Below are 144,179 nucleotides of genomic sequence, written 5' to 3'. Positions count from 1 at the left end.
CGCAGACAGTGGATGGAAGGGTCAGGAGAGAGATGGCAGACACTGGCAGGGGCAGGGAGAGAGAGAAGGCAGACACTGGATGGCAGGGAGAGAGCGAAGACAGATGCTGAATGGAAGGGAGACAGTGAAAAGAAGACGAGGAAAGCAGAATCCAGAGACAACAAACTAAATAAAATATATTTTTTTCTTTTTTTGCTTTAGGATAAAGTAGTATTGTAACTGTGTTAATAAATGTTTATAAATAGAACATGAAAACAAGGTAATCTTTTTGTTGGACTAATTTTAATACATTTTGACCAACTTTCGGAGAACAAAACCCCCTTCCTCAGGTCAGGATAGGATACTTTAATAGCACTATACTGTATTGACATGAGGAAGGAGGTTTTGGCCTCTGAAAGCTAAATGTATTAGTCCAATAAAATGGTATTATTTTATTTTCTATATTTGTTTTATTTGTATTTGTTAATTTGTAAAGTGGTGATTGGTATTTGTTAGTTTTTTCAAATTTACGTCTGCTGTCTTTATATTTTGCACAGTACTAGGGGACATTTCTGTTTCTGTGGTGTAGCATTGTATGCAGAGTCTGGCATCTTAGGGGTTCAGTTTAATTTTTTTCTAAATAGAAAGTTTATGATTTCTTATTCTATAGTGGATTAGGGTGTATCTGTGTTTGTGAAAAAGACATGGCTTTCAGTTGACATTGACTGTGCAGGATCAGCGATCTGTACTATTCTGGCTGGTTTCATTTTATAATAGGTGAATTGTTGTTCTAGTGCTCACTGTAGTGTTTAAGATGTTTTCCTTTTCCTTGTGTGACTCATAGAAATTACTGCTTGTGGTATGGTAGAATTGCTCTGTAGGTCCTGAGTGTTTTGTATTCTTGGTATCCCTAGTACTGGATTTTGGAGGGGGGGTGTTAAAAAATGACCGGCCCTGGGTGTCAAATACCCTAGGCATGCCACTGCTCCCTGTACTGCCTTGGTGGTCTAGTGACCTCTTCGGTGCAGGAAAGAGCCCCCTCTTTCCTGTCCTGAGTGCCTGCAGTTGTTTGCGGACTCCGGTCCTGGCGCAGATTCAAAATGGCCGCTGAGAGTTTACGTGGACTCGCGAGACTTCTGCAGAAGTCTTGCAAGGTCACTCTCGGTGGCCATTTTGAATTGGCGTCAATATGGGAGGGAGCAAGAGAGTCTCTGCAGCTGTTCCGGGCAGGAAAGAGGGGGCTCTTTCCTGCCCTGAAGAGGTCACTAGACTACCAGGGCAGTATATTAAGGTAAGGGGAGGATAGGACACCCTTAGGAGGTATGTGACGGCAGGGGTGTGTGTGAAAGGGGTGGGGCGGTATGTGACAGGGGCAGGGTGGGAGTGTGGTGGGGTGTGGCATGGGGCGGGGTATGTGTCCTCTTTTTGGGGGGAGCAAATATGGTAACCCTACCTAGGTTGCCCCTTTGGTGAACTTTAGTTTCTTGCACCTGCTTGGAAACTGACCTTCTGGCACTAGAACCTTCCAGAGATTTGGGGAAGTCAATTGAAGGGAATGGAAGTTAAGGAGGGGTCTGATGCTTGAGGGATGTTACTGGTGGCAACAGCGAACTTACCCTCAAAGTAATTTAAGCTCCTGTTTCACCCGCCAAAATTGTCTTTGGTCATCTCCCGCCTCTGACCGTTCATCTCATAGGGAGAGTCCCTATTTTTTCTGCCATGCCTGTGCCAGTATTCTGAACTGCAAGCAATTAATCTGCCTATACCCCCATGGGAAGATTTCACATGCACTTGCTTTTGAACAAAGATTTGTGAGTTTCTGGGACCAGAGACTGGCACTGCGTGGTGGTATGGGAAACCACTGCACCCCAGAAGGATCCAGGTAAAGGAGAGGGAGATTGTTTGGAACCGTGAATACCATGCGGGCTACAACCCTGTACCAGCTAAGGGCTACATCTAAAGCAGAGGGGAAATTCATTTAATTTGACCAGCAAACCACGTGCAGATTGCAGAGTTTTAATGCCTGACTGCTGTGAACTGTCATCAAGCTAGCTGCTAGTTTTCCATCAAGGTACTAATAACTGAACTTGAACAACTGTAAAGTATTTAGCATCAGTAATCAACAAATTTAAAGTATTTCTTTCTGTACTGGAGAGGAGAAGCACTACAGAGGATTGTTGTAAATAAGTTGGCCACCTGTAAATGACCCTATTTGTTTTGGTTTCATCAATTGGAACTAAAGTAAAATTTTGTTTTTGTTTCAAGTTGACAACTGGTGTGGACTATGTTATTTCATAGAGCTGTATGACTGATGCTGTGCTTGCCTAGCCTGACAGGATACTCCTGAGCCTGGCCCTGGTCCCAAACAAATACATTCTTTGTGTGCCCTTCTTCCCACCATCCTGGGAAGTGATTAGGGAGAGATTCACATTTCTCATAACAGAAGTGATTAATTCTGAGTTGAAGATGATCCAAGGAGTGTAATTATATTATGTTGTGCAACTCTGCATAAAGTTGACCTCTGCTTTTAATTGTTCCAGTAATTAAATTGCAAGAGATGTTCAGTAAAGTTACGTTGGTTCAGAACACATAAGAGCATAAGCATTGCCATACTGGGACAGACAGAAGGTCCAACAAGCCCAGTAGTCTGTTTCCAAGAGTGGCCAATCCAGGTCACAAGTACTGTACCTGACAAGATCCCAAAGCAGTAAAACAGATTTTATGCTGCTTATCCTAGAAATAAGGACATTATCCAAACCCTTTTAAAACCCGGCTAAGCTAACTGCTTTTACCAAATTCTCTGGCAATGAATTCCAGGGTTTATTTACAGATTGAGTGAAGAAATATTTTCTCAGGTTTGTTATAAATTTCCTACTTAGTTGTTTCATTGAGTTCCCCTTACTCATTGTATTTTTGGAAAGACTAAATAAATAATTCATATCTCTACCCATTCCACTTCACTCAGTATTTTATAGACCTCTAGCATAACTCCCCTCAGCCATCTCTTCTCCAAGCTGAAGAGCTGTAGCTGCTTTAGCCTTTCCTCATAGGGAAGTAGTCCCATCCCCTTTATCATTTTGGTTGCCCTTCTCTGTACCCTTTCTCATTCCTCTATATCTTTTTTGAGATGCAGTGACCAAAATTGCATACATATTTGAGATGTGGTCGCACCATGAAGCAATACAAGGGCATTATAACACTCTAATTTTTGTTTTCCATTCCTTTCCTAATAATTTCTAACATTCTATTTGCTTTTATAACCGCTGCTGCACACTATGACACCTAGATCATTTTCCTGGGCGGTGACTCCTAATGGGGAACCTTGCATCACGTAGCTATAGTTTGGCCTCCTCTTTCCAACATGCATCACTGTGCACTTGCTCACATTAAACATCATCTGCCATTTGGATGCCCAGTCTCGTAAGGTCCTTTTGCAATTTTTCACAATCCTCTTGCGATTTAACAACTTTGAATAATTTTGTATCATCAGCAAATTTAATTACCTCACTAGTTATTCCCATCTCTAGATAACTGATAAATGTGTGAAAAAACAGCGATCCCAGCACAGAACCGCTATCTACACTTCTCTATTGAGAATGATGACCATTTAACCATGCTCTCTGTTTTCCATCTTTTAACTAGTTTTTAATTCACAATGGGACGTTACCTCCTATCCCATGACTTTTCAGTTTCCTCGGGAGTCTTTCATGAGGTACTTTGTCAAATGCCTTTTGAAAATCCAGATACACAATATCGACCGTCTCAGCTTTATCCACATGTTTATCACCCCTTCAAAGAAATGTAGTGGATTGGTGATGCAAGATTTCCCATGACTAAATCCATATGGGCTTTGTCTCATTAATCCATGCTTATGTATATGGTCTGTAATTTTGTTCTTTATAATAGTCTCTACCATTTTGCCCGGCACCGATGTGAGGCTCACTGGTCTATAATTTCCTGGATCACCTCTGGAACCCTTTTAAAAAATTGGCTTTACATTGGCCACCCTCCAATTTTCCAGTACCATGCTTGATTTTAAAGATAAATTCCATATTACTAACAATAGCTCTGTAAGTTCATGCCGGCTGTCATTTGTCATTTGGCCTTCCTTTCTCCTTTTTTAATACATGGAATATATCAGGTCTGGGCTTCTAGAATGGTATTTTTGATTAGCATCCATGCCTGATGTATAATTTTGATATATGCACCTGCTCCTCTAAGTTTATTTTTAACCATTCTCCTTAATGATAGTTAAATGCTAATATATTGGATTTTCTGTGTGTACATACACCAGAGATTATATCAAATCTGATCATGTTATAATCATTGTTATTAATGACTGCACCAGATCAAGTGCTCCACTAAGGGCTAGGTCTAGAACTGTTCCCTGCCTTGTGGGTTCCTGAACCAGCAGATGTTGCAGAGGAACTGAAACAAATCTTGGTGAACCTGGAAGATGTAATGAGCCAAACTGACAAATTAAAGAGTAGTAAATCACCTGGGCCGGATGGCATGCATCCAAGGGTACTAACTCAAACATGTTTTCTGTTAGTAATCTGTAACCTGTTATTAAAATCATCCGTAATAGCTGAAGATTGGATGGTGGCCAATGTAATGTCAATTTTTAAAAAGGGTTCCAGGGGTGATCCGGGAAATTACAGACTGGTAAGTTTGATGTCAGTGCTGGGTCTAATAGTGGAAACTATTATAAAGAATAAAATTATGGAGCACATAGATAACCATGGTTTAATTGGACAGAGTCAGCATGGTTTCAGCCACGGGAAGTCTTGCCTCACCAATTTGCTTCTTTTCTTTGAAGGCATGAATAAACATGTTGATAAAGGTGAGCCGGTTGACGTTGTGTATCTAGATTTTTGGAAAGCTTTTGACAAAGTTCCTCATGAGAGACTCCTTAGAAAATGAAAAAGTCATGGGATAAGAGACAATGTTCTGCTGTGGATTAGGAATTGGTTATTGGACAGAAAACAGAGGGTAGGGTTCAATGGCATTTTCTGTCAATGAAGGAGGGTGAATAGTGGAGTGCCACAGGAGTCTGTACTGGGACTGGTACTATTTAACATATTTATCCCAGTGCCTTTGTCTTAACTGTCTTGTCTATTTATCCCAATTGCACTTGACCTCCACTGCATGCAAATCTCTCTCATGAATATTCATTGTGGATATCCTGAAAACCTGACAGGCTGGGGTGCCCCCAGGACAAGGTTTGGGAACCACTGATAGACAATGTATTATTTATTTATTTATTAGGATTTATTTACCGCCTTTTTGAAGAAATTCACTTAAGGCGGTGTTCAGTAAGAATAAATCAAACATAAGCAATAGGCAATTACAGCAGTAAAAATATTCAAATAACAATACAAAGAATTGCAATGGTTACTACTTACAATGTCAACACAACATGTAATAAAACATTTTAATAGACAGTATAGGATGTAAGCAAAGATGGAGAAGGGTAGTTAGTGGGGTCCCTCAGGGGTTTGTGCTGGGACCGCTGATTTTTAACATATTTATAAATGACCGAGAGATGGGAGTAACTAGTGAGGTAATTAAATTAGCAGATGACACAAAGTTATTAAGGGTCATCAAGTCGCAGGAGGAGTGTGAAAGAATACAGGAGGACCTCGCGAGACTGGGGGATTGGGCGTCCAAGTGGCAGATGAAGTTCAATGTTGACAAGTGCAAAGTGATGCATGTGGGTAAGAGGAACCCGAATTACAGCTATGTCATGCAAGGTTCCGCGTTAGGAGTAACAGACCTAGAATGGGATCTGGGAGTCATCGTTGATAAGATGTTGAAAACTTCTGCTCAGTGTGCTGCGGTGGCTAAGAAAGCACACAGAATGTTGAGTATTATTAGGAAATGGATGGAAAACAAACACAAGGATGTTATAATGCCGTTGTATCGCTCCATGGTGCGACCGCACCTCAAATATTGTGTTCAATTCTGGTCGCTGCATCTCAAAACAGATATAAAGGAATTGGAGAAGGTGCAGAGAAGGGCGACGAAAATTATAAAAGGGATGGAACGACTTCCCTATGAGGAAAGGTTGAGACGGTTAGGGCTCTTCAGCTTGGAGAAAAGGCGGCTGAGGGGTGATATGATAGAAGTCTACAAGATAATGAGCGGAGTAGAGCGGACAAATGTGAAGTGTTTGTTTACACTTTCAAACAATAATAGAACCAGGGGACACAAGATGAAGCTAGAATATGGTAGAATAGGAGAAAGTTTTTCTTTACTCAGCGTGTAGTTGGACTCTGGAACTCGTTGCCGGAGAATGTAGTGACAGCAGCTGGCCTTACGGAGTTTAAGGGGGGTTTGGACAGATTCCTGAAGGAAAAGTCCATTGAACATTATTATATATATATACAGTGGGGGAAATAAGTATTTGATCCCTTGCTGATTTTGTAAGTTTGCCCACTGACAAAGACATGAGCAGCCCATAATTGAAGGGTAGGTTATTGGTAACAGTGAGAGATAGCACATCACAAATTAAATCCAGAAAATCACATTGTGGAAAGTATATGAATTTATTTGCATTCTGCAGAGGGAAATAAGTATTTGATCCCTCTGGCAAACAAGACCTAATACTTGGTGGCAAAACCCTTGTTGGCAAGCACAGCGGTCAGACGTCTTCTGTAGTTGATGATGAGGTTTGCACACATGTCAGGAGGAATTTTGGTCCACTCCTCTTTGCAGATCATCTCTAAATCATTAAGAGTTCTGGGCTGTCGCTTGGCAACTCGCAGCTTCAGCTCCCTCCATAAGTTTTCAATGGGATTAAGGTCTGGTGACTGGCTAGGCCACTCCATGACCCTAATGTGCTTCTTCCTGAGCCACTCCTTTGTTGCCTTGGCTGTATGTTTTGGGTCATTGTCGTGCTGGAAGACCCAGCCACGACCCATTTTTAAGGCCCTGGCGGAGGGAAGGAGGTTGTCACTCAGAATTGTACGGTACATGGCCCCATCCATTCTCCCACTGATGCGGTGAAGTAGTCCTGTGCCCTTAGCAGAGAAACACCCCCAAAACATAACATTTCCACCTCCATGCTTGACAGTGGGGACGGTGTTCTTTGGGTCATAGGCAGCATTTCTCTTCCTCCAAACACGGCGAGTTGAGTTCATGCCAAAGAGCTCAATTTTTGTCTCATCTGACCACAGCACCTTCTCCCAATCACTCTCGGCATCATCCAGGTGTTCACTGGCAAACTTCAGACGGGCCGTCACATGTGCCTTCCGGAGCAGGGGGACCTTGCGGGCACTGCAGGATTGCAATCCGTTATGTCGTAATGTGTTACCAATGGTTTTCGTGGTGACAGTGGTCCCAGCTGCCTTGAGATCATTGACAAGTTCCCCCCTTGTAGTTGTAGGCTGATTTCTAACCTTCCTCATGATCAAGGATACCCCACGAGGTGAGATTTTGCGTGGAGCCCCAGATCTTTGTCGATTGACAGTCATTTTGTACTTCTTCCATTTTCTTACTATGGCACCAACAGTTGTCTCCTTCTCGCCCAGCGTCTTACTGATGGTTTTGTAGCCCATTCCAGCCTTGTGCAGGTGTATGATCTTGTCCCTGACATCCTTAGACAGCTCCTTGCTCTTGGCCATTTTGTAGAGGTTAGAGTCTGACTGATTCACTGAGTCTGTGGACAGGTGTCTTTCATACAGGTGACCATTGCCGACAGCTGTCTGTCATGCAGGTAACGAGTTGATTTGGAGCATCTACCTGGTCTGTAGGGGCCAGATCTCTTACTGGTTGGTGGGGGATCAAATACTTATTTCCCTCTGCAGAATGCAAATAAATTCATATACTTTCCACAATGTGATTTTCCGGATTTAATTTGTGATGTGCTATCTCTCACTGTTACCAATAACCTACCCTTCAATTATGGGCTGCTCATGTCTTTGTCAGTGGGCAAACTTACAAAATCAGCAAGGGATCAAATACTTATTTCCCCCACTGTATATATATATATATATATATTTTTTTTTTTATTTATTTTTTTTTTTGGGGGGGGGGGGGGGGGGGTTGCCAGGTTCTTGAAGCCTGGATTGGCCGCTGTCGGAGACAGGATGCTGGGCTTGATGAACCCTTGGTCTTTTCCCAGTATGGCGGTGCTTATGTGTGCTTATGGAACCTATAGATAGATAAGAGAGTAAGAGGAGTTAGAAAGTAAGGGGACTAATTTAAAGAGAGCTGCACATGAGGTCAGAGAGGTGATTAAATATTATCTCAGCTAGGGTAGGAGTGGATAAACACGTCCTGCAGCAGTATGTGCAGCCCGTGCCACTCCTTGTGTGTGTGAGTGAGACTAACATGTTAATTACTTCTTCCATTAAAGGCCTGGCTGAAGAGCCAAGCTTTTACCTGCTTCCTGAAGTAGAGATAGTCTTGTGTTAAGCAGAGCCTTTCAGGGAGTGCATTCCAGAGTGTGGGGGCTAGTCTGGAGAAGGCTCGCTTGTGGGTATCACATTGCGTGATATCCTCTAGAGAGGGTGTGGTTGCGGGTACCCCTTGGGAGAACCTTAGTGTCCTTGTAGATGTATAGAGGGTGATCCTACTACTACTACTAGTACTTATCATTTCTACAGCACTACTAGGCGTATGCAGCGCTGTACACTGATCCTGTTCTTCAAGTACTCTGAGCCATTTCCTTTAATGGCCTTGAAGATCAGACATAGAATTTTACATTTAGCCCTGTATTATTGTACTGGTAGCTGTGAAGGTTTTGCAAAAATGGTGTGATGTGGTCACATTGCTTGCAACCTTCTATTAGTCTTGCTGTAGCATTCTGTTTGGGGAAGGTTGTTTGAGGCGGTTCTGATCCCCAGAGCATAAGTTTCTTTTTGGGGTGTAGAGAGGGAGATGTGGTGGCTTATACAGAGCAAGGGGCTATGTTGTGTAAGCTTTTAAAAGCTGTCAGCATTACTATAAATGTTCTACCAAACTGCTCATTACAGTGCAATATTTCTATTCTGCTGACATTTAGCATAGTTTTGTTATACTGTCTGAATGTTCTACTTTGCTTTTTAACCTGTACCATATTATTTCTATCACTAGGATTTAATTTGCCTATCTCCAAGTTGACCTCATTGTTCTAACTGTGTTTTACACTGACATTTTGTCATTTTACTGTTGTTATGCTCTTAATACAACAAAAGCTATACCTGTTGTACATTGCCTTAGGCGAATCCTAACAAAGAATTGTACTGTAGAGGAAGGTAGCCAGCATGGAGCGGCAGGTACAACCCTAGCCACATTACTGGGCATATGATACCAATGTTTAAATAGTTTAGTTTATTAAAAAGTTTAATATACTGCCTTTACCAAAGCCAAAGTGGTGTACAATCATTAAAAACACAGGAAAGATATTAATGAACAAACAAACTTTTCCAGAGGGAGGGAGCAGCAGAATGAGAAGACATGAAGTGAAGTTGCAAGGACTGGAGAGAAACTTCAAAGCAACATTAGGAAACACTTTTTCATTGAGAGGGTGGCCAATGCCTGGAACACACTCCCAGTGGAAGTGGTAGGGACAAAAACTGTGACAGAATTTGAAGAGTCGTGAGATAAACTCAAGGATCCTTATATGGTGAGAGAGAGGACAGAATCAAAGTTAAATTTAAATGGCTTCCACACCTCTAAACAAGGCATAGATAGATATGGCCTGCACGAAGCGGCAGGTACTACAACCCTAAACAGTGGGGGGATTAGCTGCACAGAGTGGCAGGTACAATCTTAAACACGGGCACAGAAGGGGACAGATACACACCCAAAGAAAGACACTGAGGGGGATTAGCTGCAGAATGGCAGGTACAATCTTAAACATGGACACAGGAGGGGCAAGTAGTAGGCACAACCCTAAAGAAAGACTGGAGGGGATTACCTGCAGAGTCACAGGTACAATCTTAAACAAAGACACAGAATGGGGCAGGTACAACCCTAAAGAAAGACTAAGGAGGGGGGGGGGGGGGGGGGGTTAGCTGCACAGAGTGGCAGGTAGAATCTGAAACAAAAACACAGATATATTTGCTTTTTACTTTTGGTTTTGGACTGCATTTGTTGGTACTTGAGGATTTTCCGTCTCTCCACATGATTCACAGAATAATCAAAAATTGTGGTAAAAAGACACAGAAATATTTCCCATTGTTTTGGGTACCACAGGTTTGATCAAAAAGAACTTAAGTTGCCTGTACATGTTACATCTTATGATCTCCAGAAAGCAGTTCTCTTTGGCATAATGCAAGTACTACAGTGAGTGTTAGCAGTAAAATTGAGAGATTGAGATCATACTTCACATACCCCAGCTTAGGAGTGAGGTTCTTTCCTGTCATAGTATGCGCAAAAATAACCTATTAATATGCATTAACCTATTTTAGTAAATGAGGCCCCCAAGACAATAGGGGAAAGGGGACTTGATATACTGCCTTTCTGAGGTTTTTGCAACTACATTCAAAGTGGTTTACATATATTCAGGTACTTATTTTGTACCAGGGGCAATAGAGGGTTAAGTGACTTGCCCAGAGTCACAAGGAGTTGTAGTGGGAATCAAACTCAGTTCCCCAGGATCAAAGTCCACTGCACTAACCACTAGGCTACTCCTCCACTCCACAATACTTTAACCACTAGGATTCCACCTCTTGTCTAACCTCAGTGGTAGGTAGGCACAATAATTTCTGATCATCCAGAGGTAGAAGGTAAGAATGACATTATAAGAACATAAGAATAGCCATACTAGGTCAGACCAATGGTCCATCCAGCCCAGTATCCTGTTTCCAGCAGTGGTCAATCCAGGTCACAAGTACTTGGCAGCAGGGGCGTATCTGCGTGGGGCCACAGGGGCCTGGGCCCCCGCAGATTTCGCCCTGGCCCCCCTCCCCGCCGTCAACCCTCCCCCACTGCTTACTTTTGCTGGCGGGGGGCCCCAACCCCCGCCAGCCAAGGTCCAACCCGAAGTCTTCATATTTCATCTTCCTCCGTGGCCATGCTGCAAGGAAGTAACGCTGCAGTGCTAATTCGTTGAATCCAGTTCGGAGTCTGACGTCGCAGCACGTTGTACGCGCATACAACGTGCTGCGACGTCAGATTCCAAACTGGATTCAACGAATCAGCACTGCAGTGTTACTTCCTTGCAGCATGGCCACGGAGGAGTCGGAAGAAGACGAAATATGAAGACTTCGGGTCGGACCTCGGCTGGCGGGGGTTGTGGCCCCCGCCAGCAAAAGTAAGCAGCGGGGGAGGGTTGACGGCGGGGAGGGGGGTGGAGAGAGGCGGCGGCGACGGGGGGTAAGGGAGGCAAAAATGTGCCCCCCCTCTCTGGCTCTGGCCCCCTCCTACCGCCGGATTCCAGATACGCCCCTGCTTGGCAGAAAGCCAATTAGTAGCAACATTCCATGCTACCAATCCCAGGGCAAGCAGTGGCTTCCCCATGTCTGTCTCAATAGCAGACTATGGATTTTTCCTCCAGGAACTTGTCCAAACCTTTTTTAAACCCAGATACGCTAACACTTTTATCACATCCTCTGACAGCAAGTTCCAGAGTTTAACTATTCTTTCAGTGAAAAAAATATTTCCTCCTATTTGTTTTTAAAGTATTTCCATGTAATTTCATTGAGTGCCCCCTGGTCTTTATACTTTTTGAAAGAAATTATAATCAGAGAGAGGAACTGGTTTTGGAAGGAAACTCCCCTCACTTAGGGAAGGGGGGGAGGGTAGTGTATTTGATTCACCTCCTTTCTGTGGTACATCCAAAGCAATTTACATTTATTATATGTAGGCACTTTCTCTGTCCCTAGTGGACTCACAATCTAAGCTTTGCACCTGGGGCAACGGAGGGTTAAGTGACTTGCCCAAGGTCACAAGGAGCTGTAGTGGGAATTGAGCCAGGTTCTCAGCCCACTCTAAAACCTTGATTCACTGTTGAAACCTTGTCTTAGATTCCTGATCCTCCCTGGCATTTGACAAGCATAACAGGACAGCCTTCAAGTCTAAGCCTAGCCTTTTAGACCAGACCTTATATGGACTGGTTCTGTGCTACCCAAGCCAGGAGTTCCTAGGTAACAGAAAGCCATTTAAGCAACTGCCCTAGTGAGGAACCCTTGCCACCCTCCTTTTATACAGGTCTATTTGTGTGTCTATTGCAGCAAGGTGATCTGAATTTCATCTATGGTGGTCGGGGAGCATCACGGGGCTGAAGGAAATACATCATCTACAATAGTGATTTTCAACCCAGTCCTCAGGGTCCACCTGGCCGGCTGGGTTTTCAGGATATTCACAATGAATATACAATGAAAGAGATTTGCATACCAAGAAGGCAGTGCATGCAAATCTATCTCATTCATATTTATTGTGGATATCCTGAAAACCCGACTGGCCAGGTGGTCCCTGAGGACTGCATTGAAAACCACTGATCTAAATCTATAGCAGTGTTTCCCCATCCAGTCCTGGAGTACTCTTTGCCAGTCACGTTTTCAGGATATCCACAATGAATATGCATGAAACAGATTTGCATATAATGGAGGCACTGTATGCAGATCAAGTTCATGCATATTCATTGTGGGTATCCTGAAAACCTGACTGAAAGGGGTTCTCCAGGACCGGATGGGAACCACTAATCTACAGGGTTCCTGGGGATCCCAGAACACATAATAAGTTGATTACTACTACTATTTAGCATTTCTATAGCGCTACAAGGTGTACGCAGCGCTGCACAAACATAGAAGAAAGACAGTCCCTGCTCAAAGAGCTTACAATCTAATAGACAAAAAATAAAGTAAGCAAATCAAATCAATTAATGTGTACAGGAAGGAGGAGAGGAGGGTAGGTGGAGGCGAGTGGTTACAAGTGGTTGCGAGTCAAAAGCAATGTTAAAGAGGTGGGCTTTCAGTCTAGATTTAAAGATGGCCAAGGATGGGGCAAGACGTAGGGGCTCAGGAAGTTTATTCCAGGCATAGGGTGCAGCGAGACAGAAAGTGCGAAGTCTGGAGTTGGCAGTGGTGGAGAAGGGAACAGATAAGAAGGATTTATCCATGGAGCGGAGTGCACGGGAAGGGGTGTAGGGAAGGACGAGTGTGGAGACATACTGGGGAGCAGCAGAGTGAGTACATTTACAGGTTAGTAGAAGAAGTTTGAACAGGATGCAAAAACGGATAGGGAGCCAGTGAAGCGACTTGAGGAGAGGGGTAGTATGAGTAAAGCGACCCTGGCGGAAGACGAGATGGGCAGCAGAGTTTTGAACCGATTGGAGAGGGGAGAAGTGACTAAGTGGGAGGCCAGCAAGAAGCAGATTGCAGTAGTCTAAATGAGAGGTGCCAAGGGTGTGGATGAGGGTTTTGGTAGAGTGCTCAGAAAGAAAGGGGCAGATTTTACGGATGTTGTAAAGAAAGAAACGACAAGTCTTGGCGATCTGCTGGATATGAGCAGAGAAGGAGAGAGAAGAGTCAAAGATGACCCCAAGGTTTCGAGCTGAGGAGACAGGGAGAATGAGAGAGCCATCAACAGAAATAGAAAACGGGGGGAGTAGGGAGGTGGGTTTGGGGGGGGGGGGGGAAATGAGAAGCTCGGTGTTGGTCATGTTTAATTTCAGGTGGCATTGAGACATCCAGACAGCAATGTCAGACAAGCATGCTGAAACTTTGGTTTGGATGCAAGGTGAGATATCGGGGGTAGAAAGGTAGATTTGGGAGTCATCAGCATAGAGATGGTAGGAAAAGCCATGGGATGAGATTAATGAACCAAGGGAAGAAATGTAGATAGAAAAGAGGAGGGGACCAAGAACAGAACCCTGAGGTACACCGACAGGCAGAGGGATAGAAGTAGAAGAGGATCCACCAGAGTGAACACTGAAGGTGCGGAGGGAGAGGTAGGAAGAGAACCAGGAAAGGTCAGAGCCCTGGAATCCAAGTGAGGACAGGGTATCGAGGAGTATGCTGTGATCGACAGTGTCAAAAGCAGCAGAAAGATCAAGAAGAATGAGGATGGAATAGAGACCTCTGGATTTAGCCAGTAATAGGTCATTGAAGACTTTAGTAAGTGCAGTTTCGGTTGAGTGGAGAGGGCGAAAACCAGATTGTAGTGGGTCAAGAATAGCATGTGAGGAGAGAAAATCAAGGCAGCGGTGATGAACAGCACGCTCAAGTAATTTTGAGAGAAAAGGGAGGAGGGAGATGGGTCGGTAATTAGAGGGACAAGTAGGGTCGAGTGAAGGCTTCTTAAGGAGAGGTGTGACCACAACATGTTTAAAGGCAGCAGCGACAGTCGCAGTGGAAAGTGAGAGGTTGAGAATGTGACAGATAAAAGGAATAAGAGCAGGTGAGATGGCATTAAGAAGGTGGGTGGGAATGGGATCAGAGCAACAGGTGGTACATTTTGAGGAAGAAAGGAGAAGTGTAGTTTCCTCTATAGTAACTTCAGGAAAGGAGGAAAAGGAATGAGGGGAAGGAGAGAGAGGGGAACGGACTAGTGGAGGGAGAGGTGGCGAGGTAGAGAATGCAAGGTTTATTTTTTGAACCTTGTCGTGAAAGAATTCAGCAAGGGTCTGAGGACATAATGAAGGGGGAGTTGGGGGAGGGGCACCTTGAGGAGAGAGTTCAATGTGGTGAAGAGAAGTCGAGGGTTAGAGCCAAGAGAATTGGTCAGTTGGATTGGAAGGAGGTCAGCATGAACTTAAAGTGTAAGAAATCAGCAAGGGCCAGAGATTTCCGCCAGAGGCGTTCGGCGGAGCGGGTACAGGAACGTAGGTAGCGGATATTAGAAGTCAGCCAAGGTTGGGGTTTTGTACGCCTTATAGGGTGGGTCATCAAAGGTGCAAGAGTGTCTAAGGCAGAGGATAGAGTATTGTTGTAAGAAGAAACAGCCTCGTTGACAGACGTGGATGGTGCCACAGTAGAGAGGAGGTTTGAAACATGGGAGGATAGAGATGAAGGGTCAATATCATGAAGATTCCTAGATAAATTAGATAAGATAGGACGGGACTGGGAGGGAGGAGATTTAAGTGTGGAAGTTATAAGATGGTGATCAGAGAGGGGAAGATCAGAGGCAAGGAAACTAGAGGGTGAACAGTTGCAAAGGAGCTGCACCTGAACCTTAGAGTCCCTGAGTCTCATGACAGTCATCATCTGAACTGTAAGTAGAATCTACAGTGGTAAGCACTTTGCAGAAAGGAACTGTTTTACTGTTTACCTCCTGCTATCCTGAATAGTAGGAATAAGGAGAGTTGGACTTTTCTCTGGGAGGGATTAATCGTGAATAACCTTAGAGAGTTTGTAAATAATTATTATTGCCATTTGTTATCTGCGCTGCCACATTATTACATGACTTAAGTAAACAACTGGTTCAGCACACGGCCTTGGACTTACCTGGTTTATTGCGAGTATGGATAAAAAGAGAGAGTTTGGAAAGCCGCTTTGTGGCCTTCCAGAGTATTCTGGTCCTGGCCCTGATTCAAACCTATAAATCTTGTTTATGTGTAGGAATTTTCCACTTACATTGTAGTCAACCATTTAGGTGAAAAACTGACCTGCAGTTACACATATGAATGCGTCAAATATCTTACATTCCAGGATTGTTTTAAGGTTACCTCTAATCCAGGAATATAAGACCTTTGAAGTTAAAATGAAGAACACCAGACCTGACACTGAGCTAGCTTATCAACAGACAGGATTTAACACGAATCTGGGTTTCCTACCACATTAAAAACCATAAAAGTATACTGCTTTTTCACCTTCTGATTACCAATCCACTTCTCCCTCTTACTCCTTCCTCTCCCCCACCTCTCCCTCAAGATTCTCATTGGAATTTTTTTCATGCTTCATTATATAAGAACATAAGTGTTTCCATACATGGGCAGACCAAATGTCCATCAAGCTCAGTATTCTGTTTCCAACAGTAGCAAATCCAGGTCACAAGTACCCAGGACCGGCCCAAGGGAAGATGCTGCCCCTCCCAGGGGTTTTACCTCATCATGGTGACGTTCCAAGCCCAACAGAGGCAGCGATTCCCATATGTTGCCCTGCTGCCGCCGGCACCCACCTCTTCCCTTTACTGTAGCTGCCTGAGCCTCTGACAAAACAAGAAGTTACTTCAGAGAGGCGGCCACAGTAAAGTGAAGAGGCAGGTGCTGGCAGTGGCAGGGCAATGTATGGGAATCGCTGCCTCTGTCGGGCTTGGAACGTCACCGTGATGAGGTAAAAACGCTGTGAAGGAGGAGATGCTACTTCCGAAGATGCCACTCCTGAAGAGTGCCACCTAAGGCCCCCGTCTCGGGTGGTCTAATGGTCGGGCCGCCCCTGCAAGTACCTGCCAAGCTCCCAGAACAGTAAAACAGATTTTATGCTGTTTATCCTAGAAACAAGCAGTGCATTTTCCCAAGTCCATCTTAATATTGGTTTATGAATGTTTCTTTTAGGAAATTAGCCAATCCTTTTTGTAGTTTTCTCCACTTCCAATAGAATTTGTAGGCTTCATAATTCCAGTTTGATTTGCTATCCATCAGTTAAAGAGAAAAACAGGATGAGTTTATTAGAACGCTCTTGGGCATTTCAATTTGCAAAATTGTGGAAAGAAATTCAAACTTTATTGTACTATTCTCAGTCTTATTTGCATTTAGAAAAATAACTAAAACTTGGTTATTCAGGAAATTTGTATTAAATAACATTCTGTAATTATTTTAGCATTGTTTTTAAAAAAAATGTTTTTCCTATGTTATGTCATAGCTTCTTATTTGTCAGCCGCTTAGAATTGCAAGGTTATAGTGGTGTAATTCCCTATTAGGTTGGGGGGATTACTAGCAGAGTAAACCCTGTAAAGAGTCACTGAGGGGTGTGACTGGGAGGTCCCTAGGTGGGAGGAAGCCCAGCCCATGGGAGAGTTTATGAAACAAAATGCAGAGGAAAAGTGCCCTGGTACAGAAGAGTGACAGGGGAGGTGGAGTTAAGAGATAATAAAGGTGTATGTATGCCCTTTGATTTGAAGAGGAGCCTTGGAAAGATTAAGGAAGGAAGTGTGGAACTGGTCAACAAAGGGTTGCATTCTTTTCTAATTGAAAAATTGTAGAAAATGTTGTTAATTTTATATAAGACTGACTTGTTCTCTTCACCTATTAGCCTCTGGATTGTCCAGACAATACAGGCAATAGCTAAAATATAAGCAGTCTGTAGGAAAGTTTACTTTTTCCCTACTTAGACACCAGGGTTTGTTTTTTGTTTTGTTACATTTGTACCCCGCGCTTTCCCACTCACGCCAGGCTCAATGCGGCTTACATATACAGGTACTTATTTGTACCTGGGGCAATGGAGGGTTAAGTGTGACATATTTATGGTGATTTTCTATCTGTTTTCTTTCTAACACCCCTTCTCCCCACGTTTGTATTTGTCATTCCTTGAATGGAATGGATTCATTACCACATCTGTGGGTTAGCCTATAAAAATCTATCCATTTTGAATCTTAGTTAGGATTATCTAGCAGAGACTAAGGTCCCTGCTGGTATTCCTCCTTGTTTAACAAGCCACATGCAAATCTAAAATAAATGACAGATTCTCTGACCAGTTGTGATTGGATTTATTTATAGAAATGCTATTTCCACAGAAGCAGAGCTTGAAAGAGAAGCTTGTGGAGTCAGGGGACTGGGGGCTAAAGAAAGCCTGTCCCAGTGACCAGGGTGATTCCAGGAGAGTGGGCAATGCTGGGGAAGAATCAAACCAAGGGGGTTTGAGCGTATAAGGTAGTGCTTCTGGAGATTCGAATGGAAGCAGTGATTGATACCAAAAACTTACTCAGTGCAAACTGTACAGGGGAACTATATATAACTGTACATACTTCTAATTGCCCTGGTTGTCCCTGTAAATATACCTAGAATTGAAGGAGACAGGATTCCCATTGAGGAACCACGGAAGCAGTGGCGTTCCTAGCAGTGGCGTAGCCAGAAAACCAATTTTGGGTGGGCCTGAGCACAAAGTGGGTGGGCACAAAATTTTCTCTCTCCCCTCTCTCTCCCAGCACTTCCCAACTCAAAATATAAATACTTTAGCTGATGAGGATCTCCAATCTCTGTCAGCTGGGGACCTCCACCAGAGATGGCCAGAACTTCTCCCCGCCAAGCCCAGCAGGCAGTAGCAACACCTCGAGCCACTGATGCCAGCACCCCATACATGCTTAGTTGTCAGTGGCTTCAGGATGCTGCCCCCATCTGCAAAGCTCGGCGGAAGGCAGCTCCGGCCAGCCCCAGAAGAAATCCCCAGTTGGCAAGGCTTGGGGATCCCCACTAGCCACAGCAAGGTTCAGGGCTGCTGGTGACCAGGGCAAAAAATAAAGAAGCCCCTTCCCCAATTTCCTCTCCTCTCCAATCTCTTCACCTGCCATTACAGTCACACTGACAGACCCTCACAAATTACAGAACAAGGGATCACAAATTAGAAATAAAAATATGTAGACAAAATTGAACTGGGAGCCCTCAGCATGCACTGCAACACTGTAGAAAAAAAAAACCCAAAAGTGCATTTCCTTTTCTACTTAACACAATAAAAAGACACCCACTATGCACATTTCCCAAAGCTAACATATTCCATTTAAAACATTCAAAATAAAATGATTTTCCTACCTTTATTGTCTGGATATTTTATTTTTCCATCATGTTGGTTCCAATTTCTCTTTCCCGCTTTCCTGCCTTCCAGCACCCAACAGAAAGGACTTAACAAGGATCTGGGGTTCCTAGCCCATTATAAACCATAAAGCTGTATTCTCTGTTGATCACCCCACCCCTCACCTATCCACACCCATCCTGTTAGAATATCAATGATATGCTTTGATGTCCCCATGCATACCTCCTACCCACCCCCATCCTCCCACCCTGTCAGACTGTCATAGTTATGCTTGAATGTTTTCACTTATATACTGTCAGCTAGCACATTTGCTTATTTCCGATCTGACGAAGAAGGGCAACCTTCGAAAGCTAATCAAGAAATGTATTAAGTTATGTCCAATAAAAAAGGTATCATCTTATTTTCTTTTCCATGTTTTATTTTGTTTGATTTCTATTGACTGCCTTCCAGCAAAATATCAGTCACCCCCCCCCCCCCCCCGAAACAGACCTTTCCTATGGATTAGAGCTATTTACTAGGTCATATGAAGTTGTAAACTGTAATAAAGATAGTAAGAACAAAAAGAGGATCCACTACTCCTTCAAGGGAACACAAAGGCCTAGGAAGTAGCCCGACTTTAAATCAGAGGGCAATGTCAACTCCGTCCATCCCCCACCCCAGCAGACACCAGACTAAAATCCCCAAGTTTAGTGAGCAACGGGAACTCTCTGACCGTCTGAAGGCACAAACGGGAACACTGACACTTCTAGAAAAGGGTCATCCACCCAAAGAGAATTCCCTGGCCAAAAAAACCCCAAAAAGCTATATCATCGAGTAAGGTGAAGTGGAAGAGGTCCGAGGTGCAAGAACTAGATATCTGCTTTGGGGAATGGCAAGAAAACACAAGTCGAGAGACAGATTTACTAACCAGCTTCATGAAAGGAGCAAGCCAAAGAGCTGCTCTCGACTGCTACAGAACGGAGAGTCATACTTGGCCCGTGTGTTAAAAAAGACCAAGCTCTCTCTCTCGCCGTTGCTACATCTGAGAGAGCTAAAACTTCACTGCCTCTTCTTAAAACGAGAAAGCCGGCTAGGTCAGAGCTGCTAGACAGGCCCCCCCCAGGCCCATAACCCCTACAATCACTGAGCGGCGACCAACTACAGTGCAGAAGCAGACCTCCCACCTCCGATCTGTTACCCTGCCACGAGTCGACGCCGAAGGAAGTAGTTGTGTAGCGGCGGCGGCAGCGTGTGGCTCCGCTGCAGACGTCTGGCGGGGATGGAAGGGGAGGGAGCAGGCCAGGGGGAAACAAAACCTGTGCTGTGTGCCGGCGGGTGGCTGGGAGGAGGGAGCTGAACTGGTGTGTTTTCGTTGACTGAGTTGCACCATTGCTGGGTGGGCCCGAGCCCAAAGTGGATGGGCCCAGGCCCACCCGTGGCTACGCCCCTGGTTCCTAGGGTGGCTGACACCCGGGGCGGATCGCCGATGCGCCCCCCCCCAGGTGCAGCGCGACCCCCCACCCCCGGCAAAAGGCCACCTCCCACCGGCGAAAGGACACCCCCCCAGGTGCATTTTTACCTGCTGGGGGGGTGCCACGCGCCTGTCGGCTTCACTCATTCCATGCTCCCTCTGCCCCGGAACAGGAAGTAACCTGTTCCGGGGCAGAGGGAGCACAGAACGAGAAGAGCAGACAGGCGCGCGGCACCCCCCAGCGGCATGCACCCAGGGCGGACCGCCCCCACCGCCCCCCCCTTGGTACGCCACTGCACGGAAGAGAGAAAGAGAGATTTGATGCATTATCTGTTGAATTGACTGAAGCTGCTGGTTGCAGAGTTAAAATAAAGAGTTCCAGTTTTGTTACAAGCTGCTGACTGTGGCGTGGTCATTTTGGACTGTACAGTGTGTGTGGCTGCCCCAAGTCAGCGTATATTTAATTGCCAGCTTTGCTTCCCACAGAGGATTTTGAACTGGAGACTGAGTTTCCTGGGGGAGAAGAGGGTTATCCCACCCGCTAACACTTCTTTCCCTAGGCTGAGACGCTGCGTGCCAAGTGAGTGAACAAGTGAGGGTCCGACAGAGACTACCTTTGGAAGGCTCCAGCCCACTCAGACTCCAGACCCAGAAAGCGCCCAGGCAAAGGGGCGTTACAGTGGCATACAAAACCGTGTGTTAAGTTATGTCATAATCTACTATGGGTGGTTACTCGGCAATTAAACATAATGGGGCTGATGTTCAGAGCGATTTTACTGGTCAGAAATGCCTCCTAGAAGTCGATACTATGTTAAATTATAGGGAACAGCAGTTGATATTCAAATTAAAGACTGTGATACCGGGTGGGTTGAATATGAAGTTGGAGTAGATGTCATTAATATGAGCCAGTTGGGGTTGAATGACGATGATAACAGGAAGTAGTAAATATATTAGGTGAAAAACGCAGGCGCCATCTTGGCAGGAGAAATCCTTGGTAAAAATGAGCTAAGCTGGTGCTATAGGTGATTTAGGTAAGATTATGGATAAGTAAATGACTGTATGTGTGTGGGTTGTTAATGGTAATAGCCTCATACAGTGTTTTTGTGTTTGCAGGTGATGGTCCTTGAGACAGCCTGGATGAGCGAAACATAATCATGTCGGGAATTATGTCCCCCATTTGACATCATCTATATAGATTTTTAAGATGAGTATTGAATTTAGAAATATATAAAAGTGTCAAAGTATAAAAACATAAAAAATAGTATTGAAAACATTAGTATTGGAAAAAATTGATAAAACTGAGAACCAATGACAAGGTTGGTGTTATAAAGTCTTGCAGCGGTGAAAGTTAGCTGGCAAGTTACACTGATGAGGTTTTCAAAAATTACATACTCAAAAAATCATGTATCTGTTGATGATGGGACTGATTTTTCTGATTGATTCCTAGCTGGTTAAATCATATGTCTGGGGCTCTCCACTGATATTCTGTGGCACTTTTCTTCATCTTCTTTTCTCCATCTATACTTCTTCCCTTGGTACTCTGATCTCATCCCATGGTTTTCAGTATCATCTTTACGCTGATGACTCCCAGATCTACCTCTCCACATCAGAAATCTCAGCAGGAATCCAGGCCAAAGTATCAGCCTGCCTGTCTGACATTGCTGCCTGGATGTCTCACCACCATCTGAAATTAAACATGACCAAGACTGAGCTTCTTATCTTTCCACCTAAACCAACCTCTTCTCTTCCCCCATTCTCTGTTTCTGTGGATAACACTCTTATCCTTCCTGTCTCATCAGCTCGTAACCTTGGGGTCATCTTCAACCTTGGGGTTGACGGACAGACGCCAGAGGGTGGTGGTGAATGGAATTCGCTCGGACGAGGGAAAGGTGAGTAGTGGAGTGCCTCAGGGATCGGTGCTGGGGCCGATTCTGTTCAATATATTTCTGAGTGACATTGCCGAAGGGTTAGAAGGTAAAGTTTGCCTATTTGCGGATGATACTAAGATCTGTAACAGAGTGGACACCCGGGAGGGAGTGGAAAACATGAAAAAGGATCTGAGGAAACTAGAAGAATGGTCTAAGGTTTGGCAATTAAAATTCAATGTGAAGAAATGCAAAGTGATGCACTTAGGGAATAGAAATCCACGGGAGACGTATGTGTTAGGCGGGGAGAGTCTGATAGGTACGGGCGGAGAGAGGTATCTTGGGGTGATAGTATCTGAGGATTTGAAGGTGACAAAACAGTGTGACAAGGCGGTGGCCGTAGCTAGAAGGTTGTTAGGCTGTATAGAGAGAGGTGTGACCAGCAGAAGAAAGGGGGTGTTGATGCCCCTGTATAAGTCATTGGTGAGGCCCCACCTGAAGTATTGTGTTCAGTTTTGGAGGCCGTATCTTGTTAATGATGTAAAAAGAATTGAAGCAGTGCAAAGAAAAGCTACGAGAATGGTATGGGATTTGCGTTACAAGACGTATGAGGAGAGACTTGCTGAACTAAACATGTATACTCTGGAGGAAAGGAGAAACAGGGGTGACATGATACAGACGTTCAAATATTTGAAAGGTATTAATCCGCAAATGAACCTTTTCCGGAGATGGGAAGATGGTAGAACGAGAGGACATGAAATGAGATTGAAGGGGGGCAGACTCAAGAAAAATGTCAGGAAGTATTTTTTCACGGAGAGAGTAGTGGATGCTTGGAATGCCCTCCCGCGGGAGGTGGTGGAAATGAAAATGGTAACGGAATTCAAACATGCGTGGGATAAGCATAAAGGAATCCTGTGCCGAAGGAATGGATCCTCAGGAGCTTAGTCAAGATCGGGAGGCGGGGCTGGTGGTAGGGAGGCGGGGATAGTGCTGGGAAGACTTGTACGGTCTGTGCCAGAGCCGGTGGTTGGGAGGCAGGGCTGGTGGTTGGGAGGCAAGGATAGTGCTGGGCAGACTTATACGGTCTGTGCCAGAGCCGGTGGTTGGGAGGCAGGGCTGGTGGTTGGGAGGCAAGGATAGTGCTGGGCAGACTTATACGGTCTGTGCCCTGAAGAGCACAGGTACAAATCAAAGTAGGGTATACACAAAAAGTAGCAAATATGAGTTATCTTGTTGGGCAGACTGGATGGACCGTGCAGGTCTTTTTCTGCTGTCATCTACTATGTTACTATGTTACTAACTCCTCCCTCTCCTTCTCGGCACATATTCAGCAGATTGCTAAAACCTGTCATTTCTTTCTCTATAATATCACCAAAATCCGCTCTTTCCTTTCTGAGCACACTATCCGAACCCTCATCCACACTCTTATCACCTCTCGCTTAGACTATTGCAACTTGCTTCTCACAGGTCTCCCACTTAGCCATCTCTCTCCTCTTCAATCTGTTCAAAATTCTGCTGCACGACTAATATTCCGCCAATGTCGCTATGCTCATATTAGCCCTCTCCTCAAGTCACTTCACTGGCTCCCTATCCATTTCCGCATACGTCAAGCTCCATCTCTGGCTGTCTTCAAATCTAAGCTAAAAGCCCACCTTTTTGATGCTGCTTTTAATTCCTAACCCTTATTCACTTGTTCAGAACCCTTATTTTATCATCCTCACTTTAATATTCCCTTATCTCTTATTTGTCCTGTTTGTCTGTCCTAATTAGATTTTAAGCTCTGTCGAGCAGGGACTGTCTCTTCATGTTCAAGTGTACAGCGCTGCGTACGTTTAGTAGCACTATAGAAATGATAAGTAGTAGTAGTAGTAGTACTTAACCAGTTAGTGCTGGTGAATATCACAACAGACCGCTAAACCCAATACCGGCTTTTTGTGGGAAATCCAGTTGGCACTTATGGGGTTACATCAGACCGCATAAAAGTCAGCCCTATCTTTAAACGGTGTCACTTAGGCGGTTAGGTGCTGAATATCACACTTAACTGCATAAGAGAAAGCCCGCTGTATAAACCTGGATATTTAATGCTGGTGTCTTAACATGGCCCGGCATTGAATATCTGGGAATAACACCAGCAGCAGTTTAAAAAAGTCTCACCGCCTCTGGCTGAATATCCAGCCCAATGATAAATGTTTTTCTTCAGTGATTTTCAGAATGGATATGTTAAAAGTGTTCTGCTGTTATACTCTGAAATGTTCCACATACCTTGCTATTCGCTTCCCTCCTCCTGGGTCTCAGTCGAAATAAAGATTTTAGTCTTGATCTAGTTTCCCTAGTCAAACAAATCTGAAATAAATAAAGAATGTCAGTCACACAGAGCTGAATTCAATATGGATTGATATGTGTCTCCAAAGCCTTTGTCAGTAATGTAAAGACCTGGGGAGCGATCAATTCACTTGTCTCAGTAAACGTACTGAATGAGAACATGGACCCAAAAGTTAAGGAGGAGTTAGTGGTTACTGAGGAAAGGCAGACTGGATGGGTCATTTGGCCTGCCATCATGTTTCTCTGTTTCTACTTTGCTGAGATCTACTTATATCTAAAGCAATGGCTTTTTTTTTTCACCTGGAGAGGGGCATATGCATCATGGTGGTGGTAGGGGGAGGCCGGGGGGCGGGGGGGGGGGGGGGGGGGGACATGAAACAGCAAACATGGCAACCTGTTGCTTGCTTACAAACCAAAAAAAAAGAGGAATTAGACACAGACAGGACCAACCCTCCTCCACACCAGAAGAAAAAAGGGATGCAAGTGGAGCTCTCTCAATCCTCCATGCCTAACAAAGCAGTGAGAGCAGGACCATCTGCAGTTCTCAACCCCTCCACCCTCCTCACCACTTTGAAAGGTGGGAAGTCACCACTTGGATGTTCTGGAAATTGACAGGAGCAGTAAGGAATCTCAGATGAAAACCTCCCCTGATTCCTGGCCAGATCCTCGGTGAGGCCTTGCATGCCAAGACAGAGTGAGCCATTACATGATTCAGGGAAGACCAACCAGGAGGTGACTGACTGTGAAAGGAATTTCAGTAAAGTGCTGGGCTTGGAGTCTACAGCTAGTGGGTGAAATGAAAACAGGGGTTACGATATAACAGACAGAAAGTAACCCATCCCAGCATAACATATAGAGACAAGAACCACAGAAAATTGAAGTTACTTGTCCCTTCACTACCACGTGAGAGAGCAGGCAGTGAGTTGAGAAGTTACCTGTCCTGTTACTACCACAGGAGAAAGCAGTCTGTGAGGTGAGAAGTTACCTCAGGACCAGCTCTTTCCACTACAGAAAGATAAGAACTGGGACAGACCGAAGTGTGTAGTATCCTGTTTCCAACGCTGACCAATCCAGGTTACAAGTATCTGGCAAGATCCCAAAACAGTAAAATAGATTTTATGCTGCTGATCCTAGAATTAAGTAGTGAATTTTCCTTAAGTCCATCTTAATAATGGCTTATAGACTTTTCTTTTGGGAAATTATTCAAACCATTTTTAAACCCCGCTAACTGCTTTTACCACATTTTCTGACAATGAATTCCAGAGTTTATACACATTGAGTGAAGAAATATTTTCTCTGATTTGTTATAAATTTACTATTTAGTAGCTTCATTGCGTGCCCCCTAGTCCTAGTATTGTTGGAAAGAGTAAACAAGCAATTCTCGTCTTCCCACTCCAGTACTTTCAGTATTTTATAGACCTCTATCATATCACCTCTCAGCATTGTCTTCTCCAAGCTGAAGAGCCCTAGCCGCTTTAGTCTTTCCTCATAGGGAAGTTGTCCCATCCTGTTTACCATTTTCATTGCTCTTCTCTGTACCTTTTCTAATTCCACTATATCTTTTTTGAGATGCTGTGACCAGTATTGTACACAGCATTCAAGGTGCGGTTGCATCATGGAGCAATGCAAAGGGAACAGGGCTTGGATCCCATATGAAACTACTGGGAGCTTGGTGTAAGGAAGGTTCAGAGCAGTAGTCTAGAGGCTGTGGGATAGAGCAGAACAGGGGAAGAATAGGATGGAGAAGAGGTAGCTGAGGAAATATGTCAGCAGTATCCAGTATCCCTAAGTTTAGTTACAGAACTGAACTCATTTATGATATATCGTTTAACCCTGAACTGTACTGCATCTTTCTTACAGAACTTCTTAAATCACAGCCTTGATTCAGGTCTTAGGATCAGTCACTTGTCCTGGGTTTTGAGGTCCTCTATTTCAAAGTCTTTCATGTGCTGAAAGTGCCAGAATGCTATTGAGAAGGAGGTGGAAATCCAGGACTGACTCACCTGTTCCTTTTATCTGGAATCCTTTGATTCTTGCTTGTTCCTGAAATGCACAGACACACCAAATATGACGGCAGAAAATTACTGGAAGAATCATCTACTCTGCTCTGATTAACTGCTGTTGTAATACCTGAGCTCCCCACAACTAAGGATTCTCTGTGCCCATCCCATTCCTAGGACAGACCCTGAGGGCTGGAGCCCTGCCTAACAGGGAAGTGAGTCTGACTCAGGCCCAGATGCACTAAACGTTTTTCATCGTTAAATGAGCCCTTAAGGAAGAATTTCCTATCCTTTCCATGCACTAAAGCCTATTTTTCGACGGCAGTAGCAGCTAACGAAACTGGAATGCAAATGAGAAACTACCATTGAAATGTAGACAATTTGGAATGCACTAACCATACCGACGATAGCAACGATTCACTTACCACCAGAAATTTAACGTCAGCTCAGACCTGTCGTTAAAGCCTGAGCTGTCATCTCCCCACTGCCCCCTGCACGATGAAAAACCAAATTGCTGGCATGTTTTAAAAGAAAAGTGGCTCCCTGCTTCCCTGTGCCTAAAATAAAAAAGGAAACTAAATTAAAAAAGGATCGGGAGGGGGCAAAGGCGCTCATCAGCAGCGTCCTGTATGGACGGCCTGGCCTTGCCTTGCTTGCCCCCCCCCCCCGAAGTCCCCGCTGCTCCCCGCTGCTCCGTTTGTGAAATAAAAGCTTTTAAAAATGAATCCTTTGCAGTTGCTGGGCTCCCCCTCCCTTCCTGTGTCTCTCTTCTTTAGTCGGCAATGCTCCGCCTCCTGCCCTCCTCCACCTCCGTGCCCCGCCCCCCCGATTTCGTCCCCGCCGCTCCCCCCCCCCACCGGACCCCCCCTCCACCATAATGGCCGGTGCAGCGCCTCTCACCTATGTTTGAAGGCGCTGCACAGGATGGATCAGCTATTCTTTAGCTCTTATGTCTCCTTTTTCTTCCTGTGTCTGCCCTCTTCTGACGTCAGCTATCTATGTAGATAACTGACGTCAGAGGAGGGCGGACACAGGAATAAAAAGGAAACATTGGAGGAGACATGCAGGGGAAAGTGGGGAGCCACGTGTTTGTGTTTTCTTTTTTTTCTTACGTTTCTGGCATGCGCAGAGCAGCCAGCATAACGCTTGGCTGCTTTGCGCATGCTTTACGAGCCGATTACCGACGGGGATTAGTGCATCGTTCTTTCCAATACCGCACCAAACTTTTTGGGGCTGTGTTTTTGGAGCATGCTTCGTTATTTGAGATTCGGTAAAGGTTTTTACGTTTCTGATTTTTTTACGTTTGCTTGATGCATCTACCCCTGAGGGGTGCAAACCTTTGTAAGAAATGCCAGAGAAGCAGCTATTGTGCCCTGCTCTGCCTCGGAGACACCTGCCCAGTCTCTGTCGTCACTGCTGTCCTCTGCCAAGTGCTGTCATCAGCACTCATATTTCAGTGACTTCACATAGTGTGAAAAGGAGACTCACCCTCTGCATCTGGAACATTCATACTGCACTGGCCTTCTGGCAATAAATGATCAAACTATTAAATTTTGGCTTTCTCAGCCCCGCAGCTCATTCACTCAGCTGAGACAAATTAAGGTCCCATTGAGCTGCCATTGTGTGTCTCTTTCCTGTCTACTCTGGATGAATATCTAACAATTAGAAAATGTCTAAATGTTTCCCTCCATGATTTACCTTGCTATTCACTCTCCTTCTCTTGGGGTCTAGTTGAAAACAAGATTTGTCTTAATTAGGCTTCACCAGTGTGACAATAAATCTGAAATAAATGTTAAAAATTCAGTTACTGTATTTCGGGAGGAGTTTTGCTTCTGAACCATTGTAAGGGCGATGGTCCTACTGATTAGAGAGCTCCCAGAAAGGACATGACTTTTGGTCTCCTGGTACTCAGGCTTTCCTTGTACCTGCATTCTATGATTCTGTTAGCAAAGCAAAGGATTTAAGATTCATGCTTTCTTTTCCAACCCCAAAGTCCAGAGGGATCTAACATCATCCTAAGCACTGGTACTCGTAAACATTTTGTATCACTGCTAGATGGAAGCAGTGGAGCATAGACATATAAATCAAAACAGTCCCTGCTCAATAGAACTTACAGTCTTAGTTGACACCCCTTCTTATTACCCCTCCCCTCCAAAAAACACAGACAGATGAGGGCCAAGTTTATCTTAATACAGGACTAATTTGCTTCATTTCTTTGAAGGCGTGAATAAACAGGTCCATAAAGGTGAGCTGGTTGATGTAGTGTGTCTAGATTTTCAGAAAGCTTTTGACAAAAGTACCTCATGAGTGACTCCTGACAAAATTGAGCAGTCATGGGATAGGAGGAAATAATCTTCTGTGGATTAAGAATTGGTTATTGGATAGAAAACAGAGAGTAGGGTTAAATGGGCATTTTCTATTTCTCTCAATGGAGGAGGGTGAACAGAGAGATCTATACTGGGACTGGTTGTATTTAATATATTTATAAATTATCTGGAAAACAGAACCAGTGAGATGATTAAATTTGCAGATGACACAGAACTATTCAAAGTTGTTAAAACACATGCGGATTGTGAAAAATTACATCTTGAGTAGAGAGGTGTGGTAGTCGTGTTAGTCCACTTTTAAAGGTAATCAATAGAAATAAAACAACATAAAACATGGAAAAGAAAATAAGATGATACCTTTTTTATTGGACATAACTTAATACATTTCTTGATTAGTTTTTGAAGGTTGCCCTTCTTCGTCAGTATATATAAGTGAAACATCAAAGCATTCCAGTGAGTCTAACAGGATGGGGGTGGATAGATGAGAGACCGGAAGAGGGACAGGGAGATATGCATGGAGACAGGAGGGTGACAAAGCAGTACAATTTTATGGTTTATAATGGGCTAGAAAACCCAGATCTTTGTTAAGTCCTGTCTGGTGGGTGTCAAAATATTTAATCATTCTGACTTCAAAGGTCTTACGTTCCTGTATTGTTTTAAAGTTCCCTTTCAGGATTCTTACCATGAAGTCACTGGTACAGTGTTCTGGTTTTGTAAAGTGCTGCCCCACAGGCGTGACATCTTTATTGGTACTAACATTTTTCATATGGTGTCTATGTAAATTAAATCTTTTCTTTAGCATCTGACTTGTTTCTCCAGTGTAGCAGCCTTCATTGCATTTTTTACACTGAATGATATATACCACATTGGAAGATGAGCACATTTTCTAGCCCATTATAAACCATAAAATTGTCCAATAAAAAAAGGTATCATCTTATTTTCTTTTCTATGTTTTATTTTGTTATACAAATAAAGGTAAGGTATACACAAAAAGTAGCACATATGAGTTTAACATGCTGGGCAGACTGGATGGACCGTGCTGGTCTTTTTCTGCCGTCATCAACTATGTACGTTACTATGTTTTATTTCTATTGATTACCTGAAAAATTACAGGAAGACCTTAGGAAACTGGAAGACTGGGCATCCAGATGGCAGAAGATATTAAGGGTCCTGTTTACTAAGGTGCACTAGCATTTTTACCGATTCCTAAAAATCAGTGCACGCTAAACAGTAGAGACACTAATATATTCCTATGGGTGTCTCTAGCATTTAGCGCACGCTAATCACGCTAGCGTGCCTGTAGCGAGGCTTAGTAAACAGGGCCCTTAATGTAGACAAATGCAAAGTGATGCACATTGGGAAGAATGATCTGATTCATAGTTATCTGAAGCTAGGGTCCGCTTCAGGAGTCACCACTCAAGAAAAAGATCTAGCTGCCATTGTAGACAATACACTGAAATCTTCTGTCCAGTGTGTGGCAGCAGCCAAAAAAGCAAACAGGATGCTAGGAATAATTAGGAGAGAGATACAAAATGAGACCAAAAACATTATAAGGCCTCTGTATTGCTCCATGGTGCGACCTCATCTTGAGTTCTGGTCACCATATCTCAAAAATATATAGTGAAATTAGAAAAGGTTCAAAGATGAGTGACCAAAATGATAGAGGGGATGGAACTACTCCCATATGAGGAAAGCTAAAGAGGTTAGGGCTCTTCAGCTTGGAAAAGAGATGGCTGAGGGGGGATGTAATTGAGGTCTATAAAATCCTGAGTGGTATGGAATGGGTAAAAGTGAACTGAGTTTTTACTCTTTCAAAAAGTACAAAGACCAGGTGACCCTCAATGAAATTACAAGGAGATACTTTAAAAAAAATAGGAGGAAATATTTTTTCACTCAAAGAATAGTTAAGCTCTGGGACTTGCTGCCAGAGGATGTGGTAACAGCAGTTAATGTACCTGGATTTAAAAAAAAGGTTTGGACAAGTTCCTGGAGAAAAAGTCCATAGTCTATTATTGAGAAGAACATGGGGGAGGCCACTACTTGTCTTGGGATTGGTAGCAGGGAATGTTGCCACTATTTGAGTTTCTGCCAGGTACTTGTGACCTGTTGGAAATAGGATGCTGGGCTATATGGACCATTGGATATTCTTATCTTCTTATGGGCTCGATATTCAGACCACAGGATGTAGCTGGGTGAGAAGCCCGGAAATTTAATGCCAGGCTGTTTCTGGTGACCAGCATTGAATATCTAGGTGTTTTTGACCAGTTTAAGTTTAACCGGCCAAGCCGATATTCAGCCACCAAACTTAGCTGGCAATGCGCTGAATATCGATGGATAGCTGGTTATATCGTGTAATATAACTGGCTATCCGCTAAGTGCTAACATGCATTATTCAGTGGGAGATAGCCGGCTATCTTCCACTGAACATTGCCAGGAAGCCGGCTGAGTGCCATTTAACTGGCCAGGAGCTTTTCTTGGCCGGTTAAATGGTTTTAAATATTGGGTGATTATCTTCTTATTTTCTTAGATTTGAAGACTGACTAGCCCTACCACAGCTAATTTCTTGAGTTCTTGAGTGCAGAGATGCCACGTTACTCAGTTCTAGACTGGAGATTTCAGGCCAGCCCTGGTTTCGAACTTATATCCCAAAGCAATGTGGGATTTGTAGTTCCTGATTCTGCCCATTGAAATCAGTGCTACAAGTCCTATGATGCAATAGGATGGGGTATCGGAAATCCAGAACTGTCCCAAAATCTACAGCCTGGAACTGGGTAGTTTTGTGAGTGGAGATTCCAAGACTTACTCTTGTAATGTCAGGTCTCTGAGCCATTTTAAGGATTTTTCTTTGAGACCCCTCCACAGGTGTAATTGCTTACTTACTAGGGGGGGGGGGGGGACAGGGAAGTCATATTAGCATTGAGTGGAGAGGGACCAACTGTGCTCTCTCCACCCATCCCCCCATGCCCATTCCATACTACACCTATAGGCCCCTCTGTCTGGCCCTTCTACCCCTCTTCGCTACTCCACCCCAGAGGTACAATCTAGGTGCACAGAAATGGATCTCTGGTAGCCACTTCCTTTCCCTTCCACTCTCACAGGAAGAAGGGCTCGTCCACAAACAGTTTCACTTCCGTTTTTCATAGGTTTGCTGGTGTCACCATTCTCTGATAAAAACAAACCATTTCATCTCCTGACCTATACATATGTTCTGTGCCTAGTCCTGAGTGGACCTAACAGTTAATACTGTGATAATCCCTAAATCAGGAAAACAACTCGGAGCTCTTAAAAGGTAAGTTAACACACGTCACATGTACCCTTCAGACTAGGAGCCAAGTAATTCTATACCTTTAATACTAGCTGCATTCTCCAAAACTATTTAACACTCTCCTACAGGAATTAATGAACAAACAAATCTCAGAACTAGGGGGCGTGATATGAAGCTGCAGGAAGGGCGACTCAGGAGCAATAGCAGGAAAAACTTTTTTTTATGGAAAAAGTGGTGGTGGAGACAAAAATGATGAGGAAATTAAAAAAGGAGTGAGGTATATCCAGGATTCCTGAACTGAGGATGATGAAAATGGAGCACTGGGCATTGGTAGATGTGCAAAAAGTCATTTTAAGAAGATATGGGGGAAGGGAAAGCCTGCATGGACTAGTAGTTACAATAATGCATATTGTATTGTTTTTATATTTCTAATCCACTTTCCTGCTTATTTTCAAAAGAGAAGGGCGGCCATCTTCCGACACAAATCGAGAGATGGCCGGCCTTCTCATAAGGCTGGCCAAATCGGTATAATCGAAAGCCAATTTTGGACGGCTTCAACTGCTTTCTGTCGCAGGGACGGCCAAAGTTCAAGGGGGCGTGTCGGCAGTGTACCGAAGGTGGGACGGGGGCATGTCAGCAGTGTACCGAAGGCGGGGCGGGGGCGTGGTTAACAGATGGCCGTCCTCGGCCGATAATGAAAAAAAGAAGGGCGGCCCTGACGAGCATTTGGCCGACTTTACTTGGTCCCTTTTTGTTCACGACCAAGCCTTGAAAAGGTGCCCGAACTGACTAGATGACCACCGGAGGGAATTGGGGATCACCTCCCCTTACTCCCCCAGTGGTCACTAACCCCCTCCCACTAAAAAAAAAGAAATAAAAAACATTTTTTTGCCAGCCTCTATGCCAGCCTCAAATGCCATATCCAGATCCATCACAGCACTATGCAGGTCCCTGGAGCAGGTTTTAGTGGGTACTGCAGTGCACTTCAGGCAGGCAGACCCAGGCCCATTATTATTATTATTATTAGCATTTGTATAGCGCTACCAGACGCACGCAGCGCTGAACACCTGATACAAAGAGACAGTCACTGCTCAAAAGAGCTTACAATCTAACCCCCCCCCCCCACCTGTTACACTTGTGGTGGTAAATGGGAGCCCTCAAAAACCCACCCGAAACCCACTGTACCCACATGTAGGTGCCCCCCGTTACCCTTTGAGGGCTATGGTAGTGGTGTACGGTTGTGGGGAGTGGGTTTTGGGGGGCTCAGCACACAAGGTAAGGGAGCTATGCACCTGGGAGCAATTTGTGAAGTCCACTGCAGTGCCCCCTAGGGTGCCCAGTTGGTGTCCTGGCATGTCAGGGGGACCAGTGCACTACAAATGTTGGCTCCTCCCATGACCAAATGGCTTGGATTTGGCCGGTTTTGAGATGGCCGCCATTAGTTTCCATTATTGGCGAAAACTAATGTCGGCCATCTCTAAGGGCAGCCCAAATGTTCAGATTTGGCCGGCCCCGACCATATTATCGAAATGAAAGATGGCCGCCCATCTTGTTTCGATAATACGGTCGGGTACGCCACTTTACGGGGCCGTCATTAGAGATGGGTGCCCTTATATAGGGGCGCCCCCTTCGATTATGCCCCTCTTTGTTTCCTGACCTGAACTACCAGTTACTTTACTCATGGAGGTTGGATAAAAAATGGAGACAAAGTGACATCAACACATTGAAACCAATAAGGGTAATCTTTATTTCCATTCCCCTGCACAGTCTTCATCCCTGTATGCTCAAAACAAAGCAAACAAACCTATGAGCTGCTGCATCCATGTTGTCGTTCTTTATTGTTGGTAGCATTTTAATTTAATTTCACTTATATTTTCAAACATGTCAGCTTGTGCAGCATATGGATGTACACAGAGGAAATATAAAAACGGAATAACTTTTCATACGTAGAGTAGTAATGTGTTATAAATCATAATCAGTGTGTGATTTGGAGGGGCTGGTTATAGGAACACCCTAGCACGTGTTATATTCATGCAGAGATTTTTTTTCTCCTAGTAAAGGACCACTAAAACAGACATCAGGTTATGAGAATCAGGGGCTAAACATTCAGGGTTTCAATTTATTTATTTACATATTTATGACATTTATATCCCACATTAAACATGAATTAGATTGAAACTTGGGAGCGTTTAAAACTTTTTTGTTTCCTGTGCCTACATCAAAAGAAAAAGATGGTATGTGGGAACTTGCTTCTTTTGTTTTGTGGATTGCAGTGGTATATTATAATAATGCACTCAATATTTTTTATTACTATTATTTAAAAGACAGATATTGAATAATGAGGACAGAGCTACCTTCATGCAGAATTCCAGAGTCAGTCTAAATGTGCCAACATTGTCCAGTTCAGCACACTATTAGCCACCAAGTTCATACACTAGTTAATTATGTTCAATGAAAAATAAATCTGTTGGCTCAGGCTGCTTGCTATGTGAATATTCTATCACTGTTTCATTACTGCTACCAAGTATTACACATTAAGGGCATTTGCTTTAAACTTTGCTTTAATTCATTTATCCAGTCCTTACATGCACATGGTTTTGATTTTTAAACCCAAAGGTGAATCCTAAGAGTGGTGGAACAATTAGGTATAAACTGAGCTTTTTTCTGATTTTACTTGTTTGAGACTGCTTTGGGTCCTACTGATCTGTACATCTGCTGTCTGAAATTTTGGAAGATGGAAATGAGAAAAATTAGGGCCTGTTTACTAAGATGTGCTAGCATTTTTAGCGTGTGCTTAAAATTAACTTATGCTAAATGCTCGAGATACCCATATATTCATCCCAGAGTACTGATAGAATTGAAAAATAAACTTTCGGAACTATTGTTAGTAATATGTAATTTATCTTTAAAATCAAGCATGGTACTAGAAGATTGGAGGGTGGCCAATGAAACGCCGATTTTTAAAAAAGGTTCCAGAGGTGATCCGGGAAATTATAGACCGGTGAGCCTGAGGTCAGTGCCGGGCAAAATGGTAGAGAATATTATAAAGAACAAAATTACAGAGCATATTCAAAAACATGGATTAATGAGACAAACCAACACGGATTTAGTGAAGGGAAATCTTGCCTTACTAATCTATTACATTTCTTTGAAGGGGTGAACAAACATGCGGATAAAGGTGATCCGGTCGATATTGTGTAAGTGATGCACTTGGGGAGTAGAAATCCAAGGGAGACGTATGTGTTAGGTGGGGAGAGTCTGATAAGCACGGACGGGGAGAGGGATCTTGGGGTGATAGTATCTGAGGACCTGAAGGCGACGAAACAGTGCGACAAGGCAGTGGCAGTAGCTAGAAGATTGCTAGGCTGTATAGAGAGAGGAGTGACCAGCAGAAGAAAGGAGGTTTTAATGCCCCTGTATAAGACGTTGGTGAGGCCCCACCTGGAGTATTGTGTTCAGTTTTGGAGGCCGTATCTTGCGAAGGATGTTAAAAAAATGGAAGCGGTGCAAAGAAAAGCTACGAGGATGGTATGGGATTTACGTTCCAAGACGTATGAAGAGAGGCTTGCTGACCTGAACATGTACACCCTGGAGGAAAGGAGGAACAGGGGTGATATGATACAGACGTTCAAATATTTGAAAGGTATTAATCCGCAAACGAATCTTTTCCGGAGATGGGAAGGCGGTAGAACGAGAGGACATGAAATGAGATTGAAGGGGGGCAGACTCAGGAAAGATGTCAGGAAGTATTTCTTCACGGAGAGGGTGGTGGACGCTTGGAATGCCCTCCCGCGGGAGATGGATGGTGGAGATGAAAACGGTAACGGAGTTTAAACATGCGTGGGATATGCATAGAGGAATCCTGTGCAGAAGGAATGGATCCTCAGAAGCTTAGCTGAAATTGGGTGGCGGAGTAGTTGGGGGGAAGAGGGGGTGGTGGTTGGGAGGTGAGGATAGGGGAGGGCAGACTTATACGGTCTGTACCAGAGTCGGTGATGGGAGGCGGGACTGGTGGTTGGGAGGCGGGAAATACTGCTGGGCAGACTTATATGGTCTGTGCCCTGAAAAGGACAGGTACAAATTCAAGGTAAGGTATACACATATGAGTTTGTCATGGGCAGACTGGATGGACCATGCAGGTCTTTTTCTGCTGTCATCTACTATGTTACTATATGTTACTATGTGTATCTGGATTTTCAATAGGCATTTGACAAAGTACCTCATGAAAGACTCCAGAGGAAATTGGAGAGTTGTGGGATAGGAGGTAGTGTCCTATTGTGGATTAAAAACTGGTTAAAAGATAGAAAACAGAGAGTAGGGTTAAATGGTCAATATTCTCAATGGAAAAGGGTAGATAGCGGGGTTCCCCAGGGGTCTGTGCTGGGACATCTCCTTTTTAACATATTTATAAATGATCAAGAGATGGGAGTAACTAGTGAGGAAAAAATTTGTAGATGACAAAACAAAGTTATTCAAAGTTGTTAAATCACAAGAGGATTGTGAAAAATTACAAGAGGACCTTACGAGGCTGGGTGACTGGGCATCCAAATGGCAGATGACTTTTAATGTAAGCAAGTGCAAACTGATGCATGTGGGAAAGAGGAGCCCGAATTATAGTTATTTAATGCAAGGTTCCACATTAGGAGTCACCGACCAGGAAAGGGATCTTGGCACTCAGTGTGCAGTGGCTGCTAAGAAAGTAAATACAATGTTAGGTATTATTAGGAAAGGAATGGAAATAAAAAATGAGGACTTTATAATGCCTTTGTTTCGCTCTATGGTGTGACTGCACCTCAAATATTGTGTGTAATTCTGGTCACCGCATCTCAGAAAGGATATAGTGGAATTAGAAAAGGTACAGAGAAGGGCGATGAAAATGATAAAGGGGATGGGACAACTTCCCTATGAGGAAAGGCTAAAGCGGCTAGGGCTCTTCAGCTTGGAGAAAAGGCGGCTGAGAAAATATATGATAGAGGTCTATAAAATAATGAGTGGAGTGGAACGGGTAGATGTGAATTGCTTGTTTACTCTTTTCAAAAATGCTAGGACTAGGGGCACTCAATGAAGCTACAAAGTAGTAAATTTAAAACGTATCAGAGAAAATATTTCATCACTCAACGTGTAATTAAAGTCTGGAATTAATTGCCAGAGAATGTAGTAAAAGCAGTTAGCTTAGCAGGGTTTAAAAAGGTTTGGATCGCTTCCTAAAAGAAAAGTCCATAAGCCATTATTAAAATGGACTTGAGGAAAAGCCATTGCTTATTTCTAGGATAAGCAGCATAAAATGTATTGTACTGTTTTGGGATCTTGCCAGGAACTTGTAACCTGGATTGGCAACTGTTGGAAACAGGATGCTGGACTTGATATGGACCTTCAGTCTGTCCCAGTATGGTAATACTTATGTAATTATATATATTCCTGTGGGTGTTTTTAGTGTTTAGCAAGCGCTAAAAACGCTAGCGCACCCTTAGTGCTGCTTAATAAACAGGACCCTTAGTATTGGATGTACTCTGTAGAAGTTGTTGTTTACTTTTGCAATGTGTGTATGGATGTCCGTTCTGGTGTATGCATGTGATAATATTTGAATAACTGTCTATACTTATGGCTATGATTTCTGAACATGCGGCATCATTAAAGGACAGACTTTTAAATGCCCAGTTGGGTATATATGCTAATCTAAAATCTGTTAAATGTTTCAGACATATCTATCTATTTGCTCCCATGATATAACTGAATTCTATTATTCTTTCTCACTGTATTTTCAAATCTAAGCCACATATGCTTGGGAATGTGTGATATAAATGTAAAAAAACAAAAAAAATCCTTGATCCTCCATCTTTAAAGACACTGCTTATCCAGCTGGATGCTGACGACACAAGGAAAGCAAGTTTGGTCCAGTGAAGACTAACTCAAAGTAACCTGTTCCTTAGCTGGACCCTAGTATTACCATATTGAAAGTGCGACCATACCATGCCTCAGTGGTTACATTCCACTAATAAGTTAAACGATTAACTGGCTTTCATGAATGGATTGTATAGACTTTGGATGTATGACTAGGAACACAAACATACACTTATTTATTCAATGTCACAATTCCTCATGTACAGCCACAAAACAACCTTTTAGGGTGGTCAGTGTTCATAATGAGCACCTGTTATTATCGACTAGATAGAGATAAAAGTTTTCAGTTTTGGCACAGTATAAGTCATCACAAGAACAAAATATAAGAAAACCAATGGACTGCATTAGGTGCTTATAGCCCATTTAGTTATGTTAAAACAAAAGAGATCTGCATGAAACAAAATATTTATTTTTATTTTGACTTATAAAACCACTTGCCCCTGAAACATATTCAAAACAGAATAATCTATTTGTGAATCTAACATGTCAAATTCTACAAAACAGATGAAGATGTAATTTTGAAAGGAGAGTTTAATTTTACTTCCATTTAATTTCAATATATTTCATCTTTATAACACCAGGCTTCCCAAGGCAGATTACAACAACACTTAAGATGAACCCATCAGGAAACAGGATATCCTCACTTAATTTTTTGTCATCTGTATTGTATAGAACAGTGTAGAAAAATGAGCTCACAATACAGAGATTATAACTGCTTTTGCTACCAGCTACAACAATATTTAAAGGTGTTTTAGTGATATTCAATTTTTATTTTATATCTATATCTAGATATGGGAAGCTGTAAAAAAAAAAAAAAATTGTTTCTCTACCTTTTAAGGCACTGCCTATCCAACTGAAACAGCTTTAGACTTTTTACAGATGGACCACGCATAGGCAGTCCCTTATTTCTAATAATCTTTTGCTATTGTTTGTTTTGGGTGTACTAAAACTGTGGCAAGCTCCGCCTACTGCTAGCAAACTCTGCCTACTGGCTTCAGCTCTTACAGAGGACTAGGTATAGTAGGCTCACTATTAGGACCATTTTCAAAAGAGACGGACGCCCGTCTTTCAACATAAATCGAAATATGGACTTCCTTCTCCCAGGGTTGTCCAAATCGGTATAATCGAAAGCCGATTTTGTATGTCCTCAACTGTACTCCGTCGCAGGGACATCCAAAGTTCAAGGGGGCATGTTGGAGGCGTAACGAAGGCGGGACTTGGGCGTGCCTAACACTTGGACGTCCTTGACCCATAATTGAAAAAAAGAAGGACGTCCCTGACGAATACTTGAACATTTTCACCCTGACCTGTTTTTCTTACGACTAAGGCACAAAAAGTTGCCCAAACTGACCAGATGACCACCAGAAAGAATTGGGGATGACCTCCCGTTACTCCCCCAGTGGTCACTAACCCCCTCCCACCCTCAAAAAACATCTTTCAAAATATTTCGTGCCGGCCTCTATGCCAGCCTCAGATGTCATACTCAGGTCCATGACAGCAGTATGCAGGTCCATGGAGCAGTTTTAGTGGGTGAGTGCACTTCAGACAGGCGGACCCAGGCCCATCCCCCCTACCTGTTTCGTTTGTGGAGGAAACAGTGAGCCATCCAAAACACACCACAAACCGACTGTACCCACATCTAGGTGCCCCCCTTCACCCGTAAGGACTATGGTAGTGGTATAAATTGTTGGTAGTGGGTTTTGGGGGGGGGGGGTTGGGGGGCTCAGCACACAAGGTAAGGGAGCTATGTACCTGGGAGCAATTTATGAAGTCCACTGCAGTGCCCCCTAGGGTGCCCGGTTGGTGTCCTGGCATGTTAGGGGGACCAATGCACTAGAAATGCTGGCTCCTCCCATGACCAAATGGCTTGCATTTGGTCGTTTCTGAGATGGATGTCCTTGGTTTCGAAAATTGCTGAAAATCAGAAACAACCATGTTTAGGGACGTCCATCTCTAAGGATGACCAAATTTAAGGATTTGGACGTCTTTGAGGGTACTTTCGAAATGAAAGATGGACGTCCACCTTGTTTTGAAAATACGTGTCTCTCCGTCCCTAGATCGGGACGTTTTGCAAGGACGTCCAAATCGAAACGTGGACGTCCCTTTCGAAAATGCCCCTCCATGTCTCCTGTTTTATCTGACTTCCTTGATTTTACTTTCTGTCAGTTACAACTCTGAGTTTTATTGGTCACCCTTTTGCATGTGACCTCTTTGCTCCTCTTTAGAAAAGACCTGCCCTGGTCTGCCTCAGTCTCCTGTTACATGCCCTTTCTTTATTGGCCCTGGCCTCTGCCCTGCTGCTTCTGGGTATGCCTCAAAGAGAATGGATTAACATGATGTCAAAAGGTTGAAGCCGGTTCCCCCAGCAGCAGCCATCTTCGCTTGTCCAAAACGATAACAAATGTTAGGAGGGGATCGGGGAGGGGGGGGGGGGGGGGGGGAGAGATGTAAGGGAGTTGGGGATGCTTTCGAGGGGTCTGTGAAGCAAGGGGAAGCAAACTAGCTGCTGCTCACGCTGCCACTGTCACCGAGATGGGCCAGGCTGCAGGGGGATGTGGGCCACCTGCAGCCCGGCCTGGCTCGATGAGAGTGGCTCGTTTGCTTCTCCACCTTCACAGACCCCTCAAAATCTCCCCAATCCCCCAACTCTCCTTACATCCCTCCCACCCCCGATCCTCTCATAACAGAGACAATGCGAAATCTAGTTTGCTATTGTTTTCAACGGCGTTTGCTATTGTGTTGGACAAACGAAGATGGTGGCAAGCTCTGCCCACTGGCTTCAGCCCATATAATGGGTTACATAGGTTCATGCCATCTCCTGTTAATCCAAACTCTTTGAAAGAAAGAAAAGAAAGCAGAAGTGTCCATTTTGGATCCTGTGAGCAGTTCTATTTGTCTTCTCTCCTCATCAGAGGACCTTTTTTTTTTTTTACCTGTTTCTCATATTACCAGCTCTCCACCACAGTTCGAGCAACCAGCATCAAGTGCAACAGACCCAGAGCTCTGTTTGATCTTAACTTCCCTCACCCTCCTCACTGCATGCAAAGGCTGCAGTTTAGCTTACTGAACAGACTGGATGGACCACTTTGGTTTTCATCTGCCATCATCATTATGCTGGTGACCCAGAGCAGAACCAGCCCAACAGTGATCTCTGAAATATTCTGCTGATAATTCTCTTACCACTACTTTCTGTCACCTGTTACTCAACCAGTTTCTAATCGCTGCTCAGTTTATTAATAGGACTCTATGAAAAGGTTTGCTGAAATTCAGATATACCACTGCCAGCACACAGCCTCTGATTTTATTCATTGCTTAACCAGTGAAACAAAATGATCTGATTTCTTTGACATGGTAAAGAACCATGCTGGGTAATTTTATAAATGCTGTGTTAGTGAAGTGTGTATGTACTTTTCACTCCCAGAACGTTGCTGGATTTGCAAAGTGAAAGTACACGCATACTTTCATTTTGAAAATGATCCCAGGAAATATACCTACTTATATGTGCAAACAATTTTCTGGAGAAAATACACATGCACACTTTTGAAAATCCAAAAGTCTGGGTGTGAGTGCAAATCTATCCTCAGTTCTGGAAGCGGGAGTGCTCTTCAAACTTCTGGTCATATTATGTGTGTAAGTTTTCCCACACATAGGATAGGCAGTGCTGTGACTTCAGAAATTACACCCCCCCCCCTTCCTAGGTGTGCTTTTCCACTGATTTCCTTAGGAAAATGAGAACTACAGATCCATGCATGCAATGGGGTGCAAGCACTACTTCTCTGATATGTAACCTTAACCCCTGGCATATCCGGCATCTCACTCTGTTTTTATTATTTTATTATTATTTATTGCACTTGTATCCCACATTTTCCCACCTATTTGCAGGCTCAATGTGGCTTACAAAGACCTGTTATGGCATTGCCACTTCAGGGTAGGAGATACAATTGTTGTTACAAAAGATTAAGGATAACAAGAAATAGCTAAGCAAACTGTTATAGAAGGAAGACTTGTAAAGTCAGTAGTGAGTCAGTAGTGAAGTGTTATAATTAGACTATGGATTCTCGTGTTTCTAGTTACAGTGAGGAAAGAGGTGAGAGTTTATCAGCAAAATGTGGTCAAGAATGTGGCTGGACGCTATTTCCATGTGATGAAGTCTCTAGAGAGAATGCACATACCCGAGGAGGAATAAGGGCAGGACAAGTCATATTTCTTTCTTAAAAAGGAAGTTTTGTACTCAAAATTCAGAGCCAGGGTCGATTTTAGACATGGTGGGGTACAGGGCAGAAATTAAGGAGGGGGCCCCTGATCCCCCCTCCACCTGATCTCCCCACCTGCACTGCTATTACGTGGTCCAGGCATCTCTTCCCCTTCTCCCCACCACAGTCCCTCTCCCTCCTTCGCTTTGCGGTTTTCTGTAAAATTATTTCCCTTCTCAGAGAGGCCAAGGTGCGGCAGCCATCCTCACAAGCTGCCTCCAGCTGTCCCGAAGCTTTCCCTCTCTGACAGAGTCTCTGCTGCGATCTGCCCAGGTGGAAACAGGAAATTGCATCAGAGAGGGCGGATCAGGCAGCTTGTGAGAATGGCTGTCATGCCAGGGCCCCTCTGAGAAGGGAAATTCATTTTTAAAGAAGATCGAGAAGGGAGGAGGAGACGGACTGTGGTGGGGAGAAGGGGAAGAGCTGCTTGGACCGCAGAGCCCCCATGCAGTCCCTGAGCAAGGTTATCATAAAAGGGCTTCCTAGTGCAGAGCTCTGATATCAGCATGTCACACCCTTTTCCTGTGATGGGACAAGATATGGTGCCCTCATTAAAAGGATGGCCCCAGCAGCAGCCGCTGGATCAGACACGGTATGTTCTTACAGTATGGCGCTGAAAAATCAGTGGTAAGGGCGATTCTATAAACGACACACTTCTTTTATAGAAACATGCTTAGCGCTGATTCCCATGCCCTAACTTTGGTTTGTAAACTTACACCTGCTGAAACCCGATGTAAGTGCTGGTGCCCAAGTTGGACATGCTGGCCCATTATTCTGTAACAATGTGTGCAGCTTTTCAGAACTTCCCTGACATTCCCATGCCCCTCCCATGGTCACGCCTCCTTTTGCTTTGCACACTATGATATAGAATAGCGCAAAGCCAGATGCATGTGCAAATTCTAATTGGTGCCAATTAACACCAATAATGGGTTGTTAGTGGCCAATTATTGTTCATTAGCCAATTAAGTTGTGCGAGCATCTTGGGATTGGCCATATATAGAATCCAGGGGTATTTGTGCAGCCCTGCCTTGGGGAATAGTTCAAGTAGCCTTAGGAGACAGCAATGCCAAAGTGATTGAATCTTTCTCAGTTAGGACATACAAGAGCGTGCTGGCGGTTCTTACATAGTAGCTTTACTACAGGCTTTTCTAGACGTCAGTTGCAAGGGTCATTCTCCTTGCACCATTTTCTCAACGGAGATTTATTTCAAGAGGAGACTTAGCAGTTGACTCCTGATGAAGGGTTTTTAGCCGAAACATAGTCTGTGTAGAGTTTACTTGGCTGGGACTTGTTTATGCAGTACGTACAATTAAAACTGCATATTTTCAAGACTGTGTCATCTTTGATGCTTCATTTTCTTCCACTCCTGTGATTGCTTCATTTAAAAGCATGCTTGACCTGTTATCTGGCCTGAAACCAGTAGGCAGAACTTGCCGCCATATTGAGTCACCCAAAACAATAGCAAACACTTATTAGAAATAAGGACTGCGTGCCTTGGAATGGACCAATAGTTTGCTGTACTTTGAGTGTATCAAGATGGTGGCTACAGCTTCAGCCTTGTCACATGACACTGTCTTCTGTCAATTAAATCTCCTTGATCTATACTGATAGAGAAATCAGATCCCATCACAAACTCCTTTTATACATGGAGAAACATTTGCTTCAATAGAAACATTTGTTCAGATTTATCATAGAACATTTCCCAGTATTTTTGTTCTGCCCCCACAGTTATGTGTGCATATTGTACTGTTTTTAAATTTGTAGTCCAGATTGTATCCTGAACTACCAGTTGCTTTACTTCCTGTCAGTTACAATTCTGAGTTTTATTGGTCACTCTTTTGCATGTGACCTATTTGCTCCTCTTAGGGAGAAATCTGCCCTGGTCTGCCTCAGTCTCCTGTCACATGCCCTTTTCTTATTGGCCCTGGCCTCTGCCCTGCTGCTTCTGGGTATGCGTGGCCCCTCCATCTTGACTTGGGGGGCAATTTCTACAACTGGGTTAGTTTTGCACTCCTAAGCCAGGATATGTGGAGCATGGCTCTAGCCATCTTCTCCTCTCCTCATCAGAGGACCTTCTTTTGTACCTCTCCACCACAGTTCCTGCATCAGCTACAGCAGGTTCAGAGCTCTGTTTGATCTTAACTTCCTTCCCCCCTCCCATGCAGTAAGTGTTTACCCGTGGCAATCAACTGTTGGAATTTTAGATATTGTATCTTTCTTCCTTATGTTGGTACAGATTAAGCTGGCTGGATAGAAAGGCATGTACACAATTTTCAATACAAAAAGAAAAAAAGAACAGAGCAAACCTGGCTCAAATCTCTCAGTGAACCAAACCTGGATAAATATGTTCTGTAATGCTACCGTACTTCTGGAGAATCGTGCTAAAACTCTCCCCTGACTCACCTATAGCTGCACTTCAGACAGTGCCATTATTGCAAATGAAATATTTTGAAATATGCATTCTATTTCCTTTTAATTTTTTCTTAGCCATTGATCCAGTCTCTTCCAGAGTTTTGTGTCCAGTTTTGAAGGCCATATCTACAAAAGGATATAGATAAAGTGGAAGCAGCCTAAGACTGGATCTGGATCTAGATTCATAGGACAGGGTTCATCCGGTCCTGAGTTTACCACAGTGCATGCTGGGACTTGTAGTCTTGCTTTTCTTAGGGAATGAAATGGGGGAATCTGAACTACAAGTCCCTGTATGCAGTAGAGTAAACCCAGGACTGGATCAACCCTGTCTTGAGAATCTACATTCAGTTGGGAGCCCAGAGGAAGACAGTCTTTTGGTGAAGAGACCATACCGAAAGCAAAAGAAGATGAGACTTAAGAATGGTCTGTGCATATCCCTAAAGAGAAGAGAGTGTGTATGTGTGTATGGTGGTGGGGGGGACATTCAAATACCATATTGGTATAAGTAATGCACATGAGAAATAAATTTTCCATAATGAAGAACAGTCTAGAAAAGGGTTGTCCAACCTTAGTCCTTGAGAGGTACAATCCAGTCAGGTTTTCAGAGTTTCCCCAATGAATATGCATGTGTTCTATTTACATGCACTGCCTCCATTGTATTCAAATAGATCTCATACATATTCATTGTGAAAATCCTAAAAACTTGACCTGGATACCCCTGGTCTAGAACAAGAAGTTATAGTATAAGTCTTGAACAGGGACGCCGAGAGACTGAGCCGGGCCCGGGGCAAGGCCGCCCCCAGCCCCTATCCGTATCCCCATCCCTCCCCCACCTCCCCTCCACCTCCGCCTCTGCCTCCCCCTAATCGCTACTGCTGTCGCCTCTCTCTCCTGCTCCCAGGCCACGGGCACTGCAGTCCCCAGTCTCTCCACCTACCTTCCCTCAGCTCCCTTCTGTCTGCTATTTGACCCCCTTTATTAAAAAAAAAATATTGAGAACGGCAGTGCAGCGCCTTCCATGTGAAAGCAGTAGATCGCCTCGGGCAGGCCTTCCCTCATTGTGTCCCACCCTCGCGGAAATAGGAAGTTACATCAGAGGAGGGCGGATGGTGGGACACAGTGAGGGAAGGCCTGCTCGAGGCAATCTGCAGCTTTCACATGGAAGGTGCTGCACTGCCAATTTCAAGATTTTTTTTTTAAATGCAGGGGACCGGGTGGCAGACAGAAGGGAGCTGAGGGTAGGCAGGTGGAGACTGGGGACTGCGGCGCCAGCTGCCTGGGAGCAGGAGAGGGCAAGAAACCCTGGCGCCAGGCCCTCCTTGGAGTCCCAGTATCCTGCTTTCAACAGTGGCGAATCCAAGTCATACCTGGCAGAAACCCAAAGAGTAACACGATTCCAGAATCCCAAAGATAACAAGATTCCATGCTGCTCATCTGAGGGACAAGCAATGACTTTCTCATATCTGTCTCAATAGCAGACTGCCACCTGATTCATCAGCAAAGACACTTGTCAGTCTTTACATAATGATGGTCCACTCAGGAGGTCTGGGTTTGATTTTAATACTTGGCTCCTATTCCTCAAACCAGGAGTTGCCAGGGTTTCTGCAGGGGCAGCATTCAGGACTAGATTCTGTATATGGTGCCAGAAAAATCGGTACCAAAAAACTACAGGCAGGGATAGTGCTGGGCAGACTTATACGGTCTATGCCCTGAAGAACACAGGTACAAATCAAAGTAGGGTATACACAAAATTAGCACATATGAGTTATCTTGTTGGGCAGACTGGATGTACCGTGCAGGTCTTTTTCTGCCGTCATCTACTATGTTACTATGTTACTATGTTTATGCCAAGTAAAACTTGGTGCAAATACCGGTATCTAAGTTAGATGCAAAGCAAGTGTATTCTATAACCTTGCGTGTAGACTTTGGGAATGCCCATGGTCCGCCCATTCTATACCCATGGCCACGCCCCCTTTTTGGCAGTGCGCATTAGAATTTATGCGCACCAGTTTACAGAATACATCTAGCAAGTTGTGCGCATAAATTCTAATTAATGCCAATTAGTATCAATAATTGTTAGGTGACAATTATCAGCACTGATTGGCTTATTAAGTAATTAAATTGCTTTTCACAATATATAATCCGGGGGTCAATGTCTTGTCCCTGAGAGGAGCGAAATCCCAGTTATTGTACAAAGACAGCTATGAGTTGGATTCAGGGTGCATACACATTAAGCTCTATGGAGAATCATAGTCTGAGGTCTCTCTTCAAGGACCTGTGCTGTAACGAGGGGCTTATAGGAGGAAGAGGGTTGATTCTAACCAGGGAAAGTCCACTGGCTGGCTGCAAATGAAAGCTTATGGCACCTCAGCCTCAAGATCACCTAACATATTTATTAGTGGGTGAGGTCAGGGCAGGTGATGAATGGCCTAAAAGCTCATAAGAACCAATAAAGTCCCTTTCTGGGTCTGACCAATGGCTCACTGAGTCCAGTATCATGTCTATGACAGTAGGCAATATGGGTTTTTTGAAAGAACAGCCCAGAATAATACCACTCTTACAATGATAGAAGAAACAGGTATCTATCGGTGGCACAGAATTTTCATAGTTCAAATCCTATTCTTTTAGGAAGACAACAGTCAGTTCTGTTCAGCAACAGCATTTCATCACCTTGGGCTCTGAACTGGGTGGTACTGCAAGGATCCATACTGTGCTTATTGAGTGCACCTCTTATTTATTTATTTGCTGCATTTGTAGCCCACATTTTCCCACCTATTTGCAGGCTCAATGTGGCTTACACTATGTTGCAAAAAGTATAATCATAAACAGAGTAAGAGGTATGGTCTAATTTAACATATTACTGTGGAAGAAATTAGGTAGCTAGGTCAGTAGAATTATTTACATAACACAAAATAAAACAGGTAAGATATAATGACCAATAGTGATAATGTGATTAACATAATTAAATTAGAAGGGATCAGTATTAGATGGTTTAGATATAGAATGGAATCAAGTCATTAAGGAGGATTTTTATTGTAAGTCTCTTCGAACAGGTGCGTCTTCAATAACTTCCGGAAGGTTGTGAAGTCATGCGTTCTTTTTATAGCAGTCGGTAGTTTATTCCATGATTTTGTGCAGAGGTATGTGAAGGTAGATGCAGTGGCGTTCCAAGGGGGGGCTGACACCTGGGGCGGATCGCCGATGTGCCCCGCCCCCTGGGTGCAGCGCGGCCCTCCCCCCCGGCGAAGGACCCCCCGGGTGCACGCCGCTGGGGGGGGGGGTGCCGTGCGCCTGTCCGCTTTGTTCGTTTCCATGCTCCCTCTGCCCCGGAACAGGAAGTAACCTGTTCCGGGGCAGAGGGAGCACAGAACGAACGTAGCGGACAGGTGCGCGGCACCCCCCCCCCCCAGCGGTGTGCACCTGGGGCAGACCGCACCCACCGCCCCCCCCTAGGAACGCCACTGGGTAGATGCGTGTAGTGATTTGTATTTGAGTCTTCTACAATTGGAGTAGTGGAGGTTTAAGAAGGTACGTGATGAACTTTTGATGTTTCGTGCAGGTAAGTCAATTAAGTCTGACATGTATGATGGAGCTTCTCCATGGATGATTTTATGGGTTAAGCAACAGTGTATTTTTATCTTTTACCTCTTTTTTCCTCTTCAGAAAATTTGTTAAAGGTTCTTAACTGATTTTTGGTTTTAGATTTTTTGGCTTGTAATGGTCTCTGTTACATGCTGCATTGTATATTATCTGAAGAATTCTTCAGATTTTTGTTGTTATCCGTACTGAACTTGTTGGTAGTAGCGGGATATAAGATTACAATAATGCAACATAATGTAATACATAGTAAAACCTTTAGCTGAGCTGCTTCAGTCAATGGACACAAAATTCTATATCTATACTGATGATGTGCAGGTACAGAATCAGAAAAGCAGCAAGAGCCTTCAAGCAAGAATCCTGAATTGATTAAGGCCCTTGGTGCTTTTCATGATTCTGTTTTCTTGATGTGTACTCTGACCCTCTCTTTTGCCACTGTAGTGATGACGTGCAGCTACTCATTCCTATGAGACCAGATCTACCCACAGCTTCAAGTAAACCAGGGCCGCTGAGGGGGGGGGGGGGGCAAAATTCCCTGGGCCTGTGCCTCCAAGGGGGGCCTGGTGCCAGGGTCTTTCTCTCTCTCCTGCTCCTGACGGGACCCGAGTGATTGTGTCCCGACAGGAGCAGGAGAGAGAAAACTCCAGTGCTGGCCCCCCCTTGGAGGCTGGGGAGGACCCGGAGATTCCTCCAGCGCTGCTCTTCTGCCCATTGATGAGCCTCTGCTTTTCTTTTCAGGCGCGCATGCTCGGTTTTGAAACAGAGCATGCCCTGAGAGGAAAAGCAGCTGCAGGGGCAGGCATTCAGCGCTGGAGGAAGAACACATGTTCTGCTGGGGGGGGGGGGGGGGGGTTGGGATCCCCGCCAGTCAAGGTATTTCAGAAGTGGCAGCGATGGGGGGGGGGGAGCAGCGATTAGGGGGGGGCAGTAGTGATCAGCAACTTGGGGGGGGGGGCTGTCCTGGGCTCAGTTCAGTCTCTCAGCGGCCCTGAAGTAAACTGACTGCCAGTCTAACTGCAACTCGGGAATGGGCAAGCAACAACAAACTCTGCTTGAACTCAAGCACAACAGAGATCAGTAGCGTAGTCAGACCTCAATTTTTGGGTGGGCCTGGGGATGGATTGGGTGGGCATGACCCATGCATTTCCTCTCTGTCCACCCCCCCCCCCCCATAAATATAAATACCTTGACTGGTGGGCATCTCTGGGTATCCAGCTGCTGACACTGGCACTGCCCCCCCCCCACCTTACTTGCTCAGTTCAACCAGCATTCCCACACATGCATGCGCAGTGGTGCCAACTGAACTGAGCATGCGCAAGAGGTGGGGATGGTGTGGGGGCAGTGTCGGCATCAGCAGCTGGATACTGACTGCTAACTGCTGCGGGGTTGAGACTGCTTGTAGAACTCCAGGCGGAAAGGATTATTCAGCTGGTGGGACCCAGGGATCCCCGCCAGCTACACCAACGATGTGTGTGTTGCCACTGGGTGGCCCCCTGCCCACCCGGGCCCCAGGGCCGCCGAGAGGGGGGCAGGGGGGACAAAATTTCCTGAGCCTGGGCCTCCAAGGAGGGGCCGGCGCCGCCGTCCCCGATGTCACCCACCCTCGGCTCCATCGGCCGTCCGCCACTGGGCCGGGCCGCCCGCATTGAAATCATCACAGTGCCTCACCTGTCACCTTGCTCCATGACTGAAAGCGCAGCCAGCAGCGGCAGATCATATTTGCCTCCCTTCGGGCCTTCCCTCCCTGTGTCCTGCACAGGGAGGGAAGGCCCGAAGGGAGGTGAATCCGATCTGCTGCTGCTGGCTGCGCTTTCAGTCACGGAGCAAGGTGACAGGTGAGGCACTGTGATGATTTCAACGCAGGGGGCCCGGCCCAGTGGCTGACAGAGGGGGGCAGGTGGAGACTGCGGCGCAGCGGCCTGGGGGGGGGGGGGTGGTAGCAACCACAACCTCGGGGGCGGGCCCCAGGAGCGGCCTTGCCCCGGGCCCGGCCCAGTCTCTTGGCAGCCCTGCCGGGCCCACCCAGAGATTCTGTGGGTTCCCAAACACAAGTGGACAAGTACTTGATATCAAAATACCTTTTGGAAAGTATGAACTCCCCCTAAAATCACAGGTTAGGAATCTTGGGATACAGCTAGATTTGTTACTTTCTTTGATCCCACAAATTCAAACACTCTTTAAAAATTATTTCTATCACCTGTGGTAACTATGAAAATAAAAGAACAACATTTACAAATGAAAATTATATAATATACATGTGCTAACCTATCATTGTCAGAAATGTGCATAGAGAAAACATTTAATATAAATTCAATCCATAACTCTTCACAAATAGCCAGATCTTTAAGGCTTTTCAAAATGACAAGTAGGAAGCTGCTCAGTTCTGGTGGTTGTGAGTTCCATAAAACTGCACCAGCATAGAAAAATACCCTATTCCTGGTGTTTCTCAATTTAATGGAACTCAAAGAGAATAGCTGAAACAAACACTTTTAAGAGGAACATAGCTTACACTGAGGATCATATTTTAATAATTTGTTAGAAAGATAAACAGGAACACCCATGTGAAAGGCCTTGTAAACTAAACATAACCATTTTAATGAGATCTGTGCAGTGAAAACTGGAAGGCAATGTAACTTAATAAGTACAAGGTGACACGGTCAGATTTCTTCTATCCAGTAATAATCAGTTGAGCTATGATGTTCTGGATTAACTGCAGCCCTTTCAAGCCATTGCTTGTTAACCCTTGATATGGGGAGTTGCAGTAATCCAACCAACAGGTAATTAATGCATGTATCACCTTAACCAAATTTGACAAATTAGGCAAAGGTTTTATTTGACGGTTCATCCTCAAATGAAGAAAACAGGACCTTGAGTTATCTGAGACACAAACTTCAAATAGTTGTCACAACCAAAACCTAAAGTTATGTCATCTGACAGCAACAAACATTTCCCCTTTAACTCTGGTTTAACCACTAATGGCCTATCAATCAGAATTCTCAATTTGTGGTTAAAAACAGGACACCCATTTGATTATCTTGCATGAAAATCACCAATTGGATGTCATCAAAGAAATGAAATTCAAAATTCCAGTTACTGAGTAATTTGGCCAAGAGTGTCAAATATAAATTGAAAAGAATATAAGAATATAAGCATTGCCATACTGGGACACACTGAAGGTCTATCAAGCCTAGTATCCAGTTTCCAACAGTGACCAATCCAGGTCATAAGTACTTGGCAAGATCCCAGAACAGTAAAACAGATTTTATGCTACTTATCTTAGAAATACGCAGTGAAGTTTCCCAAGTCCATCTTAATAATGGCTTATAGACTTTTCTTTTAGGAAATTAGCCAAACCTTTTTTAGACACTGCTAAGCTAACTGATTTTACCACATTCTCTGCCAACAAATTCCAGAGTTTAATTACACGGTGAGTGAAGCAATATTTTCTTCTATTTGTTTTAAATTTACTACTTTGTAGCTTCATTGCATGCCCCCTAGTTCTTCTATTTTTAGACAGAGTAAACGAGCAATTCACGTCCACCCCGTTCCACTCCACTCACTATTTTATAGACTTCTATCATATCTCCCGTCAGCCATCTTTTCTTCAAGCCGAAGAGCCCTAGCCACTTTAGCCTTTCCTCATAGAGAAGTCGTCCATCCCCTTTATCATTTTCATCACCCTTCTCTGTACCTTTTCTAATTCCACTATATCTTTTTTGAGATGCAGTGAACAGAATTATGTTTTACTGTACACAGTATTCAACAGATCCTTGAGAGAATATTGGCGGCCGGCCCGCAGAACCTGATTTAAGCAGGCGGGAGCCCGTCCTACCTGCTTAAATCATTTTGAATATCGCCCAGTTACTTTTTCATTCAGGTATTTGGCACTCAGGGGACAGAGTGTGGGAGGGGGGCAGGGGGAGGAGGGTTGTTGGAAACTACAGATTGTGCTTGATGTTTGGATGTTTTGCTGAATGTATGTGTTAGAATCTTTTCTGTATTTTAATGGAGTTTCAATAAGATTCACTCTTATTTTTTTTTTATTATAAACCAACATGACCTGTACAGCCTATAGTAAATCGGCAAACACGGTCCTCGAGGGCCTCAACCCAATTGGGTTTTCAAGATTTCCACAATGAATAAACAATGAAAAACAAAGCGACCTAACCAACTTTCGGAAATTACTGAAAACCTGCCTCTTTAACAAGGCATACTGCAATGATACTTCATATGAACTTTAACGCATTACCTCTTTACCTATTACCCTGAATGTGTTCTCTTTATACCTGTTTGCTCAATTTTATTTTGTCATTCATGTTCTCTATGTAATACCACTTGTATCTCTCATCCTGGATTGCCATGACGGAACAATGTAAGCCACATTGAGCCTGGGTTAGAAGGTAAAGTTTGCCTATTTGTTTTTGTTTTTTGTTACATTTGTACCCCGCGCTTTCCCACTCATGGCAGGCTCAATGCGGCTTACATGGGGCAATGGAGGGTTAAGTGACTTGCCCAGAGTCACAAGGATGATACTAAGATTTGCAACAGAGTGGACACCCGGGAGGGAGTGGAAAGCATGAAAAGGGATCTGAGGAAGCTAGAAGAATGGTCTAAGGTTTGGCAATTAAAATTCAGTGCGAAGAAATGCAAAGTGATACATTTAGGGAGTAGAAACCCACGAGAGACTTACTTGTTAGGCAGGGAGAGTCTGATAGGTACTGAGGGGGAGAGGGATCTTGGGGTGATAGTATCCGAGGATCTGAAGGCGACGAAACAGTGTGACAAGGCGGTGGCTGTAGCGAGAAGGTTGCTAGGCTGTATAGAGAGAGGTGTGATCAGCAGAAGAAAGGAAGTGTTGATGCCCCTGTACAAGTCGTTGGTGAGGCCCCACCTGGAGTATTGTGTTCAGTTTTGGAGGCAGTACCTTGCGAAGGATTTTAAAATAAATGGAAGCAGTGCAAAGAAAAGCTACGAGAATGGTATGGGATTTGCGTTCCAAGACGTATGAGCAAAGACTTGCTGACCTGAACATGTATACCCTGGAGGAAAGGAGGAACAGGGGTGATATGATACAGACGTTCAAATACTTGAAAGGTATTAATCCGCAAAAAAATCTTTTCCAGAAATGGGAAGGCGGTAGAACGAGAGGACATGAAATGAGATTGAAGGGGGGCAGACTCTAAAAAGATGTCGGGAAGTATTTTTTCACGGAGAGGGTGGTGGATGCTTGGAATGCCCTCCCGCGGGAGGTGGTGGAGATGAAAACGGTAACGGAATTCAAATATGCGTGGGATATGCATAAAGGAATCCTGTGCAGTAGGAATGGATCCTCAGAAGCTTAGCCGAAATTGGGTGGCAGAGCAGGTGGGGGAAGAGAGGTTGGTGGTTGGGAGGCGAGGATAGTGGAGGGCAGACTTATACGGTCTGTACCAGAGCCGGTGATAGGAGGCGGGACTGGTGGTTGGGAGGCGGGAAATACTGCTGGGCAGACTTGTACGGTCTGTGCCCTGAAAAAGGCAGGTACAGATCAAGGTAAGGTATACACATATGAGTTTATCTTGTTGGGCAGACTGGATGGACCATGCAGGTCTTTTTCTGCCGTCATCTACTATGTTACTATGTAAATAGGTGGGGAAATGTGGGATACAAATGCAACAAAATAAATAAATAAATACGCATGAGATCTATTAGCATATAATGGAAGTAGTATATGCCAATCAATCTCAAGCATATTCATTGTGGAAACCTGGGTTTGGTCCTCGAGGACCATGGTTGCCACCCCTACATATACCATTGTATTATCTAAAGAACGTTAGCATCATAGCTCTGTTATTTGAATGTTCTGTGTGCCCATTAATGAGTTTGATTAGTATTATGCTGACATCGTATCAGTATCTATGCTATATGAATGTTCTTCCATGGCTGCCTATTGCGCTATCATTTGTATTCTGATGACATTTATAATGTTTCTGCTTTATGATTGTTTTATAGTGCTGTTACAATGTGTATATTTCTGATACGGTATCGTGTTATTTCTGTTGCCATCAATTTACTTAATTGATTGTATTTATTTTTATATTTGATCATTTTATTGTTGTTATGCTGTTAACAAAACGGTAAATTTTATGTTGAGCTATACCTGTTGTGCTTTGGTGAATCTCTTCATAATGGTGGTTAATAAATCCCCAAAATATGTCAGCAGATCCAGACTTTCTGGGCTCGGGTGCTGCAGAGTGTGTCTGCTCTGTGGTCCCGGACTATTGTTTTATAACCTCTACTTTTGATTGATAATTTCGGCAGTACCTTACCCACTCTGCCTGGATTTCGGGGCTTCCTTCGGCGTGCCATGATGATGGGAAAGAAAGTGATTCTACTCGCTCCCACCTTTGCGTCCTGGCGCATTCAAATGATATCTTTATTGTCCATGGAAAGATGTGCAGTGACTGTTTTATCCACACCTCAGGGACAGCGATTTCAAAGGATCTGGGAGCAGTTTGGGGATACTTTACTACTACTACTTAACATTTCTAGAGCGCTACTAGGGTTACGCAGCACTTTACAGCCTACACCTCTTAGTCGACTCCTTAATTAATGCAGGCCACTGTTTTTATTTGTGTGGGTTCATTGCAGTGTAGTTGGCGGTTGAGGGGGACTTCGGGGGGGTTGGGATGTGGTGGGGAAGCAGGGGTGTTTGGGGATGCTACTTCTGATTTTTGTATGCTGACTATCAACATTTCTTTGTATTGTGAAAACTAGGTATCGTTTAGCATGTTGTTGTCTGCTTTGTTTAATAAAAACGATTTAAACATAAATCCCAATAAATAATAAATAGTGAAATGATCCATTTTCTGTTGCTCACTCCCAGCTTTGGTATGAAGACTGAGCGGCACTTACACCTGTATTATATTCAACAGAACTAAGTCATTTATTGCACACCTTCAGTTTCTTTTGCTGTCAAACATTGCCGTTGGTGTATTATTCCTCTTAAATACACAGCAATAAATGTCAACAAAGAAGATGTAGGGCAAAGCCCTTGAAAGACGCTGAGCTACGTTCGTGACCGGGTTTGAAGAGTTAAGCCAGGTGAGATCAGCTTGATATTGTCTTGATCTAGAGTAAGTTGTAGGCCACAGTCCAACAGCAATGTTTGTTTTCAAAGCCAAATAAAGCCATGTGATCCCTCATTAGTCTACGGAGCTACAGCAAAAAGAAATGGAGGTCTGGAAACAAGTCAGACGTGAAACTTATTCCACTGGAATAAAAACTTTTCTTTTTCCAGCATTGTATTGGATTTTAAGTTGATGGATGACGGAAGTCAGGAATAGGTGACTTAGTAGACATTTGGTCTCTTTCCTCAACCTCAGACATGCAAAACTACAAGCTTTGTGCTTTGCTTAATAACTCTTCCTCTTTGAAACTTTCACACATTCAAACAGATGGTATCAGAATGTGGGTGTTGTTGTTCAGTACCCATGCACTCTAGAAATTGTATTCTTAATCTAATAATGAGGTTTTGTCTGAAACTCGTTCAGTGACCTTTATTTCTACATATCTAAGTGGCAGCTAGAGGAGCGTATTCAATTTTTAAAACAAACGTTGCTCTTGTAAGGCAAGCTGTAATGTACGTGATCGTTCAGATGATGCCATCCTTAGCTCAATGTGAACCGCCCTGATGAAGGGAACAGAGTTATTCAAAGCTTTTGAAATGCCTGTCAAAGGGTCATTTGTAAAGGTAATGATGCATATCAAACTGAGAAATCATTTGTGATAAAATTGCTTGCACGTTTAGAGGTGCGTACTTTGACCCATGACGATTAGAGGTGTTCTCTGAGAAGGAGTTTGGACTTATGTTCATGCTTTTGGATTTTCAAACATAGGCAGTAACATTTTCTTTAAAATGTGGCTGTAATAGCAAATGTAAATGTGCACTGGGAGTCTCACTAGGGTAGTTTTCATGGGGAAAATACACTCGCTTTCCCTTAGAACATTGGCAGCCTGTTACAAAACACCCCTTAAGTTTGCAAAATAAAAAGGCCTCACCTTCAACTGGATAGTTGCCATGTTTTCACCATGACATAAATTCACAGGATAACACCAGGAGGAATAGGAAGACTCCAGGCCCTGGCGCATGCGAACGGCAAGCTCACCCCACTAGTAGCTCTCATTTGTAGTCTTTTTCCGAAAGGGAGATAACCTTACAAGATCACCATGTGTATGTGTGTGTGTATTCCTAATATCTGTAGCTGGCCTATCCATACCATATTTTCTCTTTTTAAATTTTACAAATATGATCCCAAGAAGAAGATATATCGAGGTCACTGTCTCATCAGGAATATCAGAGAAAAACAATCCCAAATCTCACACAAGTCCACATAATGAGGATATAATACATTAACAGGGCAATTCTATAAAGTGTGCTTAAATGTATGAACTATTCCCTGTTTTGTAAAGTGTGTGTACACTTTACAGAATAGCTCCATATGTGCTAAGGATGTAAAAAGACTAGAAGCAGTCCAGAGCAAGGTGACAAAAATGATTTGGGTCTTGCGCCAAAAGATGTATGAGAAGAAGACCTGAATATGTATAGCCTAGAGGAGAGGAGGAACAGGTGAGATATGATACAGACGTTTAAATACTTGAAAGGTATTCATATAGAAACGAATATTTTCCAGAGAAGGGAAAGTGGTAAAACTAGAGGACATGAAATGAGGTTGCGGGGTGGTAGACTTGGGAGTAATGTCAGGAAAGTCTTTTTCACGGAGAGGGTGGTCGATGCCTGCAATGCCGTCCCGAGGCAGGTGGTAGAGACAAAAACAGTGATGGAATTTAAAAAGGTGTGGGATGAACACAGAGGATCTCTAATTAGAACATGAACGGTATAAAAAAACCTAAACTTAAATGGCTGCACTGGTGTGAATGCATCGAGTGATGCTTAGATGGCGAGCCTGGCTGTGATGAATCAAGGCTGGGGCTGGGCAGACTTGTGCGGTCTGTGTCCCATATATGGCAATCCAGTTTAGGATAGGCTGGAAAGGGCTTCGACAGCAACTTCAGTGGCTGGAACCTGAGGACAGTGCTAGGCAGACTTTTATGGTCTACCGCAAATGACAAGACAGATAGGTTGGTGTGAGCTTTGACATCAGCTCTTATAGTTGGATCGTAAGGACAGGGCCGGGTGGACTTCTACAGTCTACGTCCCAGAAACGCCAAAGAAAGACCACGATCAAGTATTTTACATCACATCCATTCTTGATTTAATCATGACTTGATAATGAGTGTGACAGTTGGGTAGACTGAATGGACCGTTCAGGTCTTTATCTGATGTCACTTACTATGTTACTATGTGAAGGCAAAACTAAGCACCCAACTGAGCTGGGCACACATATATCAGCATGTGCACATGCATAGAAAGAACTGAACCAAACAAGCTTAGTGATGCTTAGATGGCAGCTCCAGAAATTGGGAAGCAAAGCCAGTGCTGGGCAGATTTCTACACTTCGTGCCCTGATGTGGTTGGACAGGTTTGAATGGGCTGGAGTGCAGTGCCGTAGCGAGGGCGGCTGACACCCGGGGTGGGTCGCCGCTGCGCACCTCCCCCCAGGTGTAGCACGGCGCCCCCCCCCCCCCGGCGCGCACCCTCCCCCCCCAGAGCGCATTGTTACTTACTTTAGAAGCAAGGGGCGGGCGGGAGGGCCGATCCGCCCCTGAGTCCACGTCACTGGGAGCTGCGTCGGCTCCATTGGCTCCTTGCTCTCTCTGCCCCGGAACAGGAAGTAACCTGTTCCGGGGCAGAGGGAGCAAGGAACCAACGGAGATGACACCCCCCCAGCGGCGTGCACCCGGGGCGGATCGCCCCACCCCCCCCCCCTTCCTACGCTACTGCTGGAGTGGGGATTCAGTTACAGGTTCAGTAGTTGGAGAATGAGGCTAGTGCCAGGCAGACTTCTAAGTCTGTGCCCTGAAAATGTAAAGGACAAATCAAGATCAAGTATAGAAACATCCACATTTTGGACATCCTCAACTGCTGACGCAGGGACAGAGGCATAGCAAAGGATATCCTTCACCCATACTCTAAAAAAAAAAAAAAAAAAAAAAAGACGGCCCTGACAAGCACTTGGACGTTTTCACCTGGACTTGTGTTTTTCTAAGGTTGTAGACGGCAATTTATATAAGGTTGTAGACGGCTATTATATACGCAGCTTGTCTGCATGTATGAAGCCGTCTTTGGCATGCACAGAGCAGCCACGCATAATGTTTGGCTGCTCTGCACTGGCTTCCCCTCCTTAGGAAGAAAATCGTGTGCAAATGAGCTAACAGCGAGCAGCTCATTTGCATGCAATTTCTTTCATACATGCCTGTTCCTTTCCGAATCGCTAAGGGATCGGTAAGGGAAGGGCTTTTTCTGTTCAGTTAGTGCATCTGGCTGAAGGTAAGGGAGCTATGTACCTGGGAGCAATTTGTGAAGTCCACTGCAGTGCCCCTAGGGTGCCCAGTTGGTGTCCTGACACATCAGGGGGACCAGTGTACTATGAATGCTGGCTCCTCCCACGACCAAATAGCTTGGATTTGGTTGTTTCTGAGATGGGCGTCCTCGCTTTCCATTATCGCTGAAAATCAGAAACGACCAAGTCCTGGGGACGACCACCTCTGCTGGGGATGACCATCTCTAAGGTCGACCTAAATTTGCTGATTTGGGCATCCCCGACCGTATTATCGAAACGAAAGATGGATGCAGTGGCGTACCAAGGGGGGGGGGGGGGGGGGGGGGGCGGTCCGCCCCGGGTGCACGCCGCTGGGAGGGAGCCGCGGCGCGCGCCTGTCAGCTGAGTTTGCTGACTTCGCTAACTTCGCTGCAGCTCCCTCTGCCCCGGAACAGGTTACTTCCTGTTCCGGCCGGGGCAGAGGGAGCTGCAGCGAAGTCAGCGAACTCAGCTGACAGGCGCGCACCGCGGCACCCCCCCCAGCGGCGTGCACCCGGGGGGGTGTCATTTTGCCGGGGGGGGGGGGGGGGGGAGCGCGCTGCACCCGGGAGGGCGCATCGGCGCTCTGCCCTGGGTGTCACGCCGGCTAGGATCACCACTGGATGGATGCCCATCTTTTTTCGATAATACGGGTTTCCCCGCCCCTTGCTGGAGCCATCCTGCGAGAACATCCCCAGGAAAACTTGGGCGTCCCTTTCAATTATGCCCCCCTAGGTATTTGTCTCAGTGCCCTCTTCAGATCTGCAGTCATATATGAGAAGAAAATACAACTCTTCAGCTGGAGACCTTTGGCCAGTCCTGGTTTTACACTTACATCGCAAAGCAGTGGGAAATACGGCTAGCGAAAGCACAAGTGGAAGAAAAAATGGCTAAAGATGTAAAGAGAGGTGACAAGACCTTTTTCAGATATGTTGGAGAAAGGAGAAAAGATAGGAATGGAATTGCAAGACTGAAAGATACTGAGAATGGCTATTTGGAGAGTGAGGAGGATAAAGCGAACGTGCTAAACAATTACTTCTCTTCAGTGTTCACAGAAGAAAATCCTGGAGAAGGACTACGGTCGACTGCCAAGGGAATATCTGGGAATGGAGTGGATATTGTGCCATTTATGGAAAAAAGTGTTTATAAACAGCTTGAGAATCTGAAGGTGGACAAAGCTATGGGGCTGGATGGGATACATCCCAGGATACTGAGGGAGCTCACAGATGTCCTGGCAGGACCTCTTAAAGATTTATCTAATAGCTGTTTAGAGATGGAAGAGGTTCCACAGGATTAGAGATGAGCGGATGTTGTCCCTCTTCACAAAAGTAGAAACAGGGAAGAAGTGGGAAACTACAGACTGGTAAGGCTCAAGGTGGTAGGACAAATAATGGAGTTGCTGCTGAAAAAAAAAGGATAGTTAACTTTCTAGAAGCCAACAGGTTACAGGACCCAAGGCAACATGGCTTTACCAAAGGAAAATCCTGCCAAACGAATCTTATTGACTTCTTTGACTGGGTGACCAAAGAACTGGATGAAGGACATGTTCTAGATGTAATCTACTTGGATTTCAGCAAAGCCTTTGATAGGTCACTCACAGAAGACTCATGAACAAGCTGAGAGGGCTGAACTTAGGACCAAAAGTGGTGAACTGAATAGGAAACTGGTTGACTGACAGGTGGCAGAGGATGGTGGTAAATGGAATCTGCTCAGAGGAAAGGATGGTGAGCAGTGGAATTCCTCAGGGTTGGTGCTGGGACCAATTCTGTTTAATATATTTGTGAGAGGTATTGCTGAAGGGTTGGAAGGAAAGGTTTGCCTTTTTGCAGATGACATGAAGATAGCCAATAGAGTGGATACCCTGGAGGGAGTAAAAACAATGAGAATGGATCTCTAAACATTAGAAGAATGGTCAAGGGTCCGGCAGTTAAAATGTAATACTTAATGAATAAATGGAGTGACTCTATGTCCGGTTTCTTAAATTGATTCCAACGACTCTTTAGAAACCCAAATAATTATAAAAACTTTTTATTAAAATTTTATCATACCTTCCGTATTCTTTTAATAATGATATAATATGTTATAATAATGCTCAGATAAGTGCATTATACCAAACACGGTTCAGGATCCATCTCCTCCATAACGTACTTCTCCACCACCATCACACTGAATCCATCTTGCCTGCCTACACTCCTTCAATTCAAGAGTTGACAATTGTACAAGTAGAAACTTTTACTTATCTTGAAAAATAATACTCCTTGGATGGAATGTTCTTCCAAACAGTGTCGCTATAGAGAAGGATCCCGCTCTCATGTAAAAACCCAGTGTCGATAAACTAAAAACAATTGGTGCATCTTCCAAATTTCACTTCACCACATTATCAGTATCCATGCTATATTTTATTTGTTGATATTACTCCAATTTGGAGTAACATCAACAAGTAAAATATAGAGTGGATACATGAGAGTGGGATCCTTCTCTATAGCGACACTGTTTGGGCTTCTAAAAAGAGTGGTTGGAGTTAAAATTTAATGCCAAGAACTGCAGAGTGATGCACTTGGGGTGCAGAAACCCAAAACAGAGATACCAGATAGAAGAGGAGAGATTAGTAAGCTCAACTCAGGAGAGAGACCTTGGGGTGTTGGTGTCCGAGGATCTGAAGGTAAAGAAACAATGCGACAAGGCGGCGGCTGTGGCCAGAATGATGCTAGGCTGCATAGAGAGAGGTATAACTAGCAGAAGAAAGGAGGTGTTGATGCCCCTCTACAAGTCGTTGGTGAGGTCTCACTTGGAGTATTGTGTTCAGTTTTGGAGGCCGTATCTTGCTAAAGATGTAAAAAGACTGGAAGCGGTGCAAAGAGCTACAAAAATGGTATGGGATTTGCATTGCAAACCGTACGAGGAGAAACTTGCTGACCTAAACATGTATACCCTGGAGGAAAGGAGAAACAGGGGTGACACGATACAGATGTTCAAATATTTGAAAGGTATAAATCCACAAACAAACCTTTTCTGGAGACGGAAAGGCAGTAGAACCAGAGGACATGAATTGAGGTTGAAGGAGGGCAGACTCAGGAGTAATGTCTGAAGTATTTTTTCACAGAAAAGGTGATGGGTACATGGAATGGCCTCCCGCAGGAGGGTGGTGGAGATGAAAAAGATAACGGAATTCAAATATGCGTAGGTTAAACACAAGGGAATCCTGTTTAGAAGAAATGGATCCATGGAATCTTAGCGGAGATTGGGTGGATTCACCGGAAATTGGGAAGCAAAACCAGTGCTGGGCAGACTTCTATGATCTGTGCCCTGATCGTGAATGAATAGACATGGATTGGTGGAGTGTAAATTTTAAGGGGCTTCAACGTTAACTTCAGAAATTTTAGTACAAGAACAGTGCTGGGCAGACTTCTATGGTTTGCGCCCTGAAAATGGCAAGGACAAATCAAACTCAGGTATACATATAAAGTATCACCTACCGTGTATAATGAGTTTATCTTGTTGGGCAGACTGGACAGATGGTCTTTATCTGCTATCATAGACTATGTAACTATGTTACTATGTCACTCAACATTTAATTAAACTCTGGAATTCTTTGTCAGAGAATGTGGTAAAAGCAGTTAGCTTAGCAGGGTTTAAAAAGGTTTGGATAATTTCCTAAAAGAAAAGTCCATAAGCCATTATTAAGATGGAAAAATCCACTGCTTATTTCTAAGATAAGCAGCATAAAATCTGTTTTACTGTTCTGGGATCTTGCCAGGTACTTGTAACCTGGATTGGCCACTGTTGTAAACTGGATACTGGAGTTGATGGACCTTCGGTCTGTCCCAGTATAGCAATGCTTGTGTTCTTATCAGGGCTTGGAGGGGAGGGGGAAATACTGTTCTGAATAGTGCATCAGTTCTGCAGATCACCTGTTTCAGGTTCTGCTTATGCTTTGGAAAAAGGCAGAGTGTTGAGGTATGAGTTTCTTACTGCCTTGATGGAAGCCCTCTTTCCTTTTTTTCTTTGTCAAATTAAAATAAAGAATATTGAGCTGGATTGATTGAAGGTTTTCTATGCAAGAACAGGTAACACAAATGAGGCTCTTTTTTTCGTTTCAGCAGGTAGGTTTCCCGCTTGAGCTAACATTACTGTCCTCACTTTTTGATTATCCTACCAGCACCTGGTAGCAGTCCCAGGATTGACTGCTTTGCTTGCCAAACAACTGCCAGGCAAATGCTCGACTGTGAGCACTTTGTTACTTGGCAGAGTCCCCAGAGCTGTGAAGATAACACATCAATTACTGTACATACCACAGAGATTCTGCTCAGGAGGGAGAAGAAGAGCCGTTGGGCAAGATGCATCCACTCCTTATCATGACACTCCAGGGAGAGGTTTCCTTTGCACCTGTACTGACGAGAGGGAGGAACACACATTAGTCTTAAGTCATCAGGTATAACATGAAGTGCACCTGGGTCCCAGCCAGCTGTGGCACTCGCTTTCCAGCTGTCACTACAGGCTAAGCAGGGGTTTCTGCCAGGTACTTTGGAAGCAGGATACTGAGCTAGATGGACTATTGCTCTGACCCAGTATGAGAGAATCACACTAAAGAGAGTCTGCCAGCCAAGGAAGAGCTGAATCAGACCTGGTCTTACCCTCTGTCATTGCTTCTAGAGACTAAAATTCTATGAAAAGCAGCACCCTGAGCCCTTAGGTGGAATGAGATGAAACCCATAGGACATGGCACGCAAAGAGAGCCCATTCTTTACCCAGGACTTGGATTGAATTACTGCCCTTGAGTGCTGCTCTGTGAGGTCCTCATATACCAACCCCCCCCCCCCCCACAGGATCCTTAGAGCAGTGCTTATCAATCATTTTGTAGCCAGGACCCCGTGATTGTAGCCACATATAATTAAATAGCCCCCCCCCCTCGAGGTTCAGAATAATGATGCACCTATAGAGAGACCACACAAGTCATGACTCCCAAACACAAATTTTGTTACCTCATTTGGAGTCCCATCCCACAGTTTAGGAAACTCAGCCTTAGAGTGACCCGTTTCATTAAGCAGCAGTTAGTCAGACATCACATCCATTTACCAGCTTATACTCAAACATTACTATATTAAAGTGGTGTGAAGAGCGCTCCCCTTCTGAAATCCATAGATGGTATTAGCAGGAGATTCTTTTCACAGAGCAGGAATCTGGAGCTGATTCTTCTTTAAAAGAGACACTGACAGTGGTTCAAGCACTTGTTCCCCGATATTCAGCACTATTTACCCAGCCAGGAACAGCTCCTTGACAGTTAAATAGCACTTAACCAGCTATCCATGAATCTTCAGTTGGAGATAGCTGGTTATCTCCTGCTGAATATTTACAGTCGGCGCTTAGCAGCTAACCGGTTATATCACACAATATAACCAGCTATCCACGAATATTCAGCACATCACTGGCAAAGTTTAGTAGCCAAATCAGGCCACCCAAATAACAGGACTATCATAAGTACATAAGTATTGCCATACTGGGACAGACCGAAGGTCCATCAAGTCCAGCATCCTGTTTCCAACAGTGGCCAATCCAGGTCACAAGTACCTGGCAAGATCCCAAAACAGTACAATACATTTTATGCTGCTTATCCTTGAATTAAGCAGTGAAAAGAGAGAGAGAGGTAGGGAGGGGGCCTGGAACTCAGAGGGGAGAGAGATGGAGGGAGGGGAGCCCTGGATATGGGTGGATGGAGGAGAGGCCAGGGGAGAATGCAGAGTTGATGCACATGTAGGGGGGGAGGGCAAGGGACAGAGGAGAATTGCTACACCACGATGGATGGAGGGTGTAGGGGAGAGATGCTGCACATGGATGGATGAAGGGGGCAGGGCACAGAGGACGTTTGCTGCATATGGTTGGGAGGCAGGGCTAGTGCTGGGCAGACTTATACGGTCTGTGCCGGGGCTGGTGGGTGGGAGGCGGGGATAGTGCTGGGCAGACTTATACGGTCTGTGCCAGAACCGGTGGTGGGAGGTGGGGCTGGTGGTTGGGAGGCTGGGATAGTACTGGGCAGACTTATATGGTCTGTGCCCTGAAAAAGACAGGTACAAATCAAGGTAAGGTATACACAAAAACTAGCACATATGAGTTTATCTTGCTGGGCAGACTGGATGGACCGTGCAGGTCTTTTTCTGCCATCATCTACTATGTAAGTTCATTTTAATAATGGTCTATGGGCTTTTCCTTCGGGAAGCCATCCAATCCTTGTTTAAACCTGCTTTTACTACTACTACTGGTAACTTATTTTCGATAAGGAGTGGAGGAGTAAGTGGTTAGAGCAGTGAGGGGTCCTTTTACTGAAGTGTGCCAACAGACTTAGCACGTTGAATGACTAGCGTGTGTTAAATGCTAAGAAACCCATTTTCTACCTATGAGCTTCTTAGCATCTAGCGTGTGCCAATTGTAATGCGTGCTAATTCCGTTAATACACCTCAGCAAAAGGACCCCTGAGCTAGCAGCCAGGGATTCCTGGTTCAAATCGTGCTGCTCAGGGACAAACTTAGACTGTAGGGCCTCCAGGGATATAGGAAAATATTGCACCAGTAGTGTTAAATGTAATTGAGCTATGAGGTTGTTGTTTGGAATGTAAGTGGAAAAAAATATTGGACCTTAGAATGTCTCCAGAAATGTAAGATACATTTATCCTTTTATCATGAAATTAAGAAGGCCAAACATGAGTGGGTTGTTAAGTGGTTAGAGAGCAAAGGAACAGACAGATACATTTATTTGGGATTGTGAAAGATATGACTGGAAATGGAATAAGAGAAATCAGCTAAGTTTATCACTCTCTGCTAAAGAGTTTGCACTATTTTTAAAAAAACCAGATTGAAGATTTAGATACTACACTAGATTAAAATTTTTTTTTTAAAAAGTACATCAAAATATATGGATTTGAGGGATGCTTCAGTCATTGTTTTTTTGAGTGTTTTCCTTTAGCCGCTAGAAACTTCTGGCCAGCATTGAATATTGGTTTGGCCGGTTAAGTTTAAACCGGCGAAAAATAAACCAGATATTAAATGCCGGTCACTGGAAACAGCCTAGCATTGAGTATCCAGGCCAGAGGCATAGCCAGACCTTGATTTGGGGGAGGGGGAGGGGGGAGCCTGAGCCCAAAGTGTGTGTGTGGGGCACATTTTGCCCTGCCTTCCCGCCGCTTTCAACCTATGCTTGTGGGGGTCCCCAAGCCCCCCCAGCAGGATCCTTCCTGTGGCAATATCCAATGCCGCGCTGCATGCCCCGCTTTCCCACCCCAATGCGCATACTCGGTTTTAGTGAAATTGAGCATGCGCAAACCTCACATATGCTCAATTTCACTAAAACGAAGTATGCGCATGGGTGAGGGGGAAAGCAGGACAGGCAACGTGGCGCTGAATATTGCCACAAGAAAGCTTCTGCTGACGGGGATTGGGGACCCCCACCAATCAAACCAGCAGACCAAGGGGGTCCAAACCCAAAATTAAGGGGGGGCCCAGGCCCCCAAGGCCCCGCATGGCTACACCACTGATCCAGGCTCATCGCCGACCGTGGGAGTTAGCCAGGCTGCCTCCCATGGTCTGAATTTTGGCCCTTGGTCTTCACTCCTGGTCCTCCGGGGCCAGCAGCAGGTTGGATTTTCAGGATATCTCTGATGAATATATATTTCTACTAATTCCATTTTATGGAAATCTCTCTCATCCAGCAGAGATATCCTGGAAACCCACTGGTGACCCTCAAAGACTGGGAGTGAAGAACCTGGTGTTAAGGGGATTTGTTTCTCTTTTTATTAAGTATGCAGTGATCCATAGAAAGCTATTAAGTCTACAAATGAAAACTGAGCATATGTCTATGACTTATTTGTAAGAAACATGCTTAGTCAGACTGAGGTCCATCGAGCCCAGCCTCCTGTCTCTTACAGCGGCCAGTCCAGGTCACAAGGACCCAGCAGATTCCAAAATGTAGATCTGTTTCCCATAGTTGAGGGGTGGTCAACCTCGGTCCTCGAGGACCAAAACCCAGTCCGGTTTTCAGGATTTCCCCAATGAATATGAATACAAAAAGTAACCAGATTCACAATCTACGTTAATGTAGTGGTTTTTCTACAATACCTTTAATGAAACCACCTACCACTCATTAAAACAAATAATACTACTTTATTTATTACAAATGTTAAAAAGTCTGAGAAATCTCAGAGTTTTAAACATTTGTAATAAATAAAGTAGTATTAATTTGTTGTTAATGAGTAGTAGGTGATTTCATTAAAGGCAATGAATATGCATGAGATCTATTTGCATCCAGTTGAGGTAGTACATGCAAATAGATCTCATGCATATTCATTGTTAATATACTGTACATATATACACAGTTATTCTTCAATTCTGCAATACTGTTTATTCATATATATTTTTTCCCATAATACTATTCCATCCCAATCTTACACATACCTACATTCATACTAACCAACCATCCACATTTATACCAACTAATCCACAGAGATTGCTATCTAATACAGATTATGGTTGAGTTCTCTCCCGTCTTGTACCTGAAATTTGTTAGTAACAAGTTGTAAGTATTGAATATTGCGAGAGTGTTGTTGAGAGTGAATGCAGGGTAACCTACTTCAACTATGACTTTGTATTATTGTATTGATCCGTTTAGGTAACCCAACTCCTGAAGACGTTCTAGTAGCGAAACACAGCTTGTGTAGAGCTTGGGGTGATTAACAGCGGACGGACTTTGGTTTAAGAATCATGTGGAGATTAGTGAATGTGTGGAGTGGCAAATCTACCACTAAGTTGTGAGACACACACCTGATGGCAGTATCAGTGGACGCATTGAATACAAAGAGAATGAGGTTGTGGATTGATTCCATGACTGGTTAAGAACTTGGTGTGAACATTTCATCTGGTTTGGAAGCACAGCGTAATGCTGGCAGGAATCAATTGCGAAGCTGTGAAAGGCATGGACGATGTGGAATAATTGACTGGAGGAGCTGGTATTCTCCAGAAAGACGCAGTTGGACTTTTTACATAAGGTTTGGGGTGTGGTAGAGAGCCATAATCTGTATTAGATAGCAATCTCTGTGGATTAGTTGGTATAAATGTGGATGGTTGGTTAGTATGAATGTAGGTATGTGTAAGATTGGGATGGAATATTGATTATTATGGGAAAAAAAAAAAAATATATATATATATATATATATATATATATGAATAAATAGTATTGCAGAATTGAAGAATAACTGTGTATATATGTATATTAACAATATCAGGTACAGTTATTAAGAATTGAGTTAACCCAGGATAAATATTTTATGCATATTCATTGGGGAAATTCTGAATATCCGATTGGGTTGTGGCCCTCGAGGACCGAGGTTGCTCACACCTGCCATAGTTCATTTCAAGGGATTAGCAATGGCTCTCCCAAGTCTACTGGGCTAATCATTTTTGTGGACTTTTCCTCCAGGAACTTCTTCAAACATCTTTTTAGCCCCCCCTATATTGGTCATGTTGACCACATCCTCTGGCAACAGATTCCATAGTAGTTATGCAATGCATGGGAAAAATTACTTTCTACAATTTGATTTCAGTTGCTGGTCTTTAGTTTCAAGGAGTGCCCACTTGTTTTTGTGTTGTTTGACAGGTTAAACAACTGAAGTGTTCCACCAAATTTATTATTTTATAAATTTCTATCATATCCACTCTCAGATTACAAACACCCTAGGCCTAACTTGAGCACCAAAACCAGCGTCAGTCTTTCTAAAGTATAAACAGTGTTAAACCCTGCACAGACTGAACTCTTTGCCACTGGCACAGAATGAGGAATTCACTCTGGAGAGCCTCTGGCCCGCATTCTTCCCTTTGGCCGGAAATGTAAAATTTCAATCCAAACCTTGAGGTGCTGCAGGGAAAGATGTGAAAGGAAATGTGATTATTGCTGAAAGCCAGGGGGAAAGAAGTATAGAGAAAGACTGTGTATAACGAGTGCCTGATGAGAGTAGGATGGGAAGGAGGAATCATAGAGTCTCTGCATGATGGTTCCATGATGAGAGAAGGAAGAGAAAGAATAAGGGAAAGGGTCACATGAGATAGTTACCCCATGAGAACCAGATGGGGGATAGTAATCCATACCTCTGAAATTCTCCTCATATTTAAAGTGACCCCCCCCCCTCCCCTCCTCACGCTATCATTTGTAGAGATTCTAAGGTTCTGCTCTAAGCGGATAGTAAAGACCTCTTGTGGCTCTACTAAAACATTGCACTTTGACTTGTGAATACCCCTAGCAGCTCCCAGAATAACAGGAGGGTTCCGGTGGGACGAGACCCCTGCTTGTCTGAAGGTGTCATCTGGAATGGGGAACCAGCCCACTGACACTTCTAAGGAGAAGGATAAAGGGGTAGAGCAGTGGGGAAACAATAAGAGATCCTTGTCCCAAGGAGCAGGAGGGGTCATAGAGGACATCTCAGAGATCCTCAAAGAGAAGAGAACAATTAACTCTGAAGGTGACAGAAATGCAGAAGGGAGGAGTCCTGAAGGAGAAAATGAGTGACTATAAGTGGTTCATGCTTCTTTTCTCCCTTATGCTTAAAGACTCTATTTTAAGTAAAAACCTTTTTGTTGAGGGCCCCATTTCTGGCCTGGATTGAGTTACCAATTGCCAGTGGACAGTTATTCCAATGGCTCCCCGGTGATTACTGGTCCCTGGCCTGGACCCACCAACAAAATAAATATATTTTATGTAAGAGCCCTGCCTAAGAGTGATCCGGGCAAGAAAAGCGTTACATATATGATCACTTTGACTTTAATATCATTCCCTTTATAATATCAGGATTATTACGTTGGAATGATGACATTTAACAAAGAGAACGTCCCCTTGAATTGCTCTGTGATGAAACAGTGGATTTTGGTTTCCAGTACTGTTAGTTCTGTACTTTTTATAAGCACTAATTCATTTGATTTTTTGCAAAGGGGGATGGAGGGGGGAGAGGAGTAGAAGTCCCTGAATGAATCTTGCCCCCCTTAGATGCGGCTGAAGACATTGACAGGTTACATAGTGTACACAGTTGTGTTTACATTAAACAGAGTGAATTCCTTGATGAGTCCTTTGATTAGCGCCGACGAAGGAGCGTCGATGCTCTTGGACCTAGAAACAACTTCATCGCTCAAAAATCATTTAACCACCATGCCCAAAGGAGTGGAGGAGTGAGTCAGGAGTGTATGCTGAAACGGAAGTCGTTTACAGCTGAACCCATGTCGGCGGTGCTACTCCTAAACCCTTAAGAGTTATCAGCTTGGAGTTTTTGGCTCCCGTGGAGGTTGCATTGAATGTCATCTGGAGGGTGCTCCAGGACCTGACGGTGGTAGAGAATGACTTTGCTTCAGATATAGTCTTGTTAATGAGCCACATGGATAATCTAATCGAATCCTTTGAGAATATACAGCAAATGAAGTTCTACTGAAGTAGGAAACGGTTAAGATTTGAAAATGATAAAAGACCAGAAAAATTTGAACAAAATGAATATTGTTATAGATGATTAATATCGAGATTGTTGTTTTCCCAGAGTTCCGGGTATGACTCCTAATGTTTTTTTTTCCTCTGAAATGCTTCCTCTTAATATATTAATTCAAAAGGAGTGAAGCCTGTGAAACTGGGATTACTTTAATCAGCGGGAATTGGATTGGAGATTCAAGGGTTTGTATTGTTAAAAAATTTCTGGTTTTAAAAGGGAAAAAAAATGAAATCAGGTGTATTACTTTCACTAATATTGGACAATGAAATTGATGGAATATGCACCGTTATGGTCTTGAAGAAACCAACCAGATGATCAATGTGGAATAATGATTTAGATAAATAATAACTGGGCATAATCGGGTTAATACCACGTTTTCTTTGTTTGCTGTTGCTTAAATTGATCTCCTTGTCTTGTTTCACTCTCCCTATTTATTTTGTGGTCTAAGAAAGAGAAAGATTGTATAAAATCCATTTATCTTGTTGAGATTGTTTTCTTCTAATATTGTTTTAATGTACAATCATCTCTGTTTTACTGTTTTGCAAGTGATCCTTGTAAAATGAAAAAATTATAAATAAATGATTAAAAAAAAAAAAAAAAAAACAGAGTGAATTCCTGTGCAGAGTGTAGACAAAAGGACAAGAAATGTTCAAATTTACGTGCAGTGTCTGCCTCACACCCACTACCTGCAGAAGTAACAGGTGTGGCACAGACAGACATGTTTAATGCATGCATGTTTTCAATGAGAAAAATGTGGGTATGTCCTGTTTGAAGATTTGTGTACAGTACACACGTTAAAACCAACTGTGTCTTTTCCAGCTGGACTGGTTTTTTGAAAATTCTTCCCTTAGTCGTATTTCTCATTTTGCCCAGGGAATTGATTGCCATATTAGCCCTCTTGAATATGTGGAAATAAGAATCACCAACCAAGCTGTAGGTGAGACCTTTATACTGGACTAACAATGTATCTGTGATGAGTTTTGAGAGTTATCTTGTCTTCATGAGGTCAGTGAAGAAGAAGCAGACACACTGGATTTAAAGTGTATAGCATTTCACTGTCTCATCTCTCTGCCTACTCCCCCTCCTCACCTCACTGAACTACAATAATATATGAAGCCAGCCCAACAGCTTGATTACTGTATTGGGCTCATTTTCAAAAGAGAAGGACATCCATCTTTTGACATAAATCGGAAGATGGACGTCCTTCTCCCAGGGACGTCCAAATCGGTATAATCAAAACCCGATTTTGGACATCTCCAACTGCAGTCCGTCACAAGGACGTCCAAAGTTCAAGGGGGCATGTCGAAGGCGTAGCGAAGGCAGGACTTGGGTGTGCCTAACACTTGGATGTCTTTGACCCATAATCAAAAAAAACAAGGACGTCCCTGACGAACACTTGGACGTTTTTACCCGGACGTGTTTTTATTACGAATAAGGCACAAAGAGGTGCCCGAAATGACCACCAGAGAGAATCGGGGATGACCTTCCGTTACTCCCACAGTGGCCACTAACCTCCTCCCACCCTCAAAAAACATATTTAAAAATATGTCGTGCCAGCCTCTATGCCAGCATCAGGTCCATGACAGCGCATGCAGGTCACAGGAGCAATTTTAGTGGGTACTGCAGTGCACTTCAGACAGGCAGACCCAGGCCCATAACCCCCTACCTGTTACATTTGTGGAGGAAACAGTGAGCTCTCCAAAACCCACCACAAACCCACTGTACCCATATATAGGTGCCCCCCTTCACCCGTAAGGGCTATGGTAGTGGGTTTTGGGGGGGGGGTTGGGGGGCTCAGCACACAAGGCAAGGGAGCTATGATCCTGGGAGCATTTTATGAAGTCCACTACAGTGCCCCCTAGAGTGCCCGGTTGGTGTCCTGGCATGTCAGGGGGACCAGTGCACTACAAATGCTGGCTCCTCCCATGCCCAAATGGCTTGCATTTGGACATTTTTGACATGGACGTCTTTGGGTTCGAAAATCTCAGAAAGTCAGAAACGTCCATGTCTAGGGATGTCCAAATCTAGGGACATCCAAATTTAAGGATTTGGACGTCTCTGATGGTATTTTAAAAAATGAAAGATGGGCGTTCATCTTGTTTCAAAAATACGGATTTCCCCGCCCCTGGATTTTGCCATTTTGCAAGGACGTCCAAATCGCAACTTGGACGTTTCTTTCAAAAATGCCCCGCCACATTAATTAAACTCTGATATTACATACTGGATCCCACCTACCACCCAGTTCTAACTGGCTGTCTTCATTTTGTGCATCTGATCATGCCCAAGTTGGGTTGTAACTAGGGTTGCCATATTTGTGGAGACAAAAAAAAAGGCCACAAAAAATAACAAATGATTGCTACCTGTGCTAAAGACACATTTAATTGTAGCAAATGTGTTAGTGTCTTTTCGTTAATGAACATCCATCGAACAGTGACTGACATACAGCAGTAGACAATCTACTTTTCAAAAGCTTCTGGATTTGAGTTTGACCTAGTCTGAGCCCAAGCGTACTTATCAGAAGAGCAGATATCCCTCAACAACTTTGGCTGGCTTCTGAAATACGTGTGAAACTCTTTGCGTGACATATGCTTATACTTGAGCTGCAGAAACAAAATTCCTTTGACAGATTCAACCAGCAAGGAAGCCGAGAGGCGATCAGCAATGCTTCACTTCTGTCCTGGGTGGGGGTGGGCTTTGCACTGCCTACGTTAAAAAGAAAAAAGGTTTATATTTAATATTGGTGGGAAGCCCAGTAGCCCACCAACAATAATAAATATAAACCTTTTTTTTAACCTATTGAGGTGAGCTTCATGCAGGAGACATCTACTGCCCTGATGAGGCCCTGATTGGTATGCAGTGCTGGAGAACGGGCTCAAGCTGGCTGTGAGTCTTTATAATGCTTCAGGGCCAGGGGAGAACTATAGACTTGACTCGGCAAGATGGGGCTGATGACAGCCCACTGCCCAGATTTAGCGCAGCAGCAGTAGCGGTACCGTCCAGCACCACCGGCATGGGATGGGGGAGGAGGGGAGCCAGCAAGCTAAGTTGGGAGCCCAGCCCTGGCGCTGCCGCCTGCCTGCCTTAATTCAACTGAGTAGAACTCCACAATTTGCAAGTTTCTTCATCGGTTGCTCCTGGGACTGTGTGTCTGGTGGTGCGTGCAGTCTCCTAGAGGAGTGGCAGCAAACAACACTGCCATGCACTGAGGGGCCAAGGGAGGTTTTCATGTGGCTGAAGCGTTAATGCAGTGCAACTTACTGCAGCTGTGCAGGGTAACCAGCACCTAAGACAGGCACCTGATTGGTGGTGATCAGGGACAGACAAGGTGGGCCTGAGATGAGACTGGGTAGGCCCGTAGCTACACCCCTGCCTCAGATCCATGTGAAGTGGAGGAGGAAAATTGAGTTCTTCCACTGCCATGTTACTTGTAATGAAACCAAATTCTAACAAGGTAAAAGTACTTAAAATTGGTGCAGATAATACTCTGTTACAAGTAAAAGTGCTCGGTCTTACCAAGTACTCGGTGATGAGTAACATGTTTGCTTAAGTATTTTAACGCATTACTTTTACTTCGTTACTATACAACACTGCTTGTTACCCTAATCTGCTCTGGCAAAGAGTTCCACAGTCTTGGATCTGCTATCAAAAATGATTTCTGCATCGTCTCTTTAAAATGAATCTTCCGTAAAGCTGGAATGGATAGCAAACTAGTTCTCGCTGATCTTAACAACCTATTAGGTTGATAAATCCTAAGCACAGTTCTCAAATAATAATCAGCATCAGACGGTAATGCTTTGTGATTCAGAAGCAAAATTTGAAACTGAATTCTCTTTTCCACTGGCAACCAATGGAACTTCTTCAATACCGGAGAGATAATGTTGAAAGCGTGACAAACCAGAAGTGAGACATGCTGCCTTGTTCTGGACAACCTGCATTGCTCTAATACCAGACTTCGCCAAGCTCAGATGTAGGGCATTGCAGTAATCCAGACCACTCACTTCCGAACTTTGGGGAATACTGCCCTTTACCTACTTAGGATGCCTTTTTGCTGTCCCAACCTTATTTGGATAATTACCTGGTTAGTGGACTGAAAATCACCACTAACTGGGAAATTCCTGGCTGTGCTCAGACTCTGGCCTGGCGCTACCTAGTGTATCTGGATAAATGCCACAATATCTGAGAATGATTCTGTCAATGGGACTTAACCAGTAGCAGCTGCTCCTGCCTGGATAAGTCCCACTGATTAATTTCCCCTTGGTTGTTCTAGACGGCTTTGAATTGAGTGATTACAGGCTAAATGCTGAAGGAGTCAGGTCCGTTTAAGTGAAGCTGCTGGAATTCAATATGTTGGAATTAATTTGTGCAATTTATTTTGCTGTAAACCATTCCCAGATTTGATTATTGTAATTTGCTCTATTGTAAAAACACTTTTGTGATTAGATACAAGGTACATATACTGAAATAAAAGGAAGCATGGATTGGAAATCCAACTCATAGGGTTTCCATCCGACTGAGCCAGTCTTGGTTCTGCCCCAGTCTGTCCATGGACTGGACTCACATTTTAAAAGTGAAAGTATCCCATGTGGAGCTTAGTGGAAAAGTAAGCCTTTGAAGGCTTTTTAAAACTACTACTACTAATCTTTTCTATAGCGCTACTAGATGTAGTCAGCGCTGTACACATTATATGCAGGCACTTTCTCTGTCCCTAGAGGGCTCACAATCTTTTTTGTACATGGGGCAATAAAGAGTTAAGTGACTTGCCCAAGGTAACAAGGAGCTGCAGTGGGAATTGAACCCAGGTTGCCAGGATCAAAGCCTGCTGCACTAATCATTAGGTCATGCCTCTACTTTAAAGAACCACTACTAAAGATCACATATGAGACTACTAAGGTGTCTTCTTCAAGTCCCATCTGAAGAAATAACCTTTTTGGTCTCAAAGTGTCATGTACTGCAACATCACTTTTATGTCTACTGGAATTTATCTCAACAGAACAGCAAGGCAGAGAGCAAGAATGTGGGGCTGTGGTTAGAAGGAGATGCAATGAAAGAAATAGATGCTGGTGATGATCCAGGCCTCTGAGGTCATGATTCCGCCTTACAAGCACAGTATTGTACCCCTTACCAACAAATCTAGCAAATCCCATCCTACTAATCCAGATCTAGCTACACTATCTACCCACTTTTATGTATGTTCATCTATCTGTCTTTATATGTATGATATCATCCATCCAGTGGTACGGATCCATTCATCCATATATGAGGAAATCCATCTATCTCTGATGGAGTGAACATAAGGCAGGGACACCCTGGAGCTTCCAAGGAAAGTGATGGAAGTCATATGATGTGATAATTGTGAACACATTATCAGAAAACTAGCACCATGGGATATGGTGATGATGGTGTTGAGCCAGTGAGCCAAAGTTTTCCTTATCAATACATCAACATTCAGCGATAATTTCTTGTAGTCATTCCTAGTTATCAGAGTCCATCCATCATTCACCTTTTCTGAGTAACCAATTCATTAGATGTTAGCCCAGAGATTTACAAATCACCTGTCAGGCTCTGAGGGTTTGGGATGTTTTCATGTGGATTTCCAACTCTGCTTGCAGTGAGAAATAACGATTTCTGAATTCTTGTCCTGCCATGGATAATTAACTGGGTGAATAGTGAGTTCCAGAGAAATGGAAGGGGCAAGTTCATGCCTGCGACTAATCCAGCTGGAATGCAGAACTGTGAGCAAACAGCTCCCCTTCCTCCGAACTTCTACTGTCTGAACTCATTGAATGAGGATTTGGCAAGTCAGCTCAGATACAGAACAACTTTTGTGACAATAGACATAAGTATGACCTTTCCTCTAATTCCTTGATACAGCTCCAAAAAAAACAAAAAACAAAACAAGGGGAAACAAAACTGGCTTCCCTACTCCCTTGTACTACACTGGGTGGGACCAGCTGCTGGGGACCAACAGGATCACAGACCTTGGTGCCTACACTTACAGTAAATGTTCAGCTCTTCTAGTTGCATGAAATAAGAACATAAGAGTTGCTATACTGGGACACACCAAAGGTCCATCATGCCCAGTATTCTGTTTCCAACAGTGGCCAATCCAGGTCACAAGTACCTGCCAAGATCCCAGAACAGTAAAACAGATGTTGTGCTGCTTATCCTAGAAATAAGCAATAGATTTTCACAAGTCCATCTTACTAATAGCGTATGGTGTTTTCTTTTAGGAAATTATCCAAACCTTTTTAAAACCCTGCTAAGCTAACTGCTTTTACCACATTCTCTGGCAGTGAATTCCAGAGTTTAATTACATGTTGAGTGAAGAAATATTTTCTCTGATTTGCTATAAATGTACTACTTAGTAGCTTCACTGCATGCTCCCTAGTCCTAGTATTTTTGGAAAGAATAAACAAGCGATTTACCTCTACCCATTCCACTCCACTCAGTATGGTCCCCGTGTTCTACACTGGAGAGCCAGGGTAAGGGTGTGGGCTCAAAACTGTTCTATGGTTTTGGCCCAGTTGTTTCCTCCTGCTCCTATTGGGCTTCCAGCAAAAATCAATCAATATCAGGGCTGGGATCTGCTGCCATGTCCCTTCATTCACAACTGCCCCCTCCCTAGTTATACACAGCTATCATAGCTACTGTCCTTGATCGGAGCCATAAACTGTCGCTTCTTTCTGAACCTAGCTAGTGTGGATCTTGAGTGTGACCACTAGGTGTCATCACTGACTATAGAGGCTGTGACCACGACTTTTGCGGAATCCCCAGCCACTGCTGACCCAAAGAACAGAAGCCTGACCCAGAAATCAAATCTGGGCCCCTGCACATGATGGTGTGCAGCACCAGCATTGAGCCTTCAGGCTGATCATTGATAATGAAATTTAAAAACTCTGCAACTGCTCGCAGTTCAGTCTGATGCCTGGTTCACCAGTTTGAAAATGACAGGTTCTGACCAAGGTTTTACTTTTCAAGGGAACTTTGGAAGGGAGATACATAGAAGATGCATCAATGACTCTGCTGGTGCTTCCTGTGGAACAGGTGTGCATGTGTGCTGTCACCTGCTCTTCCAGCCAGGCTTTTACCAGAAGGATGTTACCGTTTAACATTTTGAGGTGCAAGAACATTTCCAGTGCTCTGCACTAGGTACCATGGAAGGCATCATCATCTGTGCTGTGAGATGGTGCAGAAATGCACAGAAATCTCTAGGTGGTAGATCTGTATAAGACACCTTCTCTTGCACTGCGGATCATGCTGGAACTCCTGACTCATTACAAACAAACCCAGGTTAGAAATACAGTTTTTACCAGTTTGATGAAGCTTGGACTTTTACACCAGCTGGTACTCATCTGCCCCTGAGGCAGTCAGTCTGATGAAACATGGCCATGTTGGGTGCGTTTGTGTAAACCTGGGAGCTAAAAGTGTTTTCTTCATATAGTCTAATTGGTCAGAGTCACTATCTATCCTACTAACTCAGATGGTAGAACATGAGTCACTTTATCTCAGGGTCGTAGTTTTGAGCTTCATGTAGGTTGACTTATCTTTATTCTAGGTGGATAATCTGCATGACATGGCAGTTACAATGCTAACCAGTATGGTATGGAGAGATGGTCTACTGGCTAGGCCAGGAAGCCATGAATCAGGGAAGCAAAGGTCTGCATTAGATACGGTGGAAGGCATCATCTTGTTGTTCCCACCAATGCTTCTTGTGACCTTGAGCAAATTATTTCAGCCTCCACTGCCTAAGGTACAAACTTAGAAATTAAGACCTGAATTGTAACTTGCCTTGAGCTCAGATTTGGAACAGTGAGTAACTAAATCTAAAATCCAAATCCAGAACTGAGCTTCCAAGAAGACATTGTGGTAGCCTGTACAGAACAGCGGTTGCAAAATTAACACAATGCTGTGGCTGCATCAGAAGGCTCCGTTCAACTTGCAGGGAACGATCACAGTTAAACTCAAGATTTCGGTGAATATAGGGAGACTGGATGATTTGAACAACGACTCTTGGATTATTAGAAAATCTGGTAATTAAGACATGGTAAGGTTTATGTGGATTTCAACAAGGCTTTTACAAGAAGCTCGTGAATACATTGACCACACTGGGCCTGAGTTCCAAGGCAGTGGTCTGGATTAGAGACTGGTTGAGTGATAGAGGGTGGTGGTAAATGGAAGTCATGCTGAGGAGAGAAAAGGTGAGAAGTGGAGTGTCTCAAGGTTAGAAGGAAACATAAGAACATAAGCATTGCCATACTGGGACAGACTGAAGGTCCATCAAGCCCAGTATCCTGTTTCTAACAATGACCAATCCAGGTCACAAGTACCTGGCAAGATCCCAGAACAGTTTATTCTGCTTATCCTAGAATATGCAATGGATTTTCCAAAGTCCATCTTAATAATGGCTTATGGACTTTTTTTTTTTGGAAACTATCCAAACCTTTTTAAACCCCGCTAAGCTAACTACTGTTGCCACATTCTCTGGCAAAGAATTCTAGGGTTTAATTACTTGTTGAGTGAAGAAATATTTTCTCCAATTCATTTTAAATTTACTACATAGTAGCTTCTTTGTGTGCCCCTAGTCCTAGTATTTTTGGAAGTAGGAATATAAGTATTGCCATACTGGGACAGACTGAAGGTTCATCAAGTCCAGCATCCTGTTTCCAACAGTGACCAATCCAGATTACAAGTACCCTGGAAGATCACAAACAGTACAATACATTTTATACTGCTTATCCTAGAAATAAGCAGTGGATTTTCCCCCAGTCCATCTTAATAATGGCTTACGGACTTTTAGAAAGCTAGTCAAACCTTTTTTAAACCCCGCTGCTTTTACCACATTCTCTGGCAACGAATTCCAGACTTTAATTACAAGTAGTCTCGTCAGGTTTTCACAATGAATATGCATGAGATAGATTTACATACCATGTAAATCTATCTTATACATATTCATTGTGGATATCCTGAAAACTGATGGGACTTGGTGGGAGGGAGAGGGGAGATACAATACACCCATTCCAATATCTGAAAAGTATTAATGCATAAGAAATAAAGTCTTTGGAAAGGAGAGAAAGCTTCAGAGTGAAAGGACACAATATAAAATATGAAAAGGTAGACTCAGGAAAAGCATCAGCAAATATTTTCCATAGAAAGAGTGATGGATGCCCACTTGCAGAAGGTGGTGGAGCAGAAATGGTAACAAGCTTCAGAAGGGTGTGGGATAAACACACAGGGCTGTAGTGCAGAGAACTGAGGAAACTTGCAGGGAGCAGCGCTTCAGCTCCAAACAGCAGTGAATGACTGCACTGTGCTTCCAAGGAGGCACACCGTGACTTGCATAGAGCAGCATTATAACCCTAAACAGACAGCATGATAGAGGCAGGGGCAGCCTTAAACACCCTCCTAGGCAGAATGGATGGGCATTTTTGGTTTATATCTGCAGGCATTAATTTATTATTCTGTGGAGGACACCTTCTCCTGCACTATGACATCCTCCAGGAAATTCTAGAGGTTCACCGAATCGGCTGCTTCTTGCTAAAGTTTGTGCATCAAATTGTAGAGTAAGTGTATCATAATGCGGTTTGTATGCTTATTGATACTCAAGACTTCACTCTTGAACCCTGAGGCAGGCGCTTTGAGCGCCAAAACATGGCCCGTGTCGGGTCTCCTTCCATTAAAGTTTTGCGTCTTTCCAACCTTGGAGGCCCTTTTGTGCTTTTCTGTGTTGCTTATTGGACTTGTGTTCTTTTGGACCTTCTCTTCTTCTACTCGACTAATACAGTTGAGGAGACCACCTCCTGCACTGTGACATCCTGCAGGAACTCCTAGAGGTCTTCGTGTGATATGGAGGACACCACCTCCTGCACTGTGACATCCTGCAGGAACTCCTAGAGGTCTTCGTGTGATATGGAGGACACCACCTCCTGCACTGTGACATCCTGCAGGAACTTCTAGAGGTCTGCATGTGATACAGTTATGGAGGACACCATCTCCTGCACTGTGACATCCTGCAGGAACTTCCAGCAATCTGCATGTGATACAGCTGTGGAGGATTCAGGAACTCCCAGTGATCTGCGTACGATACAATTGTGAAGGATGCCACTTCTGGCACTGTGAGATCCTCTAGAAACTCCTAGAGATTTGCATGTGATAATGGTGTGAAGGACGTCACTGCCTAGTTAGAGAATAATAATGCTAGTTAGAGAATGATAAACAGAACTGAGATGTCAGGGAAGAGGCTGGTGCCAGAAGCAGCACATGTCAGAGGTTCTGTAGCTCCAGCCTCAGGATCCCCCTGTAGGTTCCAAGTTTCACAGATCTATAGTTACATCCACATGGGGAATGTCCTGCCCTTTGCCCAGTTACTATGCTTCTCCAGGCAGGGAGCAGGGACAACAGGCATGCTGATGGTGGCTGCAGTCAGCAGCACCTTTTGATCTGCCAGTACAAATAGGCGTTTGTTTACTGGAAACTTAGCCACAGGCAAAAGCCTCACCGCAACTTTCCCTCCCTGTTCACTGCTGTAGTGCATGCTGTAACTGAGCAAACTTGCCAGGGGAGACTAGGCTCAGATAAAAACTGAGACTTGGGCACATGGAGGTCCATCATTTGTCTAGACAGAATTCAACTGGCTTGATTTCAATTATTGCAAGCCTTTCTGGTTATGCAAAGTTGAGGAAAGTACAGGAAAGCCAAGTACTGTAAAGGTCAGCAGTGCTGTACTCTCAGTTGTCAGGAGTCATTTAGAATATAAGAACATAAGCATTGCCATATTGGGACAGACCAAAGATCCATCAAGCTCAGTATCCTGTTTCCAACAGTGGCCAGTCCAGGACAGGTCACAAGTACCTGGCAAGATCCCAGAACAGTAAAACAGATTTTATGCTGCTTATCCTAGAAATATGGGAATGGTGTATGAACACTGGCTGTGGAGGGGAGTTCACATGTCATGCGGTCCCAGCCTCTCCCAGCAGGAGTCACTGTAGGGAGTGGTGCAGCAACATCGGGTGTAGAGGGGAGCTCACATATAGTCCCAGCCTCGCCCAGCAGGAGTCACTATAGGGAATGGTGCAGGAGCACTGGGTGTGGGACGGCTGCTTAGTTTTCTATATTTATTGAATCTAGAAACCTTCCCACGGACACTGTGTACACAGTAAAGGAATTCAGGAGGGTCCTCATTATCTGACATGTTAACTTCTGATGAAACTTTCTGTGGAGGGGCCTGCACAGGGAAACACACGAGCTTGCTGGCAGCATGTGAAACCTCCTCAGCATGCAGCTCCCCTCTTACCTATGAAGACAGGCCCCACAGTTCAAAGTCTGCTCACAGCTGCCATGGCATCACATGCACCTGGGGCTGTTCGTTGCTGTAATGTCAGATCCTTGTAGACACCATTTATGTACATGCAGGCTCCAAAGCCATTATATAGAGCTTTTTCCTGTGTAATTATTGAATCAGTTGCCAGGTTGCACTGAGTGAACAGGGATCAATACCTTTGTGCAGAGCAATAATGGAGCTGGCATGTGGAAAATGTGTTGAAATCTTTAGTCTTTCAGTGTACAATCTGGCATGAGTTACTGCAAGTCTGAAGTGCCCCAGCCCAATTTGCCAAATGAAAATAGTCTGATCATATGGAAAGCTCTGCCATCCCATTGACTTCGTAAACCCTGTTATAGGAATATTCTCACGCTATAGGGCCAGTGTAAAGTGGGTAGACATAAGAACATAAGAATAGCCATACTGGGTCAGACCAAAGTTACATCTAGCCCAGTATCCTGCTTCCAACAGTGGCAATTCAGGTCACAAGTACCTGACAGAATCCCAAATAGTAGCAACATTCCATTCTACCAACCCCAGGGATAAGTAGTGGCTTTTCTCTATGTTTATCTTAATAGCAGATTATAGACTTTTTCTCCAGGAACTTGTCCAAACCATTTTTAAACCCAGATACACTGCACACAATACTCAAAGTGAGATCAGATTACGGAGCGATATAGAAGTATTATAATATTTTTTTCTCTTCTATCCCTTTCCTAATAATTCCCAGCAATTCTGTTTGATATTTTGGCCACCCCCGCACACTGGCTTATTCAGGGAGGGGTGCTGTTGGGGTAATGATCATGATTGTTGAGTAGTATTATCAAATTCTCAGTGGGAAAGGCACCTGGGGGTCTGAAAGATAATTTGGGGTGGGGCTGTAAGATAGAAATTTCATCTAGTGTGTGTAATATTCTTGCACTAGGCCCATCCGAGCACCTTTCCAGACTGGCAGCTGAATGGTTTAAGTGGGAATGTAAGGCACACACAGAAATGGGCAGCTCTTTAATATTCATCCAGCATCTATAACTGCAGCCAGAAACTGTTGCCACAGGAAGACCTGGAAGTCAGCTGAATGTATTAAACAACACTGCAGGACTCTGGGTCTTCACTGTCACTCCAGGACAGCTGCCAGTAAATCAGGTTCTTAGGCTATCTCTAATGAATATGCATGAGAGAGATTTGCATACAATGGAGGAAGCAGGCATGCAAATATTTATTTATTTGTTTCCTGCACTTGATATGCCGAAGAATTAATCCAGTCACTGGCAACTAAGTGGTTAACAAAAACTAGTCAAATATTTCATACTGATAGAAGGAAGAAAAAAAGGGGGAAGGTAGGGCCAGTGAAGGAGAAGAGAATTAAGTAGCTGAGGAGCCGAAGGGGGAGGAGGAAAAGAGAAATGTTTTGAGAAGAGCCTTAAAAGACTGAAGTGAAGGGGCCGACCTGAGGCGGGAGGCAGGAGGCAGGAGGTGGGGGAAGAAGGGCATTCCACTGAGATGGACCCAGGTAGGTAGCTAAATGCGGTCTCTCAGGAGAGTGAGAGCTGCAGAACAGAAGAGGGGGAATGCAAAGGTGATTACCTGAGGAGGAGCGGATGGTACAAGAGGCAGAATAGGAACCAGAAGTGTATTTAAACAAGAGGAATGACATTTGAAGACAAGCAGAAGTATTTTATAACAGATACGTGAAGAGACAGGAAGCCAAGGTTCAAGGCAAAGAAGAGTGGTGACATGATTGAAACGGTGGGCACAGTGAATAAGCTTGACAGCCATAGATTGGATCAACTGCAGACATTTCAGTGATGAAAGAGGAAGACCAGTGTAAAGAGAATTACAGTAATCCAGGCGGGAAATGACCAGTGTAAGGATAAGGGAGTGAACAGTGTGAGGAGAGAGGAAGGGATGAACTGAGTGGATATGGTGGAGCACGAGGAAGGAAGAGCACACTGCAAAGTCAATTTGCTTTCTGAAGGAGAGGTTAGAATCAAAGTGCACACCTAAGATTTTGACAAAATCACTGAAGTCGAGTGGTGAGTTATCCAGGATGGGGGCAGGCAGGCAGGCAGGCGGGCGGGCGGGGGGGGGGGGGGCAATGGAGAAAGGGGAGAAGGGAAAGCAATGGACTCGTATTTTGTGGAGTTGAGGAAGAGCCCATTATCCCTGAACCATGCAGGGACAGATTGGAGACAATCTGACAATCATTACGGAGATCCTGAAAACTCAACCCATTGGACAAGGTCAAGGAGTAAAGACCCTGGACTGCCCACTTTTAGGGCATCTGTGTTTGGACACCCAATGCAGTGACTGTGGAAGTGTTCCTGGAGGAAGATTTAATTGCCTGGATGTTGACAGGATTATTTCATCTGTGTTTAATTCTGGTCGCTATATCTCAAAAAAGTGATGTTACAATAATCAAGTTTAGAAAAGAGAAGAGAGACCACCAAAGAATTAAAGGAATGCAGCTGTCACAGAACAAAAAACAAAAAAAACAAAAACGGATTAAATATGGGGAACAAAAGATAAGTGGGAATCAAGAGTCACGCCAACGGAATGAGGAAACCAGACTAACCTTTGTGCCTAAAAGGAACAGGTCAGAGGAAGGTGCAGTTTGAGAGAATCAGAGAGATCCTGAATGTCTTTCAAGCAGCCCTCCTAGGAAAAATGGGAAAGATGGCAAAACCTTTTGCAGGTATGTCAGCGCAAGGAGGAAGGGCAGAGGTGGAATTGTGAGACTGAGAGGGAAAGAGAAAGAAGGCACAGAGAGGACAAGAGAAAGAGCAATGTTTAAAGAAACCTTTACTGAGTAAGGGATTGGAGAGGGGCAGCAGAATGTGAAAAAAGTGGAGAGGGTTTGCATGGAATTGGTAAAGCTGAAAGTGGACAAACCTGTGGAGCCAGTGGAGTTTCATCCTAGGATACAAAAGGAGCTCTGAAAAATTTAACCCCATGTGCCAATAATGACAACAGCAATTTGGCAGTGTGTGTGTGAAGGCAGGCTTTCCAGGATACTGTGTACATCTCCTGTCAAGTGGGGATAGGGGATACTCTCCAACCCTGATCTGGGCAGCTTTCCAGAAGCAGTTCAAAGGCCTGTGCAGTGCATGAGCAGTGCCACAGCTTAGCTCGGGGCTATCAGAAGGGCTCATGCAGAGAGGATCTGTCACCAGTTCTCAGTCTTGGATCCTGATGGCTCTATGCATTGACTGCTTTGCTCTGGGTTGCACTGCTGTTCCAAAAGGACTGTCAACAAACAGCTGTGAAAGTAGCAGAACCAGCCTCACACCAAATGAAAGAGCAGCCTTTTTAGGTCTTGTCTCTGGGATCTTAGTGTTATTATTTTCTCTGTGCTGAATTTATTTTTATTATTCTTACTTTTATTGGAATACACTTTGGCACCTTGTATTATGTTTCTCCATATTTTTTTTCAATTCTCCTTCACTGAGTCCTCCTTCCTTCAGTTGTTTGTGCTGTATTCATCCTTTTTGTGAATCGGTGTGATACCTACACACTGACAAAGATTGGCTCTTCAGCTCTCCATGCTTTACACAAATGACAGAGGCAGGTGGTAATTAATAGACTAACCAATTAGTCTATAAGATGCCATCTGCCTCTGTCATATTTGTTACCCCAGCCTAACACAGCTACCCCTTTGAAAAATGTTAACATGTTTTACATGTATAAGTGTAATACCTGCATAGGGCTCTGAGGAATATCTGCTCTTCAGCTGTCTTTTCTGCATTCATGATTTATATGTATCAGAGTAACACTGGCATGGGACTCTGACGAAGATTCAGTCTTCAGCTCTTTATGCTGTATTCTTGCTTTACACGTAGCAGTTTGATACTTGCATGGGACTCTGATAAAGATCCAAACTTCAGCTATCCATGCAGTATTCCCATGTTATGTGTACCACTGTGAGGCTACCGCTTTGGGTTAATCTGTTCATAAAGGCAGTTAATAAAGCCCCATAAATAAATGATGATGAACAGTACAGCAGCCTACTCCGCTGTACTAGGATTTATAAAATGGAAACATTGATATATCCATATAGCCTCAGAAACCAAATGCAAGTCAGAAAGAAAGGGAGCTGGCTCCATATCTTTGACCCTAAATATTTAACAGAAAAAAGTATTTTGCCAGCTCTGTTTCTTTGACATGTGGGAAGGGTGAGGAGAGGAGAGCAGGGAAAGGACACTGGTGAGCATCAAGTTATTGCCCCAAACACTGAAAAGTCAGGGAGAAAAACATGGGGGGTGGGGTAGACAGAGCATCCTGATATGCCATTGGACCTGAAACGTTGATTTAGTACCACACTGCTTTAAGATGTGAGTTGAAAGCCATGATTAGTGGGTCACTCAGCAGCAATGAAAATGATAAAGTGGATTGGATGACTTACCTATGAGGAAAGGCTGAAGTGGCTAGGGCTCTTCAGCTTGGAGAAAAGACGACTGAGGGGAGATATGATAGAGGTCTATAAAATAATGAGTGGAGTGGAATGGCTAGACGTCTAGCCATTCCACTCCACTCATTATTTTATAGACCTCTATCATATCTCCCCTCAGTCGTCTTTTCTCCAAGCTCATAGGTAAATCATCCAATCCCCTTTATCATTTTCATTGCTCTTCTCTGTACCTTTTCTGATTCCACTATATCTTTTTTGAGATGTGGTGACCAGAATTGCACACAGTGTTCGAGGTTCAGTCGTACTATGGAGTGATACAAAGGCATTATAACATCCTCATTTTTGTTTTCTATTTCTTTCCTAATAATACCTAACTTTCTATTTGCTTTCTTAGCCACCACCGCACACTGAGCAAAGGGTTTCAATGTATCATCAACGATGATGCCTAGATCCTTTTCCTGGTCGGTGACTCCTAATGTGGAACCTTGCAATTATGTAGCTATAGTTCGGGTTCCTCTTTCCCACATGAATCACTTTGCACTTGCTCACATTAAACGCCATCTGCCATTTGGATGCCCAGTCTCGTAAGGTCCTCTTGTAATTTTTCACAATCCTCTTGCGATTTAACAACTTTGAATAACTCCATTGAGAATACTGACCATTTAATCCTACTCTCTGTTTTCTATCTTTTAACTAGTTTTCAATCCACAATAGAACACTACTTCCTATCCTATGACTCTCCAATTTCCTCTGGAGTCTTTCATGAGGTACTTTGTCAAATGCCTTTTGAAAATCCAGATACACAATATCGACTGGTTCACCTTTATCCACACATTTGTTCAGCCCTTCAAAGAAATGTAATAGATTGGTGAGGCAAGATTTCCCTCCATGTTGACTTTGTCTCATTAATCCATGCTTTTGAATATGCTCTGTAATTTTGTCCTTTATAATAGTCTCTACCATTTTGCCCGGCACCGACGTCAGGCTCACTGATCTATAATTTCCTGGATTTCCTCTGGAACCTTTTTTAAAAATCGGCGTTACATTGGCCACCCTCCAATCTTCCGGTACCAAGCTCGATTTTAAGGATAAATTACATATTACTAACAATAGTTCTGCAAGTTCATTTTTCAATTTTATCAGTACTCTGGGATGAATACCATCCGGTCCAGGCAATTTTCTACTCTTCAACTTGTTAAATTGTGCCATTACATCCTCCAGGTTTATAGAGATTTCAATCAGTTTCTCTGACTCGTCAGTTTTGAATACCATGTCTGACACCAGCATCCCTCCCAAATCTTCCTCGGTGAAGACCGAAGCAAAGAATTAATTTAATCTATCTACTATGGCTTTGACTTCCTTTAGTGCCCCTTTTATCCCTCATTCATCTTGCAGTCCAATTCTTTTGCTGGGTTCTTGCTTTTAATATACCTAAAAAAAATGTTTACTATGTGTTTTTGTCTCTAACTCAATCTTTTTTTCAAAGTCCCTCTTTGCCTTTTGTATCAGTGCTTTGCATTTGACTTGCCATTCCTTATGCCGTTTGTTATTATTTTCTGTTGGATCCTTCTTCCATTTTCTGAAAGATTTTCTTTTAGCTGTAATACCTTCCTTCAACTCACTTTTAACCATGCTGGCTGTCGTTTGGTCTTCCTTCCTCCTTTTTTAATACACGGAATATATTTGGCCTGGGCTTCCAGGATGGTATGTTTGAACAGCATCCACGCCTGATACAAATTTTTGACATTTGCAACTGCTGCTGAGCAGATGGTGAACAGCAGCTCTCCCTTCTTTATCTCCAGATAATGACCATAAACCTGGTTACCAATAGACTGGCTCCATTCCCAGCCCCACCCACCAAACATGTTGTACAAATTATAGCATATGGACAAGGGAGGTGTTAGATCAGCCACACAGGCTGAACTCTCATCTTGTGAGTTGTGGACCCTCAGTCAGATGCTAGTTGTAACCCTCAGTCATGAGATGCCTTAAATGTTGAGGGGTACCTGTCATGACGATATTCCTTAGTAATGCTCCAGCACTTGCTTAAAAGAGTAGCTTGACTGGAATTTTCTAGATGGCTCCTTATATGGGGTAATAGAGTTCATAAATGGAAAGAAATTGGAGGGAGAATTGTCTCTTGCCTCTTTCCTGCCATCCAGAAGCAGGCCGAGAGCTTAGCACACCGGAGTCTCAAGCCTTGTAGAGGGTTTGGCTGCATACACCTAGTAGCACCATAGGAATAAGAAGCAATAGTAGTTTGGGCTCTGAAGTGCCAAATTGGTCTCATATTACAGGAAAAAGAGGGATACATCAAGAAAGAGAGAGAGAGGGAGACAGCTGTTACTGCCTTCTGCATCCTTCTTGCCAACTGGAAAAGTGACTACAGGCTCCTGAGTCACTGGTGACCTGGTTGCTGACCAAGGCCTGGACCGAAACTAAAGGAAGGTACAATAGCGGAGGGAGAGGACTGTGCAGAGCCTAAGACTGGTTGAAACAATGGAGGGGGACAAGGGACAGAGAACAGTACTGGCAGTGTATGGGTTTATGCTGAAGTCTTAAGACAGGCTACAAGAGATAAGGGGGAGAGAATTTGCAGCCAGAGATGTTTGCTGACAAGCCGAGGAGCAGTGGAGATTCTGGAGGAGAGGACTTCTAGCAAGATTTTCTGTTAAGGGAAGTATGATGTATTTTTGGGGACATTGCCAAACAGGAATTCCCTGTGATTGAGAAATTTACAACCGTGAGAAGGTGTGAAGTGAGGTTTCAGATCCCACATAAATTTTCTAGGTGTGTAGAATTACAGAAGGAAAGCCTACCAAAGTCACCCAAAATCTGAGAAGGAAAGAAGAAGTGTCTAATTTCCTATGTATGTGAACTTTGCTTCCTCGACCACTTGGATTTCAGCAAAGCCTTTGATTTGGTTCCTCACAGAAGACTCCTGACTAAGCTGAGAGGGCTGAACTTAGGACACAAGTGGCGAACTGGTTTGGAAGTTGATTGACCAACAGGCAACAGAAGATGGTGGTAAATGGAATCCACTTGGAGGAAAGGAAGGTGAGTAGTGGAGTGTCTCAGGGATTAGTACTGGGGCTGATTGTGTTTAATATAGTTGTGAGAGACATTGCTGAAGGGTTACTACTACTACTAATCACTTATACAGTGCCACTAGATGTAGGCAGCGCTGTACACATTATATGCAGGTACTTTCTCTGTCCCTAGAGGGCTCACAATCTTAGTTTTTGTACCTGGGGTGAAGGAGGGTTAAGTGACTTGCCCAAGGTCACAAGGAGATGCAGTGGGAATCAAACCCAGGTCACCAGGATCAAAGCCTGTTGCACTAACCATTAGGCTGACACAAAGATAGCCAATAGAATAGATTCCCTGGAGAGAGTAGAAACCATGAGAAGAGATCTCCAAAAATTAGAAGAATGGTCAAAGCTCTGGCAGTTAAAAGTTAATGCAAAGAAGTGCAGAGTGGTGCACTTGGGATGCAGAAATCCAAAGGAGATGTACCAGACAGGAGGAGCAAGATTGATAAGCACTGCTCAGGAGAGGGACATTGGGGTGATGGTGTCTGTGGATCTCATGGTGATGAAACAATGAGACAACATGGTGGCCACAGCCAGAAGAATGCTAGGCTGCATAGAGAGGTGTATAACCAGCAGAAGAAATGAGGTGTTGATGCCCCTGTGCAACTCATTAGTGAGACCCCACTTGGAGTATTGTTTTCAGTTTTGGGGGCAGTATTTTGCTAAAGACGTAAAAAGTCTTGAAGCAGTTCAGAGAAAAGCTACTACTACTTCTATTTAGCATTTCTATAGCGCTACAAGGCATACGCAGCGCTGCACAAACATAGAAGAAAGACAGTCCCTGCTCAAAGAGCTTACAATCTAATAGACAAAAAAAAATAAAGTAAGCAAATCAAATTAATTAATGTGAACGGGAAGGAAGAGAGGAGGGTAGGTGGAGGCAAGTGGTTACAAGTCAAAAGCAGTGTTAAAGAGGTGGGCTTTCAGTCTAGATTTAAAGGTGGCCAAGGATGGGGCAAGACGTAGGGGCTCAGGAAGTTTATTCCAGGCATAGGGTGCAGCGAGACAGAAGGCGCGAAGCCATGAAAATGGTATGGGGTTTGCATCACGAGACGTATGAGGAGAGACCTGAGGACCTGAACATGTATACCCTGAAGAAAAGGCGAAACAGGGGTGATATGATACAGATGTTCAAATATTTGAAAGGTATTAATCTACAAACAAACCTTTTCCAGAGATGGGAAGGTGGTAGAACCAGAGGACATGAATTTAGATTGCAGGGGTGTCGACTCAGGAAGTACTTCACAGTGAGGGTGGTAGATACCAGGAATGCCCTCCTGTGGGAGGTGGTGGAGATGAAAACAGTAACAGAATTCAAAAATGCGTGGGATAAACACAAAGGAATCCTGTATGGAAAATAATGGAACCAAACAAGCTTAGCGGTGATTAGATGGCAACACCACTAATTGGAAAACAAAGTCAGTGTCGGACAGACTTATACGGTCTGTGCCCCAATCATGGGGCACAGACAGAGATTTGGGTGGGCTGGAGTGGGCTTCAGTAATTGGAGAATAAGGCAAGTGCCAGGCAGATTTCTATGGTTTGTTTGTGCCCTGAAAATGACAAGGAAAAATCAAGACCAAGTATTTTGTATCACATCATACCTTATACACTTAGTTTATCTTGTTGGGCAGACTGGAAACACCATACAGGTCTTTATCTGCTGTCATCTACTATGTATGTTACTATGACCTCCCTCTGGTTTTTTTTCCCTCCACTCCAGCCTGCGTCTCTTGTCTCTGGGCCCGAGTCATGTTATTCTGTGATCAGCAAGATCCTTGTGTCATTGTTTGGACACACTGTCATGGCACAGCCTTCACCTTGACACTATTGCTCAGGGTATCGCATCCCTCCTTCAGTGCTAAGTAGAGAAAAGAGTGGAGGAGTGGCCTAGTAGAAACCAGGTACACCAGAGTCTAGCTCCTGCTTCTCCCTTGGGAAATCACTTTACCCTCTGTTCCCAAAAGCTGGTGCTTAGATTGTAAGCTCTCTGGGCAGCACAATAGCTAGTGTACCTCAAATGTAACTTGCTTGGATTTGGGAAAAGGAGAAATTAAATCAAAAGCCTGAACCAATTCAGTTTTCATTTTTGGGATATATTAGGATTTTAAAGTTTCCACTGCCTTTACAAATCTGACCAGTCAGTACCCCACACAGAAAGAGTTCAAATATGAGGCTAAAAAGTGAACTAAGACCTACAGAGGCAGCAAGAAAGTTGAGAAATAGCCTCTTGGTAAATTCATTGGAATTTTAGGCAGAGAAACAGTGGGGAAATGGCCAGGTTTCTACCACCAGCAGGAGAAAGAGAGAGGAGCCTGCCCAGTCCAGGATTGTGTGCTATGGCTGCTATGATGACACTGGTTTCAGGTGGCACAGGTTCCCATTCCCAACCCAGTCCTTAAGACACACTTAATGGCCTCCATGAATATGCATCAAATCAATCTGTCTACACTGGATTTCCAATGCTTACATATCAATGTCAGATATCCTGACAACCAGACCGGTTAGGTGTCTCCAGGACAGGGTTGGGCATTACCTGCAGAACATCTTAGGGTGTACCAGTCTCTGCTACTGGAGCTCTGGATTTTATTTATTTATTTGCTACATTTGTAGGCTCAATGTGGCTTACATAGTACCGGAGAGGTGTTTGCAGACTCCGGGGTAAACAAATACAAAGTGATGTTATGGTAGGATAAGGTTCATGTGGTAAGACCACATGATGGGAGCAGATAGTGGGGAAAGGGGAGTGAGAGCAGATCCATGCATTTGGCATGGCAGTCCAGGGCTGCCTAGTGCTCGATTTCCCTAGAGAAAGATTTGAGGTCAGTCTTGGCTTTTGAATCTCCTTTCCATTGCATTATTGGATTTGTAGTCTTGGTGCTTCCATTTGCAATCAGCACAACAGGTGCCAGAATGATCCAGAAAGAAGCCGGGATGGGTCATATGTTTTCATCCCTGTTTAAGGACACTTGGAGGGGTATTTTCGAAAGAAACATCTAAGTCGGAATTTGGACGTTTTACAAAGACATCCAAATTCGGAGGCGGGAAGAAGGTCATTTTCAATAAAAGATGGACGTCCAAATTTTGTTTTGAAAATACCAAGGATGTCCTTAGATTTGGACATCCTTAGATGTGGACATCTTTGACTTTCGGCGATTTTCGAAACCAAAGATGTCCAAGTCAAAAACGTTCAAATTCAAGCCATTTGGACGTGGGAGGAGCCAGCATTTGTAGTGCATTGGTCCCCCTGACATGCCAGGACAGCAATCAGGCACCCTAGGGGGCACTGCAGTGGACTTCATAAAATGCTCCAAGGTACATAGCTCTCTTACCTTGTGTGCTGAGCCCCCAACCCCCCCCCCAAAAAACCCACCACCCCCAACTGTACACCACTACCATAGCCCTTATGGATGAAGGGGGCACCTATATGTGGGTACAGAGGGTTTCTGGTGGGTTTTGGAGGGCTCGCTGTTTCCTCCACATATGTAACAGGTGGGGGGGTTTGTAGTTCTGATTGTTCACATGAGTTCCCTAAACCAAAGTCACTTGAATATACAGTATATGCCCACCTTTGGGCAATGCGCAAAACTAGGCTGGAGCAACCCGTTTTGATGACATGGAGGCAGTTGTCACCTCTACTAGTGACTATTGGTTGAGCATATATACAAGTGACTTTGCTTTATTCCTCTTCAAACACAAAGTTTGGTTTGAAGTAATCAAAGTCATGTGGCCTGCAAATGGACAGCTTTATGTCATAGATATGCTGAACCTAGACTAGAATCAGCTCCCATCCTGTCAGGAATGGAGGCACTGGGCAGCCTCTTGCTCTCAGAGAAAGGGAAAGGGGATGGGACTTGATTTACCATCTTTATGTGGCTACAATCAAAGTGGTTTACATATTATATACAGGGATCTAGGGGTACAGTGTGAATACCCTCAGTATTCATGCAGACATTGCAAGCTTCCTGTTCACAGTACACTGTCCCTCCTGGGTGTTGAGTGTTGGGATGAAGTCATAGAAAACATCTTCCCTGATCTGTGGTCCTGTCCCTTTGGAAGGGATATAGTTTCACTATCATTATGATGGCAATCTCATGGAATTATGAAAGATCAGATTATCTTGATGGTGTTGGTCTACTTGGTGGAATGTGGTTAGGAGGAGCTGCGAATCAATATTCTAGCAACTATATCGGTCCTAGAGAAATCCCGACTCTACAAGCTATGAGACCCTTGATTAAACCAAAGAAATAATTTATCCAGGGAAGCTGTTGTATGTAACTGCACAGGTAGTCAGGAATGTGTAATGAAAGCACCTATATGATCTCATTGGCAAAAACTTCCTATACAGAAAGGCACAATAATTTGGCAAGCCTCATCCACTGGAGACTGTCAACATCACTGCTGTACTGGAAATGCACTGGGATTACAACCCTGAGAGTTAAGGAGAATGAAGAGGCTTTGATCACCTGGGACATCTCCATTCCGACGGATAAAAAGCTGGATGCAATGAAACCGGACATAGTGGTGAAACAGAAAAACACCAGAATAGCATTGATCATGAAGGTGTCGGTCCCAAACAAATACTCTGTGAATCGCATGGAAAGACAAAAGATCCTTAAGTACCAAGAAATGCCTTCTAAGACCAATATAATGTGACAGAAAGATGCAGACATAGTTCCCATCATTTTGGGTGCCACAGGCCTGATTAAAGGTAATTTTCAAGCACACCTGGATAAATGCCTATACATGTTTACATCTTTTGAATTCCAGAGGGAAGCTCTCTTTGACACAATGCAATTACTATGGCGAGCAATAGCAGTACATTTGAGAAACTGAGATCAGACTCTACATACCTTGGCTTAGAAAGGAGATTCATTACTTTCATGGTATTAGCAAAACTAATTCATTTGAAGACATTGTTCCCAGCAGTACAATTCATGGAAAATTCTTCTCATGGATTACCAAATAGTCTTACAGCCTACAGAGAATTAGGGAAAGCTGGAAATTCCAGTCAGTGTACCACACACGTACAAAGTCTGCTGGAAGCTACAAGTGGATAGGATAAGATAGCAGAACAGCTAGTCTAGGTTCTCTAGGAAACATTTTGTAATCTGCAACGCGCATGATGTAATGGAACCTCTCTTGTGAGATCACTCATAATGAGAACAGAGATCAGGGGTGGGGTATGGGCAGGGGTGTGCTGGTAAATTGTTAACAGGGGGCTCTCTCTCACCAGCAAAGTAAAAGATAATTCAGGAGGGGCCCAAGCCCACATTTTGGGATCCATTTGTTAAAGTAGCCATGGAGAACCGGCTCCCAAAATTCTTAAAAACTTAACAAACGGCTCTTGAGACCCTGCTCCAGCACACCACTGGGTACGGGTTACTCTGAGCATCCCGGTGTTTGTGGTTTTATCTTAAAATACAGAAGGGATCGTTTTTATAAGGACCCACCTAGTAATAGGTGGCAAGAACCTGTATAAGTGATGTTATTTACATGCTTAAATGGGCACTTGCATGCATAAGTGATCTCTTGTAAAATAGCGACCAGTGAAAATGTTTGTATCTTGTTTGTGATGTGCGTCCTTTTACAAGGGGGGGGGGGGGTCGCACCCATGGCTGGAACCTACATGTATATATGTTCTTTTGTTGACATCAACAAATATATGACATGGCATTGCAGATTCTCTATTACTTGAACCACTGGACTCGTATAAAGATTAAAAAGCTGGAGATAATACTGATCCCTGCAGTAAACCACAGGGATACACAAGGACCACCTCTGATTGTTGCCTGATATAACCAAGACAACCAAGAAAACACCTTTCCCACCAAACCCAATACTGTTCATTTTTGCAATAGTAAGGGAAAGGGAAATGGGACTTGATATACCGCCTTTCTGAGGTTTTTGCAACTACATTCAAAGCGGTTTACATATATTCAGGTATTTATTTTGTACCAGGGGCAATGGAGGGTTAAGTGACTTGCCCAGAGTCACAAGGAGCTGCAGTGGGAATCCAACTCAGTTCCCCAGGATCAAAGTCCACTGCACTAACCACTAGGCTACTCCTCCACTCAATGATTAACTACATCGAATGCCGAACTCAAATTCAATAGGATTATCTCTTCAAGCTAAGGGGGGAAGTTAACAAAGTGGACTACCATTACAACGTGTTATTTTAGTTAACCCAGGTTATGCTGATGACTTGTGATAAAATAACCTGCCTTAATGGTAGCCCTCATTAATAACTTCCCACCTAAGCAGTGAGAAACCAGTCCCTGGCCTTTCTGGAAACCAGACTGCCTCAAGGTGAGACCCCCGGCTACCTCCAAGCATTTGAACATCCACTTGTAGATAAATCTCTCAATAAGTTTGTGTACAAAAGGTAGCTGAGACACCAGGCAACATAATGATAGGCTACAAAAATCCAGCCCACTCTTTTTCATAACTGGTTGAATCGCTGTCTGGTTCAGTGATTGTGAAACCTGTCCATGGCCAGCAATGCCTGGAACCCCTCAGTAGTGATAGTGGAAAGCAGGCTGTGAACAGATACAGGGCATGGTGCTGAGGGTGAGAGGGCGAGAGTAAACAAGAGATGACACAGTAGCACCAACTGGGCAGACTGGATGGGCAAAGGGACCTTCTCTGCCGACATCTCCTATGGTACTGTGTAATATAGTAACATAGTAGATGATGGTAGATAATGATCTGCATGGCCCATGCAGTGTGCCCAACAAGATAAACTCATAGTATAAGGTATGATGTGATAATACCATACATATGTTCACCACTATCACCGATCCTCTTCAACCTCATGATGACGCCACTAGCCAAAACCATATCCACCCAAGGCCTCAACCCATTTATCTACGCTGATGACGTTACATTATACATCCCATACAAACATGATCTGGCGGAAATCACCAATGAAATCAAACTAAGCTTAAACATCATGAACTCATGGGCAAATGCATTCCAACTAAAACTCAATACAGAAAAAACACACTGTCTCATCATCTCATCCCAATACAATACATACAAACCCACAAATATTAACACCCCAGGATACACCCTCCCTGTCTCAGACAGCCTGAAAATTCTCAGAGTAACAATTGACCGTAACCTATCACTAGAGACCCAAGCGAAAGCCACCATAAAGAAAATGTTTTTCTCAATGTGGAAACCCAAACGCGTAAAACCATTCTTTCAGAGGGAAATATTTCGTAACCTGGTTCAGTCCATGGTATTAAGCCACACAGATTACTGTAATGGAATCTTTGCGGGATGCAAGGATCAAATCATAAAGAAACTTCAGACCGCCCAAAATATAGCAGCCAGGCTTATATTTGGAAAAACACGTTAAAAACTGCACTGGCTACCAATCAAAGAACACATCACCTTCAAAATCTGCATGACTGTTCATAAAATTATTTACAGCGAGGCACCAGGACACATGACAGACCTCACTGACCTGCCAACCAGAAACACCACAAAATCTGCACGATCATATCTAAACCTCCACTACCCAAGCAGCAAAACACTCAAATACAAATCCACCTATGCAACCAGCTTTTTCTACCTAAGCACACAACTATGGAACTCATTGCCTAAAGCAGTAAAAACCACGCTCGACCACCTACATTTTCGGAAAGCACTAAAGACAGACCTGTTCAGAAGAGCATACCCCACTGACCCAACATAAAAATACCGGTCACTTGCGACACAACATAACCAAAGACTGGAACGGACATAACCTGGCTCTTCTTTCCCCTTTCCCTCTCTAAGTTCCACCCAACTGTTTCCTGCCATACATATACCTCATTATACCACAATATCACTTTGTATTCATTCATACTACGTATTTGTTCAAACCGTAACCGGCTAATGCCGTTAACGGTTATACGTAAGCCACATTGAGCCTGCAAAAGGTGGGGAAATGTGGGATACAAATGTAACAAATAATAATACTTAATCGATTAGGGATTAGGGAGTTACCAGGAGAGGAGCAGCTCTTACCTGGATAACATCCGCTGTGTCCAACCTGGATTTTCAGTGTGGTACCTGGTTAATCTAGGATAGAAAGGAGCTGGCCTAAGTTAACTGGGTATCTATTCAGAGCCTGCCACTGAGCATCAGCGGTACCCAGTTAAATCCCAGCAGACATCCCAGTCCTGGATGTTTGGTATCAGGTATCCAGAGAGGGGCCGACACTGAATACCTGAGACTAATTCACTGACTGTAGCCAGCTTCTGCCTTTCATCCAGTCAAATTTTAAGGTTTATGGGGCAATTCTTGAACTTTGAGGCCCTGTGTTAGCATCAGTGAATGTTTTTGATATATATACTGAGGCCCCCTTTTACCGCAGCGGGTCAAAGGCTATCTTTCTCTGAAGACAAGCAATGTCTAATAGGTAAGGGAACCACTTGCCGTGTGGCCATTTTGATGGGGAGCACGTACCGCCACCCATTGAGGTGGTGGTAAGAGCTCCCGCTCTAACCCAGCGGTAACCGAGCAGCACGTTGCGCTGCCTGATTACCGCCGGTTAAGCACCAGCGGTACAAAAATAGAAACTTTTTTGTAGCTCTGGAAATGGCGTGCACTGGGTAGCCCGGCACTAGTTCCAGATTGACGCTTGGCAAGCCTGTTGCTGAGCGCCAACCCTTTAGTAAAAGGGCTCCTTATCGCTTTCAGTTAGATGTGGTGCTGCTGCGCACTGAGTACCAGTTATAATGGCAGCTGTGCGCCAAGATGCCAGCGTACAATAGTAGTGTAAATCCGCATCGGCACAGCTAAATCTGGGCATGGCTATTTACACCAGGTCAACGGCAGGTGTGAATGGACATTCGAACGTGCGTCATGCAAAGCGAGTCACTTCTAGTATTCTATAAGCGTGTCTGCTAATGTTGGAGACGCGCCCACACCCCTCCCATGCTCTGCCCAGGTGTGCGCCCCCTTGCAGGTCAGTGCTGTCATATGGAACAGTAACATAGTAGATGACGGCAGATAAAGACCTGCACAGTTCATCCAGCATCCTGCACAAACGTGACCGTCCCTGCAAAAAGGTGATTAAAGTCACAGATCCAAAATTCCGAGGATGGCCAATTTTTCATGTCATGGGTCCATAAGCAGTGTGCAATTTTTGTTTACATTTCTCATCTACAAAGTGGGAATTTGGACTGTTGTAGTTGCTCTAACAGAATTCATTAAAATCTCATTTTCATTTCTGGCACCTTTAGTCACCTTTTCTCAGAGACGGTCACGTATATGCATAAATAGTGCTTTCCTGTGTCCTTGCACACACTTTCCCGCACACACCCAGCTACAGAATTACCTTCTTAGCGCTTCAGAAACATTCATGCAGCCACCTCTGAGATGGATGGATACTGACAGCGTGTTTCTGGTGCCTGAAGCACGAAAGGTTTCACAACGGAGAGGCAAGAAAGAACAATGTAATTATTGAAGACTAATTACTATATTCTTCATATTATTATTCGGCAATTAGAGGAGAGTTAGCTCGAAAAATGATGTGCTTTCTCCCAGAAGCATGCTGTAGCGTGTTCTGCTCCGGGGATCCTCGTGGCCCTTGGCATTGTGTCTGTAACTGAAAGAGAGGGCACAAGAGTCTGGTGTAGACAGCTAGAATAATTCATCACTTTCTGGCCCCCTAGGCACCTTGGTGAGCATGTGGGGGGGGGGGGGAGGAGATGGGCAGGGGGCTTGGTTCACATCCCCATCCTCAGCAAGGTGGCTGCCAATGAAATACTGAAGCTTGCAGATTATGTTTACACATGGCATACCTTACACAGGAAAGAGATAACTCAGAGAGGCAGAGGGAGGAGAGAAATGAGAGTGAATGAAAGAGAGAGGGAGAAGGAAGTAAGCATTCCTGAGCAGAAGATAAGCCCAGTTGGACCTGGCAGCCCAGCGCTGTAAGTGCCAGCCTCACCTGATAGGTTCTGTGCTCCTGTGCTCAGGTGCAGATGTCCCTGACTCAGCTGCTCATTCTGTGCAGGACTGAGGCACTCTGCACCCTCCCAGTCCTGATTTATAAGGCAGTTACTTTTCTCCCCACCCCTCCGGGCTCTCCACCTCCAGCCACTTCCCTGTGAGGATCCTACACACCCATAAACACACAGAGCCTGGACACACACCCACACAGACCCGCACAGGTTCCCTGTCACCCTGTGGCTGTGGATATGTGACAGACTGAGATCTCATTCAGCAAACTGGGACTATTTCTTTATTAATCACCGTCCTAATCTCCAAGCAATGAATAAACAAAAGGAAAAAAAGCACAGACAGACATCACTCATAAAACTTATAGCATTAAAAACTGGCAGCACAATTAAAGCAAAAAACAGAGAGAGAGAGAGAGAAGTGTAAGGCGCTCTCTTTCCTGAGCCACAGAGAGCCCTTTAACTAAGCTGCGGTGGCCTTAGAAGAACATAAGAATTGCCATACTGGGACAGACTGAATGTCCATCAAGCCCAGTATCCTGTTTTCAACAGTGGCAAATCCAGGTCACAAGTACTTGGCAAGATCCCAGAACAGTAAAAGAGATTTTATGCTGCTTGTCCTAGGAAAAAAAGCAGTGGATTTTCCCAAGTACATCTTAATAATGGCTTCTGGACTTTTCTTTTAGGAAATTAACCAAACCTTTTTTAAAACCCGCTACGTTAGCTGCTTTTACTACATTCTCTGGCAACGAATTCCTTACACAGGTTTTTCTCCAACACTAAGGCCATTTTTACCGTAGCCAGAAAATGTCTGATTCTCTCTTTTTTCTATTAATGGCCATGCACTAATGTGGCATGGCCATTAATAGAAAAAATGAGCACATCAGCACTTACCAACACCTATTTTGTAGGCAGTAAGCAGTGGCCCTGGACCCCCCTGTCGATGACCCTCTTGACCCCCCCCTCCCGCTGCCAACGCTCCCCCGCTGCCGCCGCCGTCAGCTACCTTTGCTGGCAGGGGACCCCAACCCCCGCCAGCCGAGGTTGTTCTGTTTCTGTGAGTCTGACGTCCTCACCCCCCCCCCCCGCCGCCACAATATTCGAGATACAGTCGTACCATGGACCGATACAAAGGCATTATAACGTCCTCACTTTTTTGTTTTTCATTCTTTCCTAATAATACCTAACATTCTATTTGTTTCTTAACTGCTGCAGCATACTGAGCAGAGGGTTTCAACGTTATCATCAACAACGACGCCGAGGTCCCTTTCTTGGTCGGTGACTCCTAACATGGAACCTTGCATTACATAGCTATAGTTCGGGTTCCTCTTTCCCACATGCGTCACTTTGTACTTGCTCACATTAAATGTCATCTGCCATTTAGATGCCCAGTCTCCCAGTCTTGTAAAGTCCTCTTGTAATTTTTCACAATCCTCTCGCGATTTAACAACTTTGAATAACTTTGTGTCGTCAGCAAATTTATTTACCTCACTAGTTACTCCCATCTCTAGATCATTTATAAATATGTTAGAAGGCAGCGGTCCCAGCACAGACCCCTGGGGAACCCCACTAACTACCCTTCTCCATTGAGAATACTGTCCATTTAACCCTACTCTCTGTTTTCTACCTTTTAACCAGTTTTTAATCCACAATAGGACACTACCTCCTAACCCATGACTCTCCAATTTCTTCTGGAGTCTTTCATGAGGTACTTTGTCAATCCAGAGCAAAAAAAAAGAAGTACCAAGAGCCTTCAAAAATGGGACAAGTCCTTTTATTTCACCACATAGATCAATCGTGTATATCAGAGATCTGACACGGGCTGTCTTTTAGCACAAAGCGCCTGTGTCAGGAGCCGTAAAATATCAAAAATCCAATTGGAACGTGTCTACCATCCAAATATAAAGGTAAGAAATGGGACCTTATCCCAGCACTATTCAGAGTGTCCCAGTGTGGCGTTGTTTTTTGAGTAACAAACAAAATGTTTTTGTTTTAGTGATTTGAAAATTTTCTGCAAGAAGCCATTTTAAGCTGCAGTAAGCATGCGGTAGCCCTTTCCACAGGTTAGTGAAAGGGTCCCAGAGTTCCTGAGCTGGACTGGATCAGGATTTTATGTTTAATTACTTGCCTTTTCCAAATTTGGTTCATAGTGAGTTACAAATCAGATGCTATAGTTAGCAGGAGCACCTGAGCTGGAATTTGCACCCTAGCGCTCATAGCTGCCTACTGTGCTGTGGCCACTACAGGGGACACAATGGACAGGGAGTGGGGGGGTTTTACCCCACCCCCACCCCGTCTCCCTTGCACTCTGTGTGGCTGCTCCACCCACTGTCAGGCTCATTTTCAAAGCACTTAGCCTCCCAAAGTTCCATAGAAACCTATGGAACTTAGCCTCCCAAAGTGCTTTGAAAATATGCCTCATAGTCTTTGGGTAATTAGTTCCTGCCTCGGAGGGTGTACAGCCTAAGAAATGCACTCAGTTATTTGGCACACTATGGTATCAGGACAGGAGCAATGGGGATTTAGCCACTTTGAAGTGAGTCAAGTCTTGGAGGAAAAAGGGACTGGGGGAGCTCCAAAGCCAGAAGTGATCTTTTTTGAAGTGTGTGGCCATTATCTGGGATGGGTGGGGCTTATGAGGTTTGTTTATCTTTCTGCCCTCTCCCAGGTAGAAAGGTACTAGTTACCTGCAGGGCTTTTTTGAGGGGGTACTCGGGGGTACTCAGTACCAGCACCTTTTCCAGTGTCTGCTAAAATTGACCATGGATCCCAAGTTTTAATGAAAGAGCTCAGGCTGAACACACCAATTCTGCCTTGTCATAGATTCTGTGACTGGTTGCAGGGGGCCTAGCTATTGTGGGCTGAGTCCCTCAGTGATCACCCCACCCCTGAAGGGTGGCATGGCATTTGAGTACCGGTACCTTTTTTGCTAGAAAAATTACACTGGTTACCTGCAACTCCAGGGAATATGGTCCTAACACCACCAGGTGGAGAGACAGAAAGACGCAGAAGGTTATAGTAATATGAGAATGATCAGTAATTGTTTATTACACTTACCAATCAGGACTACAATTAGATTACTTAATATAATTAATTAATTCTCATATGAGACAGCAACCGGGACACAAACGATTGCCTCTGTCCATGATTCTCCTCTTATACCCTTTTCTCCCATAGACTAGTATTGGAAGTATAAAGTCAGCATTTTCTAACATATTCCAGCATATTCTAGTAAATTCTATCTTACAGAAGCAAAGTTCTTGATAACATATTTACCTATCATAAGTAAGGTTATCCTACTTTGCAAAAACTATCTTCCCAGCAACCAAAGTGTCTCTGCTTTCATGGTCAGCAGCAAATTTTGCCTTACATTACTATATTCATGTACAGTATTTTCCTGCTACACATATCCCTGTTATAACTCCATATCTTGTAACCCCCCAGGGGTGCTTGTGGGGGCTGAGGCTCTCTAGTGGCTCTTGTCCAGGCTCACACATTCTCTGCCCAGCTTCATAGCTCTCTGCTTCTGAGCAGCTTGTAAAGATGTGTGCTCCTTCTGCCATCACTGGCCCTGGGCTCCTGAGCAGAACTCCAGCAAGTCTTCTCCCAGCAACTTGCAAGTACCAACCTCAATATCCTGGGCTCTCTTCTCACTCAGGGTGACTGCTCGGCCATGCCTTCCTCCTACTGGAAATCCTTTCCAGTTATGTCCACCGGGCTCCGTTCACTCCTCTGGTTCATGTCCTCTGGTTCATGGACAGTGACCCATTGCACTTTCCCTGGGACTATAACTCGGATTCTCCAGCCTTCACCAATATGCAAATTAGGCATTCATCAATTGCAAATTCAATTTATTAGTACTTGGCTTCAGTCTTGTAGGAACAGCTTCTTTACAAGTATTACTCTCTTACAAGTTGCCTCTTTACTGAGCCCACTCCCTTGGGTAGACCTGGGTCTCAGTTTAAACAGCTGCCTCCCCTGGACAGGACTTTCTTCATTCACCACAACTTTACTGTCCTGTCCTCCACCCCACGGCTGTTAGTCCATTTCACATAAGTCATAAGTCCATCAATAACATAGCCTGGTAAGTACCTTCACTTTCACCCTGCTGTCCTCAGCCTTCAGTCAGTCCAGGTCCCTCAATCTCCTCCAGCAGGTTTCAGGCTCTCCAGGTTCCCATCTCTTTCCCCCAGCTCCTGTTTAAATAGGGCTGCTAATAGTCCACCCCACCCTTCCTGGGCCCCTCCTCCTAATTCTGGAAGAGTCCAGAACCTTCTGGGTGTCTTTTCTCTTAAAGGAGAATCCTCAGCTACAGGTACTCCCTGGTCCCCATGTTCAGTCCTTGGCTGGAGCTCCCTCTACTGGCCCCTTCGGGTCATTACCCTGATGTCCAATGGGAGCTCCCTCTAGGGACCATATCATGGCATTTTCCCTGTTTCCAGGCAGAGAGTGCCCTCTGGCGGCCTCCTCAGGGTAGGGCAAGCACTGTGTTTATCACAATCTGCCTGTCTCTCCAACAGAAGCGCAAGCTGACATGAGATTCACATTCTGTGTAATTCTTATTATTTAACTTCTCAGTGACTCTTAACCTGTTCATAGCCTGTTCACAGAGGCCTAGCTTTGCTCATAATTCTCAGTTACTGTTGTAAAGTTATTTTATGGTTCATGACTTGCATGTCCCATATAAACAGGTTACTTCTTGGGGAGAAAGGTATCAAGTACAAAAAATCAATAGGGTGAGAACATAAAACAACATCAAACTGCCTTTTGAAACTTAGCCAGTTTTCTACAGTTAGTAAGAATTGTAAATCATCAATCTTGAAGCAGTTAAGCGAAACTGTGGCCATCGTTGGTCACAGGGGCGGACTGATCTGGGCCCCCGGGCAAAAGGTGTCATTGGGCCACCCTGGGCCTCTGCCGCTACCTCCACCTTTGTTTCCAGCACCCCCCTGCACACTACAGTAATCCCCATTATAATGGGGGATTGCACATACTTTTTCCAAATCTAAATCCAGAGGGACGCAAGTGAATTGCAAGTACTTTTTCTGCATGATCAGCCAGTTGGGAGTAGACCATTTTCTCTGTCAACTTGGAAAGCAAGCAGATGTTGGAGGCAGGTCTGTAACTAACAGGATCAATTGAACTGAAATTTCCTTTCTTTTGAATTGGTCAGATGATAGCTGTCTTCCAACTGTGAGGGACCCAATCTGAAGGGCTAAGAGGACCAAACTATATCTGGATGCCTTAAGCCATTGTGATGGAATTGGGTCTAGTATGAATAAAGTCAGATTCCTAGAAGCAAAGGTTTTAGAAAGAAACTCGAGAGTGGGTAGACTAAATGATGGCTAGAGGTGTGAGACTATCCTAGACCTTAAATATCTGTTTCCTTCAGAGATCATGGAGGAACATTTACAAAAAAAGAGTCGGGTATTTTTATTTTATAATTGAAATAGTCTGCCTGGTCATCAGCATTAGGGGTATCAAACAGAATAGAAGGGTATCAACCTCAATATAGATGTGATACAAGAGAAAACATAGTATGTGATGGGTTCAGCTCTCCTAACCTGCTATCTTAGAATCTGTAGACCTTGATAAAACCATTGCTGCTTTTGTGAGGCTCGACATGGGTAAACAGTGGTGGGAGTAATTATATCCAAATCACATCCAAGCAAAGAGTCCCAAGAGGCTGCATGATCATCTAAGGATAAAGAGGAAAAATAATCAGGAAGAAGGAGAAAAGGGTTGGACATATATCAAGGTTTACCTTATGTAAATTCTCAGACATGCCAATAGGCAAATTAGGATAGTGGATCTTCTGGGGATAGGACAGAGAAAAGGAAAATGATGAATGGTCCGACCATGCTACAGGAGCTATAGTACGCTTGCTTAAGAAAAGGGAGGATAGTTGTTAAGTAATAATTAAATCCAATGTATGACCTGCCACATGGATGCGTAAAAACATGTTGTAGAAGATTGAGATAATTAAATAGTGATAAAAATTGAGTCAACCCATGGTGAGAGGAATTATCAATGCATACATTAAAGTCATCGAGCATCAAGAGGTTGGGGAAGTGAGTCACTATCAGATGTACCCTCATAATAGAACTTCAGGGTACGTCAAAACTTCAGAAATCTCAGAGACCAGCAGCGACTTTGGGAAAATAATGGCTACACCATCATCTCTTCTAGAAGACCTCAAGACAGATAGCACAGAATATCCCAGAGAGGGACATAGGAAAAGACAGTAACCTATCTGAAACCAGAAGGCCAGAAGGACAATATACTAATACTAATCTTCAGTCACTGCATTTTTCACAATTCATACTGTGGATTAATCGTATTGTCTATTTAAGATAACTGCAAACTAATTTAATGAATAAAGGAATCATCTACCCCTTTTTTATGTAACCACTGCTTTGATTGGTCAAAGCTGATGAGCCAGAACAATGTTGGTTGCAGTTAATCATAATTCAGTGATACAAACTATGTCAGGCTTCCTCTCCACAGTTACATTGAACAACACACAGAATTCATTTTTAACTGACCTTGTGTTTCTTGAACAATATTGATAATTCTTTGCTCCTTTTACTATCCTGATCGTTAAACATTATAGAGACAGAAGTCAAGGTGTAAACCCTCTTCACATACTTGGAAGGTTTCCATAATGACCCTGTCTACAGATCATCTGAATAATATTCACAGATGTATTTTAATATATTTTTATAAGATGCTATTGTTTTAATGTTGCAAAGTACAATTATTTTGTTAGTTTTGTTTTATTTACTATAGTTTTCTGATATTAGCATTATGTATGTAGTTCTCCACCTAGAATTATGAAGATAGTGTGGAATATAAATCTTGTGAAATAAATAAGCATTACTGTCCTCCATAGTAAAATTAAAGCATCAACAATAAACCAGTACACTTAATAGAACAAAAACAACCAGTCTATTTTCATTGACTTCAGCAGACAAATTCTGCTGTACTCCGTCCAAAACTCCACCAGTGAGAGTCCTTAGTTCTTATTCAGTCTGCACAAAGGAGCGCACTAAAGGAGCTCCTCTGTCACTCTCCATCGGGGTGTCAAGGAGGCCCACATCCTCCAACACAAAGTGCCACGAGCATCAGCCTTTCTCCTTTCTTCCTGATGCTCTCAATGATGTCACCTTGAATGGTAAAGCCAACCCAGGCAAGACATAGATGGTTGGAGAAGCATTGCACCCTGCTGATGTTTTGTGTTATGTGAACAGTCTAACAGCAACATAGAGGGGCATAATCGAATGGGGCTCCCAAGTTTTCCTGAGGAAGTCTTCGCAGGACATCCCGGCGAAGGGGCGGGGAAACCTGTATTATCGAAACAAGATGGGCGTCCATATTTCGTTTCGATAATACGGTTGGGGACGCCCAAATCTCAACATTTAGGTCGACCTTAGAGATGGTCGTCCTTAGAGATGGTCATCCCTGGTTTTCGGCGATAATGGAAACCGATGACTCCCATCTCAGAAACGACCAAATGCAAGCCCTTTGGTCATGCGAGAAGCCAGCATTCATAGTGCACTGGTCCCCCTGACATGCCAGGAGACCAACCGGGCACCCTAGGGGGCACTGCAGTGGACTTCAGAAATTGCTCCCAGGTGCATAGCTCCCTTACCTTGGGTGCTGAGCCCCCCCCCCAAAACCCACTCCCCACAATTGTACAACACTACCATAGCCCTAAGGGGTGAAGGGGGGCACCTACATGTGGGTACAGTGGGTTTCTGGTGGGTTTTGAAGGGCTCACATTTACCAGCATAAGTGTAACAGGTAGGGGGGGATGGGCCTGGGTCCGCCTGCCTGAAGTGCACTGCACCCACTAAAACTGCTCTAGGGACCTGCATACTGCTATCATGGAGCTGGGTATGACATTTCAGGCTAGCATAGAGGCTGGCAAAAAAATATTTTAAAATATTTTTTCTAGGGTGGGAGGGGGTTAGTGACCACTGGGGGAGTAAGGGAAGGTCATCCCTGATTCCTTCCGGTGGTCATCTGGTCAGTTCGGGCACCTTTTTGAGGCTTGGTTGCAAGAAAAAATGGACCAAGTTGAGTAGGCCAAGTGCTCGTCAGGGACGCCCTTCTTTTTTCCATTATCGGCCGAGGACGCCCATGTGTTAAGCACGTCCGAGTCCCGCCTTCGCTAATCTTCCGACACGCCCCCGGGAACTTTAGTCGTTCCCGCGACGGAAAGCAGTTGGGGACACCCAAAATCAGCTTTCGATTATGCTGATTTGGGCGACCCTGGGAGAAGGACGCCCATCTCCCAATTTGTGTCAAAAGATGGGTGCCCTTCTCTTTCGAAAATAAACCTGATATTGTACAAACCAGAGGTTTTCAACCCAGTCCTCGGGGCGCACCCAGCCAGTTGGGGTTTTCAGGATACCCCCATTGAAAACCTCTGGTATAGGCCTTCCACCCTCATATCACAGGGTCCCTGAGCTGGATATTATTATTAGTATAGAGAGCTGGATTCCGTAAATGGTGCCCAGGACTATTCTGTAAAGGGTTCTTTATAGAATAGCAAATTCCACACCCAACCTTGGGCATGAGGACTTTCACCAACTGAAACCAGGAGTAAATCTTGGCAGTTCATCCATGGTATTCTATAATACTATGTGCAATTTTCCCCTCCCATGCTGTTCCACATGGACACACTTAGGTGCTATCCTATAACAGGGTGCGTAAGTGTATTTTCAGACCAATATGCTGATTCAGCGCCTTGCATCCATTAGAACGCATTTCTGCACCGAAAGTTGGGTGCAGAATTAGGGTCTAACTTTAGGCACCATTAATAGACATCCCTAGATATTGTATAAGCCCTCTACACTCATGTGATATATTCCTGTGCTGTGTGGAGCCCCATTTCACATAGAACATAGAGATTGGAATTGAGACGTCCATGTTAGGATGTGCTTGGTTCTGATGTATTTTAGAAAATCAAAGTGTTTTCTAAAATACCTGCAGGCGCGCATATATATTTGTTTGCACACAGCAGGGCTGGCATTAGTGGGGGCAAACAGCTCCAGGGGGCCCCATGGTCAAGGCATCTCTTCCTCGCCTCCCTTCTCAATCTTCTTTAAAAAATTATTTCTCTTCTCAGAGGGGTCCTGGCATAGCAGCCACTCTCGCAACTTGCTTGTGGCTGCTCTGGAGCTTTCCTTTTCTGCCATGATCCGCCCCTCCCCCCCCTCTGATGCAATTTCCTGTATCCGCCTGGGCAGATCGCAGCAGAGACTCTCTGCCAGAGAGGAGAAGTCTGGAGACAGCTGGAGGCAGCTTGTGAGGATGGCTGCTGTGCCAGGGCCCCTCTGAGATGGGAAATTTTTTTTAAAAGAAGACTACAAAGTCATTCCAGCCTGCATCACCCATTCCGGCACCCGTATTCCAGCCTGCACCCTCTGTTCCAGCCTGCATCACCCATTCCAGCCTGCATCACCCATTCTGGCACCCATATTCCAGCCTGCATCATCCGTTCCAGCCTGCATCACCCATTCCAGCCTGCACTATCCTTCCAGCCTGCACCCGTATTCCAGCCTGCACCCTCTGTTCCAGCCTGCGCCCTCTGTTCCAGCCTGCACCCTCTGTTCCAGCCTTCGCCCTCTGTTCCAGCCTGCACCCTTGTTCCAGCCTGCACCCTCTGTTCCAGCCTGCTCCCTCTGCTCCAGCCCCCTTCTGTTCCAGCCTGCTCCCTCTGCTCCAGCCCCCCTTTCAACCGTTTCAACCTGTATCATCTGCTCCAGCCTGCATCATCCGTTCCAGCCTGCATCATCCATTCCAGACTGCTTCATCTGTTCCAGCCTGCATCATCCATTGCAGCCTGCTTCTTCCGTTCCAACCTGCATCATCCGTTCCAGCCTCATCCGTTCCAGCCTGCACCCTCTGTTCCAGCCTGCTCCATTTGTTCCAGCCTGCTACATCTGTTCCACCCTGCTCCATCTCCTCCAGCCTGCAGCTAAAATCCAATCTTGAAATTTCTACTCCTTTGCTCCAACCTTCAGCCTTACGGCCTCAACTCTGTTTATGACTGTTAGCTAACTGTCTAGCTGACTAACTGTCTACTATTATTGGCTATTCTACTAATGCATATGCATTATCCTGAATTGTATTATCTTGTATTATTGTCTATACCTTTAATACCTATACCATCCCCCTCCTTGTCGCTCTGAACTTCCGCCCCTTTAGCTTATTCTGAGCATTTCTGTACCAAAATCTGTTATTCTTATGGCTCTTGTACACCTGCTCTTCTTGGCACTATCCTTCCCAATCTGTTTCTCCCTATAAAACCACTTCCCACCGTAGGAACACATTGTCTTCCCCCTGTATTCATCACTTCTCTATCCCTCTCTTCACCATCTTTTTCCACCCCCTTCTTCACAGCTCTCAACCTTCAACACTTCCTTCCTTCCATTCACCCCTCGCCTTTTTACCTGAATACATCTCGCCTTCGTCGCTGTCGTCATACTTCTCCTACTCTTCTCCGTACTCTCCTACTCATTCTCTTGCTCTCCGCTGGTGACATTAACCACAATCCTGGTCCCCCACATCAGCCCTCATCCTATTCGTGCAGGCCTTACTGTAATACCTCCAATCTTATTTCTATTCCTCTCCACCCCCCCTTCTTCTCTACCCTTTTCTTGTGCCTTATGGAATGCCCGCTTTGTCTGCAACAAACTCTCCTACCTCCATGACCTCTTTATCTCTCATACCCTTCATCTGCTTGCCCTAACTGAAACCTGGATTTACCCTGAAAACTGTGCTTCAGTTGCGGCCCTATGTCATGGACGTTATCTCTTCTCCCATACTCCTCGCTCAGTTGGCCGCGGAGGCGGTGTCGGGCTACTACTCTCACCCTCCTGTAAATTTCAACCCATCCTTCCACCTCAGTCTCACTGCTTTTCTTCCTTCGAAGTCCACTTGATCCATCTATTCGCTCCTCTACCTCTCTGAGTAGTAGTCATTTATCAACCCCCTGCTAAATCCCCCTCTTCCTTTCTCACTGACTTTAATGCCTGGTTCTCCTTCTTTCTTGAACCTTCATCTCCTTCCCTCATTCTTGGGGATTTTAACTTTCATGTTAATGACCCCTCTAACTCTTATACTTCTCAATTTCTTGCCTTAACATCCTCCTTCAATCTTCAACTATGCTCCACCGCCCCTAATCACCAGAATGACCACTGTCTTGATCTTGTACTCTTCTCCAACTGCTCACCCTCTAATTTCCTTGCCTCAACTCTTCCCCTATCTGACCATCATCTTTTAACTTTCACACTTCGACACCCTCCTCCTCAGTCCAGTCCTATTCTAACCAACTCATTTAGGAATCTTCAGGCTTTTAACCCTTCTACCCTGTCCTCCAGCATCTCAAATCTTTTCTCTATTGCTATATCAACCAAGTCTGTCAATGAGGCTGTCTCTTCTTATAATACTATTCTGTCATCTACTCTAGACACTCTTGCTTATCCCGTGTCTCGTCCTATTAAACGTACCAAACCCCAGCCTTGGCTGATTCCTACTATCCGCTACCTATGCTCTTGTGCCCGCTCTGCTGAACGCCTTTGGCTTAAATTTCGTGCCCATGCTGACTTCATACACTTCAAATTCTTGCTGACCTCCTTCTAATCTGCTCTCCAACTTGCCAAACAGGATTATTATATCCAATTGACTAACTCTATTGGTTTGAACCCTCAACGTCTCTTTGCCACACTAAACACTCTCCTCAAAGCGCCTTCTCCTCCAACTCCCCCTTCACTTTCTTCCCAGACTTTGGCTGATTACTTTCACGATAAGGCTCACAAGATTAAACTTGAATTCGCAACCAGCTCTTCTCCACCCCCTCTTCTCTTAGTCCACTCTCTCAACCCTCTTACCCCTGCCTCCTTTTCTTCCTTTTCTGAAATTACTGAAGAAGAAACTTTACTTCTTCTTTCATCCTCAGAACTAACCACCTGCCCCACTGACCCTATCCCCACTCATCTACTCAACACTATCTCTCCTGCTGTCACCCCTTTCATCTGTCATATCCTCAATCTGTCACTTTCCACTGTGACTGTCCCTGATGCATTCAAACATGCCGTAGTCACCCCACTCCTCAAAAAACCTTCTCTGGATCCTACCTCTCCTTCCAACTATCGCCCCATCTCCCTCCTCCCTTTCTTATCCAAGATACTAGAGCATGCTGTTCACTGTCGCTGCCTCGACTTTCTTTCTTCTCAACCTATTCTTGACCCACTCCAATCTGGCTTTCGCCCCCTTCATTCAACTGAAACAACACTTGCTAAAGTCTCCAATCATCAATTCCTGGATAAATCCAAAGGGCTCTATTCTATCCTTATCCTTCTCGATCTTTCTACTGCTTTTCACACTGTTGATCACAGCCTACTCCTTGGTATGCTGTCCTCACTTGGATTTCAGAACTCTGCTCTTTCCTGGTTTTCTTCTTATGTCTCTCAGCTTACTTTTAGTGTATACTCTGGTGGATCCTCCTCTTCCTCTATCCCACTCTCAGTGGGTGTACCTCAAGGATCTGTCCTAGGACCTCTCCTATTCTCTATCTATATTTCCTCCCTTGGTGCTCTGATCTCATCCCACAGCTTTCAATATCACCTTTACGCCGATGACTCCCAGATCTATCTCTCCACACCAGAAATCTCAGCAGAAATCCAAGCCCAGATATCTACCTGCCTGTCTGACATTGCTGCCTGGATGTCTCACCGCCACCTGAAGCTCAATATGTCCAAAACTTTGCTCCTTATCTTCCCACCTAAACCAACCTCTCCCCTTCCCCCTCTCTCTATTTCTGTCGACAACGTGCTCATTCTTCCTGTCTCATCTGCTTGTAACCTTGGGGTCATCTTCGACTCCTCCCTCTCTTTCTCTGCACATATTCAACAGGTTGCTAAAACCTGTCATTTCTTCCTCTATAATATCGCCAAAATTTGCCAATTCCTTTCTGAGCACGCTACCAGAACCCTCATCCACTCTCTCATCACCTCTCGCTTGGACTACTGTAACTTGCTTCTCACAGGTCTTCCACTCAGTCATCTCTCTCCTCTTCAATCTGTTCAAAATTCTGCTGCACGATTAATATTTCACCAAAATCGCTATGCCCTTATCAGCCCTCTTCTGAAGTCTCTTCACTGGCTCCCAATCCGTTTCCATATACAATTCAAGCTCCTCTTATTGACCTATAAGTGCATTCACTCTGCTGCCCCTCACTACCTCTCCACCCTCATCTCTCCCTACACTCCTTCCCAGGAACTCTGTTCACTAGGCAAATCTCTTCTAATTTTACCCTTCTCCTCCATCGCTAACTCCAGACTCCTTTCCTTTTATCACGGCGCACCTTATGCCTGGAATAGACTTCCTGAGCTATAGTGGTTAGGGTGGTGGACTTTGGTCCTGAGGAACTGAGTTCAATTCCCGGCACAAGCAGCTCCTTGTGACTCTGGGCAAGTCACTTAATCCTCCATTGCCTGCTGCATTGAGCCTGCCATGAGTGGGAAAGCACGGGGTACAAATGTAACTAAAATAAATAAAAATTACGTCAAGCTCCTTCCCTGGCCGCTTTCAAATCTGGGCTAAAGGCCTACCTGTTTGATGCTGCTTTTGATTCCTAACTTGTCACCTACTCTTAACCCTTATCTTGTCTTCCTCTCTTCAATAGTTCCCTTTTCTCTATGTATCCTGTCTGTCCTACCCTTTCCCTTATTTGTCCTGTCTGTTTTGTCCTGATTTAGATTGTAAGCTCTTTTGAGCAGGGACTGTCTTTTCTTTATGTTCAACTGTGAAGCGCTGCGTACGTCTGGTAGCGCTATAGAAATGATTTGTAGTAGTAGTAGTACAAAGTGAGGGGAAGGGAGGGAGAGACTGTGGTGGGAAGAAGGGGAAGAGATGCCCGGACCGTGTAGTAGCAATGCAGGTGGGGAGATAGGAGGATCGGTGCCAGTGGGACAATAGTGTGGCCCTTAGCGCCATATGATCCAAACATATTTACGCACTGACAGCATAGGCGGTCGGTGGCCCAAATGTTTGGGGAGGCTAAAGGGGGCGGGGTTAGGGGTGGGGCCCAAGGGTGGAGCTTAAATCCATAATTGTCTGATAACACACAGAAAAAATAAATAAATAAAAATAAGTTACAATTAATACCTTTTATTAAATTTAGATATTAGATATGTATCATATGTCAAAGAATAAAGTGGTTGCTCAAAGTATATTCTAAGCACAATCGCTCAACTGCAAAACACTATGCACAACTTTGTGCAAAAACACACTCAGAACCTTACTGTACCATAAATATTACACTGGGCAGAACCTAATACACCAATATACCACCCATACGGAAAATGCAGACCGTCAACAATATGAAACAAGGGATCATATCATCACAATTCTCATGTAGAGCCACAAAACACCCTAATTCATGTTTAATGTGGGATAAAATGCCATAAATAAGTAAATAAATAAATATAAACTTTTAATGTTGAGCACCTGATTCTCAAAGTGGACATATCCTAAACATTATAATGAAAATAAAATGATCTTTTCTACCTTTGTTGTCTGGTTGTCCGATTCTGCTGCTATCTGTTCTCAGTGCAGGTCAGGAAGTCATCCTCTTTAAATATCTCCATGGCAACCCAGGACCCCCCCCCCCCCCACAGCTCTCCCAGCAGTAAGGTAAACAAACCATAAACCAATTTCTACAATTGGTTACACAAGGCTAGAGGGCTTTCACTGCAGCTCCTGCTGTGAGGATGGAGGTAAATCAACAACTTAAACCTCTCAGAGCACAGCAGGGGAGGCTTAGCCTGTCCAAGCCTCTTATACGGGGTGCCTATGATTGACAGCAAGGACAGGTATACGTCATCACCCAGCAGCAATTGGACTTTCTTTGGACTGTAAGGGTGACTGAAAACAAAGATTGAATTAGTTGCTGTTGGATTCCATGTGAAACGCAGCCTGCATCTGCTGACCTGACTGAGGAATATTCTGCTATCTCCTGGATGTCTGCATCATCCAAGGTCATATGTTTTGCCATGTACCTTTGTGTAGCATGATGGGCTTATAGCAACAGGCTGCATTAAGAGCCTTAGGGGGATGTGCATTCATCTTGTGCTGTTCTCATGATAAAACCACTGCTGTTTCATAACACTTTAATTTACCTGCTATTCTGCTGCTATTGTAAATAAAAGTGCACCCCCTTGGTGTGGAGTTAGTTCTTTATATTATTGTGGATATCCTGAAAACCTGACTGGCAAGGGGATACTCCAGGACTGCCCTAGAACACAAAATTTACCACACCATAACAGCCCTAACCCACCTATCAGAAGACAGTGCTATATATAGTACACTGGGCTCTGGAGCACCAATATACCTACTATTTGGAAACTGGAACACGCTGCACTGTTACACATTCCTACACAGATACTACATGCTGGCAGAATTCTTTACCTCAGTCACACATGCAGAACATGGACAGACTCTCATCTTTATAACGTAAGCGTAGCCATACTGGGCCAGACCAATGGTCCATCTAGCCTAGTATCCTGTTTCCAACGTGGCCAACCCAGGTCACAAGCACCTGGCAGAAATCCAAATTGTGACAACATTCCTTGCTACCAATCTAATGCAGAATAGGGAGCCACAAAAAAAGAAACAACCCAAACTCTAAACAGTGCAATACTGGTAAAAAAAGAGACAGAAATGCATTATCTCCTGTACTTTGCAAAATAAAAATAGAAAAAAATTTACATTTTACAAAGCAAGTACATCTCAGTGCTTACAAAGTATTAAATAAAAATATTTTTTTCTACCTTTGTTGTCTGGGAATTTGGCTGGTCCACGTCTTTTTTTCCACATTCCATGAGTCAGCCTTACAAATTCTTTTCCAGGTTGGCCTTTCCATTTCTTCTCTCACCTCTTGTCTTCTTCCTTTCGTTCTCTACGTCTGTTTGGCACTGATCTTTAGTTTTATGTCCCCACTATCAAATAGCTGTGTATAGAGCTGCCAAGTGATCCATTTCCAGAAGGGAGATTTTTCAACTAGTCCTAGTGTGAACTCACATCCCAAATTCATGTGGGATTTGCAGTCCCTGATTCTACCCGTCAAAATCTATGCTGCAGTACATCCAAAATGACTTAAGAAAATGCACTCGGACCCCTCTACAGTTTGAACAATTTATTTTCTCATTTGCTTTGGTCCCACTGTCTGTTTTCTGATTTTCTCTATTTCTTCTGCCTTTACAGGGTCTCTTGCCCATCTGACATTTCTTCTGTCTCCAAGTGCGCAATCCTTTTTTCCTCTGCACCACTATTTGTCCTGTCCAGCATCTCCCTTCTGTGTCCCTTGTCCCTATCCTACCCCCAAGTTCAGCATCTGCCCTTTCTGTGTCCCCGTCTCCCCCCTTTTTCAGCACAAGCCTACCTGGTCTCCTCATCTCTCACTTTCTAGCATCTGCCGTCCTGGCATCCCCACCTCTCCCTTTTTCTAACATTGTCCTGTGTCCCCATCTTCCCCCTTTTTCCAGCATTACCCCTGTTACCATCTTCCCCCTTTTCCAGCATTGCCTCTTTGTCCCCATCTCACTCATTTTTCACCATTGTCCCCATATCCCCATTCCCCCTTCCAGTGGTGCCCCTCTGTGTCCCTGTCTCCTCCTCCCCTTTCCAGTAGTTACCTATTTGTGTCCCTATGTTCTTCCCCTCCCATGTGATAATCCTTGAATAACTGTCTATACTTATGGCTATGATTTCTGAACATGTGGTATCAATAAAGGACACACTTTTAAATGCTCAGTTGGGTATATATGCTAATCTCAACTTTGTTAAATGTTTCAGACACATTCATCTATTTATTCCCATGATCTAACTAAATTCTATTATTCTGTCTCACTGTATTTTCAAATGTAAGCCACACTGAATCTGATTTTGCTTGGGTTAATGTGTGATATAAATATTAAAAAAAAATTCTTTATCTTCCACCTTTCAAGACACTGCCTATCCTGATGGATAGTGATGGCACAAGGAAAGCAAGTTTGGTCCAGTGAAGACTAACTCAAAATAACTTATTCCTTAGCTGGGCCCTAGTATTACCATATTCTACCAGCAACAATAATTTTTGACGCTGTTTTAGTGATACTCAACTGTTATTTCTTTACTCCTCCAGCTTTTAAGGCACTGCCTATCCAACTGAAACAGCTTTAGCGTTGTTACAGATGGACCAACAATAAAGAACGACAACGTGTATGCATCAGATCATAAGTTTGCCTGCATTGAACTGAATGGCAATGACAGCTGTGCGGGGGGGGGGGGGGGGGGGGGAGGTGGAGATAGATTACCTAAATTGGCTCCCTTGTTATAGTGGACTAGATAGGTTCACTTCCACTCCAGTCAATTAAACCTTCCTGGGCAGCTTTTTCCCTTCTCCAGCCCCCCCCCCCCTCGCCAAGCGTTGCATCTTTCACCTTCTGCCCGTCTCTCCCGTCCTTCTCCCTCCTGCACAGCACTGCACCGGCGTTTCATAGTCAGCCACTCCTCAGGCGCGTCCCACCTCTGCAGAAAACAGGAAGTTGCAATAGAGTAGGCGGGATGCACCTGAGGAGAGGCCCGACGCTGGCAGAAGGCTGACTGTGAATCGCCGGTGTGGTGCTGCGCAGGAGGGAGAAGGCTTCAGGGAAGTAAAATGTGACCACACGGACAGGAGAGACAGGCAGAAGAGACTGGAAAAGATTAAGACTCGGGAGGGAGGGAGCAGAAAACAATATTTATTGGCACGAGGGACCATTTTTTCAAAACAGCTGTTTGGGGGAGCGACCGCTCCCCTTGCACCCCTCCTAGTTACGCCACTGACTCCCACCCCAACCCCTCTGAACACACTGTCTATGGACATCCTGAATGCCTCCAGCTCTTTGCTTTCCAGCCTGGATTAATGATTCATCTCTTCTTGTAAGCACCTTTCTCATAACTAGCAGTTTCAAGCGATCATTGAAGGGCTGCTGTGCAGGTTAGCTCACTGTCTGCTGTGGCCCTGAAAGACATAGGGGACCATTCTGTATCTGGAAGAAAAGTTCGTATGCATGGAAACTGATAACATATGGAGCTTAAGCAAAATTCTCTGAGGACAGCTGGAGGAGGAGGATATTATCACCCTGGGATTTACTGGAAAACATTACTTCTCCTGGTCCCCTTACTCCTTGGAGCTTTCCCTGTAAACCAGAGAAACACTGCAAAAAAATTGAGTTTCACCCAGGGCCAAATGTAGGGGTAATGGCGCCCTGTGCAAGTGCCAAAGTAGGAAAAAAAAAGCGCCATGAGCCTTCGAAATCGGGAGAGCAAGCAAATCTGTATTCCAAGACCCGACAAGGGCCGTGTTTCAGCATGAACTGCATCTATGCATGATGCTGGTTTTCAATACAATGCGACCAAATGGTGGAGTGCTCTACCTCAAGACATTTAATGCAAAAGATTTTATGATAGATTCCAATCTAAACCGAAAACTCTGCTGTTTCAGAAACGTTTGCTAAAGGATTAAACTTATATGATGCGAAGGACCACATGAGAGATTTTCAAGCCAAATTGTGAATGTTGCTGTTTAAGAAATATTTGTAAATGGATAGATGATGTAGATTGATAGTTGTTGCTAACTTTCAACTTGTCACCCAATCTGATTTTATTTATTTATTCATACTTGTATCCCACAATTATCCAAAAATGAGTTTCGGTTCAATATGGCTTATATTTAACAGTTGATTCAATTACATTTACAAGGTTGTATGATGCTGTGTTTTACAATGGTTGGCAAGATAACTATTAGTGCATATGGAATAGTCATTGGGTTTCTTGAGAAGATATGTATTAGTTCATTTCTTAAATGAAAAGATGCATTACAGTTAGAGGCTGTGTTGTGTATTGTTGTTCCAGAATGATTAGTGCATATTTTACTCATAGAATTTCCTGAAGAGGTAGGTCTTTAGCGAACTGGAGGTAGTTCGTGATGCTTCTTATGACTATGTTTCACCATTTTGAGCCCAGGTAACTAAATCCCACTGTGTAGGTTGTCTTGTATAATACGTTTTTGCAGTTGGGCAGGTGAAGTAGTAGGTAACCTCTGGTTCCTGGGTTTGCATTTCTTGGTGATAGTTTGATCATGTCCAGCATGTAGTCCAATGATGTGCCAAACAGTATTTTGAAGATAACTGTTCTGGTTTTGGGGGTATTTTACTAAGGTGCACTGAAAAATGGCCTGCACTGGTGTAGACAGATGTATTGGGCGTGCGCAGGCCCATTTTTCAGAGCGCCTGCAAAAAAAGCCTTTTTTTGCCTGAAAATGGATGTGCGGCAAAATGAAAAATGGCGCGTGTCCATTTTGGGCCTGAGACCTTACTGCCACCCATTGACTTAGTGGTAAAATCTCACGCATTAACCAGGTGGTAATCGTCAGCACGCGTACAATGCCGATTACACTGGTCTACAAAAAATAAACTTTTTTTCTGTAACAAGAACAAAACATACATTTTCTGGAAGATAATTCTTCCCTGAATCCAGATCTCATTTCAGAATTTCTGTATCAGCCTCAGTTTTCTTGTGATAATGGTTTTTGTAAATGCTTGTGTCAGCGTATGTAGCTATTATATGTATCTGGCAAAATGACACGCTTCTGCTACAAGAGTTCCAAAAAAACTGTGTTAGTTCACAAAGAAATCAAAAATATAAGCAACATAAGAGTAAAAGACCAGTAAAAGATCATTACAAAAGACCATGTCACCTTCCTTGGAGAAATATTCAGAAAAAATAGCATGTCGATCACGAAAAACACTCACTTTCGTATCGCAAGAAAGAAGATTCCATCCTTTTAATCTCGAACCTAAAAGCTCAGCCTGTTGCTTCAACAAATTTAAATCACGAACAAGATCGTTGTGTCAAAAAGTAGGGCACATTTGATTCACAGAGGTCCTGAAATGATGGGTCAGTATGCATATCCCCTTCTCTGTCTTCTGCATGTTCGTCACTGTATTCATCTTCACTCACTATCAAATTCTCAGGAGGCACTGGTACTGGCAATTCTTCACTGTGACATACAGGTCTTATAGCAGATGATAAGTTAGGATATTGCACAGTTTTCCTTGTTTTCGAGGTGATTCTTGCTATTTTTGTCAGACAGAAATAACAGTCTGTTGTGTGATCCGTTGGTTCCCTCCAAATCATAGGAACAGCAAAGGGCATGCGACGCAGTGGCGTAGCCAGATCTGAATTTTTGGGTGGGCCCAGAGCTAATATGGGTGGGCACTATATATATAGGTGAGAGTACCAGGCATACTGTGAACAAAAGCGGAGCCAGGATGAGGCAGGTTGATGGCGCGGGGGAGCGAGAGCGGACTTCCACCGGCGCCGGCACACATTTTCAGTGCAACAGGATGAAATAAAATAGGTGCCGGCGCTGGCAGAACTCTGTTTGTGGGCGCAGCCGCTCCCCTGGCGCCCCACCTAGCTATGCCACTGACTGTGAAGTAATACAAAACCCAACAAAAATCACTTAGGACCTATAAAGCAATTCTACCATAACACAAAACCTTCAGGAGTCACTGTAAATTGCAGTGGGCAGAACATCATCAATATACCTATTGGAAAGCTAAACAAGCTGGATTAGTACAGATCAATCCTACACAGACACTCAGTGCTAACAGAATAACCAGCCTTTTTCATACATGATCACAAGTAGACCCTCATCAAGTATAGAATAAGTAACCACAAACTAAAAATAGAAATACGTAAACAAAGATTAAACTGAACCCCAAGAAGCCAAAATCTGCATACAGTGCAAAACCAAACAAATAGAAACAGTGACACATCCCTTTGTACCACGAAAAATCTAGAAATCAGATGTAAATTTCAAAAAAATAAGATATTTCAATTGCTACATTAAAAATGAGCAAATAAAACAAAACCAAAAAATAAGGTGATATCTTCTTATTCGACTAACATAACATTTTTGGCTAGTTTTCAGAGACCAAAAACTCCTTAAGTCAGGACGAGCATACTGTTACTGCAGTATACTGTCCTGACCTGGAGAATTAGGTTTTGGTCTCTGAAAGCTAGTCACAACAATGTACTTAGTCCAATATAAAAGGTGTCACCTTATTTTTTGTTGTTTTGTTTTTTTTATAACTATTTATTAACTTTTAAAGTGGAACAACATGGCTGCTACATTACTTCATCCTAAATTAAAATTAAAATTCTTTTTTCTACCTTTGCTGTCTGCCCATTTAATTTTTCTAATTGTGTTGGTCCTGGTCTCTGGTTACTGCTTCCTTGTTTTCTTTTAACTCTCTTTCCATGAGTCTCCTGTCCATGTGTCATTTTTTCTTCTTCTTCTGTCTTCTTCACCTCATCCATAACAAGTAACATCAACACTAATCTGTTCCTTTCAGCTTTCTTCCATTTTTTGTTACCTAGCCATTCAGATTTCATTCATATTATCCAGTCTTCCATCTCCCTCTTTTTACTGCACCTACCTACAGCTTTTCATCTCTTTTATCTTATTCTCCAGTCTTTCACTAGCTTTTTCCTCTCTCCCACTGCAATTCAGCATCTCCTTTCTCTCTACCTCTGCCATCCAGCATCTCCTCCTTTATGTTTCTATCACCTGCAATCCAGTATCTTCTCTCTCACTCTCCCACCACCATCCAGCATTACCTCTCATCTTTCTCTCCCACCTGCCATCCAGTGCATAGTCCCCTGTCTCTCTCTTTCTCACCTCCCCCCCCCCCACCAGCTAGCATCCCTTCTTGTCTTTCTGCCCTACCACCATAAAGTATCTGGTCTCTGTCTCTTTCCCTTTCTCCCATCATCCAGCATTGCCCCTTCTCTCCCCCATGCAGTATTGCTTCTGCCTCTCTCACCTCCTGTTTCTCCCTGCAACCAGCATCTCCTCTATATTTCTCCACATACCCCATACCCCTGTCATCCAGCAGTGCCTGTCTCTATCCTCCAGTATGCAACAATGCCCATTGTGTCTCTCTCCCCTCTACTCCCCACACTATTCATCATTGTCCCTGCCTATCTCTCTTCCTATCATCCAACATTGCCCCTATCTTCATCTTACTCCCCCCTCCTATGCAGAATTTCCTCTATCCATTGCCTCAGATACTCTCCAGCCCATAGCCTCTGTCTCCCCCCCACTTTTATCCAGTATTGCACCACACTTTCTCTCTCTTCCCCACCCCCGCCCGTCCAGTCATGCTTCTTTTCTTTTTCCCTCCCCACCAATTCACCACCACCCTGCAGTACAGTTTCATTCTTCCCTCTTAAGTTGTACCTCTGCCACCGGTCCCGCGCTAATAAGCAATGATAGAGCGTGGGACCAGACTCTCTACAGCGTCGATAGCGCTAGTGCTTCCTGAGTGACGGTTCTGCCTCTTCCGTTCTGATATAACCTTTGGGACTGGCAGAAGAACGGCACCAATGAGAATAGGCCCGTCGAAGAGCAGCAGAGCACTGCGTCGCAGCACTAGAGAGGCCGTTCCCAACCCGGACCCGCAATTAAAAAAAATCAGGTAAAAAACGAGGCAGATTACTGCATTTAGGCAGCTGGCTCAGGCTCACTCTAAAGCTGTTTGTGCTGCCGGCTGCCCTAAATGCACGCGACTGATCCGCAGAGTAACTAAAACGTGCAGTGCACTCCTGTCCCAGACAGTGCATCAATTGGATAAGGACAACCAAATGGGTGGGCCTGAGCTCAGATTGGGTGGGCCTGGGGCCACCCAGGCCCACCCGTAGCTACGCCCCTGATGCGACGTCTTCCTTTTAACCAGCCTATCAGGAGTGTAACACACATCAAACAGCAAATGTGGGGAGCCCATTTGTGGTCCTGTTCACCAACCTTACACCCGAAATATAGTTCGTAGCACTTTTTTACAAGAGGATTAAGTTTTCGTTTTTGCGATTTCAAAGTAAACTCTCCACAGATATAACAAAAAGAATTTGGGCTATTTGCACAGGTACAAGGCATTTCTTCTGAAATGATACAAAACACAAACCTTCACAAACGTAGAACTACAAGCAGTCACTTCCAACAGCAATTGTTGACTGAACTCTCAATGCTGAGATACAGGTGGCAACTGACGCAACAGAACGTGTTTGAACATGTTCGAGCATGACTCATGGGCAATGTTGCCAAACCTTCCTTATTTCCTGGTGGTGGCTTTCTAGGCTAAGGGTTTTGTATTGTAATTCCTAGTATATTTCAATTGTTTTTCCAACAATTACAACTGCTGAATTAAATTAATCCACAGCAGCAGGGCCGCCGAGAAACTTGGCCGGGCCCGGGACAAGGCCGCCTCGCCCCCGCCGCAGCCCCGCCCCTGAGGTTGCCGCTCCCCTCCCTCCTCCGAGGTCGCCGCTGCTGCTGCTCCCCCGAGGGTGGGATACAGGGAGGGAAGGAGACCCGAAGGGAGGAGTTCCGCCTCACAGGGAGGTGAGAGGGAGAGTCGCACCGCGCGGTGATTTAAATACAGGGGGCCGGCCCGGTGGCAGACGGTCAGAGGGCGGGTGGGACTGGCACGGGCCCCCCTTGAAGGCCCGGGCCCTGGGGAATTTGTCCCCCCGCCCCCCCTCTCGGCGGCCCTGCACAGCAGGGTACCAAAATGCAGCGTTTTCAAGGATTTTTATAAAAAGGGTAGCGTGTCACAAGAAAACTGAGCCTGATAGGCAAAAACTGATTTCATTTTCGAATTCAGCACCCATGACTTAGCTAAGAACACCATTCACATTCTTTGTAACAAAGATGCCGTTTACCAGTGTTACCGCCCGGTTAGCACTGTGCTCCAGAAAATAAAAAAATATCGTAATTTTCCATCCTACATACCTCCCTCCATTTAGCTACCCTAGAGAGTGAGCCCGACTGACTGCAACGTTTCATGCCCTTCCTTCCTTTTTTCCCCCACCCCGCTTTCCTATTTGGATATTATAGTTATACCCTTCTTTCCTCTTGTGTCCTGTTTTGTCAATGCATATTTATTAAACTATTCAGTTTGTACACTGCCTAGACACTTGCCCTGATAGGCGGGATAGTAAACCTCTAATAAAACGTGAAACTTGTATAGCAAAAAGATTTATGAGTCTCCATGAGGTGCTGAAATGAAAGCAGTACTTTTCACACAAAGTGATGCTGGAGAGGATGAGGCCATGTTGAAGGATCCTTTGCTGGTCAATGGCTCAGAAGAAGCCTCCTCCAGAGGTTATGATCATGCCACCACCGGGGTTCACCAGAATACAGCACCAGCTCTCCTGCAGTTCAAATACTGAACCGTTCTGAAACAGAAGACCGAGATCTGTATTGCTATGAGTGAACCACTGGGCTGGGCTGTTAGTCTAATTAAATCAGCAAAAAGAAATTCAGAAGAGACCTAAACCCAGTCCCCCAGGGCCAGTACTGCTTCCTTTGCCAGTTTTCAATCTGTCCTGTTGTGCATCTTGGCTTTTATGTGACTGAGTTAGGGATTGAAGAGAAGGGGGAAGTGAGGTGAAATAAGGTAGCCCCCACCTGACAATCCAGGCCAGTCTATTGGGTTATGAACAGTAAGAATTGCTTTGGATTTATTCCATTCCCGTGCATGTCCATGAGAAATGATGAGACTGCTATGTACCCTGTTTACTGTGCACACTTTTGTAAGCATACCCAGCACATCCAGAAGAATTATGATGGTCCTTGCTTCTGAAGTTCTTCCCATAACTCCAGCGATAGTTACAAGGGAAGCTTTCACTGGTTCAAGCTGTGTGTGAAATAATCAGTGATGCCATAGGGTTACAGTGGCCAGACCTGCAGGGACTAGTGGCTCTCTCTCATGACTAGAACACCTGCTCCCAGGGACAGAATGGAAGTTTAGAGGATTCTTTAAATAACTGCAGAAGGGAGCCTTCTGGTGGCAGGTACAGAAGAATCTGGGTTTGATTCTTGGCTCAGGGTCTCTGCAGAGACAGTGTTCAGAACACCTCTTGGATCAGGAAGGATTCATTGTCATCGTGGAATGGTGACACCTAGTGGCCATGATTGTAGGGTTCTGAAAGGGACCCTGGTGCATGGCCCCTGGTGAGGACTGCCACAGGAACAGGAAGAGGACCCAAGAACAGCAATCAGGCAAGGTCCACAGATTAGTTATTCATAGAACAGGACTCCCAGGGTCCCAGCAAAATCAGGTGGGGCCTTCCATCAGTAGCAGCAGTCTTTCCTTCAGGTCCAGCCTTCTGGTGCTTAGCTTAGCCCAAACCTAGAAGCTAGGGTGTGGTGCCATATACAAGGGGTACCCAGGAAGAAGGAGGAGAGCATAAGAACACTGGAATTTGCCAAGAAAATGCTGAATGGAAGCAAAGCTGGAACTCAGCAGGAACATGGTACAAGATTAAGGAGGTTTCGGCACAGAATCAGAAATTCAGCAAGGGAGCAAAAGCACTAGGCAACCCAACAAGGTACACACCAAGCTCTGCCAAAGAAATCCACTACTGTCTGAGTTCACATAGGTATCCAGACAGGAGCAAGATAGTCTCTGTAGTAACCATGGGATGAATAGTACTGACCAGTCTGCCGTGTGAGACACAGTGACACCAATTGGTAGGAGGCCAGAAGTTTACTCCAGCTAAACATTCCCTGGCAGAGCCCTCTGCAGGTTGGTGACAGAACATAAGAGTTGCCATACTGGGTCAGACCAATGGTCCATCTAGCTCAGCATCCTGTTTCCAACAGTGGCCAAGCCATGTCACAAGTACCTGGCAGAAACCCAAATCGTGGCAACATTCCATGCTATAAATCCCAAGGCAAGCAGTTGCTTCCCCATGTCTGACTCAATAGCAGACTATGGACTTTTCTCCAGGAACTTGTCCAAGCCTTTTTTTAAACCCAGATACATTAACCACTGTTACCACATCCTCTGGCAAAGAGTTCCAGAGCTTAACTATTCATTGAATGAAAAAATACTTCATCCTATTTGTTTTACAAGTATTTCCACGTAACTTCATTGAGTGTCCCCTAGTCTTTGTACTTTTGGAATATAAAATCAGTGAAAAATCCCCAGATAGTTGTGAATAAAAGATCATTGTGCTGAATCCCAGCCCTGGTTCAGGCCAGGAGAGACTGAAGGAACCAGAAAGAATCACTTTCAGAATGATTAATCTGAACAGTTTATATACAGCAAATTCAGAGTAGTGGGTAAAATAAAGGAACAGGAGCCGGGTGACCTGGGGTAAAATTCTGCTTCTGGGCAATTCATTTTATCTCTCAATTAAAATATGATAAGCAACAGAGAATTCAATGAATAAAAAGTAAAATGTTTAATTGATACATCTCGGTGTTTTCTTCCAAATGAAAACACTCTCTCAAAATAAAAAAATGATATATATATTTATTTATTTATTTGTTACATTTGTATCCCACATTTTCCCACCTATTTGCAGGTTCAATGTGGCTTACATAGTACCGTACCGGTGTTCGCCGGTTCCGGTCTGAACAAATACAAAATGTGATTGTGGTAGAATATGGTTCATATATGGTAGATACACTGGGGAAACATTAGGTAGGAAGAGGGAGAGTTGGGATGAGTCCATTACATTCTTGGTGTTGTTGTGTAACAGGTACTCTGGTTCTTATGTTGGGTCAGTGGGGTATGCCTTTTGGAACAGGTTTGTCTTTAGTTTTTTCTGGTCGTACGTTGTTTTTACTGTTTTCGGTATTGCGTTCCATAGTTGTGCGCTTAAATAGGAGAAGCTGGATGCATATGTTGTTTTGTATTTGAGTCCTTTGTTGTTTGGGTAGTGGAGATTAAGATATGTTCGAGCTGATCTTGTTGTGTTTCTGGTTGGCAGGTCTATGAGGTCTTTCATGTATCCTGGGATTTTGCCGTAGATAATTTTATGGACTAGGGAGCAGATTTTGAAAGCAGTACGTTTTTTGATTGGGAGCCAGTGTAGTTTTTCTCGGAGGGGTTTGGCACTTTCAAAACGCGATTTTCCAAATATAAGCCTGGCTGCTGTGTTTTGAGTGGTCTGGCGTTTCTTTTTAATTTGTTCTTTACAGCCTGCGTAGATTCTGTTGCAGTAGTCTGCATGGCTCAGTACCATTGATTGTATCAAGTTGCAAAATATTTCCCTTGGAAAGAATGGTTTCACATGTTTAAGTTTCCACATTGAATGGAACATTTTCTTTATGGTGGATTTCGCTTGATTCTCTAGTGATAGATTCCAGTCGATTGTTACTCCGAGGATTTTCAGACTGTCTGCGATAGGAAGGGTGTAACCTGGAGTGTTTATGTTTGTGGGTTTATATGTGTTATGTTGGGATGAGATTATGAGACAATTGTGTTTTTTCTGTGTTGAGTTTTAGTTGGAATGCATTTGTCCATGATGTTCAAACTGAGCTTGATTTCATTGGTAATTTCTGCCAGGTCGCGTTTGTGACGTCATCAGCATATATGAATGGGTTAAGACCTTGGCTGGCTAAGGACTTGGCTAGTGAGGTCATCATGAGGTTGAAAAGGATCGGTGATAATGGTGATCCTTGCGGTACTCCGCAGTCTGGTTGCCAAGGTGATGATATGTTTGTGCTAGCTTTCACTTGATAGGTTCTAGTGGTTAGGAAGCCCTTGATCCATTTGAGTATGTTTCCGCTGATACCGAAGTAGTCTAGGAGTCTTAGTAGTATATTATGGTTGACCATGTCGACTGCACTGGACATGTCAAATTGTAGTAGAAGTATGCTTTTACCTATTGCTATTTCCTGCTTGAATTTAGTTAAGAGGGTGAGTAGCACTGTTTCAGTGCTGTGTAAGGGGCGGAATCCTGATTGTGATTCGTGTAGTACAGTGAATTTGTCTATGTAGTCTTTAAGTTGTTTGTTTACTAAGCCTTCCATTAGTTTGACTACCAGTGGGATGGATGCTACTGGACGATAGTTGGTGATGTCGTTTGTTTTTTTCTTGGTGTCTTTTGGTATTGGGGTGAGTAGGATGTGGCCTTTTTCTTTAGGGAAGGTTCCTTGTTGAAGCATGAAGTTTAGATGGGATATGAGGTCTGTTATGAAGCGATGGGGGGGGGGAGATTTTATTAGGTAATTGGGACAGGTATCCAGTTGACAGTGGCTGTTGGAGTACCTCTTGATTGCCTGGGTAACTGTATCGGCAGTGAGGAGAGCGAATTTTGTCCAAATTCGGTCCGCTGGGTATTCACCAGGGGGTGGATCCAGTTCACTGATGAAAGTTTCGAAGTCCATATTGTCCTGAGGCAGAGTTTTGTGTAGATTTACAATTTTTTCATTGAAATATTTAGCAAGGTTGTCTGCAGATAGGATGTTGGTATTGGTTGTGGTGATCGGTTTTATGTCTCGTAATTTGTTCACGATATGATATAGTTTTTTTGTGTCTTTGTATTCCGGCCCTATTTTAGTTTTGTGGTATATGATCTTTTGGTCTGTCTTATTGCATATTTGAATTTTCTTTGGATTAGTTTCCATGCGTTGAGTGTGTATTCATCTTTTATTTTTTTCCATGCTCGTTCCAGTTGTCTTGATTGTGTTTTTAATTGTTTCAGTTCCTCATTGAACCACAGTATCGAGTTTTGTCTACGTGAGGTTCTTGTTCGTAAGGGTGCTATTTCGTCTAATATGTGTCTACATCTTTGTATGTGTCCCATTCTGAGAAGTAGTGTGTGGAGTCCGTTTGTGCTGTCCAATCATGATTATATACCTATTTCCAGAAAGTTTCCACATCTATTTGGCCTCTCGTGGTATAGATTGTATGTTCTCATTTGTGGATGGAACCCTTTTCCCGCCATTTCAGGGCTAGGTTTAGTTTATAGTGGTCAGTCCATGGTGTTTCTGACCATTTAATCTCTGTTATTAGGTTTTGGTCCGTACACAGTTTATATGAGTTGAGGTTGAGTGTGTGCCCTTTTGCGTGGGTTGTTTGCATGTGCGGCCATTTAAGTGCACATAAGTGAAGGAAGTCCTTGCAGTCACGTGTTGGTAGAGTTTGGGTCTTCTAGATGAAGGTTGATATCTCCTAATACTAGTATATTGGAGTTGGAAACGCAAGTATTTGAAATGAAGTCCATGAAGTTTGGCTGGCTTTCCTTCCAATTGCATGGTGGTCTGTAGAACAGGACACAGTTTAGATGCTCGAGCAGGGTTTTATGTTGGATTCTGATCAAGGTTATTTTGAGTTGGGTTGTTATGGATTCGCCAATGGTTTCGATGGTGAAGTGGGATCGGTATATGAGCGCTATGCCTCCGCCTCTCTTTTCCTTTCTGGTCTAGTGAGTGATTTTATATCCTGGAGGGCATAGGTTTAGTATGATTGGGTCTTCTTGATTATGGATCCAGGTTTCAGTGATGAAGAGTAGATCTAGTTTTTCTGATGTAATCCAGTCTGTTACTATTGATGTCTTGTTTACTACAGATCTGGCATTAACGTAGCCTACTTGTATTTTGTGGTATGGGTCTTTTGTGTTCGGTGTTATGTGGACTTTTGTCAATTGTTGTTTCATAGTATGTGAGGTTTTTTTTGGACCTTTCTTTCCCTGCTGTTGTGGGTGTTCATTTGTTTGTGTTTTTCTTTCGTTTTGGTTATTGTCGGTGTGGTGAGTTGTGGTGTATCTGTTTGGTCTTTGATAGTTATACAATATGGGTATTGTGTTATTGTCTGCAAGTGGTTTGGTGAGTGTTTGGTGGATTAACAAAAAGGAATAGATTGCTAGGAAAGCTTTGACGGTGTTCATTGTGGCTTAGGTCCTGTGATCTTTGGTGCAATATGGTGAGCCTAGCTCTGTTTATGATTTCCGGGGACAGGTCCTCTCGCTCCCAGTGGTTGGGGCCCCTTTCGAATCATCGTTGGTTCATATGATATAATTATTTTGTTTCTTTCCTTATTCCTAATTCTCTCTATCATTCCCTCTTTCTTCCTGCGTGTTTCTGTATAAAGGGTTATTCAACATCCCACCCAGAGTCTGCTTAAACTACCTGAAGGGAATCTTTTCCCTAGCTTACCCTGCTAAGTACCTAATGGGAGTGGGGGTGGGGGTTGGATTGGATTGGATTGAATTCTGGGACCTTCAATAAAATTCTGATGGTGGAATAGGAAGTGGACCTCATGCTAGCCAGGAAGATTAATGCGAGTTCCTGACTCATGTCACATGAATGGGCCACTTTAATGCATGCCTGATTGACTTAAGAAGACATATAGTTGAGGTCCTTACACTTCCTTACAGCTGGACTCTAGAAAGCTTGTTGAGCCAATTGAATCCAAGGCAATAAGGTGGACAAACAAGGTGGAACCAGGCCACTGTAGGAGCCACTGATATGGTAGAGCAGTGGCGTAGCCAGACGGCCAATTTTGGGTGGGCCTGAGCCCAAAGTGGGTGGGCACAAAATTTTCTCTCTGTCTCAGCCCCCTTCCTCCCTGCACTCTCCTCATCTCCCCTGGTACCTCCCAATTCAAAATATAATTTAGCTCATAAAGATCCCCAAGCTCTGTCAGCTGAAAACTTCCTTTGAAGACAGCCACAAATCCCTTTTACCAAACTTGGCAGGCAGCAATAGCAACAATGCCTTGAGTCACCGATGCTGGCACCCCATGCATGCTTAGTTATCAGTGGCTCAAGGATGTTGCCGCCATCTGCCAAGCTTAGTAGAAGGGAGTTTTAGCTGCTTTTAGAGGAGGTCCTCAGCTGATGTAGGTTGGGGATCCCCACCAGCTACAGCAAGGGTCGGGACTAGTGTTAGACATGCTAGAGCCCAGACTCTCACCAAATACAGAACAAGGGATCACAAATTAGAAATAAAAATATGTAGACAAAAATTGAACTCGGAACCTCGGCATGTTACAGTGGAGAAATAAAATCAGAAATATATTTCTTTTTTTCTACTGAACACAATAAAATGATATCCGCTGTGCACATTTCTCAAGCTAACAAATTTCAGTTAATAAATTCAAAATAAAATGTCTTTCCTACCTTTGTTGTCTGGTCATTTTATTTTTCCATTATGTTGGTTCAAGTTTCTCTTTTCCACTTTCCTGTCTTTCTGTTAATTCTCCTTCAAGCAGCTGCTATTCATTTGTCTTTTCTTCACTCTCATTCCATTCCCTCACTACACTGACATATTGATGTTTGTTTCATTTTAGCTCTTTCCTATCTTCCTGCTCTCTGTCCACTCAAATTTCATCTTCTAATCCTTTTCCTTTTTACTTTTCAGATACCTGATTTCCATCTCCTTCTTTCACCCACTAGCTCTCCTATTCCCCATCTCACTCCTTTTCCAGCCTTCATCTTCAATCTACTCCCCGTAATCACTATCATCCTCTCGTTCATTTCCTTACCACCCCCTTGGCCTTCCACATGGTTCCACCATCCCAGTGTCTGCCTCCTTCCAACCCTTCTAGCCCAGCATCTGCTCCCTCTTTCTCCTCTCTCCACCCCTATCCCCTCCTAGCATCTTCCTGTCCTTTCTCTCTTTCCTCTTGCCCCTTCCCCCAGGGGCCAGCATTTCTCCCCCTCTTCCATCCCACCCACATTCCAGCATTTCTCCCTCACTGTCTTCTACCCCCTGGATCCTACATCTCCCTCCTTCTTCCCCCTCCTCTGCCCTCATGGTCAACATTGTTCCCTCTTTTCCTCTTCTCTCTCACCCTTGCATACCAAGTCTAACATCTGTTTCCCCCCTTGCAGCATCTCTTCCACCACCATGAAACATTTCTCCTACATCCCTCTCTCCCCTGTGCAGTACATTTTCCTTCCCTCCCTCCCAGGTCCAACATTTCTCCTTCTTTTGTCATTCATCCCTCCTTCCCTCCCCACCCTACCCTACATCCAGCAATTATCCCTCTCTCTCCCCAATAATGATCCCATTTCTTCTACTCTCCCATGCATGTCTCCCTCTCCTACACCCCCCTGCATCTCTCCCTCCCCTCCCTAACAATTTCCCTCACTCCTACACCCCCTATGTAGCATCTCTTTTCTTTCCCTCCCCTCCACTCCAACGCCCAAGCAGCCTAACAATTTTATCCTCGCCAACCCCCCCCCTCCATGCAGCATCAGGAGCATCATGGCACCACAGCACACTTCAAAGGGTTGCTGGCAGCATGTAAGAGAGAATTGCTGCAGTGCTGCTGATGACCCAGAAGCCTTCCCTCTGTTGCGCGGATTTCAGGTCAGACTCAGCCAGCAGCAGTGATTCTTACACGCTGCCAGCAACCCTTTGAACCGGCGCAGCAGAAGAAGGAAGGCAGCTTCGGTCCCTGCATTTTTTTTCTTCGATCGTCGCCGGCAGCGCTGCCATTCACACAGGCAGCTTTGCTCCCTTCTGCCGCGTCCATCCGGCCCATTCTGATGCACTTCCTGTGTACGTAGGGCCAGATGGACGCAGCAAAGGGGGGCGGAGCTGCCTGTGTGAATGGCAGCGCTGCCGGCGACGATCGAAGAAAAGAATGCAGTGCTGGCGGGGAGGAGAACGAATTTCCACGAGCGACGTGGGCGGGCGGGCCTGGACGGAAAGTGGGTGGGCCTGGGCCCACCCAGGCCCACCCGTGGCTACGCCCTGAGCCTTTCAGGAGCCTTACTATGGCATTAGAACTCAGAAATCCAGTTGCAGGTTGTAGGTTTTGCTGCTTCCATTGCATGCATATAAATCTCATATATATTCATTGTGGAAATCCTGAAAATCAGGCTGGGTTGTAGACCTTGAGGACTGGATTTGAGGACCCCTATTGTAGGTCATAGAACGTAGGCCAGTGCTCCCGAAACCTGGTCCTGGAGGCTCCCCAGCCAGTCAGGTTTTTGGGATATCCACAATGAATATTCATGAGAGATATTTGCATGCACTGCCTCCACTGCATGCAGATCTCTCTCATGAATATTCATTGTGGATATCCTGAAAACCTGACTAGCTGGGGTGCCTCCAGGACCAGGTTTGGGATCCACTGTTCTAGTCCAAAATGGGAGAAGCAAATTAAGAAGAAATGAAAGGAGCCTAAATTACAAATTAAAACTTAACAAAATATAAAATTAATAAAAAACTATTTCACTAAGAGACATCTGTTAGGAAAGGGGTAACACCCAAGACAGACACAGTTACAAGGTACCATAGCAGAACTTGCCAGTGAATTTTGGCTATATAGAGTAAGATCTTAATTAGGTGGAATCATGAAAGCCTGAGATAACTGCCTTGAAGTTCTATCATTCTTTTAGTAGTCTTAATGTCAGTTTAGTGTACTTACAACTTAGAGCTGCATTTATGGATCAGGCAAAACAAAGAGCATATGGATCTGTATATGCTAGTCTTGCTTAATTATATTACAGGAGTATGTCTATTGCTCAAGATTTGGAATTCCTGCAGCTTTTGGAAGGATTTACTCCTAGAAAGAGTACTTCATTTCCTGAGGAATTGTGAAATCTTCCATCATTGCATTCTCCTCAACTTTGAAAAGACATCAGCCCTCCTGGCTACCAGATTAGTTTCCCTTGATCTCATTTAAGTTTGATGTACTGACTCACTTCTCTTCCTCTTGCATCTCACTTTGCTCAGATATCAGCCATGAGTAGCTTACTGCTTTGCTCATCATGTTTCATTTCTCCCAGTATAAGAAGTCCTGGACGTGGCACTTTTCTTCAGAAACTTCAAAAGCAGGTTTATTTTCCTGTGCATACTTGTGGTTGTGTTAAATAAAGAGCCATTTGCATTTTAAATAGAGCCCCACTGATGTATTCTGCTTAGGTGACACATCTAGAGGGTTTGTGCTGGCTTCATTATAGAAGCTTTCTAATATGTGATGGGTCTTGAGAGGTGGTGTATAACAATTTACTCCCCAGGACTGACAACTGCATCAATCTGATAGTTATATCACACACTTTAATCAAATAGAATTATTAAAACAGATATCAAATAATATACATGGAGGCATGCAGGTCTTGAAACTGAGTTTGAAATGGTTTTCCACTTGAATTTCAGTCAGTCCTAAGATAGTGTTTTCAGGTGGGCTCATTTTGTTCATCCTATGACAGAAATGAATCTCACTCTGATGCCAGGGAGTATTGGGAGAAGATCTCACTCTCTCAGATTCACTGCTACTGCACATCTCAGCAGTTGCATTGCTTCAAACAGCACCTCCTTCAGGAGTTCATAAGGTATAATGTGCACAGGCAACCTATTACTTTCTGGTTCATTTTCGAAAGAGAAGGATGCTCATCTTTCGATACAAATCGGAAGAAGGACGTCCTTCTCACAGGGTCGTCCAAATTGGTATAATCAAAAGCAGATTTTGGACGTCCCCAACTGCTTTCCGTCGCAGGGACAACCAAAGTTCAAGGGGGCGTATCGGAGGCGTAGCGAAGGCGGGACTTGGGTGTGCCTAACACTAGGACATCCTCGACCCATAATGAAAAAAAAGAAGGACATCCCTGATAAGCACTTGGACGAATTTAACTGGTCATGTTTTTCTCATGACCAAGGCACAAAAAGGTGCCCAAAATGACCAGATGACCAACGGAGAGAATCAGGGATGACCTTCCCTTACTCCCCCAGTGATCACTAACCCCCTCCCACCCTCAAAAACCAACTGTAAAAATATTGATTGCCAGCCTCTATTCCAGCCTCAGATGTCATACTTAAGTCCATCAGCATAGTAACATAGTAACATAGTAGATGACGGCAGAAAAAGACCTACACGGTCCATCCAGTCTGCCCAAGATAAACTCATATGTGTATACCTTACCTTGATTTGTACCTGTCTTTTTCAGGGCACAGACCGTATAAGTCTGCCCAGCAGTATTCCCCGCCTCCCAACCACCAGTCCCGTCTCCCATCACCGGCTCTGGCACAGACCGTATAAGTCTGCCCTCCACTATCCTCCCCTCCCAACCACCAACCCCTCTTCCCCCCACCTGCTCCGCCACCCAATTTTAGCTAAGGTTCTGAGGATCCATTCCTTCTGCACAGGATTCCTTTATGCATATCCCACGCATGTTTGAATTCCGTTACCGTTTTCATCTCCACCACCTCCCGCGGGAGGGCATTCCAAGCATCCACCACCCTCTCCGTGAAAAAATACTTCCTGACATCTTTCCATCAGCAGTATGCAGGTACCTGGAGCAGTTTTAGTGGGAGTTCGGAGGGATCAAGGCCGGGTCTCAGGAATTCAGGATCAACCTGTTCGCTGACGATATGCTTGTATACTTAGATCTAGCATTGGACTCTGTCCCAAAATTGGTGTCTCTAATTGTGCAATTTGGTTCTTTCTCGGGGTTTAAAATCAATTTTGTAAAATCTGAGGCCTTGCCCGTGTCCTCCCCCTGTGCGAGTCAGCGGTTGCCGGCCTTCCCCCTGGCATGGTCCTCTGGAGTACTAAAGTATTTGGGGGTTTACCTGCATAGGGACATGGAGGTGGTCTATCGCAAGAACATTCAGGATAAATTGGAACACATTAAATCTCTATGCCGCCGTTGGAAAGACCTGCCCCTTTCGCTACCAGGTAGGGTAGCACTAGTTAAAATGGTTATGCTTCTTAAGATTCTATACCCTTTGCAGATGATGCCTATATGGATTGCTAAGCGGGAAGAAGACTTGTATAAAGGGACCATAGGTGTATTTATTTGGGCGGGCCGTAGAGCGTGGATGGGATACGCTAAGCTAGTTTGCTCTTGGGACGGGGGGGGGGGGGGGGGGGGCTCAGTCTTCCAGACTTGCATCTATATAATGTGGCGGCGTTGCTCAGGTGGATACATGAATTGCATACGGGGGTCTGCAGGTTTGCCCCGCGCTATATTTGGGAGGATTGTTCATCCCTTTACGCGGCTTTTAATATGTTGCAACTGCCAACAGTGAGGGGCAGGAGGTTGCATTGTCTGCTTCGGCCACTGCAAAAGGCTTGGCTGTAGTGGAGATGCCATGTTGGGGGAGCTTCTGGACCCTCTCCTTTTATATCAGTGGTTGATAACCCCTGCTTCCCAGCGGGGCAGGGGGTGTCTTGCTTCCGAGCATGGGCGGTGGGGGGCTGTCGATACGTTGGGCATTTCATAGCTTCGGGGGGGAGGTGTCTTCCCAACGTTTGAGCAGGCGAAAGCACAATGTCAACTATCTAGAACAGATTTTTGTTTTCTTTCCTGCAGTTGAGGCACTATTGCTCTTCTTTGATCTCATCCAGGGGAAGAGGCTTCGTTTTCACCCTCCTGGATAAGCTTTTTTGTCAAACACCCGCACATACAAGCAAATTAGCAGTATGGTATGCAATGGGCAGGGAGCACCGTCCTTCCTCTTGTACTGCTCAGTTGGCTCAATGGTGGGGGGAACAGTTGGGGGAGGAGGTGACCAAAGCGGAGTTGTTAGCATGTTTTGTACTGTCCTCTAAAGTCTCCCCCAGTGCAAATCTACAAGAGATGCAGCTAAAGCTCCTTCATGGCACTTTTATTACCAGAGCTAGGGGGAAGCAGAGGGCCTCTGGGAGAATGCCATCTGTGTGCGCTGTAAATCCAGGGTGGATACTCTGATTCATCACTTTCTGGAGTGTTTGCGGTTACAGGAGTTTTTGGGGGGAGTGCTTGAATCCTTGAAGAATGTAACTGACACGAGTATTGAGTGGTCCTACTGTGTGCTACTCTTGGGGGATGGCTCCGGCCTGAGCAAACAGGGGCTCTCCCCATCCCAGTGTCAGTTTCTGTGTGTGGCATTATTGTTGGCTAAAAAGACCATACTGTTGTATTGGGTGGAGGAGAGCACACCGCCTCTACAGAGGTGGCATGCAAAGATGGTGCAAATGGCTAGATGGGGAAAAACAAAGGCTATAGCCATATGATAAGGTACGCTGGTAAGCTTACAGAGCCCTTTGAGACGTATGTGAGACACTGTTTTCTGGCTCGAAGGAGGTTCCAGGAAGGGGTGGAGGGGTGGGGGGGCGGGGGGTATCTGTTGGGTAATAGAAAATGAGCAGGACGTTTCATGCATGTGAAACATACACTACTGTATATCTTTATTAGGATTCCTTGCTGCTGTTGCTGCTGGTTCAATTCTTCTGTATTGTTTTGTGCTATGTAGTTTGTCCTGCACTTTGATAAAGATATAAAAAAAAAAAAAGATAATGCTATTAGCACAAATATTCTCTTGTTTTCTTTCTATGACAAATACAGCTACGTTTTACAGTTTGTGTCTTTGGCTAGTTTCCAGGTTTCAATAACAATGACTACTTTCATTTATCAGAAAGGTTCTCTCCTTTGAATACATTTCCCAAGAACTTCAATGAACATCTAATGTCAGATAAGTACCATTAGTATTGATTCTTAACTATTGTTTTGTAATTTATTTTGAGTATGTGATTCTTTCCTCAGAATTCTTTCAGATTTCTCAAGGACTTTTATCTGTTCAGGTAAGTGAATATGTTTTCGTGTTTGAAAGTGTGTTTCTGTGTGCTTGTAGTTTCAATGTCTTTTTATGTCACTGCTATTTCCCCAGGGAGTATTACAATTTGTTAAAATCACACATTTCTCTTAAGTCCTTTCCTTTCTTGTGCAGCTCTCCATCTCTCTTGCGGTGAGCACCTTTTGCAGATCTGGAACATGTTCAGGTGTTCTCGATGTTGCATCTGACAGTTCAGCATCTCCTAAGATTTTCCTACTATTTTGTCTTTAAATTCAACTCAATAAAATGAAACTTTACTTCCCTATCTTGATATGTGTGTACTCGGATGTACCCTGTTCTGTGGTCATTTTGGCAATATTAAGTGATAACTAGCTATTACTCAATGAAAAAAAAATATATATATATTCAGGGGTTTCCTAACTAAAACCACTCCCTTTTTCAGCAGTTCACCCCACATTCTTACACACCCTTATAATATTCAATACAAAAATATAGCAAAATTCAATATTCTCCTCACTAGAGACATTCACTAGAATCACATACTTAAATGAAACTGTTAGGTACCCCTCTAAACATATCAAAAATGACTTCATGGCTCTGGGAGAGAAGGGGAAGCAGATAGGTGAGCAAGTGGTTTTCTTGTCAATCCTCCATGTTGAGGGTAAAGGCCAAGGCAGAGAAGCTCGCATCCTGAAAATGAATGCGTGGCTGCTCAGATGGTGTCATGAAGAGCATTTCAGCTTCCTAGATCATGGGATGATTTTCCAAGGGCTGCTGACCAGAGATGGTGTTCATCTATCAAAGAAGAAGTGTCTTCAGCAGCAGACTGGATAACCTACTGAAGAGAGATTTAAACTAGAATCCTTGGGGCTGGGTGATCAAAGCCCTCAGGTAACTAAAGCATTAAATACCTCTACACAAATGGGGAAAAGGCACAACATCTGGAAAGCGATGTACACTACTACTACTACTACTACTACTTAACATTTCTAGAGCGCTACTAGGGTTACGCAGCGCTGTACAATTTAACAAAGAGAGACAGTCCCTGCTCAAAGAGTTTACAATCTAATAGACAAGTGAACGGTCGGTCTGATAGGGGCAGTCAAATTGGGGCAGTCTGGATTCACTGAACGGTAAGGGTTAGGTGCCGAACGCAGCATTGAAGAGGTGGGCTTTAAGCAAAGACTTGAAGACGGGCAGGGAGGGGGCTTGGCGTAAGGGCTTAGGAAGGTTGTTCCAAGCATAGGGTGAGGTGAGGCAGAATGAGCGGAGCCTGGAGTTGGCGGTGGTGGAGAAGGGTACTGAGAGGAGGGATTTATCCTGTGAACGGAGGTTATGGGCGGGAACGTAAGGGTAGATGAGGGTAGAAAGATAGTGAGGGGCAGCAGACTGAGTGCATTTGTAGGTAAGAAGGAGAAGCTTGAATTGAATGCGGTATCTGATCGGAAGCCAGTGAAGTGACCTGAGGAGAGGGGTGATATGAGTATGCTCATAGTATGCCCATAGTATGGGAAATAAGGTTACCTCACGCTTATGTCATAGTCCATAGTGAAAGCAAACACCGCAACCAATGTAGCAGGTGAAACATCAGAGACTAAAGAGGACTGCAAAATATGTGACACGTCCAAACCATCAGATGATGCCACTAATTGCGGGGTGAACTGCTTTCACTCAACAAATAGATAAGCTCTGGAACTCTTTGCAGAGGAAATGGTATCAGCCCAGTGTATCTGGGTTTAAAAAAGTTTGGACAAGCTCCTGGAGGAAAAGCCCATAGTCTGCATTTCTGTGCTAAAATTGACCCTAGCTAATTAGCTAACAGACTGTATCCATAACTGTTACAAGTGGACTGGAACTCTTCTAACCAGTTACTACTAGCAGTCATAATAATTTCTATAACGCTACCAGATGTACGCAGTGCTTTACTCGTAATGGATGTTCTTCATAGACAGCAGGATTAATTGGGCACACAATTCCTCCCATTTCCACAAGAGTTGCATTAATTCTTGTGCTACTGAACTGAAACGAGTAAAGGAGTAGTGTTAGGAAAATTAACGAAGAGGCTGACCCTGCTCTCTTCTGGGGCTTTTAAACCATTCTTGGTTAGCCCCTCCTATGGCCAGCGGGGAGCCACGAGTGTCGGGGTCCTGCCCCTTCCTCCCTTGCTCGCTCCCAGCCAGCCATGGAGCGCATGCCCGTCGGGGCACGGCGCCATGTTATTTTTGGCTCCGTGCACCCTACGGGGCACTGCGCCTTGCTTTAACATAGGCAACCGAGACCCCTCGGGACCACCATTCTTCTCTTTACCACTATAACCCCAATAAGACTTCACACATGGTATTTCTTTTTGTGGCACAACTGGGCCGCAGCTTTATTTCAAATACAACATATCTTAACCCTGGGCATACCCAAGCCACTTCAGCCTCTGGCTCAATCACCCCCAAGCCAAGTCCGCCACACTAGCAAGACTGGCTAAGCATTGTAAAGAGAGCCCCCCGCTGCACAGCAAGGGGCCGTACCGTAATCGCAGCTGCCAGGCCAAAACCCGGTCTGGACTCCTATTTACAGCTTGAAAGTGTACACTATGTTGCCACTAGCCGTCCCAGACAGGCTGTGGACTTTTGCAATAGCCGTCCCAGACAGGCTGTGGACTTTAAATGTACAGTGGGGGAAATAAGTATTTGATCCCTTGCTGATTTTGTAAGTTTGCCCACTGACAAAGACATGAGCAGCCCATAATTGAAGGGTAGGTTATTGGTAACAGTGAGAGATAGCACATCACAAATTAAATCCGGAAAATCACATTGTGGAAAGTATATGAATTTATTTGCATTCTGCAGAGGGAAATAAGTATTTGATCCCCCACCAACCAGTAAGAGATCTGGCCCCTACAGACCAGGTAGATGCTCCAAATCAACTCGTTACCTGCATGACAGACAGCTGTCGGCAATGGTCACCTGTATGAAAGACACCTGTCCACAGACTCAGTGAATCAGTCAGACTCTAACCTCTACAAAATGGCCAAGAGCAAGGAGCTGTCTAAGGATGTCAGGGACAAGATCATACACCTGCACAAGGCTGGAATGGGCTACAAAACCATCAGTAAGACGCTGGGCGAGAAGGAGACAACTGTTGGTGCCATAGTAAGAAAATGGAAGAAGTACAAAATGACTGTCAATCGACAAAGATCTGGGGCTCAACGCAAAATCTCACCTCGTGGGGTATCCTTGATCATGAGGAAGGTTAGAAATCAGCCTACAACTACAAGGGGGGAACTTGTCAATGATCTCAAGGCAGCTGGGACCACTGTCACCACGAAAACCATTGGTAACACATTACGACATAACGGATTGCAATCCTGCAGTGCCCGCAAGGTCCCCCTGCTCGGGAAGGCACATGTGACGGCCCGTCTGAAGTTTGCCAGTGAACACCTGGATGATGCCGAGAGTGATTGGGAGAAGGTGCTGTGGTCAGATGAGACAAAAATTGAGCTCTTTGGCATGAACTCAACTCGCCGTGTTTGGAGGAAGAGAAATGCTGCCTATGACCCAAAGAACACCGTCCCCACTGTCAAGCATGGAGGTGGAAATGTTATGTTTTGGGGGTGTTTCTCTGCTAAGGGCACAGGACTACTTCACCGCATCAATGGGAGAATGGATGGGGCCATGTACCGTACAATTCTGAGTGACAACCTCCTTCCCTCCGCCAGGGCCTTAAAAATGGGTCGTGGCTGGGTCTTCCAGCACGACAATGACCCAAACATACAGCCAAGGCAACAAAGGAGTGGCTCAGGAAGAAGCACATTAGGGTCATGGAGTGGCCTAGCCAGTCACCAGACCTTAATCCCATTGAAAACTTATGGAGGGAGCTGAAGCTGCGAGTTGCCAAGCGACAGCCCAGAACTCTTAATGATTTAGAGATGATCTGCAAAGAGGAGTGGACCAAAATTCCTCCTGACATGTGTGCAAACCTCATCATCAACTACAGAAGACGTCTGACCGCTGTGCTTGCCAACAAGGGTTTTGCCACCAAGTATTAGGTCTTGTTTGCCAGAGGGATTAAATACTTATTTCCCTCTGCAGAATGCAAATAAATTCATATACTTTCCACAATGTGATTTTCCGGATTTAATTTGTGATGTGCTATCTCTCACTGTTACCAATAACCTACCCTTCAATTATGGGCTGCTCATGTCTTTGTCAGTGGGCAAACTTACAAAATCAGCAAGGGATCAAATACTTATTTCCCCCACTGTATCCCTGATTCATAGCACACAACACAAAACAAAACAAAAACAAAAGAGAAAAAAAAGGACACAAAAAAAAAACAGTGATTTGTCCATGCAATTGCAATCTCGACCCTGTAACCAGGGGGAGGGCAGTGGGTCCGGCTCTGCGAAGGACCAATATGTTAGGAAAATTATTCTCTTACCAAAGAAGCTTGCAGACTCTGGGTTCAGATATATATCTTTATTGTAAACCTGTATACAGGGAGACTAGATGAACAAGAAATCTCAGTTCACAGTCTGACTATACTGATTCACTGCAAACCTTAAATAGCCAAGAATACTGTTATCTTTACCATCACCAGTTCACCAGGTGCAGCTCACCAGGTGCTGTATTTCTGGTTAACATGAAAGAACATATAATGATCCCCTTCCTTGCTCCCTCTAGCTACTGCAAATAAAACACAACTCTTCCTGCACTTTCCCATCTAATCAACATTCCAAGCTTCAAAGATGATTGTGGTTTATTATTTACTAACAAGCTAGTAAATGGCCTTTCTTACTTCAGCAACTTATTTCAGTGATTACCATTCTGCAGTGAGATACAATTCTATTATCCTACAACATGTATATTCTATAACAGAGTAAGCATAATCCTAATATACATAGAATGATTTCATTTTCTCATAACAAGTAGCCTAATGGTTAGTGCAGTCAGCTGCAATCCTGGGAAACCAGGTTCAATTCCCACCGCAGCTCCTTCTGACCCCTGGGCAAGTCACCCAAGCCTCCATTGCCTCAGGTACAAAAACCACCTTAGATTATGAGCCCACTAAGGACATAGTAACATAGTAGATGACGGCAGAAAAAGACTTGCACGGTCCATCCAGTCTGCCCAACAAGATAAACTCATATGTGCTACTTTTTGTGTATACCTTACCTTGAATTGTATCTGCCATTTTCAGGGCGCAGGCCATAGAAGTCTTGCCTAGCACTAGCTCCGCCTCCCAACCACCAGCCCCGCCTCCCCCCACCAACTCTGCCACCCAATCTCGGCACCTGCATATAGGGGGCCAGATTCTATATATGGTGCCAAAAAAAAACCAAAACACACGCTTAGCACTAATCTATAAACCTCACCTAAAGTAAGGTGCTGCACCTGTCCCCATGACTAAAATTTAGGAGTGACCATTTAGGCCAACTAAAACTTGGTGTAAATGCCCACACCTAACGTAGGCACAGATTGGATGAATTCTATAACAGTGCACGTAATTTCTAGAAATGCCTATGACTCACCCATCACTTTACAGAATATGCTTAGAAAGTTGTGCCAAGTAGTGCTGATAATTGCTTGTTATTGGCCAATTAGCGTTGATTGGCTTGTTAATCAATTAAGTTATGCATGTAATTTGGCCGCACTGCCAAAGTTACATGCTTAACTTTAGTCACCTTATATAGAATCCAGGCCATAATGAGTACAGTGCTGTGAAAGTCTAGCAGTGATATAGAAAAGATAAGTAGAAGTAAATTAGAAGAATAGCCATACTGGGTTAGACGAATGGTCCATCTAGCCCAGTATCCTGTTTCCAACAATGGCCAATCCAGGTCACAAGTACCTGGCAGAAACCCAATTAGTAGCAACAATTCCATGCTACCAATCCTGGGGCAAGCAGTGGCTTCCCCCATGTCCATCTCAATCATAGACTATGGAATTTTCCTACAGGAACTTGTCCAAACCTTTTTTAAACCCAGATATGCTAACTGCCATTACCACACCCTCCAGCAGTGAGTTCAACTATTCAAGAGCTTAACTACTCCTTTTCTGGAGTAGCCCCCACACTCTGGAATGCACTGCTTAACACAAGACTATCTCTACTTCAGAAAGCAGGTGAAAGCTTGGCTCTTCAAACGTCCTTTAATGGAAGAAGTAACTAACTTGTTAGTCTGGCACACACAAGGACTGACACGGGCTGCACTCACTGCAGTAGGACATGTTTATTCACTCCTACCATAGCTGAGATAAAATGTAACCATCTCTCTGACCTCATGTGCAACTTTCTTTAAATTAGTCACCTTACTTTCTAATTCTTCTTACACTCTTACCTATCTATATGTTTCATCTTTGCTTTACCCTTCACTATCAATTAAAATGTTCTATTACGTATTGTGTTGACATTGTAAGTAGTATACTATACCATACTTTGTATTGTTATTTGAATATTTTTACTGCTGTAATTGCTATTGCTCATGTTTGATCTATTCTTAGTGTACACCGCCTTGAGTGAATTCCTTCAAAAAGGTGGTAAATAAATCCTAATAAATAAAATAATTAAATAAAAATAAAAGTATTGTTATGTAATTTCATTGAGTGACCCCTGGTCTTTGTACTTTTGGAAAGAGTGAAAAATCAATTCACTTCTACTTGTTCTATACCACTCAGGATTTTATAAACCTCAATCAGATCCCCCCTCAGCTGTCTCTTTTCAAAGCTTAAGAGCCCTAACCTCTTTAGCCTTTCCTCATATGGGAAGAGTTCCATCCCTTTTATCATTTTGGTCGCTGTTTGAACTTTTTCTAATTCTGACGCCGGTAATTGGGAAGCAAAACCGGTGCTGGGCAGACTTCTACGGTCTATGCCCTGATCATGACTGAATAGATATGGATGGGCTGGAGTGTAAATTCTAAGGGGTTTTGACGTTAGCTTCAGAACTTAGTACAAGACTTCCAAACCGGAAGTACTTTACACAGGAGGTGGGATGTGGCAGGAAGTAGGACCTGTGGTTGGCAAAACGGAGTTAACGTGATAACTCTGGTCTGCAGCACACAGGAGCAGCGCTGGGTGGGCGTTGGGCCCTGCCTTGAGGCCAGGCTCTGGGGAATTTTGTCCCCCTCTCGGCTGCCCTATTCTTCTCAATGTGCATCACCTTGCATTTGTCCACATTAAATTTCATGACCAGTCTTCAGTTTCCTAACTTCCTGCAAATTTTCACAGTCCACATGCGTTTTCACAACTTTGAATAGTTTTGTGTTATCTGCAAATTTAATCACCTCACTCATCGTCAAGTTTTCCAGATTATTTATAAATATGTTAAATAGCACCGGTCCCAGTACAGACCCCTGCGGCACTCCACTAATCACCCTCCTCCACTGAGAAAAATGGCCATTTAGCCCTAACCTTTATTTTCTGTCCAATAACCAATTCACAGAAGGACATTGCCTCCTATCCCATGACTTTTTAATTTTCTCAGGAGTCTGTCATGAGGTACTTTGTCAAAGGCTTTCTGAAAATCTAGATACACTAATGGGCTCATTTTAAAAAGAGAAGGATGCCCATCTTTCGACATAAATCGGAAGATGGACGTCCTTCTCCCAGGGTCATCCAAATCGGTATAATCGAAAGTCGATTTTGGATGTCCCCAACTGCACTCCGTCGCACAGACGGCCAAAGTTCAAGGAGGTGTATTGGAGGCATAGCGAAGGCGGGACTTGGGTGTGCCTAACACTTGGATGTCCTTGACCCATAGTAAAAATAAAGAAGGACGTCCCTGACGAACACTTGGACGTTTTCACCCGGACCTGTTTTTCTTACAACTAAGGCACAAAAAGGTGCCCGAACTGACCAGATGACCACCGGAAAGAATTGGGAATGACCTCCTGTTACTCCCCCAGTGGTCACTAACCCCCTCCCACCCTCAAAAAACATCTTTCAAAATATTTCGTGCCAGCCTCTATGCCAGCCTCAGATATCATACTCAGGTCCATGACAGCAGTATGCAGGTCTCTGGAGCAGTTTTAGTGGGTGAGTGCACTTCAGACAGGCAGACC

The 144,179-nt window shown here is 44.2% G+C and overlaps 1 long non-coding RNA gene across 1 annotated transcript; it reads right to left on the bottom strand.

Annotated features, from left to right (window-relative positions):
• Positions 1–26,219: 26,219 nt before the first annotated feature.
• Positions 26,220–98,778, bottom strand: LOC115481274. The gene is made up of 4 exons (XR_003943934.1): positions 98,712–98,778; positions 62,738–62,831; positions 27,929–28,010; positions 26,220–26,273 (listed from the first exon to the last, which is right to left on the bottom strand). It is a non-coding gene; the product is annotated as an uncharacterized LOC115481274 (long non-coding RNA).
• Between the last annotated feature and the right edge of the window lie 45,401 nt (positions 98,779–144,179).

Source organism: Microcaecilia unicolor, chromosome 1 (genome assembly GCF_901765095.1).
Source record: "Microcaecilia unicolor chromosome 1, aMicUni1.1, whole genome shotgun sequence".
NCBI lineage: Eukaryota > Metazoa > Chordata > Amphibia > Gymnophiona > Siphonopidae > Microcaecilia > Microcaecilia unicolor.
This window is presented reverse-complemented; position numbering and strand designations above follow the sequence as displayed.